The sequence below is a fragment of the Hemitrygon akajei genome, chromosome 7, assembly GCF_048418815.1.
Source record: "Hemitrygon akajei chromosome 7, sHemAka1.3, whole genome shotgun sequence".
Lineage (NCBI taxonomy): Eukaryota > Metazoa > Chordata > Chondrichthyes > Myliobatiformes > Dasyatidae > Hemitrygon > Hemitrygon akajei.
In genome coordinates, this window is record NC_133130.1 from 144,091,819 (window position 1) to 144,207,334 (window position 115,516).

General features: G+C 43.0%; 3 protein-coding genes and 1 long non-coding RNA gene across 4 annotated transcripts; 3 read left to right on the plus strand and 1 right to left on the minus strand.

Moving 5' to 3' along the window:
* The first annotated feature begins 47,499 nt into the window (after window positions 1-47,499).
* LOC140730080 (E3 ubiquitin-protein ligase RNF183-like) lies at window positions 47,500-50,523 on the plus strand. The gene has a single exon (XM_073050211.1). The coding sequence runs from the start codon at window positions 47,766-47,768 to the stop codon at window positions 48,330-48,332; it is 567 nt and encodes a 188-aa protein (XP_072906312.1). The 5' UTR covers window positions 47,500-47,765; the 3' UTR covers window positions 48,333-50,523.
* Window positions 50,524-58,214: 7,691 nt separating this feature from the next.
* LOC140731013 (uncharacterized) lies at window positions 58,215-65,687 on the plus strand. The gene is made up of 3 exons (XR_012099718.1): window positions 58,215-58,639; window positions 60,734-60,836; window positions 64,602-65,687. It is a non-coding gene; the product is annotated as an uncharacterized lncRNA (long non-coding RNA).
* Window positions 59,722-109,160, minus strand: prpf4 (pre-mRNA splicing tri-snRNP complex factor PRPF4). Its single transcript, XM_073052179.1, has 14 exons — window positions 109,013-109,160; window positions 107,159-107,348; window positions 100,576-100,762; window positions 94,212-94,296; window positions 92,737-92,816; window positions 89,904-89,997; window positions 84,228-84,322; window positions 81,061-81,119; window positions 80,445-80,568; window positions 75,967-76,056; window positions 75,394-75,516; window positions 72,720-72,827; window positions 62,070-62,188; window positions 59,722-60,473 (listed from the first exon to the last, which is right to left on the minus strand). Exons 2-14 carry the CDS (start codon window positions 107,319-107,321, stop codon window positions 60,280-60,282), a joined length of 1,521 nt encoding a protein of 506 aa, XP_072908280.1. The 5' UTR covers window positions 107,322-107,348; window positions 109,013-109,160; the 3' UTR covers window positions 59,722-60,279.
* A 60-nt stretch (window positions 109,161-109,220) lies between these two features.
* cdc26 (cell division cycle 26 homolog) lies at window positions 109,221-111,960 on the plus strand. The gene is made up of 2 exons (XM_073052181.1): window positions 109,221-109,369; window positions 110,617-111,960. Exons 1-2 carry the CDS (start codon window positions 109,289-109,291, stop codon window positions 110,788-110,790), a joined length of 255 nt encoding a protein of 84 aa, XP_072908282.1. The 5' UTR covers window positions 109,221-109,288; the 3' UTR covers window positions 110,791-111,960.
* Window positions 111,961-115,516: the final 3,556 nt, after the last annotated feature.

A 115,516-nucleotide genomic window follows, 5' to 3' on the forward strand; every position in this document is an offset into this window, starting at 1 on the left:
GAAATCCTTGTGGAACCTTGTTAAGAAGCATTTGACATGTCAGAATAAGATTAAAATAATGTATCAGGTTGAATGCTATAGAGTGGTATTAATGTTTTAAATATAGGTAATTGTTTATTCCCAAGCATAGAACAAACTAGGTGAGGAACTCAGTAGGTTGAGTGGCATCTGTGGATGGAAATGGACAGATGACGCTTTGGTTTGAGATCCTTCATCTGGACTGAAAGATAGAGAGGAGGTGGCCAGTATAGGTAGGTGAGGGGAAGGAGTGAAGTAGGAGCTGGCATGTGAGAGGTGGATCCAGGTGACAGGCAGATGGAGGAAGGGAAGAGTGGAATTAGTGACAGAGGCTGGGAGGTGATGGCGCAGGTAACAGATGGAATCTGATTGGCAAGGAAGCAGGAGCATAGAACCAAATGAGGAGGGAAGGGATGTGGAGTGAAGAAGGTGTGAGAGATGGGCAAATAAAATGGTTGGAGACAGGAAGGAAATTAGGTGATGGAGGGCTGGAGTGAGTATAGCAGGAACTGGGTAGACATGGAGGTCAGGACAGGAGGGGAGCAGATTGCCTGAAATTGGCTGTTTCTCTGGCAGCTTGTTTTTCATTCCAGGTTCCAGGATCTGCAGTCTCCTGAGCCTCCATGCTCCTTCACGTTCACTCTAACTTGAGCATGATAGAGTCACACAGCACAGAACTAGGGCTATGCGAACTGATACCCTGCCTAGTCCCATCGACCTGCATGTGGACCATAGCCCTCCATACATGTCCCATCAAATGTTGCAATGAAAACCGCCTTCACCACTTCTGCTGGCAGCTCGTTCCTCACTTTACACCACCATCTGAGTGAAGAAGTTCCCCTTAAGTATTTCTCATTTCTCCTTTAACCTATGACCTCTAGTTCTAGTATCACCCAACCTCAGTAAATAAGAAGCCTAATTTCATTAATCCTGTCTATAACTCTCATAATCTCTCCTCATTCTCCTATTCTCCTGCACTCCTAACCTATTCAACCTTTCCCTATATCTCAGGTCCTCAAAGCCACGGCAACATCCTTGTAAATTCTCTCTCCAATCTTTTATTCTTATTGATACCTTTCCTATAGATAGGTGATAAGAACTGCACACATTACTCCGAATTTGGCCTCACCAATGTATCTTACAACTTCAACATAACCTCCCCACTCCTGGAGACAGTACTTTGATCTATGAAGGCCAATGTGCCAAAAGCCTTCTTTACAACCTTATCTACTTGTGACACAGCTTTCAAGAAATTATGGACTTATATTCTCAGATCCCTCTGTTCTACAAAACTCATAAGTGTCCTATTGTTCAGTGTGTAAATCCTGTCCTGGTTTGTCCTCCCCAAGGTGCAATACCACACATTTGTCTGCATTAAGTTCCATTTGCCACTTTTCTAGCTGGACCTGATCTCACCGCAAGCTTTGATAGCCTTTCTCAATGTTCACTACACTCCCAATCTTGGTGTCATCTGCAAATTTGCTGATCCAGCTTACCAGGTTATCATCTAGATTATTGATAACAAGGCATTAGGCCCTGATGGTAGAGTACTTAAAACCAACTGGTGGGAGTGTTCAGGAATATCTTCAATTTCTGACTGCTGCAGTTTGATGCTTCAACTGGTTGTCAGTCATACCAGTGCCTAAGAAAAGGAGGTGACCTGCCTCAACATCTATTGTCCAGTTGCACTGACATCTACTGTGATGAAGTGCTTTGAGAGGTTGGTCATGGCCAGAATTGACTCCTGCCTAAGCAAGGACCTGGACCTCTTGCAATTTGCCTGTCGCCACAAAAGGTCTACAGTGGATGCAATCACACTGGCTCTCCACTTGGCCTTGGATCACTTGGACAACAGTAATGCCTATGTCAGGCTGCAGTTTATTGATTAAAGTTCAGCGTTCAACACCATCGTACCCTCAGTACTGATCAATGAGCTTCAAAACCTGGCCCTCTGAACCTCCCTCTGCAACTGAGTCCTTAACTTCCTAACTTAGAGACCACTGTCTGCAGATCAGAAGTAACATCTCCTCCTCGCTAACAATCAACACCGGTGCAACACAAGGATGCGTGCTTAGCCCGCTGCCCTCCTCACTCCACACCCATGACTGTGTGGCTAGGCGCAGGCTCAAGCACCATCTATAAATTTGCCAATGACACGACTATTGTTGGCAGAATTTCAGATGGTGGCAAGAAGGCATATAGGAAAGCAATAGATTGGTTAAGTGGTGTCACATCACCAACCTTACAGTCAATGTCAGTAAAACCATTGAATTGGTTGTGGACCTCAGGAAGGGGCAGTCAGGGAAACATGCACCAAGGAGAGGATCAGCAGTGGAAAAAGTGGTGTTTCAAGTTCCTGGGTCTCAACATCTCTGAAGATCTATCCTGGGCCTAACATTTTGATGCAATTCTGAAGAAGGCACATCAGCTGCCACATTTCATAAGGAGTACGAGGAGATTGGATATGTCACAAAAAGACTGGCAAATTTCAATAGATGTACCTCTGAGAGCATTCTAACTGACTGCATCACTGTTTGGTATGGTGGGATCACTGCACAGGATTAGAAAGACCTGTAGAGGATTGCAAACTGAACCAGCTACATCATGGGCACTCACCTCCCCAGCATCAACTACATCTTCAAAATGCCCCACCAAAAAGGTGGCATCCATCATTAAGGACCCCGATCACCCAGGAGATGGTCTCTTCTTATTACTACTATCAAAGAGGAGGAACAGGAGCCTAAAGGAACGGCTTTTTCCACTCCGCCATCAGATTTCTGAATGGACAACGAACCAACTTCACTGTTGCTGCTCTCTTTTTGCACACTTATGTTTCTTATTGTAATTTATAATTTTTTATGTCTCCCTGCACTACTGCTGCAAAACAACAAATTTCACAATAGATGTCAGTGATATTAAACCTGACTCTGATTCTTCTGTAGATGACAAACAACAACGGGGCCAGCACCGATCCCAGCGGCACACCACTAGTCACAGGCCTCCTGTCAGAGGGGCAACCCTCTACCACCACTCTCTGGCTTCTCCCACAAAGCCAATGTTGAATCCAATTTACTACCTCAGCCTTCTCCGCACCTGCTAGGGACAGACACCTAACTCCCAGCGCGCTGACGAGACCAATCTCACCAGAGGGAAGTCTGCTGAACTTGAGGTATGGCCGGGTCCACAAGGCTTTGCTGTGGTTATTACCGTGGGTCAGAAGCCTGTGACTGGTGGGGAGAACCATCGAGCATGACATTAGTTTGTTCTAATGTTTTCAATGTTTTAAAACTTTCATACTTCCACCAATTATTTTAACAGCTTTAAATTGCTTACTTCACGTTTAGTACTTTTTAAAGGCTCCTGAATGTTACAGACAGGCTGATGTACTGATGAAGCTGGAGAAGCACCACACTGAACACGTTGCAAACCGCACCCTTCTTCGCTGAATTCAACAATTTCACATAACCAAACTTCCCTGTTTGTGAATGAATTAGCAGGTTCTGATCTGAGGTGATCCGTCTGTAACAATAACTCAGCGTTTCTCTCTTCTCAGATGCTGGCTGATCTGCTGAGTGTTTCCACGTTTGCTTTTATTTCAGATTCCCAGAAGCTGCAGTCTGCGTCTTACAGTTCCAGCAATGGTCTCCCTGGTGCTCCCTCAACCCATACCTCCTCCAGATGGGCAACAGATACGATTAACAAGCATTTGTGTCACCTAGACAACTTTGGTCTCCTATCACAGATATTCCTTTCATGCTCTCCATCACAACCCTCTTCCAACTTAAAAGTCACTAGTTTCCTCACCTTTCCAGGTCTGATGAAAGGGTTGTTGACCTGAACATGAATTCTCTTTCTCTCTCCACAGATGCTGCCAGACCTGCTGAATGTCTCCAGCATCTTCTGTTCATATTTCAGTAATAAAACCTTGAGGCCTTTGACGGACACCAAACTGAGGTGGGCAAATTGTGATTATTAAAGTTTTCCAAAGGGTTTTGTAAGTGAGGCTTGTTCTGTCTGCCCCGTACATTGCCATTTGGTGCTGATCGCCGTTTGGTTTCGAGACTGCCAGTTAGGTCCTGTTGGACCAGAGACAATGGGGTGTGCCACAGAAGTCACTTGATCTTTCTGGCAGTTCTCTTCCAAGATTCTAACTTCTGACCTCAAAATTCATGTTGAAAGAACAAGAGTGATCCTGAATGCCACCAAGATTGGGGGCCTATTGGACAGAGAGGAAGACTATCAAAGCTCCTCCAGGAGCTGGGCAAGCTGGGAAAATGGGCTGAAAAATGGCAGGTGGAAATTAATGCAGACAAGTGTGAGGTGTTGCACTTACGAAGGTCAAGGCAGGGTAGGACTTACACAGTGAATGGTAGAGCACTGAGGAGTGTGGTACAATAGGTGGGACTGGGAATACAAATACATAATTCCTTGAAAGTGGCACCATACGTAAGTAGGGTCATAAGAGCTTTTGGCACATTGGCCTTCATAAAGCAAATTATTGAGTACAGGAGTTGGGATGTTATGTTGAAGTTGTATAAGACATTGGTGAGGTCCAATTTGGAGTATTGTGTGCAGTTCTGGTCAGCTACCTACAGAAAAGTTCAATAAGATTGACAGAGAAAATTTACAAGGATGATGCAGGTCTTGTGGATCTGAGTTAAAGGGAAAGGTTGAATAGGTTAGGACGTTACTTCCTGGAGCATAGAACAATGAGGAGAGTTTATGAGGAGGATAGATAGGGTTAATGCAAGTGGGCTTTTTCCACTAGAACCAGAGGTCATAGGTTAAGTTCGGAAGGTGAGATATTTAAGGGGAACATAAAAGGAAAATTCTTCACTTGGAATGTGGAATGAGCTGCTAGCAGAAGTGATGCATGCAGGCTCAGTTTCAAGGCATTTAGTTTAGTGAACATTATTACAAACTTAGCTGAATTTATTTAGGTTGTATCAGAAGTGAACATGTGTGGATATTAGTTGTATCAGTAGGGAATATGACTGGCGACTGTACTTCTCCCAATAGATGTTGCCTGGCCTGCTGCGTTCCACCAGCATTTTGTGTGTGTTGCTTGAATTTCGGGCATCTGCAGATTTTCTCGTGTTTGTCAGTGATGGATATGTCTGGATCAGCTATATCAGTGTTTACAATCGAATTCCAGTTCTTTAGAGCGAGACCTCCGTCTTTGTTAAAATTAAGTTCCTCTGGTTCAGGTCATCTTTGACCCGCATGAGCTGTGAATTGAGCTTCCCTACAAGTTTGTGGATGGTATTAATTCGATACTTCTTCGGGATCCTGGCGATCATTCCAGAAACCGTGGAAATACAAGGAAGACAGGCGGGAGTGACGGGTTCCTCCTCGTTGTCAGGTTTCCTGGTTTTTCAGTCGGCCCAAATGATGTCCTTCACCTCGTAGCCATTCTGTCGGAACATCGTGCGTAATATTGCCTCCGGGAGACTCACTGGGTCCGGAATAGTTTTCGCATGGTTAATCAAAGTAGAAAGGACCGCTCTTGTTGGGAGGCGTGATGGTGGCTGTAATTGTTGAGGTATCAGTCCGTGTTGAGTGGGTTTCTCTTTTGAGTGGAGAGAGTAAATTTTAAGAACTTATAAGGCAAACGTAACAAAAATTCTGTTAAATAACTGGCTTAAGCCAAAATGGGATTTGAGTTTTTTAAAGATAGGCACAGTAGATTTAATTTAAATAAGGTTATAAATTGATTTTAATTAGAAGCTTTACGTTTGAGATTCCAACAGTCATTTAAGATCATCAGCACTTTTACGTGCCATATGACTGTGATTTGTGTTCAAGGGTCTTTTCAATTTTGCTGGAGCCATTGCTGTATTTGTAAATTGTTTGCCGCAGACTAGGCACAATGGAATAGGGGTAAATAAAGTACATAACAAAGAACGGCATAATAAATAACCAAACGAGAAAACCGCAAAATATACAAATACTTCACAATTCACTTCTAACCTATACAATCCACCTCTTGTAATGATTACAACACCAGCAAAGCGGCAGGCCAGCAGCTGAGTCGCGACACATAAAAAATCTTTCTTTAGAATGAAAATTTCCCTCCAATTTCCGCTCTACTACACCGGTAGAGTTTGCTCGCTCCCGTAAATCAGTCGGCGGCGCGTCTGGGGAAATTGGGACAGGTAATTCAGCCCAAGTTGGCCGAGTCCTTTCAATGCTCGGAAAACGCACTTCACTCCCCTCCCCAGCCTACTGTCCTCCCGCTCGCTAATTGTCTACGGCCTTCCCCATCTCGCGTCAGAAACTGAGAATAAACACTACCGTACTGACCTGCGAACCGGTCACTGCCCACCAGTGCGAGCGCTACAGCGAAGCGCGCTGCGCGAAGTTCAAAAAGCGGTGTTTACTTTTTTCAATCACGGTCTCTTGCGGAACCCCCGCGGACCTCTCGCGGAAGTCAGGTTGAGAAACCCTGGTCTATAAGCACAGGCTCTCCCCAGGGCCCTGTTCTTTCATCCCTCCTGTTCTCACTTTATACAACTGACTCTACCAATCCTTTAAACTCCTAAGCAAGAGAAAATCTGTGCTGGAAATCCGAGCAACACACACACACACAATGCTGGAGGAACTCAGCAGGCCAGTCGACGTTTCGACCCGAACGTCTTTTTCCACGGATGCTGCCTGGCCTGCTGAGTTCCTCAGCATTTTGTGTGTGTTGATCCTTTAAAATCCGAACGTTCTCGGATGGCAAAGCTAACTGTCTTTGGTCTCATCTCTAATAATGATGTGACTTGCTATCAAAGAGAGGTAGACCGTCTTGTTGCATGGTGTGGTAACACTTTGGAGCTTAATATTATCGAGAGGGTTGACTTGTGCTGACAACCCCCTACCTTCCCACCCTTGGAAATGAATGGTCAGGCTATGCCTGTGGTTGAGTCATTCGAATTCCTGGGGACTTCAGTTGCCAGTATATTGAAGTGTGACAAGCACGTTACGCTCAACACTTGGAAAGCCCAGCAGGGATTGTTCTGTCTACACCAGCTACCAGCACTAAAAGACCTGCTCATCGCCAGAGCGAAGAGCAGGTAAAATTACTGCTGATTCCACCCACCCTAGCAGTCACCCGTTGGCGGAATTACAATCGGGGAGACGCTACAGGTTCATGTCATCTCTGAACCTTCTTTCCTGTAGCTATGCAGCTTCTCAACAAAACTCACTCAGGTCCCTGACTATCCCTGTACAACACCCGTTAAATGGTCTTTCCTGTTGTCCTGGCTCTGTAGATAATTACTGTGTCTGTTCATATTTATTTAAGTGTGATTAATTACATTAGTGCAGGGATAAGCCCTGAGATGTTGATTGTCCGTGGCCGTTTGCACTATTGTCTTGTAAATTGTTGGTTGCTGTTGTGTTGTCTGTCCCGCGTTTTGTGCTTGACACCGAAACACAATCAATTTCGGGTTTGTTTCGGATTCTAATTCAACGCTTCACTCATCCAGGCTGCTGTCCCCACTTTTAAAATCAGCCGCCATCATCCCTGTACCAAAGAACTCTACACCTTCAGAACGAAACAATTAATGCCCGGTGGCATCGACGCCAATCATCATGAAAGGCTTTGAAAGCTAATGACGGCACTGGTCACAAATTCTGTTCCTGCTATACTGGATACTCATCAAATATGTTGACCAACTGAACCACTCTATGACAGATATGTCTGGCTCAGACAAAGTATCTGTCATGCACCTGGCCGTGACACACCCAGAAAACAAGGATATTTATGATGAATAAACTCTTCTTGGGCTTCCAGCCAGGTACAGGTATCGATTATAACTGACGTTTCGATGACAGACGCTGCCATCTTCATCAGGCATGACGCCTGGGTATACCTGGTCCGATGTTATTTACAATTGAATTCCATTCTTACTTAGAGTCAGGCTTTCTATTATTAAAAGACAATTATTTTTAGATTATTTTGGCTACAATTTACTGATCACACTAATGTACCGTGAGCTCTAGATGTAATAATTTTTACGCAGGGGTTCCCTGAGAGCTGAAAGTTATTTCAAGGGTTCCTCCAGGGCAAAGAGGTTGAGAATGGCTGTTATAGACACTGGATCGAACAAGTAGGAACCAAGCATTACATACTGCTTTCTACAGACAGACTCTGTAGGGTACAGCTAGCTGAGTTAACTTGCTGTGGAGCAACTCCAGAACAATAGTGTTGAAGTCAGAGCTAAAGTTCACAAACAAGATCCTCACATTGGTGTTGGGGGAGTCCAAATGGTGAAGAATGTAATGAAGGCAAGAGTTAACTGCATCCCCAACTGAGCAATTTTCTCTGTAAGCAAACTGTAAAAGGTGAAGAAGAGGACCAGTAATGGACTTAAGGAAGGCCAACGTCAGACATTCAAAGGTTTTCGTAACGACTGAAGTCAGAGCAACTGGCCTGTAATCATTAAGTCCAGTGTTCTTGTCTTTGTTGGGAGCTGGAACAATTGTAGCAACTTTAAAGCAGTCCAGAATCCTGCATAATTGCAGGGAAGTGTTAAATATCTGAGTGAAGACAGATGCTAGCTGATCCACACGGTGCCTTAGGGTACCAGCTGAGACAACATCAGGGGTGTAGCTTTCCTAAAGTTCTGTATTTCAGATAATTTGCTTCTTGCTTCACAGAAAGTGTAGGTTGTGATGGAGAAAGAGGCTGAAGAAGCAGCATGGGACTGAGGTGGGGGGGGGATGGTGACAGAGTGGTTGTGAAAGGGGCTCAGCATATTAGGAGCAAAGGACGTGAGCAGAGATGGATACTGATTGTCCGTATCAAACCAGCAATAAAACTAATAGAGCTGATCGGCCAAAGTAGGGGAGGGGGAGACTTGGGAGCACTTCTGTCTGAAGTTGGTAAGACTTTGCAGGGAACTCCAAAACGCCTGGCTATTGTTGGTGAAGTCTCTCCCTAGCCGATTCTTGCCAGTGGCTTTTGCCACTTTTAGAACTTTTAAACTGCTGTTTTGCAGAGTTGTATTCCTCTCTGTTTCCAGCCTTGTAGGCATGAGCTTTTGCAGATTTGAGAGTCCACCATTCTTTGGTAAACCATGGCTTATCGTTGTTATAAGTCACAATAATCTATATAGGATAGAAGGATGTATAGGATGTTACGGAGCTAGCGTATTTATCTACGCTACTGCACCAACCTTCAATGACCTTCCAATCCATGGAGCCTAAGCAGTCTCTCAGCCCTCCAACAGCCCGAGGAGTCCATCACCGTCTGATCGCCCTGGTTAGTTCAAACTCTTCCAGTTTTTGTTTATAGCTGGGAACAAGCTGATCATGGCATGGTCAGGGGTGCCCAGGGAAAATGGAAGAATGCCCCTTTAACATTGGAGTAGAACTGGTCCAAAGTCTGTCCTCACATGTGGGGCAACTAGTCGTCTTTCATGTTACAATGGTTAAAGTCCCCCATAATAAGATGTCCGTGAAGACATGAGTGAGCTGGCGTGCATGCTCTCCAAGTACTTGTCTGGCCCAGCCTCCTTACGAGGGCTGACTCTCTTCAGAGGACATTTCAGGTCTGCTGCTGATACAGACCGTGGCTGCTCAGCTGAGAGTGGAGCAGATTTTGTTGCTGACGCTGTGTTGCATGGAAGTTGTTCAGAGCATCAGGGAGGGAGGTGCCACTGATACAGCCGACAGTGTTTCCTTCTGTGGTCAGTAATGCCCTTGATGCCCAGCCACATACACCAGTGATCGCTATCGGACCAGTGTTCCTGATTTATTTGTGCATAGGCAGCCTTCACCCTCTTGATGCCTAAGATAAGGTTTCTCCTGTCTGCCCTGAGAGCTGTTCTGTCTCCAGACTTCAAAGCAGCATCCCGGGGTTTTTAGTAGGGCGCACACCTCTGCATTCAACCAGGGCTTCTGGTTCTTGGAGATGTGGTTCTTTTACGGAAGAAATGTGGCAAATATTTGTGAGAACTCTGTATAGGTATGTTCCAATGAGACAGGGAAGTTATGGTAGGGTACAGGAACCATGGTGTACAAAGGCTGTAATAAATCTGGTCAAGAAGTAAAAAAAAGCTTACAAAAGGTTCAGAGAGCTGGGTAATGTTAGAGATCTAGAAGATTATAAGGCTACTAGGAAGGAGCTTAAGAAGGAAATTAGGAGAGCCAGAAGGGGCCATGAGAAGGCCTTGGTGGGCAGAATTAAGGAAAACCCCAAGGCATTCTACAAGTATGTGAAGAGCAAGAGGATAAGACGTGAAAGAATAGGACCTATCAAGTGTGACAGTGGGAAAGTGTGTATGGAACTGGAGGAAATAGAAGAGGTACTTAATGAATACTTTACTTCAGTATTCACTATGGAAAAGGATCTTGGTGATTGTAGTGATGACTTGCAGCAAACTGAAAAGCTTGAGCATGTAGATATTAAGAAAGAGGATGTACTGGAGCTTTTGGAAAGCATCAAGTTGGATAAGTCGCCGGGCCCGGGTGAGATGTACTCCAGGCTACTGTGGGAGGTGAGGGAGGAGATTGCTGAGCCTCTGGCGATGATCTTTGCATTATCAATGGGGACAGGAGAGGTTCCGGAGGACTGGAGGGTTGCGGATGTTGTTCCTTTATTCAAGAAAGGGCGTAGAGATAGCCCAGGAAATTATAGACCAGTGAGTCTTAGTGGTTGGTAAGTTGATGGAGAAGATCCTGAGATGCAGGATTTATGAACATTTGGAGAGGTATAATATGATTAGGAGTAGTCAGCATGGCTTTGTCAAGGGCAGGTCGTGCCTTACGAATCTGATTGAATTTTTTGAGGATGTGACTAAACACATTGATGAAGGAAGAGCAGTAGATATAGTGTATATGGATTCCAGCAAGGCATTTGATAAGGTATCCCATACAAGGCTTATTGAGAAAGTAAGGAGGCATGGGATCCAAGGGGACATTGCTTTGTGGATCCAGAACTGGCTTGCCCACAGAAGGCAAAGAGTGGTTGTTGAAGGGTCATATTCTGCATGGAGATCAGTCACCAGTGGAGTGCCTCAGGGATCTGTTCTGGGACCTTTACTCTTCGTGATTGTTATAAGTGACCTGGATGAGGAAGTGGAGGGATGGGTTAGTAAGTTTGCTGATGACACAAAGGTTGGGGATGTTGTGGATAGTGTGAAGAGCTGTCAGAGGTTACAACGGGACATTGATAGGATGCAAAACTGGGCTGAGAAGTGGCAAATTGAGTTCAACCTAGATAAGTGTGAAGTGGTTCATTTTGGTAGGTCAAATATGATGGCAGAATACAGTATAAATGGTTAAGACTCTTGGCAGTGTGGAGGATCAGAGGGATCTTAGGGTCCGAGTCCATAGGATGCTCAAAGCAGCTGCACAGGTTGACTCTGTGGTTAAGAAGTCATATTGTGTATTGGCCTTCATCAATTGTAGAATTGAATTTAGGAGCCGAGAGGTAATGTTGCAGCTATATAGGACCCTGGTCAGACCCCACTTGGGAGTACTGTGCTCACTTCTGGTCGCCTCACTACAGGAAGGATGTGGAAGCCATAGAAAGGGTGCAGAGGAGATCTACAAAAATATTGCTTGGATTAGGGAGCATGCCTTATGAGAATAGGTTGAGTGAACTCGGCCTTTTCTCCTTGGATCGAAGGAGGATGAGAGGTGACGTGATAGAGGTGTACAAGATGATGAGAGACATTGATCATGTGGATAGTCAGAGGCTTTTTCCCCTGAGGAAGTGGTTGCCACGAGAGGACACAGGTTTAAGGTGCTGGGGAGTAGGTACAGAGGAGATGTCAGGGGTAAGTTTTTTACACAGAGTGGTGAGTGCGTGGAATGGGCTGCTGGCAACGGTGGTGAAAGCGGATACGATAGGGTCTTTTAAAAGGCTTTTAGATAGGTACATGGAGCTTAGTAAAATAGAGGGCTATAGGTAAGCCAAGTAATTTCTAAAGTAGGGACGTGTTCAGCACAACTTTATGGGCTGAAGGGCCTGTACTGTGCTGTAGGTTTTCTATGTTTCTATGTCTACACACCTACTGATGTAATCTTACACATAGAGGGAGGCCATTCAGCCCACTGTTTTTATGCCAGATCCCAGAGAAACCCCATCAATCCCATTGCCTCAACTGGATAAATGTGAGGTTATCCACTTTGGTTGCAAGAACAGGAAAACAGATTATTATCTGAACAGTGGCCGATTAGGAAAAGGGGAGATGCAACGAGACCTGGGTGTCAATGTACACCAGTCAGTGAAGGTGGGCATGCAGGTACAGCAGGCGGTGAAAAAGGCAAATGGTATGTTGGCATTCATAGCAAAAGGAGTTGAGTACAGGAGCAGGGAGGTTCTACTGCAGTTGTACAAGACCTTGGTGAGACCACACCTAGAATATTGTGTGTAGTTTTGGTCCCCTAATCTGAGGAAAGACATTCTTGCCATAGAGGGAGTACAGAGAAGGTTCACCAGATTGATTCCTGGGATGGCAGGACTTTCATATGAAGAAAGACTGGATCGACTAGGCTTATACTCACTGGAATTTAGAAGATTGAGGGGGGATCTTATTGAAATGTATAAAATTCTAAAGGGATTGGACAGGCTAGATGCAGGAAGATTGTTTCCAATGTTGGGGAAGTCCAAAACGAGGGGTCACAGTTTAAGGATAAAGGGGAAGCCTTTTAGGACCGAGATGAGGAAAAACTTCTTCACACAGAGAGTGGTGGATCTGTGGAATTCTCTGCCACAGGAAACAGTTGAGGCCGGTTCATTGGCTATATTTAAGAGGAAGTTAGATATGGCCCTTGTGGCTAAAGGGATCGGGGATATGGAGAGAAAGCAGGTACAGGGTTCTGAGTTGGATGATCAGCCATGATCATACTGAATGGCGGTGCAGGCTTGAAGGGCCGAATGGCCTACTCCTGCACCTATTTTCTATGTTTCTATGTTTCTATTCACCCCTCTCACATTGCTATCAACTCCACCCTAATTTTCCTGCCATCCACAAGGGATCATTGTTAGTGGCCAATTAACCTAGCAACCCACATGTCTGTGGGATGTGAGAGGGAACTGGAGGGCCCCAAGGAAACCCACATGGTCACAACAAGCATAGAACTGTACAGCACAAAAATGGCCCCTTCAGCTCACAATGCACCAAACATAATGCCACATGAAACTGGCTCCCTTCTGCCTTTACTTGATTGATTTCCCTCCATGCCCTGCACATCCGATAAAAAGCCTTTTAAATGCCACTCTCTGCTTCCATCACTACTCCTGGACATCCATTCCAAGCACCTACCATTTTGTGTAAAACAAAACAAATTACCTGCCTTATTTGGTATTGTTGGAGGAAATGATATTATTTTGGAGACACACAATTGGCATATTTTGGCCTTTATTTCTCTTATAGCCAGGAGGGCATTGTTGCTTAAGTGGAAGGATGCCACTCTGCCTACTCATAGATAACATGATGTTATGTCTTGCTTAAATTTAGAGAAGATTCACTGTTCAATTTCTGAACCTAGACAAGACTTTTTTAACATTGTGGGGACCTTTTTTGAATTACTTTCAAAATCTTTGATTTGCTATTAAGCATAGATGTTGGCTAATAATATGTTTTACTATATGTTAAGGATTTTTTCCTTTTCTTTTTTTAACCAAACAGCTTTTTATCAGGTAGATTTTTTTGTGTAATAAAATTATTTATTTTCAATTTTATGTTTAAATTTAATCTATATGGATATGGGGTAACTACACTTCATCTGTGATTTCAATATATTGTAATCGATATATATTATGCATTTTATATATTATATATCTTACTGTACCCTGTATTCTTTTATGTAAGAAATTAATAAAAATATTGAAAAAGAAAGAAAGAAAAAAATTACCTGCACATCTCCTTTAACTTTTCTCCCTCTCACCTTCAATGCATGTGCTCTAGTATTTGATATCTCTATCCCGGTTAGAAGACTCCGACGATCCACTCAGTCTGTGCCTCTCGCCTCTCTATCAGCCCTTCCCTCAGCCTCCGATGCTCCAGAGAAAACAAGCTAACCTGTCCCTGGATCTCATACTCTCTAATTCAGGCAGCATCTTAGTAAACCTCTTCTGCACCCTCTCCAAAGCCTACACCTCCATCCTGTAAGGGAACAACCAGAATTGCACACAATACTCCAAGCGCAGCCCAAAACGTTTTGTATACGTAGCTGCGAAGTGACTTGTTTACTCTTGTACTCAGCACTCTGAGCAAAGAAAGCAAGTATGGCATATGCCTTCTTTACCACCTTTTACCAATTCTACACAAACTGTGCCAGAGCTCGGAATCGAACCTGTGATCCAGCAGCTCTTCCTGCTGTGCTCTCCCCTGAGGAAAACCACAGCTCCACCATTGATGTAAATCATTATTATGAGGAAAACATTGAAATTAGATGGAAACTGTGGTGACATACAGGATGGTAATATTTGTTTAAAATCTTTCTGGTTGGCACATTTTAATATCTCCCTGAACAGATCTGCATTTGATGGCTGTAAACAGTTTTTGTCAACTCATTTCTACGAGGAAGAAGCAGGTATTGCACAACCCTCTGTAACTCTTTCCTCTCCTCTCCCTCCCCGGTTTCCAACTCTGCACTTCCAATGGCGTCAGGCGTTGCTGGATCAGTTGCATTCTTCTGTCTGTGTGGTGAACAGGCTAGGATCTAGATACCTTCAGCAACTCAGTCAGTTTGGACAGGCCAAGTGAGAGCAGGGCAGTGCCTCACAACACCAGAAATCTGGGTTCAATCCTGAACTCCAGTATTCTCTCTTGATGATCTGATTTGCACCCAAGTCTAAAGACAGCGGGGGGTTGGTGGGTTAATTTTCTGCTGTAGATTGCCCCCAGTGTGTACGTGAATCTGTGTGTGTGTGTGGGGGGGGGGGGGGGGAATGGGATAAGAAAGTGGGGAAGGTAAAAAAAAAGTGGAACAGTATAAATGGATATTGGGCCAAAGGGCCTGTTTTAGTGCTGTATGTGGACAAAGATGGACAACTTCAGAGGAAAGGAAACAAAGCAGGGGAAGGTGGAGGCTGTGGCAAGGTTGAAGGGGGAAGAAATTATGATCCCCCCCTGTGAACAGTGTGATTAATTGATTCAATTATCAGGAAAATAGTAACAGCATTTGGGGTTAGAGCTCTCGCAGAGAGATTACTTTAACCTGGCTCACTGCAGGATTGGATGTTACACCTCAGGGTGTAAAACCAGCACTGAGCAAAATCCCTGCAACTTCCCCGAGGACGAGATAGGGTAAAATTTCCCTCCCTCCCACCCAAGTGACAAACTTGTCCAATGAAAAGCTGTGCAAAAGATACCTCTTTCATTTAAATGATGCTCTCGGGTTTCAGAGGAATAAAGCACCAGCAGAATGTAAGGGCACAAAAAGGCCTTTTGTGCCTGTGCACTTGGATGTGTGTCAGACACGCCTGTGGGAGTGTTATTATGCTTGGGACGTTAGAGGGAAGTGTGCAACTGCTTTCAAGAGCAGACAGCTCTCCTCACCCTAGATAGGAGGCAGATTATGCATAATCCAGCATCAACATCTCAAACTGTGGGACAGTTTCAGGCAGAACAGCGTTGAGAACGGAAGCTCATCTTGGACCAGAAGGTCTGCTGACCTCTCAGTAGCAATCAAAGAACGTGAGTATCTCTTAAGTTTGCCTGTTAAACAGTGGCTTTACTCAGGAAAATATTTATCCTGTAAACATATTTGATGTAGCTTGGAAGTGGCCAGTTTTCAGAGCTGCAATGGAAACATTTGTTCTCATGCAGATTCACTGCAGATTGTGATTCAACCTCACCTAAAACCTTTCCAGATTAGTCCTGCATCCGCTAAGAATCTCCCAGATTCCAGCAGCAGCAACAACAACAAAAAAATCCATTGATGAAAAATGTTGAATTTATTCTCTGTTGTGCTGTTTTCTTCAATAGTTCTAAACGTTGTAGATGGGATGGAAATGAGTGTGGCACCCTGGTGATACGATGGGACCTCCAGACATGCAGGTCGGTAGGTTAACTGGTCACTGTAAATTGTTCCCAAGTTTGTAGGTGAGGGGTAGAAAGTTGGGGGGGGGGTGGAGTTAATGGGAAAGTAGGGAGAATAATGAGATTTGTATAGGATTAACGTCACCTAGTTTTCAGTGGTTAGTGGAGGCACAATGTGTGAATATGCTTTCTGATTCTTCGGCCGGCAGACAAAAACACAGAAAAGGCTGGAAGCACTCAACAGGTCAGGCAGCATCTGTGGAAGGCTGAGTGTTTCCAACAGTTTCTGTGGTAGGTGTTGAGTACAGTTGTTTAGTCTTCTCAAAGAATGGAACCATCAACCATAACAAATTGGATTTATATGGCACTTTTCAGCACAGTAAAACATCTGGGGAGGGGAAATGGATTGGGCAAGTTCTTTGGGCAGGAAAGGACAACATGACTGAATGTGGCAAATGTACAATGGAGCGACATTTTCTTTGATTAAATCTGTGGCTGGAAGTCACAGGCCAGATGGCCCAGGTTGGCTTTTCATTGGTCAAACGCTCTCGAGCTCATGTTCGAGTCTCTGTCGGGCACAGAGTCTAAGCTGGCACCTAACATGTAATTTGAAGGGAGTGACGCTCTGTTACCTGGAACATTCTTTCAGTGGTCACTCTATTAGGTACACCAGCTCGTTAATGTAAGGATCTAATCAACCAATCATGTGGCAGCAGATCAATGCATAAAAGTACACAGACAAGAGGTCCAGTTGTTGTTTAGACCAAACATCAGAACGAGGAAGAAATGTGATCAAAGTGACTTTGACCATGGAATGATTGTTGGTGCCAGATTGGGTGGTTTGAGTATCTCAGAAACTGCAGACCTCCTGTGAGTTTCATGCACAACAGCCTCTAGAATTTATGGAAAATGGTGCAAAAAACAAAAAAAAAACATTCAGTGAGCAGCTGTTCTGTGGGCGTTAATGAGCGAGGTCAGGGAAGAGTGGTCAGTCTGATTTAGGATGACAGGAAGGTGACAGTAATTTAAATAACCCAGCAGTACAACAGTGGTGTGCAGAAGAGCATCTCTGAATGCACAGCCCATTGAACCCTGAAATGGATGGGCTGCAGCAGCAGAAGACCACGGACATACACTTAGTGGCTACTTTACAGGAGGTACATGGAACAGTTCATCTTAGGAGCAGACCCTGTCGCCCTTGACATCTGAATTAAACTAAATTCTTTCTGCACGTTCTACATCCCCACGTTCTCTGTATACTTATGTGTCTATATAAATTTCAGTGTCACATCTCCTTCCACCACTATCCTGGCAGGCCATTCCAGGCACCCATCACTCTCTTACCCCATACATCTTCCTTAAACTTTTGCCCTCTCACCTTATGTCCATGTCATCTCATCCTTAACATCTCTACCTTGCAAAAAAGCTTCTTCCTATGACCTCTCAGCTGCTCGTCCTCATTACAGTATGGACACTGGGGGCACTTACAATGACCCCTCGTACACAACTGCCTCAGGGTCCTGTGGAATTCTCAGTCCTGTAAGGCTTTACTGTTCTTTCTCTCTCACTCGTTATGCATGCGGCCCGACGTCCTGTGGATGATGCTCTGTGTTAATTCCCCGTGCCGCACCTGAAGAATAGATTGCTCTTTAGACACAGGATCAGTTTCTTGGCTTTGCAACAGTTCAGCACCGTGTGAACACATAAGAACAACATCCTCATTATGTTTAGGCTACATCCACACTATGCCGGATAAATCCGTAACCGAAACTTTTTCTCTTTGTTTTTACCCTGCGTCCACACTAAAATGGCGTTCTTGTCCCCGGAAACTGAAGCTTTTCAGAAACGCTTTCCAGGGTGGGTATTTTTGAAAATGCTGCTCGGGCAGATCAGTGTGGACGGGATAACCGGAGACTTATGAAAACGCTGTCAGACAGCAGCGCGCTATTTCATTGTTTTTTTGAACGCAACTCAATAATTTCGGAACAGACGGTAAAGAGACTGAAGCCAGAGAGTTAGAAATGTACTCACCAAATACTTTGACCCATAACTTACTGAATAAATAAGTATACTGTACTCACTTTGCCCTGTTTTCTGTCCTTGCTTGTATGAAGGTGGTTTACCTATTTATGCAAGTACTTCTCTGACAATAGATGTGTAACAGCCTAATGTAACATTGTATGGAAATACAAGATAACACTGATGCAGACGTGTTTTATACATTTAACAAGGTGCTTTATTAATGCAACAGAGTTAGTCAGTTTTTCAATGTTTGTCGTCAGCCGGATCATACAGTCCGTGAATTCCCTGTCAGTTGCCTCCGTATGTTCCAGTATTTGTTTTTTTTTGGTTTTAAGTTCTCCTGCGCAAGAGCCAACAGCTGTCCGTCATTTTAAGTTTTTCTAGTCTGTAACTGCACAAGCGTGCACTTTTACGGCGAGATTCGACACCAAACATGTCACTTGTTTTCGGTAGATGTGTCCTGCGCATGCGCAGGAGGAGGAGACTTGCTGAAATCTCCGTTTCAATGTGGACAGAGATATTTTCAAAAATGCATAATGTGGACGCCTATCGTTTTTACGCAAAACTGGCGTTTTCAAAATTATCCGGTCTAGCGTGGATGTAGCCTGAGTTAATTGGATGTTAGTGGACAGGACTTCATTTGATTTACATCACAACTACAGTGACATGCTGAAACAATGGCCTTCTCTCCACCAGGACACAGTATCTTCTCACAGAGAGTAGTGAAGCCTGGAACTCTCTGCAGAGCTGTGGAGGCTTGGTCACTCGTGATGTTTAAAGAGGAGGCCGATATTTTAAGAGTTCGGGGAACAAACTCGAAGTCTCACCCAGAGGAGTAGGCCCCTCAAGCGCGGCCATGTCCTTAACTCCACCATGCTCAATTCAATACTCCCTGCGGCAGGAATTTTTTTTTACACATCTTGGCTTTAAGTGACTCTGGTAAATATAGATAGGGTAGGGTGCAGGGAAAACTTTTCCCCAAAACAGAGGCAGACTAAGTTGGGGACTTAGGTGTAGGATTAGGAAAGAGATTTAGAGGTTACCTGCGGGGGTTCCTTTCTCACCTGGGGTGGGTGTGAGTACCTGGAATGCAGTACTTGAGAGAGTGGTTAAAGCTGGGTCACTGACACCATTTAGCAAGTCTCCAGAGGAAAAACATTTGAATCTCGTAGGCATATAGGGCAATCAACAAAGTGCTGGGCAATGGTTAGTATGGATGTAATGGGCTGAATGGACTATTTCTGTACTGTACATCTCAATGACTGTATGAAACTTTGTCCCCTTGGTGATAACTTTGCACTCACCATGTCCCCTTGTTTGATATCTTTGCAGTACAGCAAGCCATTCACCATTTACCCTACCATGCTATTAAGAATCGTGCTAGATATTCCCTTTGGCTTTTCCTTCCTGCTGGCAAAAGTACACTGTCCGAGAGAGAGTGCTATCCTGCTGTAACTCTGTGAGGAGTACCTGATCGTCACTGTGTTGCTGTTCAGAATGACGAGCCTGCCACAGCCGACCAAGACCAGCATGGAAACAGGGCCTTCAGCCCAGTCCGTCCAAGCTGAACAAGATGACCGTCCACTTTCAGAGGGACACCAGAAGCTGGGGTTAAAAACTAAACTGAATGGAAAAGCAAATTGTGCAGAGGATACAGAGAGTCTGCAGAGAGATATAGATAGGTTAAGTGAGTGGCAAGGGTCTGGCAGATGGAGTACAATGTTGGTAAATGCGAGGACATCCACTTTGGAAGTTAAAATGAAAGAGCAGATTATTATTTAAATGGTAATCTGCTGTGCAGAGGGACTTGGGGGTGCTTGTGCATGAATCACAAATGGTTGGTTTGCAGGTGCAGCAGGTTATCAAGAAGGCAAATAGAATGTTGGCCTTCATTGCTGGAGGGATTGAATTTAAGAGCAGGGTGGTTATGCTGCAATTGAATAGGGTGTTGATGGGGCTGCATCTGGAGTAACTGCAGTTCTGGTCTCCTTACTTGAGGAAGGATATACTGGCTTTGGAGGTGGTGCAGAGGAGGTTCACCAGGTTGATTCCAGAGATGAGGGGGTTAGAATATGACGAGAGATTGAGTCACCTGGGACTGTACTCACTGGAATTCAGAAAGATGAGGGAAGATCTTATAGAAACATATAAAATTATGAAAGAGATTGATAAGATAGAGGCAGGAAAGTTGTTTCCGCTTGTAAGTGAGACTAGAACTAGGGGACATAGCCTCAAGATTTGGGGGAGTAGATTTAGGATGGAGATGAGGAGGAACTGCTTTTCCCAGAGAGTGATGAATCTGTGGAATTCTCTGCCCAATGAAGCAGTGGGCATTACCTCAGTAAATATATTTAAGACAAGGTTGGATAGGTTTTTGCAGCCTCTCTCCATTTAGATAATAATCCGCTGTTAGGTTCCTCTCATCAAAGTGTGTGGCTTCACACTTCCCCACATTAAATTCCATTTGCCAGATTTTCACCCAATCACTCAATCTGTATCCCATTGCAGAATCACAATGCCCTCATCACAACCCTATTTCCCATCATCTGCAAACTTGGAATCCTTACTTTCATCATCATCTCCAGATCACTAATATTCAGTGTGTCCTTGCCAGGGAGTACTGAGAAAGAGAAGATAGTGTTCGAGTTCAAGGACGTGGCAGAAGAGGTTGATAGTGTGGTGAAAGAGGCACGTATGTGGGATGCTTGCCTACAGCAACCAGATATGGCACAGCCAGATATGGTTAGCCATGGCTGGACTTCATGATAGGAAGGATGTGACTGCACTGGAAAAGGTGCAGAGGAGATTCACCAGGATATTTCAGACAGAGATGCTTAGCTCCTGGTTGAGGTGTACAAAATTATGGAGGGCATATATAGGGGACATAACAGGGCATTCTTCCCTGTAGTAGAGGAGTATAAGAGGGAGGGGGATCGAAGGAAGGGGATGGTGTAGTGTGGAGCACACTGCCTGAGGGAGTGGTGAAGGCAGAGACTCGACAATCAAGAACTATCCCGAAGAGGAGTTGAATCACCAACGCGTAGGAGGCTACAGACTGAGCGTTGGTAAATGGAAGACGTTGAAGTTGGTTAAATGGTAGTCACTGTGCCTGGCTGGCCGGTGGTGTAGCGGCATTCACACTGGACTTCAAGGCGAATGGTCCCGGGTTTGAATCCGGCCGGGTCCTTGCACGCTTTCCATCTGCGCCAAGCTAGCAAGGTTGCCGCCCAATGCGCGGAGAAGGACAACAACAGTGCGCACAGGGAGGGCCGAAGGGCCTGGTAATTGTGCTCTGTGACCCTGTAAATCTACGTCTCTGTGATGGAAACAGAGAGGGAGCGGAAAAAGCACAACATCTTTGGACGGTTGCCAGACTCTCCTGAATGCATGCATTTCCATGCAAAACGTGGAGCTGATTTGCCTGCCTCTGCACGAGGTTCTGACCAGTAGCTCCCCATTTCATTTGATTATCAAAAATCCTTTACATCACTGTGCCCATTGTATCAGTGCACCATTTGCCTGGCCTATTGTCTGCATATAGATGAAGGCACCTGTGAGCGCGTTGGGACAGTGAAGCTCTTGCCCATGCCCTATGTAGTCTGAGCTGTCCCAGGAGTGTGCAGGTAGACCCTAAGGTAACAGGTGAGGGTTGCCAAATCAGACTGAAGGTATTGCTCTCATTTTTAATTAAGTCAATTGCTCCACATGGTTCATGTGACATTTGCCCACAGCCGGTAAATGTCAACAAAAGTCCTTTTAGTTTCCAAAACACTGCACGGCCTCGGGCAAATGTGTGCAACAAATTCAAGTATAAAATAGCACTGAGGTATCTGCCCACCTTCATTTCTGGCCTTTTGCATGCACCCAATTTTAGTTACTTCAGTGCAGTTACCTTAATTTGCCTTACGCCCTGCTAAATCTTCCTATCTCTTTTAAAATTTATTGCTTTGATCACCTGACCACTTGTCCTAATACATGGCTCAAATAGATTTGGTCAGAATGTTTTCCTGCAAAGCCTCTTAGTCCATTTTATTGTTTAAATATTGTGAAATTGTTTCTAAGACCTAAGTCACATAAATAAACCACAAACAACCGCAAAGGAATGGGAAGAGCTAAGTGCTTAAGGAACTGAGGGCAGAATACAGTGGTGGGACTTTTTTTAAGAGACCACCGTTGGAGGAGCACAGAGATCAAACAGGGAAATTGGCCCGAGGTAGGGTGGGGCAAAAATGTGGGTGGAATAGAAGAGAACAATTTTAATATTGTGACTGTGGTTAACATGCAGATATTGTAGGTCAGTTTGGAGACAGGGATACCACTTTCGATGAGGCCAGTGTGTAGGAATTGGGAAGGCAGCCAGGTAAACAACCCGGGGAACAATGGAGAGTTTGATCAGACAGTAAGCTGAGCAACGTCAGGGAATGGTGATCTAATGGCACTGGAAGTCTCGGTGATGGAGAAGGCCTCGGGCTGGAAATTCAGCCTAGACAAGCCCCAGGTTGCAGACAGTCTGGAATGGCTGTAGAAGGTGGGCAAGGAGGGGGATGGAAACTGGGAGTAGGGAATCAAGTTTGAGGTGCAGGAAATAACAGGCAGAGGAAAGATTATGAAATTGTTCTGCTGTAGAAAGGGATCACTCGGTCCATTATCAACACCAGCTTCAGCGTAAGAGGCATCTTGTCAGTGTCCTTTCCCCAATCTTTTCCCTAAACACCAACAAATTATTTTCTTTCAAAACACTAAAGAACGCAAACATTATAGATTGGGGGATGAATGGTGGGTGGATGGAAAAGGTGAGAAATTCCTTCCTGAGTGGTTGTTTTGTGAATTTCTAGCTCCAGCATGGCTGAGGAGAAGCAGTGTGACTTGGAGTGTGTCATCTGCTTCAGCATTTACAACAATGTCTTCAGAACCCCCAAGCAGCTGGCCTGTGGTCACACCTTCTGCCTCGAGTGCCTGGCCCGAATGAACATGAAGTCACAGGTGGCGGAGAACATCCAGTGCCCCATGTGTCGCAAGCTGACCACCGTGCCCAAGGATGGCCTGCCTAAACTGGGTAATGACTCCAAGGTCCTGTCCTGTTTACCCGAGACCATGCAGAGGATCCACAGCATTCACTTCAACCGGGGCAAAGGCCGGCTTTTCTTGAAGAAGGGGCTGGGGTCCCAGAAAAAGGTGGTGAAGAAGAAAATCTTTGTCAGCTCAGTGAGTCAGAGCCTGGATGTGGGTCACCCTTCAGAACCAAGCGGTCAAAGGCAGCACAGGGAGGGCTCGAGGCATTGCCTTCGAAACAAGTTCTATCTGGGCATTATCTTTGTAATCACAGCAACTCTGAGTGTCCTCATCGGTTCCATTTGGGTGTTCGTGGTCCATTAGCAGCCAAACACCTGAACATACAATACACTGGCAGCAGAGACAAATGGCATCAAATCGAGCAGAACTAGAACTTGGGTGCACAGTAAAGGACTTTCACCCTGACATTAATCAGCTTAGCTTCCCGTTTTATGAAATGCAAGCCTATATTTAGTTATACCTATGAAGCTCCCTCAACCTGCCTTTTAAAATGGAAGCTGACATGTTCCGAGTTGCCCTTGTGGGCTGACCTCACCCACAGTGATTTCTACACTTTTTTCTAGATACAAATGCTTTATGAATGTTCGCTTTACGCCACTTCACTTTTACAGAAGACCTACGTTAGCAACCTGTTTTCGCATTACAATGAAGATTTTGGCTTTTAAGGAAATTTTTCCCATATAAATTGATGGCTCTTCGCTTTACGCCATTTCGGCTTGTTACGAATGTGCCACAACTCTGAGGGGCCGAAGGGTACAAAGTAGCCCCCTCCTTCTTGAGAATCGCAAGATCGCTATTAATTCGGGTCTGAGACCCAGGAAATGAGAGAGAATCCTCAAGGTTTTGGAATGTGTCCTGGCCTCAGCAAGACAAAGCCACGGATAACGGCCATTGTCTCTTGGAGACAGAATTGTGTATTGAGTACTGTACTATTCATTGAAGCCCTCGGGGATGACCAGAGTGGGCTGGTTGAGGGTTGCATCATCCCAACCTGATTGACATCTGAGACCCCGTGAGTAAGGATAAAAGAGGGTCTGGGGAACAACCCCTTTAGACGCACCAGGAGAAACGCTAGAAATCCCGTGACAGCATTTAATAGCGACAGCCGGTGGGGGGCTTGCGTGCGTCCTTTTCCCTTGCCTGGGAATTGGCGGGCTCGCCACGGAAGAACGGCTTTAGCTAAAGGAGAGGCCACAAGTGACCGGCCTCACCAACAGAACTCTCGAAGGATCGGAATCATAAAAGGAAAAGCCGGCAAGTTTCTAAAAATCTCTCTCTTGACTCCAACCAAAGGCTGCAGCCTGAATGAACTGAGTGACTTTTATATTTCCATCGGACAATACATTATCCCCTTGACAACGATAGAGCTTATTTCTTATTGTTTATTATTATACCCGCACTTTTAGATTTAGTATTGATGACGTATATTATCTGTATGTTTGCATTGATATTATTTTTGTGTATTTTTACTAATAAATACTGTTAAAAATAGTACCATCAGACTTCAATGGACCTCTCTATCTTTGCTGGTAAGTGACCCAGTTACGGGGTTCGTAACAAAGTGGGGATCTCGTCTCGAGATTTGATACCAAATTGGAGGGCCAGTGAATTGTGCTTGTAAGTCCAAACTTGGATCTGGTTGCGTGGGTAGCCAGACGGGAAACCAGCAAAGATGGACGTGGATGAATTTATAGAAAACCTGACTCTGGAGGCGCTAGAGGCAGCCACAAATTCGGAATTGATAAATATTGCGAAAGGACTAAACCTCGCAGAGGTGAGGTTGTCAATGAAAAAGCGGGAGGTGCGGAGGGCCATAACTTAGTACTATATTGTGAAGAATGTGTTTTCAGCTGAGGTATTGGAAAATATCCCTGAAAAAGTACCAGCTAGTGGGACGGCTCAGTTAGAGTTGGAGAAATTGAGGCTGGACGCAGAACAGAGGAAGAGGGAGCATGAGCTCCAGCTAAAGGAGTTAGAGGTGAAAAGGGAGCAGGAAAGAGCTGAAAAAGAGCAGGACAGAGCTGAGAAGCAGAGGGAGCATGAAATTAAGTTAAAACAGCTGGAAGCAACTGAGAAAGAAAAGGAAAGAGCCGAGAAGGAAAGGGAGGTGGAGAAACAGAGGCAACATGACTTGGACATGGAGAGGTTAAGGCAAGAGCGAAGAGCTCAAGGGTCAGACCGAGAGGAGCGGTTTAATGATAGTCGGGAGTTTAGGTTAGTACCTCCGTTCGAGGAAACGGATGTTGATAGTTATTTCTTGCATTTTGAAGAGGTGGCAGTGAATCAGAAGTGGCCCAAAGAGCAATGGGTGACATTGTTACAAAGTGTGTTAAAAGGGAAGGCACAACGGGCATATGCGGCGTTGTCCATGGAGGAGGAAGAGTCTGAGAATTATGAGAAAGTAAAGGAGGCCATTCTTCGGACCTATGAATTGGTACCTGAGGCCTATAGACAAAAATTCAGAAATTTAAAGAAAGGGTGGAATCAGACGTATACCGAGTTTGCCTATGAGAAGGGTATGATCTTGGATCACTGGTGTGCAGCAGAAATAGTGGAAGAAGATTTTTGGCGTCTCAGGGAGTTAATTCTGATTGAGGAATTTAAAGGTTGTGTTTCGGATGATATCCGGATGTATTTGAATGAGAAGCCGAATAAGTCATAAGAACATAAGAGATAGGAACAGGAGTAGGCCAATCGGCCCCTCAAGCCTGCTCCGCCATTCAACAAGATCATGGCTGATCCAATCTTAACTCTAGTTTTCACCGAATCCCACAAGGCAACAGTGCCAACCAACAGGGCACCATGCTGCCCATTTTATTTTATTATTCATCCCGCCCAAACCCATGTGATCACCCGGGGGAAGAAAACCGAGTTGCCAATTGAGGAGAAAAAATCTGGAAAATTCCTCTCCGACCCATCCAGGCTATCGAAAACTGGTCCAGGAGATCACATGGCTGATCTAAACCTAGCCTCATGTCCACTTACCTGCTCACTCACCGTATCCCCTAATGCCATTTTTATCCAGGAAAATGTCTATCTCCGTTTTGAATTTATTGAGTGTAGTAGCTTCCACAGCTCTCTGGGGCAGTAAATTCCACAGCCCCACTACCCTCTGAGTGAAGAAATTTCTCCACATCTCAGTCCTGGAACGGCATCCCCTTATTTTAAGATTATGCCCCCCAGTCCTAGTTTCACCCATCATTGGGAACATTCTCCCCGCATCCACCCGATCAAGCCCCTTCACAATCTTATATGTTTCAATAAGATCGCCTCTCATTCTTCGGAACTCCAATGAGTAGAGTCCCAATCTACTCAACCTCTCATCATACATCAATCCACCCATCCCCGGAATTAACCTAGTGAACCTTCTCTGCACTGCCTCGAGAGCCAGTATGTCCTTTCTTAAATATAGACACCAGAACTGCACACAGTACTCCAGGTGTGGTCTCACCAATACCCAGTACAACTGCAGTAAGACCTCCCTGTTCTTATACTCCATCCCCCTAGCAATAAAAGCCAGCATTCCATTGGCCTACTTGACCACCTGCTGCACTTGCATACTAACTTTTTGTGTTTCCTGCACCAGGACCCCCAGATCCCTTTGCACAGAAGCACTTTCCAGTTTCTCTCCATTTAGATAATAACTTGCTCTATTATTTTTCCTGCCAAAGTGCAAGACCTCACACTTGTCAGTATTATATTTCATCTGCCAAATGTCTGCCCAATCACTCAGCCCATCTATGTCCCCCTGCAGGGTTTCAATGTCCTCCGCACTCATTACACTCCCTCCCATCCTTGTGTCATCAGCAAACTTCGATATGTTGCACTTAGTCCCTTTCTCCAAATCATTAATATAGATTGTAAAGAGTTGGGGTCCCAACACCGACCCCTGCGGAACACCACTAGTCACCAACTGCCAGTCTGAGAATAAACCATTTATCCCAACTCTCTGTTTTCTGTTAGAAAGCCAATCCTCCACCCATGCCAGAATATTATCCCCAATCCCATGATTTTTTACTTTAAGTAATAATCTTTGGTGTAGCACCTTGTCAAATGCCTTTTGGAAGTCCAAATACACCACATCCACTGGTTCCCCTTTATCTACCCTATATGTTATGTCCTCAAAGAACTCCAACACATTTGTCAAACATGACTTCCCTTTTGTAAAGCCATGCTGACTTTGTCCTATTAAGCTATGTTTATACAAATGCCCTGTTACTGTTTCCTTAATTATCGATTCCAACATTTTGCCAACCACAGATGTTAGGCTAACTGGCCTATAATTCCCAGCCTTCTGTCTATTGCCCTTTTTAAATAAAGGAGTTACATTAGCATTTTTCCAATCTGCCGGGACCATTGCCGAGTCCAGCGAGTTTTGAAAAATTATCACTAATGCATCCACAATCCCGACCGCCACTTCCCTTAAGACCCTAGGATGCAAGCCATCCGGTCCAGGGGATTTATCCACCTTCAGTCCCATTAATTTATCAAGTACCATTTCCTTGGTGATTTGAATCGTAGTTAGCTTCTCTCCCCCTAGAGCTCCCTGTTTATCCAGTGTTGGGATATTTTGAGTGTCCTCTACTGTAAAAACTGATACAAAATATTTGTTCAGTGTTTCCGTCATCTCCATGTCCCCTACCATTAATTTCCCGGTCTCATCTTCTAGGGGACCAACATTTACTTTAGCCACCCTTTTTCTTTTTATGTAACTATAAAAACTCTTACTATCTGCTTTTATGTTTTTTGCCAATTTACTTTCATAATCTATCTTCCCCTTCTTAATCAATCTTTTTGTTATTTGCTGCTGATCTTTAAAAGCTTCTCGATCTTCAATCTTCCCACTAGATTTAGCTACCTTATATAACTTTCTTTTTAGTCGTATACTTTGCTTTATTTCTTTACTTAGCCACGGATAACTATTTTTTCTTTTACACCCTTTTTTCTTCAGTGGAATATATTTTTCTTGATAGTTGTAAAATAACTCCTTAAATATACACCACTGATCAAGTACCGATCTACCCTTTAATCTATTTTCCCAATCCATCTTAAGCAATTCTGCTCTCATACCATCATAGTCTCCTTTATTTAAGCTCAGTACGCTTGTTTGAGATCCAACCCTCTCATCCTCTAATTGAATATGGAATTCGACTATGTTATGGTCACTCATTCCAAGGGGATCCTTTACTAGGACATTTTTTATTAGTCCTGTCTCATTACACAGGACCAGATCTAAGACTGCTTGCCCCCTTGTCGGCTCAGTAACGTATTGTTCAAGGAACCCAACCCGAATACACTCAATAAACTCTTCTTCAAGGCTGCCGTGTCCGACTTGATTAGTCCAGTCAATATGAAAGTTAAAATCCCCCATAATTATAGCTGTTCCCTTATTACAAGCCCCAACTATTTCCTGATTTATGCTCCGACCAACTGAGTTGCAGCTGTTTGGAGGCCTATAGACTACTCCCACCATTGCTTTTTTCCCTTTACTATTTCTTATTTCTACCCAAATTGTTTCGTTATCCTGATCCTTTGAGCCAATATCATTTCGCTTTATTGCAGTGATTTCTTGCTTTATTAACATAGCCACCCCACCTCCTTTTCCTTCTTGCCTGTCTCTCCTAATTGTCGAATACCCTTGTATGTTTAATTCCTAGTCCTGGTCACCCTGCAGCCATGTTTCCGTAATTGCCACAATATCATAACCATACGTAATTATTTGTACCGTCAACTCATCAATTTTATTCCTAATACTATGTGCATTCAAATAAAGGACTTTCAAATATGTTTGACACTTATTTCCTACCTTTTCCTTTTGTACAACTTTACGCTTATCTCCGTACATTCTTTCCCCTCCTGACACACTCTGTCTTTTTATTCCTCCACTTTTACCTACATCCATTACCTTCTCCATTGTCTTTTTAATTATTTGCTCTCTAGAATCCTTCCCCCCCCCCCCTAGTTAGTTTAAAGACCTCTCTGCAGCCCTAGTTATATGATTCGCCAGGACACTAACCCCAGACCGGTTCAGGTGAAGCCCGTCCCTCCGGAACAGTTCTCTCCTGTCCCAGTACTGGTGCCAGTGTCCCAAGAAGCAAAACCCACTTCCCCCACACCAGTCTTTGAGCCACGCGTTTAACTCCCTAATTTTATTTAACCTAGCCAAATTTGCTCGTGGCTCAGGTAATAATCCAGAGATTATTACCCTTGAGGTTCTGTTTTTTAATTTGACCCCTAGCTGCTCATATTCCTGTAACAGAACCTTCTTCCTTGTCCTATCTATGTCATTACTACCGATGTGTACTAAGACAACTGGATCCTCCCCCTCCCACTGCAAGTTTCTCTCCAGCCCAGAAGAGATGTCCTTAACCCTGGCACCAGGCAGGCAACATAGCCTTCGGGACTCTCGCTCTCGGTTGCAGAGAACCCTATCTATCCCCCTGACGATACTGTCCCCTATTACTACAACATTTCTATTGACTCCCCCCTCTGGAATGGCCCCCCACTCCACGGTGCTATGGGCAGGTTGCTCATCCTCCCCACAGTCCCCGCTCCTGCCCTCACAGGGAGTTAAAGCCTCGAATCTGTTGGACAAGAGCAAGGCCTGCATCTCCTCCAGCCCTACCTCCTGGATTCCCCTACTTGCCTCACTCATAGCCACACCATCCTGTGCTTGACTTCATCTCCGAATTTGCTAGGTTCGCAGATGAATATGCCCTAACCCACAAGACAAAGTTTTCCTCGAATAAAAGTTACCAGAGAGACCGTGGGAACGGTAGAGAAAGCCCGCCGGCTGAGGCAGAGGTCCCGCCGGGAGCTAGTGGTAAAATTGAGGAGGAGAGGTAAGACAGCAGGAGAGGTCCTGGCTTGACCTGTTTTAATTGTGGAAAGGTGGGTCATATTGCATCCAAGTGTCTTGCTCCAAGGAAGGAGACAGGAAAATGGAAAGCAGCAGTCCCTATAGGATGTGCTGTGGTGATCAGTAAATCGACGAGAGAGCCCAAGGTAGACAGAGTACGAGAAGGGTCTGAGAAATGTATTTCAGAGGGAACCGTGTCTGTGAGAAAGGGAGACACACCAGTTCCAGTGCGGATCTGGAGAGACACGGGAGCTGAGCTGTCATTGATTAGCAGTAAGGTACTGGATTTTGGTCGCAAGACTCCAGAGGTAGCTTTGAGAGGAATAGGAAAAGGGACCGAAGTGGTGCCCTTGCATAGGATCATTCTGAATTGTGATCTGGTATCCGGACCAGTTGAAATAGGGGTGCGATCAGAATTCCCGAGAACTGACGTGGACGTCCTTTTGGGTAACGATTTAGCCGGTGGTAAGGTTTGGTCGGCAATGAAGCTGACGAGCCAGCCTGTGAGTGTTGAGGTCCCGCCCCTAGATTCCAAGATCTATCCCGCATGCGCGATCACTTGCAGCATGTCAAGAAAGGCAGCTGAGAACGAGACCCGTTTAAATCCGGCCAGTATCGATTTGGCCGAGATGTTTTTACCGACCCTGTACCAAGAGGGTTTAGAGGGTGGAAAAACAGAGAATAGGAAAGTGAAAGAGAGTAAGGGAGAGGAGGTAGTCCTGCCCTTAGCCAGGAGGAAATTTATAGAGGCACGAAGTAAAGATGAGAAACAGATAAGGCTGTTAAAAGGTCCAGGGTTGGACATGGATGATCTGTCTGGTTTGGCAGAACTGTTTGAAGAAGTTGAAAATTCTAAAGGTGTTCCCGATAATGAAATGAGGGCAGTCCTAGATGAAAAGGATGCCATTACCTTGAAGAAGTCTGCTGGGTCGGCAGATGAGGTTGTTTCAGCCCACAGGGTTGAGCTTACTCCGGAAGGGAGTTGCCCAGAGAGTAACTGGGAGGATCAGGGGAATTTAGAATTTGAAAAGGGTACAGGTATTGAAAGCCTGGAAGAGGCAATTGTCCCATTTGAGTGTGTTCAAGATGTGGATGCACGTGGTACTGAACCTAGTAATGGAGCTCAGAAAAAGTCTGAGGTATTTGATTCAGTGGAAAAGGAATGCAGTCCTTGTGGGTCAGATAGACTTGGTTCAGTGAAGAAAGGGTTAACCTTGGTAATAGTGGGAAATGAGAATTCCCAGTTGTTTGTGTTCGAAGGTGTGTTAAAAGTTAGTGAGGAGACAAAAGGTGGTGATGTGAATCTTATTATTGAAGGGAAAGGGAAAAGTGTAGTTCCTAAATTGAATGAAGAAAATTTAAAGTCTGGATTGGTGTCAGAAGCAGTAACCAGGCTACAGAGACAATGGCTTGGTAACACGGTGCCTGTGAATCAATTACAGGTTGATTTAGAATGTAAAGGTGCCCCACACGCTATTGTTATTCAAGAGAGTGCTGTGACGAGGCAGAATTTGAAATGCTGTGTGAACAAAGAGTTTAAACTGAAAACTAATAGCCTGAAGGGTCCTGAAGGGAAAACTAGCAACTTGCTTAAAATTAAAGAATTGTGTGAAAATTCGGAAAAAGGTCTAAGTTTGGAACACATTGTTGATAAAATAACTCCTAGGAAAGGAGCAGGCGAAAGCCTATTCCCCACTGGTGCACAAGCTCACCACTTGGGAGTTAACTGGAAAAGGGGCGAGGGTTGACGGGATGCCATTTTAACTAACCGGATCCGGTTTTAAGGAATTTTGACAAAGCATGTGAATAAAACAAGACAACCCCCATGGAAGATTGACTGTTAAGTTTGAAAGTAAAATAAAGATTAGTATTTGCATGAACTTTTGTAGTATACACATAAGCTAAGATCACAACTCTTTAGTTTTTTGTTTGCTGAAGAAAAGGAATAAAAATAGGTGGTTATTAAATTGAAGTCTGATGCTACAAGACTTTAGTAAGGTACAAGATGTTAAGATATTAAAGGAAGTGACAATGTAATCGCTGTTTAGATGCTGAATTGAATGTATAACTGTATTCCTCTGTAGTGAAAAAAATCTCTTTTGTATTGTGTTAGATTCTAAAAATCCTGTAAGACTCTGTATTAATTCATTTTTACCGATGGTAAAAAGGCTTTGAAGGAAGGGGGTGTTACGAATGTGCCACAACTCTGGGGGGCTGAAGGGTACAAAGTAGCCCCCTCCTTCTTGAGAATCGCAAGATCGCTATTAATTCGGGTCTGGGACCCAGGAAATGAGAGAGAATCCTCAAGGTTTTGGAATGTGTCCTGGCCTCAGCAAGACAAAGCCACGGATAACGGCCATTGTCTCTTGGAGACAGAATTGTGTATTGAGTACTCTACTATTCATTGAAGCCCTCAGGGGATGACCAGAGAGGGCTGGTTGAGGGATTGCATCATCCCAACCTGATTGACATCTGAGACTCCATGAGTAAGGATAAAAGAGGGTCTGGGCAACAACCCCTTTAGACACACCAGGAGAAATGCTAGAAATCCCGTGACAGCATTTAATAGCGACAGCCAGTGGGGGGCTTGCGTGCATCCTTTTCCCTTGCCTGGGAATTGGCGGGCTCGCCACGGAAGAACGGCTTTAGCTAAAGGAGAGGCCACAAGTGACCGGCCTCACCAACGGAACTCTCCAAGGATCGGAATCATAAAAGGAAAAGCCGGCAAGTTTCTAAAAATCTCTCTCTTGACTCCAACCAAAGGCTGCAGCCTGAATGAACTGAGTGACTTTTATATTTCCATCGGACAATACATTATCCCCTAGACAATGATAGAGCTTATTTCTTATTGATTATTATTATACCCACACTTTTAGATTTAGTATTGATGACGTATGTTATCTGTATGTTTGCATTGATATTATTTTTGTGTATTTTTACTAATAAATACTGTTAAAAATAGTATCATCAGACTTCAACGGACCTCTCTATCTTTGCTGGGAAGTGACCCAGTTACGGGGTTCGTAACAGGCTTAAATAAGGTTTCATAGGAACGCTCTACCTTTGTAAAGGGGGGGGGGACGGACGCCTGTATTTAAATTATTCTTCTTGTGTAAGAATAACTCTTACTTTGCAAGAGTATGATATTTTCTCACAGAACCAATGGGGATTAATGCCCAATATATACTAACACTCAGCACAGTAAGTACCAACATCAATTAGGTTCAACATAAAGAAATATCCAACACGAACTAGAGTCAAATAGGGCAGCACTATAGCATAGTGGATAGCACAACACTTAACAGTGCCAGCCACCTGGGTTCAATTCCCGCCACTGCCTGCATGTTCCCCCTGTGACCACGTGGGTTTCCTCTGGGTGCACTGGTTTCTTCCCACAGTCCAAAGACATATCGGTTAGTAGGTTAGTCGGACGTTGTAAATTGTCCTGTGATTAGGCTAGGGTTATACTGGAGATTGCTAGGCAGCAGAGCTCGAAAGGCAGAAGGACCTATTCCACACTGGATCTCAATAAACAAATTAATTAATTAAAGTGGAGTTCAATACTAAATAATGCCCAATGAGGTGTTTTCAAACTAATGTTCTGCCTTAGTTCCAAGACTCTCTAACCTAAGTTGATATGGTGTCCAACAGAATGGGTGTAACTTCAGTAATGTCTAATATAAAACGCAGTGGTGTCAAAGATACAAATTTATTCCTCGTAATGTTGGGCCCAATACAAATAACATGGTGAAGATCATCCAGTTTACAGTACAGCTCAACATAATGCTGATTCCAGCTTAGAACGATCAGTCCACCATCGAACACAAACATCTTCTCAATATAAACCAATACTCAGTAGAGGAAAGGACTGCCATCTGACAATGTCCTTCCCACATAAGCTATCTGCAAAATGAACTATTGTCCAGTACAGGCAAAATTAATATTTTATTGTCCGAAATAAGAAGACAAGAATGGGAGCAGGTGCAGGCCAATCAGCCCCTCGAACCTGCTCCAGCATTCAACCAAGTCCTGATTTATCTTCGACCTGGGCACCAGTTCCCTGCACCATCCACAGATCCATTGATTGTTGTAATGCCCCAACTCTAGCGATTTCTGATTTGAATTACCTCAGTGGTTGAGTCTCCACTGTGCTACAGGCTAGATTCACCCCTCCCTAAGTGCAAAAATCTCTTAGTTATATAGCACAGAAACAGGCCCTTCGGCCCAACTCATCTATGCCAGCCTCAATGCACATGTAAACTAGTCCCAATTGCCCTTGTATGAACCATATCCCTCTAAAGTTTCCCCTCATACCCATGTACACATCCAGATGTATTTTAAATGTTGTTTTGTACCTGTCTCAACCAGTTCCTCTGGTATCCCATTCAATATACCCACCACTTTCTGGGAGAAAAGCTTTCCCCTCATGTTCCTAATAAAACTCTCCCCTCTCACATTAAACCTATGCCCTCTAGTTCTTCATTCCCCAACCTAGAGACAAAGTCTATCCACGTTCAGCCTATCTATACCCCTCATGATGTATATGCTCTATAGAATCACTCTTCATTCTCTTATACTCCAGGCAACAAAGTCCTAAACCTACCCAACCTCTCTCTAATAACCTAGTCCCTGGAGTCTTGGCAACATCATCGTGAACCTTTTCTAGTCCTCAGTGGCCTTTTTCATATTCTGAGATTGCAACTGCTGGTTCTGCATTCTCCATCCAGGGAAGCATCTTGCAACCAGCTTGTCAAACTCTATAACTTTCGTGAGATCTTCTATCATTCCCTATATTTTCTATACCTCAGGGAACACAGGTCTATTTGTCTTAAACTTTCCATCTCTGAGACCAGCCTAATGAATTTTCCCTGTACTCTCTGGGCAAGTATGTCCTTTCTAAAGAAGGGAACCAAAACTATGCACAGTATGCTGGGTGTGAGCTTACCAGAGCCCTTATATGGTTACACCTTAGACATCTTTAACCTTGTCTCAAATATTCCGATAGTAAAGGCCAACATATCACTTCCCTTCCTAATCTCTTTTCTTTCAGTGACTTGTATACAAGGAGTCCTGGGTCTTTTTGAACATCAGTACCGCCCAGTTTACCACCACCTAAAAAATAACTGCTTTGTGCACCAAAATGGATATCTTCATGTTTTCCCCATTATACAGCCACATAGATAATGTAATGCTTGTACATTGGTCAAACTAAGAACATTGGTAATTGTTAGTCTCGAAAATGAATTATTGTATAATACAATACAATCATTAACTATGTTATTGTTACCATATATTATTGCTGAATTGTTTTCTGGTATCATTGTGGACCAGCATCATTTACTCAAAATGAATTATTGTTGAACATGACTTATTGTCCAAAGAAAATTATTATTCAAAAATATTTCATCTGATTTGTGCAGTTTTTTGTCAGACTCTGTTCGAGGCCACCTTATATGAACCGTGCTCTGAGTTATAAACATGAGATTCTGCACGCGCTAGAAATCCATTCGAAGTCCCAAAGTGTCCGCGAGTCAAATACGGCTCTGCTAGAGGCCAAAGAATACGGACTATCCTGGGATTAGAGGACTGTGTGGGGTTGGGAGAACAGGGCTCGTTTTGCTGTGGGTCTTCTTTTCCGTGCTGTGCTCTGTTTCGTTGTGCTCCTGTGTTGTTCTGCCGAGCGTTGTGCATATGTTACTTTGGCACCTGGATGTTACTTTAGCCGCACTTGCAGGGCTGCCCCAGCACACCCTTAGATCAGAATCCAGTTTAACATCGCCGGCTTTTGTCCTCTTTGCGGCTGTAGTGCAATGCCATACACAATAATAGAGAAGAAAAGGTGATTTACAGTAAGCATGGATATATATATATATATATATATTAAAGTAGTTAAATTAAATAAGTAGTGAAAAAATAAAAAAATAAAAGTAGTGAGGTAGTGTTCATGGGTTCAATGTCCATTCAGAAATCCAATGGCAGAGGAGAACAAGCTGTTCCTGAATCGTTGAGTGTGTGCCTTCAGTTACCTCCTTCCTGATGGTAGCAATGAGAAGAGGGTTTGTTTTGCTGTGGGTCTTCTTTTCCGTGTTGTGCGTATGCTACTTTGGCGCCAGAATGTTACCTAAACCACACTTGCATGCCTTGGGTGATGAGGGCCCCTGATGATGGACGCTGCCTTTTTTTGAAGCATCACTCCTTGAAGATGTTCTGGATGTCCGTGTTGGTTGTTGACACAAATGCTGTATTTCACTGTATGTTTCGGTGTACATGTGATAAATATAATCCCAATCTGAATCTGAGCTAGTGTACAAACAGCAGATTTTGACTTTGAAAATTCAGTCAGAATTTTGATACATATTCTCTTTCTGATTCCCTTCCCCTCACCTCTTTACACTGGCTATTTTACATACGGCGCGGTAACGTATTGATTAGTATTTTACAGTGATCAGTGTTCAATTCCCATCACTGTCTGTAAGAAGTTTGATTGTTCCTCCTGTGACCATGAGGGTTTCTTCTGGTTTGCTCCTTCATTCCAAAGATGTACAGGTTAGGGTTTTGCAGCATTTCAATTCCCGTCACTGTCTAGAAGAAGTTTGATGGTTCCTCCCGTGACCATAAGGGGTTCTTCTGGGTCCTCTGGTTTCTTCCCATATTCCAAAGACGTGCAGGTTAGGGTCAGTGGGCACCCTATGTTGGTACCAGACATTTGCAGTCTGCCCCCAGCACATCCTCGGACTGTGTTAGTCATCGATGCAAGCAAAGTGTTCCACTGCGTGTTTCGATTTTTATGTGACAATTAAAACTAATCTTTATCTTTCCCCTCATGGCCTTAAAGTCCAAAGGAAGGGTCTGGACCCGAAACATCGGCTGTCTATTCCCCCTCCCCGTAAGTACTGCCTGACCCAATGAGTTCCGCCAGCAGATTGTTACTTTTCGTTCCGGATTACAGCGCCCGCAGTCTTTTGTCTCCATCCCAGGGACCAATCTGACAAACCTTTGCTGGATTCTCTCCTTGCAAGTACATCTTCCATAGGCAGAGGGAGATTCTGAATATTAGGGCTCTGTATAATTCTAGGAAGATGTATCTACTCTTGCCTCATTAAATGGGCATTTGCCTCCCTATTTATTTGCCGTATCTGCGTAATTACTTTCAAAGATTGGAATGCAAGACCACACACTTTAATTCTCTGACCATTTAATATATTCCACACTTCTCTCTGTCAATCTGTATGATCTCATTTTTTCTGCACTATATTCCACCTGTTACTCCTTTGCCCATCCACTTGCCCTGTCCATATCCCCTGCTGCCCACACTGTTACTCAGCTTTGATTCTTCAGCAAACCTGGGGAGATTTTTCTTGATCACCACATCCAATTCACTGATATAAATGGGATTAGTTCAATGGAGTATGGTTAAACGGGGTGAGGGAAAATGTTAACTACCTAATATAATAGAACCATAGAACATTACAGCACAGAAACAGACCTTTTGGCCCTTGGCTGTGCCAAACCATTTTTCTGCCTAGTCCCACTGGCCTGCACCTAGACCATATCCCTCCATACCCCTCTCATTCATGTACCTGTCCAAGTCTTTCTTAAATGTTAAAAGTGAGCCTGCATTCACCACTTCAACTGGCAGCTCATTCCACACTCCCACTGCTCTCTGTGTGAAGAAGCTCCCCCTAATGTTCACTTTAAACTTTTCCCTTTTCACCTTTAATCCATGACCTGCGGTTTTTTTTCTCCCCTGGCCTCAGTGGAAAAAGCCTGCTTGCATTCACTCTATCTATACCCATCATAATTTTAGACACCTCTATCAAATCTCCCCTCATTCTTCTACGCTCCAGGGAATAAAGTCCTAACCTATTCAACCTTCCTCTGTAACTCAGTTTCTCAAGTCCCAGCAACATCCTTGTAAACCTTCTCTGCACTCTTTCAACCTTATTAATATCCTTCCTGTAATTCAGTGACCAAAACTGCATGCAATACTCCAAATTCAGCCTCACCAATGCCTTATACAACCTCACCATAACATTCCAACTCTTATACTCAGTAGTTTGATTTATAAAGGCCAATGTGCCAAAAGCTCTCTTTACGACCCTATCTACCTGTGATGCTACCTTTAGGGAATTATGTATCTGTATTCCTAGATCCCTCTGTTTTACTGCACTCCTCAGTGTCCTACCATTTACCTTGTGTGTTCTACCTTGGTTTGTCCTTCCAAAGTGCAATACCTACACTTGTCTGCATTAAACTCCATCTGCCATTTGTCAGCCCATTTTTCCAGCTGGTCCAAATCCCCCTGCAAGCTTTGAAAACCTTCCTCACTGTCCACTACACCTCCAATCTTTGTATCATCAGCAAACTTGATGATCCAGTTTACCACATTAATGTTGGTCAAATTTGCTGATCCAATTTACCACAATAATGTTGGTCAAGATCAGAAGTATTTCAAGTTCCTGGGTGTCAATAATATCTGAGTATCTATTAAGGAACCAACACGTTGATGCAGCTACAAAGAAGGTATGACAGTCTTCTTTGTTTTTTCCTAATATTTCGTTAGGAGTTTGAGATTTGGTACGTCACCACTCATAAATTTCTAAAGATGTACTGTGGAGAGCTTTCTAACTGGCTGTATCACCGTCTGCTATGGGGGGAGGGGCTACTGTACAGGATCAAAAAAATCTGGAGGAAGTTGTGAGCTTAGTCAGCTCTATCGTGGGTGCTAGCCTCCATAGTATCCAGGACGTCTTCAAGGAGCAATGTCTCAAAAAGGCGGTATCCATCATCAAGGGCCCCCATCACCCAGGACATGCCCTCTTCTCATTGCTACCATCAGGAGGGAGGTACTTGAAGACACACATTCAACAATTCAGGAGCAGCTTTTTCCACTCTGCCATCCAATTTCTGAATGGACATTGAACTCATGAACACTTCCTCACAACATTTTTATTTTTGCACTACTTACTTAATTTAACAATTAAATATACTTAATTACTGTAATTCACACTTTTTCTCTATTACTATGTATTGCATTGTACTGCAAATACAACAAATTTCAAGAGATATGCCGGTGATAATAAACCTAATTCTGAATCCTGGTTCTGATATTGCACTCAGGGAGGTATATATAAGGGAAGGAAGATCAGAAGGAGATGTTGAGATAGCATTTGTTAACTTTACAGATCAAACAGATAATATTTCACTGTATCTCAGTATATCTGTCAATAATAAACCAATTCCAATTCAGCTCTGAACACCATCAAGGGAATTCATAGTTAATAGAACCACATGGTCTAAATGATTCCAATCAGTAGTATATTGTTATTTTGCTCTACCCCTTAAACATTCGATTACCGTTGTCCCTTTTGTCTCTGACCCAGGACAGATTAATCCTGTATGAGAGTGGTTTTGTTGCACTAGTCACCTCTCCAGGTCACAGTTTCTCTACTGCCGGTTTGGCTCAGACCACAGCCAAACCACAAACGCTTAAACTTCAGACTTTCTGGTACTGAAATGCCTTTGGTAGAGCTAAAAGTTCTGCCACATTCAGAAGAATATCCAGTTAAAATCAAACAACTTCAACAAAACATCCATCAGCCGAAGGACTGAACTTTGCTACATCCACACTGATGGAATTTCAAACAACAAAATGTAAGTCAGACATCGCAGTAATTCCTTTACACTGTTTGCCTTTCTGCCCTCTGCACTCGGTCCTGATGCTGGGTTTTGTCCCAGATTGTCAACACTTCCTTACCCCACCTCCCCCCAAGAAATGCTGCTCGACCCACTGAGTTCCCTGGATTGTTTTTGCTCCAGATTCTAGCATCCGTACTCTCGTGTCTCACTATGTTTTTCATACTGCTTTTGACTTTTGAAAACTCTCACTGCCTTAAGGATCCAACAGTAAACAGAACATTTGAAACTATAACAAACGTGTTTTATATGATGGATAAACTGTTCTCGGGCTTCCAGTTGGGTACAGGTTTCAATGACAAACTCTGCCATCTTCATCAGGGATGATGCCAGGGCAAGTCTAGTCCGGTGGTATTTATACCTCTGTAGTTTGAGGGATGGAACACGGTGGTATAAATACCACCAGACTAGACTTGCCCCGGCATCATCCCTGATGAAGATGGCAGTTTGTTATTGAAATGTTGGCCCAAGAAGAGTTTATCCATAATATACGCCAGGGAAGCACTAGATCCTTTTTCATATTTTATATTATTATTAACATATTCATATGTTTCCATCTGACCCAACAAACTGAATTACAGCTTTCCCCTTTGGAGTCAAGGAGGATGAGAGGTGACTTGATAGGGGTGAATAAGATTATAAGATTCATAAGTGGGCAACCAGCACCTTTTTCCCAGGGTGGCAATGGCTAATACCAGGGGATCCTTTTAAGGTGGTTAAAGGAAAGTATGGGGGGCTGTCAGAGGCAGGTTTTTTTACACAGAGATTGGTAAGTGCTTGAAAGGCACTGCCAGGGGTGGTGATAGAGACAGATACATTAGGGACATTTAAGAGACTCTTAGATATGCACATTGATGAAAGAAAAATGGAGGGCTAAGGGGCTGTGTAGGAGAGGGGGGTTAGACTGATCATGGAATAGGTTAAAATATCAGCGCATCGTGGGGCAAAGGGCCATTCTGTGCTATACCATTCTATAAGTTACATTCTGTAGGAGGAACCAGCTTCCAGTTGAATTCAACTGTGCTAGGTGACAGTTCATAAAATTACAAACATTGTAAGGTGATATTCAGCCATCGGCAGGTAAGGCTAAAGCTGATTTCACATCACAACTGTGCCACGTAATAACCATCTCCAACAAGGGACAATGTTAAGTACTCAGCCTTGACTTGGGGTCTTTTAAGAGACTCCTGGATGGATACATGGAGCTTAGAAAAATAGAGGGCTATGGGTAACCCTAGGTAGTTCTAAGGTAAGAACATGTTCAGCACAGCTTTGTGGGCTGAAGGGTCTGTTTTGTGCTGTAGGTTTTCTATGTTTCCAATGGCATTACCATCACCAATTACGTTATTCAACTATCAGCATTCTGGGGGTCATCCTTGACCAGACACATACAGAGCAGGTCAGAAGCTAGAACTCCTGTGGTGAGTGATTCATCTCCTGACACCCCAGGGCCTGTCCATCATCTGCAAGACACAACTCAGGTCTGCACTTTCCTAACTAAGAACAATGCCAACAAATCTCAAGAACTTAGAGACCACCCAGGGCCAAGCAGCCCAACCACCATTCAAAACATTAATTCCTTCCACCACAAGTACACAGTGTGTAACAGTTACAAAGTGTACTGCAGTTACTAGCCCAGGTTACACATATTAATGCCTCTTACATACCTCTCATCTTCCTTTGCTCTGATGAAAGAAGCCCTAGCTCGCTCAGTCTGTCCTCGTAAGACATGCTCCCCTAATCCAGGTAGCATCCTGCCAAATCTACTCTGCACTCTAACACTTCCTATAGTAAGGCGATCAGAACTGGACACAACATTCCAAGTGTGGTCTAACCAGTTTCACAGAGCTGCAACATTATTCTTGAGCTCAATCCCCTGACTGATAGGGCCAACACTCCACAACAGTCAGATAAGCAGGATAAACAGAATCACCCTTGATCTTATCCAAATTACTGATAAAAGTTGCCAACAGTCCAGCTCACAGCACTGATCCCTGAGGCACCCTACTGCTCATATACTCTAAAACTAAAAAAAACTCTTTCTATCTTTATCCAATCCTCAGCCTTCAGTAGTTTTGTCCAATGCTAAAGGCTCTAAGTTTAGTTAATAATTTCTTGTGTGACTTGTTTTTGAAGGTTTACCTGTCCAAGTGCACCAGATCGAACTGAACTCCTTTGATGCCTTGTTTGACCATTGTTTGAAGATGTGGCACCTCGGTCAGAGGAGGCATTGTCCCCGCATCTACCCTGCCAAGCCCATAGGAACGTGGCACATTTCAGTTAGATCACCTCCCACCCTTCACGAGTACTGGCCCAAACGGCTTTATTTGGGGTTCAGAAGAATGAGGGGTAAACTTGTTGAAAGTTCAAAGGTAATATATTATCAAAGTATCTACAAGTACCTTGAGATTCATTTTCTTGCAGACCTTTACAGTGAAAAAAATACAAATGAATTTATGAAAAACTAATCATTAACAAGGATTGACAACTAATGTGCAAAAGAATTCAAACTGCAAATAAAATAATAATACTGAGAACATGAATTGTAAAGAGTCGCTGAAAATGAATTTGTTGGTTGCTGAATCAGTTCAGAGTATTGGTGATTGAAGTTATCCATGCTGGTTCAGGAGACTGATGGTTCCTATCTTTCTATGTTGAAACACAAAAGATTCTTAGACAGTTGAACAGGGTAGATTCCACTAATGGAAGAATCCCAAATCAGGGAAGAAGAATGCAAGTTCAAGTCAAGTCAAGTCAACTTTTATTGTCATCTTGACCATAACTGCTGGTACAGTGCATAGTAAAAATGAGACGTTTTTCAGGACCATGGTTTACATGACACAGTACAAAAAACTAGATTGAACTACATAATAAAAAAAACAGAGAAAGCTATACTAGACTACAGACCTACACTGGACTGCATAAAGTGCACAAAAACAGTGCAAGCATTACAATAAATAATAAACAGGACAGTAGGGCAAGGTGTCAGTCCAGGCTTCGGGTATTGAGGAGTCTGATAGCTTGGGGTAAGAAACTGTTATATAGTCTGGTCATGAGAGTCGGAATGCTTCGGAGCCTTTTCCCAGACGGCAGGAGGGAGAAGAGATTGTATGAGGGGTGCATGGGGTCCTTCATAATGCTGTTTCCTTTGTGGATGCAGCGTGTAGTGTAAATGTCCGTGATGGCGGGAAGAGAGACCCCAATGATCTTCTCAGCTGACCTCACTATCCGCTGCAGGATCTTGCGATCCGAGATGGTGCAATTTCCGAACCAGGCAGTGATGCAGCTGCTCAGGATGCTCTCAATACAACCCCTGTAGAATGTGATGAGGATGGGGGGTGGGAGATGGACTTTCCTCAGCCTTCGCAAAAAGTAGAGATGCTGCTGGGCTTTCTTTGCTATGGAGCTGGTGTTGAGGGACCAGGTGAGATTCTCCATCAGGTGAACACCAAGAAATTTGGTGCTCTTTATGATCTTTAAGTTTATAGCAAGGCCATTTAAAACGTCGGACCTTCTTCTCACAGAGGGTGTTGGATCTCCATACTTCTCTACTTGAGAGGGTTGTGGAAGCTGGGTCATTGGGATTATTCAAAGAAGTAGATGGACACAGAAGAGGAGCTGAGACCCGAGACAGGTCAACTATGGTCAGATTGAATGGCGAGACAGGCTTGAAGGGTCGAGTGGCCTACTCCTGTTCTTCTTTCCATATCTTCATGTGTTCTTTCTTACAACAAGCCAGCCACCCCAGGAATGAATCTGGTTCGCCTTCACTGCAACCCCCTATCACAATATTTCAGATGTAATCTAACCATTGCTGCTTTTCAATGAAGCGAAACATCATTACTCTTATCCTCAACTTCTCTTGCAATGAAAGCTAACATACTGTTGAATTTCAATGATTTATGTACAGAACTCCCAGTCCCTTTGAACCCAGCACCATCAGTCCCTCAGACATGAGTTCTCTTTCATAATTCTGCCTAACGCTGTTATTATTTTTTTAAGTGACCAGTTACCACTTCCTTAATAACAGGTACCAGCATTTTCCCTACTGCTAATTTCAGACTAACTGGCCAATAGCTTTTTATATTTTATCTCCCTCATGTTGACTCCATTTTAAACCTTCAATCTGTCAACTCAATGGTCTGAATGGCCTAATTCTGCTCCTATGTCTTACGGTCGCAACTGTTCAAGAATCTCTAGGATTTTGGAAGATGACAACTCACAAAGAAAGCACCTCTACTTTCTTAGAAGTTTGCATAGAATCGGTATGTCACCAAAAACATTGACAAACTTTTATAGAAGCACAGTGGAGGGTACCCTAACTGGTTGCATCATGGCCTGGTACGGAAATGCCAATGTCCAGGAAAGGGAAAGACTACAGATAAAGTCCTCCCCACCACTGAGTACATTTACATGGAGTGCTCCCACAGTAAAGCAGCATCCATCATTAAAAGCTCCCACTGTCCAGGCAATGCTCTCTTCCCACTACTACAATTGGGAAGGAGGTACAACCCTTGGGTCCCACACCACCAGCTTCAGGAACAGTTATGACCATCAGGCTCCTGACTGGGCATGGATAACTTCACTCACCACAACTCTGAACTGATTATATGACCTACAGACTCACTATTACTTCATTTATTTGCACAGTTTATATTCTTCTGCACAATGGTTACTTGTCAGTCTTTGTTTATGTATAGTTTTTCATAAATTCCATAATATTATTTATTTTTCCTGTAAATGCTTCCAAGGAAACATATCTCAAGGTATTATATGGTGATGAAAGCATACTTTGATAATAAATTTACTTGGAACTTTGCACAACATTTGCTATCTTTCAGTTCCATTAATTCCTCCAATGTTGTTTCTTCTCTAATATTTCATTTTTTGCATTCCTCACTCAGTTTCTGTTGTTTGCTATTTGTGTGTTTTCCTCTTATAGACACATCAAACATTTATTTGATTTCCCTGCCATTTCCTTATGCCCACTTCAATTTCTTCAGTTCCAGTTTAACTGTTGCTTTTTACATAGAAACTCTTACACTCTTTTTCTTTGTTCTTCACCCGCCTCCCCATGTATTCTGTTCCCCTGATCCTTAACAATATCATCAAAGATGCCTGCTACCCTGTCCATTCTCTTACCCCTCATCCATGCCCTGGGAGAAGTTACAGGAGCTGGAAAGCCTGGACAACCAGAGCCTCAGGAGAAGCTTCTTCCCCAGTGGTATCTCCCCATGACTGTGTAGGTTCCCTCCGGCATTCCAAAGCCATACGAGTTAGGATCAGTAAGTTGTGGGCATGCGACATTAGCGCCGGAAGTACGGCAACATTTGCCGGCTGCCCCCAGAACATCCTGGAGGCATTTCACGGAATGCTTTCATGTTCCAATCTACATAAATCAAATCTAAACTTTATCTTTATCAGACTTCTGAAACCTAGTTCACATCTCTCCCTGACGATGCCGCCATGTTCTCAGACCCTTAATTCGACCTCTTCTGTTCTTGTGACTTTAACATTTTGTTTTGGCACAGCCTCGGTCTGCTCGAGAATACTCTGCTCATTCCATTGGATTTTTTGCACTTGCTGCTGCATTGATCATTGTACTTAGTATCACCAATGCTGTTTACTCAGGGAACCTCACGAGAGCCATGAATTTCATCGCACCCTGCTATATATGACAGTAAACTCATCTGAATCTCAATCTGCTTCATAGCTTCTGAATTCTTTGCTGAATTTTGAAAATCTGGTGATCCTCAGGCCTATTTGCATCTTTGACAACTTCATCCCTTTTCCTATGATCTAATACGAGGTTTAATTTTTCTCATTAGCCAAGGCCACACTTCTTAGAAACGTCTCAGTCCATAATAAACCAAATAGACGCATAGAAACCTCAAAGGTGCAAAAGAGATCAACTCCCAACCAAGGTGTGCGGAGACCAGGGGAAAAGCTGCTTCATCATTATGTCTTGTGTTGTATGATCATGGTCTCATAACCAAGATTGTTCTTGGCAAATTTTTCTACAGAAGTGGTTTGCCATTGCCTTCTTTACAAGACAGGTGACTGCGGCCGTTATCAATAATCTTTAGAGATTGTCTGCTTGGTGTCAATAGTCACATAACCAGGACTTGTGATATGAACCAGCTGCTCATAAGACCATCCACCACCTGCTCCCATGACTTCTCGTGACCCTGACTGGGGGTACTAAGCAGCTGGTACACTTGCCCAACAGTGACCTGCAGGACGAGCGCCTTACACCTCTTTTGTTAAGAGACATATCTCAACTCCAACACTCCGGAAAAGTAGCAGAGATATTAAAAGACAATTTATTCATCAATCTCAACAATTAATTGCCATAGTTTATTGGAATCAAAACTTATAGTGAGGGTAAGAATTCAGTTTGCCTGGGGGAAGTGGCTGGTCAGGTGACATACAGTATGTGAGCACCAGGCAGGTGAAGCAGAGTGTGGCCCTGGGTTCTGAGCGGGATAATGAGTGTTAATTACAATCACACCTATCCATGCCTGTAAAGTCAGCAGATTTAGATTAAAACACAGATACGCTCTGGCCAAGGCTTCCATTTCAGTAGTGTGGTGCTGGGGTCACAACAATTACACAATTTATGTAAACAGATGAAAGCACCAAATCGATGTACATCAAAACATCCTATCCGATGCATCGTGGCTTGGTACAGAAACTGCTCTGCCCACGACCGCAGGAAGCTGCAGAGAGTTGTGCATGCACTTCAGCACTATACAGAAACCAGCCTCCCCTCCATGGAGTTCTCATTGACTCCGTAACGCATCCGCCATAATCAAAGATCCCACCCACCTCGGGCATTCCCTCTTCTGCCCCCCTCATCAGACGGAAGATATAAACACCTGAAAGCATGTACCATTGGGCTCAAGGATAATATCTACCCCACTGCTGTATGACGATTGAATCCTTCACTAGTATTATAAAGTAGACTCTTGACTTCACGTTCTAGCTTGTTGTGACCTTGCCCTTTAATGCATTAAATGCATTGCAATGCATTTCTTCTGTATTGTAACACTTTATTCTACATTATGTTATTGTTTTGGTTTGGACTGTATCAAAGCACGACTGTATTGATATGACCTGTAGGAACAATTCACTCTACAACATGTGACAAGAATAATCCAATTTACTAATTTACCACTCTACAAATTTGCTGATAACACAAAGTAAGAGAGATACTATGTGAGAGGAGAACATCGGGAGGAAATAAAGGGATATAGATATATGGATAATCAGCTTCCCTGTCCACCCCCCTCCTTCCATCCTCCACACTCCCCTCATCCCCCCGCACTTCAGAAGCATCACTCTTTGAGCAAACCTGCTCCAATGATGACCCCCGGCAGGTTTTATTTGACTCTGTACCTGCTCCAGCAGAGGCGGATGCGTCCGGGCTCACTCTCAACCCCACTCCTCAAACCGAGGCAGCAGCACTGATGTCCCTGGTGAGGTGACCCGCGCAGAGGCTGCACACAGCGAAGCTGCCCAGAGGAGGCAGCTACCTGAGAAGTGAAACCTCTCAAGCTCGAAACCAGTGGAACCCGTTCCACCAGTTTCTCACAGAGAACACAATGCGATCACCTCCCTGTTTCATAGAGGCTGCGTTTCCAGAAGAGAATGGGAGAAAGACGGAAGGATTCCTACGGCAGACCAGGGGAGCCAGCTGTCCGTGCAAAATAAACACTCCCGGGGTATCCCAGCCGCTGAAGGACCCTGTGCAAAGTCAGTGCAGGATACCTGGCTAACTTCACTCGACCAGAACGACTGGAGTGCTGGGCAAAGGAACGACAAGGGACTTGCCGAGCTCGAGTTTCCGAACTCCTCCAAGCGCAGTTCTCAGCTTTCAACCGGGCAGCATGTAACCCGGTTTTGATCCCGTTGTGAGAAACGCACTCGTGTTTTCCTGTTGAGAGAGACAGAGAGAGTGAAGAGCCCCTGGGTAAGTGACAGATATATCCACCTGTCAACCGCCCCCTGAGGCGCCGAAGGAAAGCCCCTGCAGGAACGCGAGTGACAAGGAAGCGAGCTTCATGTGATACCTGTACACGTGTGGTGTGTGTGTGTGTGTGTGTGCCACAATGCTGGAGGGGAACGGCTCTGAGTGCGAATGTGCCGTCTGCTGGAACCCTTACGACAACGCCTTCCGCACGCCCAAGATCCTGGAGTGCAAGCACACCTTCTGCCTGGAGTGCCTGGCCCGGATGAGCCTGGCATCGGTGCCCGAGATGGACCCGGGCATGTCCTGCCCCCTGTGCCGCCACCTGACGCCGCTGGGCGCCGGGCAGCTGGTGACGGGCCTTCGAACCAACGTGGAGATCCTCAGCCGCATGAGGCTGCAGCCGGTCCACGTCTACCTGGACCACGGGCGCCTGTTCTACAAGGGGCCCGGGAAAGCCAGCTTCCTGCTGCGCCGGCCCACCGTCTACACGCTGAGCCTGGACGTGGAGCGGGAGAACGGGCTCCCGCTGCGCACGCAGGCGGCGCCGGCGCTGGAGGACCGGCTCCCTCAGAACACCATGTGGAAGTGCTGCCAGAGCCCACCCTGCAGAACCGTCATGTACATCATGATCGTCATGTTTGGGATTACAATCATTCTTGTCATCTCCCTATTCTGGACCAAGAAAATACTGTGGGACCTGGGCTGAACGAACACGCTCGCACTGACGTGGCACCTTTCACACCCTCGGGCCGTCTCCAAGGGCTTTCCAGCCAATCAACTGCTTGATCTGGGTCTGTAGTAATATGTAATGTAGAAAAGGGGACGATTAATTTGAAGACCTCACAAATAGAAATATGCAATCGGGTTTAGTTATTGATGGAGGATTGACTGTTGGCTAAGTACACTGAGATAAACACCTTGGTCTTCCTCTATAAATACAGGGAGAGTGCCGGAAAACTGGCCAGGCGGCGTCAAAACCTCAGAGGGTTTCAAATCCAAAATGTTGTCTGCTCCAGTCGCCGCTGATGCTTTTATTTCATATTTCCAGCATCTGCAGACACTTATTATTTTTATTTGTTCTTCTTTCAAATTATTTTATTGAGGTACAGTCCTTCCGGCCACACTGCCCATCAACCCCAATTTAACCCTAGCCGAATCACGGGCCAAATTACAATGACCAATTAACCTACCAAACGGTAGGTCTTTGGACTGTGGGTGGAAACCAGAGCACCCGGAGGAAACCCACGCGGTCATGGGTTGAACCGTACAAACTCCTTACAGGCACTGACGGGAATTGAACCTGGTTGCCTGTACTGTAAAGTGCTGTGCTAACCGCTATACTACAATTAAGTTCACACAACAGCTCCACCTCCAGCAGAGCGGTATTCCCACGTGGCATACTGGAGCAACGAGCCAGATTTTTTTTCTGGATGGCACCAGGAAGGAAGGTGGGAAACACAAGCTTCTGGGGAACCCACAAGCCTGAATTTATCTCACGATTGTTGGATTTGATGTGCCTCAGGCAACAATTGGCTTCAGGAAACGTTTGGTGCAATTTCAGCAATTATGATTTCAGTCTAGTATTCAGGAAACAGAAATCCCTCAGTATCAACTCCTAATTTGTGACCCCTGCCCAGAAAACAACCTTGTGGTCTGGTCTCCACCTGGATTTGAGCCAAAAGTCCAAAAGACACAAATGGCATTTTAGCAATGTTACAACTACCATGTTATACTTCCCCGGCAAGTGAGAGTTCTGGCACACAGACTCCCAGGCAAGGTCACTGGTTACTTCCTCATTATAGCAGAGAAAGAGGCCATTCAGCCCAATGGGTCTGTTCTGACTTTCAGAGGGAAAGCCATGCAGAACATTTTCTCTTTTTGTACTCTCTCCCACACATACATCCATCACTTCATTTTGATTCTTTTGCTACTAATTTACTCTAAGAAATAATTTACAGTGGCTGATTAACCTATCAGCTCATCTTTGGGATGTGGGAAGAAACTGGAACCTACACAGTCACAGTGAAAACCTACACTCTCCACACAGACAGTACCCGAGGTCACGATCGTGCCTGGATTGCTGGGTCACTGAGTCTGTATCACTGAGCCACCCTTGATTCCCAGTTCCTGCACAATGACTGACAGCAAGTGGTCACTGCACTGATTCCTGTGTATCTGCTATTCTGATGTCAGATTCCGGTACAGTAAGGTGATTCTCCAGTTCAGTTCCTGCCAGTCAGAGGAGAGTGGAAGCAGTGATCGCAGCCAGTGCAGAGTAACCCTGTAGCCATCTCCCTCAACAACTTTGGATACTGTTGGGGGAGATGACCCAGCAGAGGAAAGCCACAGCGGTTAGGTCTCTAGCACTGAAACTGGCTCTGTGGCTCAGAAGGGAAGGGAGGGGGGAAAAGCGGTGAGCTGTGATGATAGGGGATTTGTTGGTTAAGGGAAAAGAAAGGAGTTTCTGTTGATGGGAATGAGATTCCTGGATGGTATGTTGCCTCCCAGGTGCCAGGGTCAGGGAGATCTCGGAACAAGTCCTCAGCATTCTTAAGTGGAAGGGTGAGCAGCCAGAGGCCGTGGTTGATATAGGTACCAATGACATCCATAGGAAGAGGGATGAGGTTCTGCAAAGTGAGTTTGGGGAGTTAGGTGCTAAGTTAAAGGACAGGGCGTCCAAGGTTTTGATCTCAGGATTGCTACCCGTGCCACGTGCTAGTGGGGCCAGACATAGGAAGATCATACAGTTACACGTGTGGCTAAGGAGTTGGCTTCAGACATTTGGATCACTGGGATCTCTCCCAGGGAAGGTGGGACTTGTACAGAAGATAAAGTTTGCACCTAAACTGGAGAGGGTCTGATATCCTAGTGGAATGTTTGCTCAGACAACATCAGAATCAAAAGGTTGAACATGGTTGGGGGGGGGGGGGGGCTAATGTTCTGAATTGTATATATTTCAATGCAAGAAGTATTGTAAGAAAGGCAGATGAGCTCAGAGCATGGATCTACAAATGAAATTAGGATATTGTCATCATTAGTGAGACTTGGCTGCAGAAGAGGCAGGACTGGCAGCTCCGCATTCCAGGTTTATCGTATTAGATGTGATATGGTGAGAAGGATTAGAGGGGGAGGAGTGGCTTGATTAGTCAAGAAAAATATCTTGGCAATGTTCTGTCAGGACAGACTGGTTTAGTAAGGTTTTATGGGTGGAACTAAGGAATAAGATATGTTTGGCCATGTTAATAGGGCTATATTATAGATCATCAGATAGTCCTAGGGATTTAGAGGAACAAATTTGTAGAGATCACAGGGTGGTGCAAGAAACATTAGATTGTTATAGGTGATTTTAACTTTCCATATAATTAACTGGGACTCCCACAATGTAAAAAGACTAGATGGGATAGAGCCTGTCAAATGTTCAGGAAATGTACTCAATACATCGAAGTCCCAAAGAGAGAGTGTGCAATACATGATCTTTAATTAGGGAATGAGACAGGGCAGGTAACAGAGGTTTGTGTAGGGAAACACTTTGCATCTAGTGATCAAGGTAATTATGTGAAAGGAAAGGTCTGGTGTGCCAGTTGCGGTTCTAAATTGGAAAAAAGGGCAATATTAGGTATTGGCAAATAGGAACAATTGGGTACTTGAGGAGTATAAGAAATTCAAGAGAACACTTAAGAAATAAATCAGGAGAGCTTAAAGAAGGCATAAGGTTGCCCTAACAGACAAGGTGAAGTAGAATCCCAAGGGATATTTAGAGCAAAGGGACTGCAAAGGACAGAATAAGTCTTCTGGAAGAACAGAATAGTTATCTGTGCATGGAGCCAAAAGAAATGGGGGAGATCTTAAAGGGATTTTTTGTATTCGTGTTTATTTGACGTGGAAGTCAGACACAAAGTCTATAGAAGTGGTGCAAAGAAGCAGTGAGCTCATGGACCCTATACAGATTACAGAGGAGGTGTTTGCTGTATTGAGGCAAAGTTGGATGGACACTTCCCCAGGTTCTGACAAGGTGTTCCTGTGGATCCTATGGGAGGGATATGCAGAAATTGCAGGGGCCCTAGGAGAGAGAGGTGAGATACTGGAGGATTGGTGGATAGCTAATGTTGTTTAAGAAAGGCTCTTAGAATAAAGCAGGAAATTATAGGCCAGTGAGCCTGACATCAGTAATGGGAAAGTTATCGTAAGACATTCTAAGAGACCGGATATGTGAGCATTTGGATAAACAGGAACTGATTAGGGATAGTCAACATGGCATTGTGCGTGGAAACTAATATCTAACCATTTTCAAAGAAGTTACCAGGAATGTGGATGTTGTCTACATGGTCTTCAGCAAGGCATTTCACAAGGTCCCACATGGGAGGTAGGTCAAGAAGGTTCAGTTCAGTTCATGGCATTCAAAATGAGTTGAATTGGATCAGGCATTGGCATTGTGGGAAAAGCCAGAGAGTGGTAGTAGATGGTTGCCTCTCTCACTGGAGGCCTGTGACTAGTGGAGTGCCTCAGGGATCAGTGCTGGGTCCTTTGTTGTTTGTCATCTATATCAATGATCTGGATGATAACCTGTTAACTGGATCAGCATATTTACAGATGACACCAAGTTTGGGGGTGTACTGGACAATGGAGAAGATCAAAGTCTGTAGCAGGATCTGGACCAGCTGGAAAAATGGCAGATGTAATTTAATGCAGAAAAATATGAGATATTTCACTCTGGGAGGACCCGCCAGGGTAGGTCTTACACAGTGAACGGTAGGGCACTGAGGAGTGTGGTAGAACAAAGGGATCTGGGAATACAGGTCCATAATTCATTGAAAGTGGTGTCACAAGTAGGTGGGGCCATGAAGAAAGCTTTTGGAACGTTGCCCTTCACAGATCAAAGTATTGACTGCAGGGGTAGGGATGTTGTGTTGAAGTTGTATAAGACTGGTGAGGCCTAATTTTGGAGTATCGTGTGCTGTTTGGGTCACCTACCTACAGGAAAGATGAAAACAAGATTGCAAGAGTACAGAAAAAATTTACAAGGATGTGGCCAGGACTGGAGGACTTGAGTTGTAAGGAATGATTGAATAAGATGCAGCGTTATTCCCTAGAATATAGAAGATTGAGGGGAGATTTGATAGAGATATGCAAAATTGTAAGAGGTATAGATTAGGTAAATGCAAGCAGGCTTTTTCCACTGAAATTGGGTGAGACTACAACTAGAGGTCATGGGTTAAGGGTGAAAGTGAAATGTTTAAGGGGAACATGAGGGTGGTGAGAGTGTGAAATGAGCTGCCAGTGCAAGTGCTGTTGTAGTTTTCAATGTCTGTAATAACAGTGGGTATGTGTCTGATAGACTGTTTCCAGTAGCTGTGTGTCTGGGACAGACTCCCGGTACTTTTCCATCTGCTACACCACATCTTGCTGAGGGAAAAAGGTCACAGTAATTTATTATCAGAAAATGTATACAATATACAACCAGAAATTCTTACTCTCCGCTGACATCCATGGAACAGAAGGATGAGTGACAGGGAATTCATTAGAACCTCAAAGTTCCATACTGTCAACCCCAATACTGTCCTTTGCCAGTATTGAGATTAAATTTCTCCAGGTGAGGTTCAGTATAACAGGTAGATAGTTGATTCTACTAATAAGTGGATGCAATGGAATTTAGATGAACAGCATTCCATTTTGTAATGGGTGTGATATTAAATAAAGCTGCCAAATATTTTTGATGATAGAACTGACGTTTCACTGTCAAGCCTCCAGGACTGTGCAACATGGGCTGTTGAAAAGCTGGTTATCATTGCTTTCCTTGACAGGAACACTTTCCCTTGGCTCTTCATTACCAGATGGAGAGTGCACATTTTTGTTGTGAGTGTTTGGGTTTCATTCGAGTGTGATGGTTTCCTCCCATGTCCCATGGTGTGTGGGTTGCTGAGTTGATTAGCCACTCTAACCTTCTCTACTGGGGGGGCAGGGGGGGGGGAATGAATGGTGGAATCGTGAAGGAGCTGATGGGACTATGAGGAGAATTAAATATTAATGTTAATAGGTGCTTGATGGTTGGCACAGAATTAGTGGGCTGAAGGGCCTTTTTCTGTACATCTAAATATTACTGTCAATCTATCAGTGCCTGGTTGATTTTGCTATCGCAATATTCCTATTAGTCAGATGGCATCAGCTGAATCTCATCATCCACATTTCGCACAGAAAAGATGCCCCCTTACATCAGAGCCCAGAATGTTACTAATGTTTATTATCATAAAATAGGAAAAGATATTTACTTTGTGGCTTCAATGGCCTAAAGTCTTTTGAACTGCCACCATTATCCAAACTCATGGTCTGCAGTGGCATATTTGAACAGGGCAAGTTCCCCAAACAGTAATGTGATATCTGTGCAATTATCTGATTTGGTGATACCGAGCAAAGTAAAAAAACATTATCTGAACCATTGCTAAAGCCCACCATAAGTAACAATTGGTTTCCTTGACTGAGACAGAAACTACAAATATAGAAAATGGGTTCAAGAGTAGGTCATTTTACACAAATGTTTAGTTGATCATCCAATTAAACACTCTGCTCTTACCTTCTCCCCACATGCCTTGATCCCTTTAATAGCAAGACATACACTTAATTCCTTCTTGAATAGATGACATGAACTCCACTGCCTTCTGTGACAGAAAATGCTAGAGGTCCACCATCTATCTGGTTGAAGAAGTTTCTTCTGATCTCTAAATGAACATTCCACGTGTCTGTGATCCTCAGTTCTGCACTCACCAGAAATAATGAACATCTTCTCTGTCCAGTTCTGTAAAACTTTGTAGATTTCTATGAGATCCCCATAGGTATCTGTGAGATAACTGAATTACCAACGATGTAAATGAAAATTTAAAATTGAATAAATGCTAGAGATAACTCTGAGGGAAGGAGAACTTTGGACCTGTCAAATACAGGTTGATCCAATCTATCTACATAGTCATCAATCCAGAAAGACCCTGTTATATGGACTATATTTTACTGCATGCTACTTGAAGCTCACTTCTACATTTTCAGATGATAAACGTGAAGCAAATTAGAAGTAGACGAGTGTTTCAGAAGCTAAGGCCTAACTAATCCTTTCATTATAGATGGATTAAAAAGAAATGCATGTATGCAGATTGTGAATGTAGGAACAGAACATTGCAAAGGGATTTAGATGAATAAAATTGTGAGTTATGTAGGAAAATACCAAACCATCTCATTTATACCCTAAAAGTACAAATTGGAAAACTTGCTGCAAATTTGCAAATGCAAGTATGCAAATCATTGAAAATCAACAGGAAGAAAAAAAATCAAAAAGGCAATGGTATGTTGGCTTTTACCAAGGTGAGGAACCTCAAACCTCAAAAATGATATGTGGCCTTAGAGAGAACATAGTGTAGAATCACCAGAATGAACTCTGGCTCAAGGATTATTACTGTCACGTCTTATATTTCTGCCTGTTTAGAAGTTAACAGGTGATCCAACTGATGTGTTTAAAATTGTTTTAATAGAGAAAATACAGATAAAGTATTTCCTCTGCTGGGGGCATAATCTGAAAATGTAGAACCAAGGAACTTAGGAGTGAAATCAAGAAACACTTTCATATGTTGTGGAACCCCACTGGAACTTCTAGACTGATTTATAGATACTTATTGGACAAGAGAGCAACAGAGGTGTAGCAACTGCAAATGAGATACAAACCATTATAATGGATCGATGGAAGTGATTTCAAGGTGGTTCCTACATTCCCTTGCTGATGGGAACTCATCAAGATTTATCATTCTTTTAAGAGTTTGATGCCCGTTTCAATGCACTGATCTTGTATCACTGACAAATTCCCTCATCATCTCTAACAAGAACCATGAATACCCACAGCATCTCTGGCCTGCCTCTTCTTGTTTTGGATTGTGTTTCTTGGGATCAGCTTATTCTTCTGACAGCAAAAGACACCAACAGTCTTTCTGATGGAACTAGCCTCTGTCCTGATTGTCTGAGCTTTGGAAACACAGCGGACATATCCCATTACCCCCAGATAACTTCTAAGGGAACTTTTGAGATGGAACACTGGCCTGCTAGAGTAAGTCAGCTGGCAATTTCCTGAAGTGATTTACACTAAAATAAACCAAATCTTCCAATTGAAAAGTGGAAGAATCAATGTCTGTAAATCCACAATTCTTACTTTTATTATGCAGGAGTGTAATACAATAGGGATAGTCAAGATCAATTTTAAAGGAGATCCAAGTGGCTGCAGGGCTTCATAAAGGCCGCACAGCATAACCAGACATATGCTGACTGTGTACTGACTATTAAGATCTTGTAGACAGAGTCCATCTATTTAATGCTACTTGATCTGGATCTTGTGTTTCACATTTTTTTTGTGCTGATATGCAAACTTTAATAATATCCCTTTATTTTGAATCTGTAGAACTTTTACCAGAATATTAATTAAAGATACTGAAAACAGACTCATTGTGATGGCAAATGAAGGAATCTTTAGACCATAAGAATTTGGCCATTCAGCCCATCGAGTCTGCTCTGCCATCCCATCATGGCTGATTTATTATCCCTCAATACCTTTCACATGCCTCCTCCCCATAATTTTTGACACCATGACTGATCAACCAACTATCAACTTCTGTTTTAAATATACCTGTGTGTGGCAATGAATTCACAGATTCACTACCGTTTGGCTAAAGAAATTCCTCATCTAGGTTCTAAATGGATGTCCTCCTACTCTGAGGATGCTCCCTCTGGTCTTAAGACTCAACCACTATTGGAAACACCCTCTCAACATCCACTCTATCTTTCAATATTCGTAAGTTTCAATGAGATCTCCCGTCATGCTAAATTCCAGTGAGTACTGGCCCAGCACAATCAAACGTTCCTCAAGCATTAACCCTTCCATTCCTGAACTCATTCTCCTGATCCTTCTCTGATCTTCTTCCATGCCAACACATCTTTTGTAAGACTCTAAGTAAGTTATGACCAATGTCTTATAAAGCCCCAGCATTACATCCCTGTTTTTATAATGTAGTTCTTTTGGGATGAATGCTAACAATGCATTTGTCTTCCTTACCGACTCAACCTGCAAGTTTACCTTTAGGGAATCCTGCACGAGATTTCCCAATTTCTTCTGCAACACTAGTCTCTTAAGTTTCCCACTGTTTAGAAAATCGTCTACACCTCATTTCTTCTACTGAAGTGCATGACCACAGCTTCCCTATGCTATATTCCATCTGGAACTTCATTGCCCATTCTCCCAATCTAAGTCCTTCTGACGTCTCCCTGCTTCCTCAACAGTACCTGCTCCCTCCCCCTCCCGACCTACCTTCATATCGTCCCTAAACATGACCAGAAAGTCATCAATTCTGTTATCCAAATCATTGGCATAAGTGCATATGTGGTCCCAACACAAACTGTTGTGGAACACCACTAGCCACCGGCAGCCAGCCAGAATTAGCTTTGAAAGGCATTGGATGAGGCAGCTTTTGATCCAATTAATTGGCTGTAGCTACATTTTACCCAGGTTTCTACATGTCTGACCCACTAAGATGCTCCAAATGTTGTATTAAATGCAATAAGCAGTTTGAAAGAGACCCTAAATAACAAGGAGAGGCAGTATTATACAAATGTTCCATTTTCAGAGGGGGAGTGGGACTCGAGGAGTTGGACCTGCATATTTTCAAACCTCTTGTTAAGACAGTGAGAAAACAGAATCCTTGCCATTGTAAATGACTACAGTAAATATAGACAAAATCTTCACAAATCGATGATCTGGTCTCAGCCAGAGGTTTGTATAAACTGCTTGGCAATATACTTAGCAACAATGTAAAGAACTTGGGAGAACAGATGCTGCTTACCTGTATGATCCCAGTTTTGTGCAGAGAAAATCTTTAAATATGAGGATCAATTAAATTTAGAATTATTTTCTTAAGGCTAAGGGGGAAAATCTGTTGAAAATATTCAAATTATAAGTATAAAGCTACTCCCTCTCTGAAAACAGTGTTATAGTGAGTTCCAAGGTTTTAACTCAGGTTTTAAGTGTTCAAGTTAAGACAGTGTGACTTGAGAGGAACTGACAGGTAAAGGTGCTTTCATGCACCTTTTCCTAGGAGTAGGAAGATGTATGTCTGGGCGTTGCTGCCATGCAGCCCACAGATTCTATGTGCACTTGCCTCAGTTCACTAGTGGAGGACCAACTGCAAAGCTACTGATTTCCATCTCGGCATGAACACCATAAATACTAGTCAGTTCCAACCTCGGCATCCGCAATATTGACAATGAGGGCAGCAGGGATTAGACCCAATGGCCAATTCAATCCTGCCTTCAATGGGTGATGACACACATTCCTGCAAGAATCACGTACGAGCAAGCATAAAAACTTGCACTTGGTTCTACAACCTCTAACAGGAATTAAACCTGGAACAGCTTTGTGGGGTTAGGTGCAACCTGCTGGAAGATTTGAGAAGATCTGGATATATACAATATTATGAATACCTAGACATGAATCAGTAAGGTTGAAATCTTTACCCTTGCATACTTGCTGTTCTCTTGAATTTTGTTAGCTTTATAGTTCACGTTTCTACCATGTACACCAATATATTTTCAGACTGTACTTCACAGGAATTCCTAATTTCTAAATTCCCCTACTTCCCACCCGACATAAAGTTTCATTTTCACTTGGGAGGGTTGAATTACATGAACATATTAACCCCATGATTCTTACCTTTACAAATGACGCTTAAAGATTAACTTGCATTACTAATACCAATGGTAACTCTGTCATGGGACAGTCTCAAACCCGGCTGTGAAAGGCAGGGAAGGTTGGACATGGGGCTAGCAACCTCATCCTGTAAAAACCCAGTGCTGCAGAAATACCAGCATAAGCTCCTAAGACCTCATCCCGCGGAAGAAACATCTTCAAAGATGGACTACACTTGGCAACAACTTGAAAGACTGGCCCAGGACAGAGGACACTGGCAATGCCCCAATATGGGTGATGGGCTTAAGGTAAGGTGAGCCTCTTGATTACATTTGAGCTTGTAACCTACTTTATGGTATTAGTGACAAAACATGAAACATCTACTAGCAAACACGAGGAAACCTGCAGACGCTGGAAATTCAAGCAACACACACAAAATGCTGGTGGAACGCAGCAGGCCAGGTCAGTCCTGACGAAGGGTCTCGGCCTGAAACATCGACAGTGCTTCTCCCTATAGATGCTGCCTGGCCTGCTGCATTCCAAACAGATCTGCTTGCTGTATTATTAGATAAAACAAAGAATAATTTATTGAAGAAAGATGCAGGTGCATCTTATATTGTAAACCAAGTGAGAAGTTTGTCACTATTTTATTGGTGACTGGCTTTTCATCCAATGTATGAACATAGAAATTAGAGCAACCAAGTGGCTCCTCAGACCTGCTTCTCCGTCACTAGGATATTGATCTGATTTATCCTCAACTCCCTATTCCTGACTGATATTATCAAATGCCTGCCTCCAATGCTCTTTAAGGAGGAGTTACAAAGACTGATAAGCGTCTGAAACAAAAAACGGTGTCCCATCCTTAAACGAGCAACCCCTTACTTTTAACAGTGACTTTAGGTTTAGAATTTCTAAAAGTGCTCTCCACCCTCACCTAGTCAAGATCCTTTGGGACCTTATACATTCACATATTTATACAGTTTATAAATGGTTGAGTACTCTATGGATGAGTTTCTAATAAGCTTAAATACATTAAAAAAATAAGCTAATACATTTTTTAAAAACTGCCTTCATAACCTTGGGCATATAATGTTCAATTTAAAGTAAGTAGCTTTGCAGAAGTATATAATGTTAAGTTATAAATTTGGACAGAAATATGTTAAATGGGAGGGATAGCGGTTTTATATATATATATATAGTCAATTAGATTCCGCAGGGATGAGTAACAAACTGAAGGCTAAGTGAATATTCGGGGAGGATTACAAGTAGAATAATAAATCAGTTATAGAATCTAATCCAAGTGCTTGATAGTTAATGCATCTCTATTTGGCAGTATTTACCAGATGGAATCAATTTATTGCACATCTCATGGAAACAGTTACATAGGCAGTTATTTATCAAAATATTTATTATAAAGCACTGCTACAAAGGAGAGGCCATTTACCCATGTGGTTAACACATTAGTGACAGATTCCAGGGTTAACGCACAGCTTTCCATTGTCAAGCAAATAACTTTTAGTTCAATTCCAGAAATAGCCCTTAACTCAAAGGTTTCCTTAGTGCTTTGAACCCAAAAGCTTGGCAGCAGCACTTCCTATAAACCATTCAGCAGAAAATGGGAAGCCAGTGAAGAACTCAAAACATTCTATTTTGGAAATTGAGATGCCATTCACCACTTGTTCTCATTCAGGGTTCTGCTTCTCCAGAGGACTGTGGAAGAGGACCATTCATACACATCAACTGCCATCAGCTATGTAACTGTCCAAAAGCCAAATAATTCCTGTAAGCCTAGAAATGATAGTGATAAAGTCAATGACCAGCAGATCATGGCAACTCCTGTCTCACAAGGCATGTTACTGTGAAACCTGGTGACTAGCTCCCAATAATTTGGTTGCATCTGACACTCCCTCTTTAGGTGGTTGGTTGTCAAAGTTCTGCTGCTTTTGGTCTACTCAGATGTCCAGAGTTTAAAGGTCCTGTCATAAGAACACGTAGCAATCAGCTGCCCATTTGGAGAAATGTCCAGTCCCATCACTTTGCCCTCATGGCCAGCCATTGTTTTGAGCGGTGACCACCCAGGGTGGCTCCATATCTTTGCTGTGTTGTCATAGGCACCGGTGAGGAGATAGTGTCCATCTGTGGCTTCAGGGAGACATAAATCAGCTGTTAGCTGCATGAAGGCAGAATTAAAAAGCAACAAGAAGGAAGCATTTCTAAAAAAAAATAATTCAAAGTACAGCATATGGCAGTTCAAAGAACTGGATGTTATGGCACATTATCTACTCGTGTGTGGCACCACTGCAAAGGAGCATTTGATATGCTTCTTTATTGTTTGCACTGATGTTACACAGAATGAGGTCAGACATCTCAAACATTAAGGAATTATCAACCTTCATTCACAGGGCCCCACAACACCTGGCTACCACAGTTGCCAGAACAACTGTAACGCTGGACTGTGAAGGAGAGGGAAGATGATGGGGCAAATTGTGTCAATTTGTGATCTTAGTAAGCATGAAAGTGCATGTTACTTTAAAAATCAAAACTAATTCACTCACTCAGGCAGAAAGCAGACTGAATGAGTGGTCTGAGAGAGCCAGGCAACGTGACCTGGCAGCTGCAGTGAGGGGAACATGCCAGGCAGGACTGGAGCCCTGGAGGAGGCTAACCCAAACACAAGACAAGCACCTTTCAGAGAAACATCCTTTCTAATGAAATTGCTCTTCCCTCCAGACCCAAGAAGGAAATTGTTGGTAATGGCCCTCACCTCACACACAAACTTTCAACTAGAATAAACTATGAGAAATAATACCTTGGCCTTCCCCAGTGGCTCTCAACAGTACAGCTCTGACAACCTACTGCAAGTTATACTTGATGTGGGCTCTTGGATTGTTTATAAGAACTATTTGATTGGTATTAGCCTCATTACTCTGCAATTATTTGCCTGGACTCCCTCAACTTGAGCGAGTATCGATCTGAACTCTGGAAAATGCCACTCCTTTGCTCCAAAGAAAATCACTCCAAATGATCTAATCTTTTTCCACAGCTATTTTCTTCAGCTGGCACCATCCACCCAGATGCTGCTTCCCATATGGTAAAATTCCCCCTTTCCCTTGTCTTGTGACACTCTAATGATCTTATATCTGATTGTATGGTGATCCAGCATCCGGATTACTCTGTCCAGAATGCGAGCTGAGGCATGCAGCCCGAGCCATGAATCCTGACAGGGAATGTACAGTCAAGAGTGAGGGTTGAGGACTGGAACATCAGAAGTGAGGGATATGGCAAGTCTGTAGCCAGAGCAAGGTCCACAGTGCTTGTACATTTCCCGATTTGTTTTAACACAATGCATTCACTGGGAAATTGATTTATACTGCAGTGTAATATAAAAGGCTAAAATACAAGTGTATTTGAATGGTGACAAAAGTAACATCCAGTATTTTTTTTTAAATCCCCAAGTCCAGCACTATCGAAGTCCCAAGAGTGCCAGATTTATGGAGCTCTGTTGTACATATTCAAGCTTTTTCTGGAAGCTCCAGTGGAATCTACAAGCTAGAATCTCTTGTCATTCCCTTAGAGTTATGATAATCTGGTTACCAACAATTTTGCCAGAAAAAAAGGCTTTTCCTATTTTTAACCATCAAATCTAAAGCTGCAAATGCTTATTTAAACCTATTGATCTCTGTTTTAAGCACAAAGGCACAATTGTTTTAGTGTAGGCTTGCAGCCTGTGATACTTACGCTGAAACCTGACTGCTGACAGGAGGTTATGATGTGCTGGGATGGTGTAGATACATTTCCGCTGTCGCAGGTCCCAAACTTTGCAACTGTTGTCGCCACTTCCGGTTGCTGCGTGATATCTAAAAATAAAGTCAACAACATTACCAGTAAGAAACTGACTGAAGATAATTATTCCAATTGCGGTGATATACCATTATTTATTAACTGGAGTTCCTTTAGTTACGATTCTATAATCTAAAAGATGCTGTATTACTTGCTTGTGTACACAATGACCTGTAGATTGCAGGGTACCACATGGCAGCACCACAAATGTGTTGGTAATTTTTCAAAGGATTATATCAAGTTCAGAGATCTTTTAATATAAAGAGAGCATTAGCAATTGCAGCATATTAAAGAGCAAAGTTGGTAGGATCATAGTTGGTAGAATTGCTGCCTCATAACTCCAGCAACTTGGGCTCCACCCTGACAAGCACCAGGGATCTTCAGAAAATGGTGGGGAACGTTAATTATTTTCAAAGTGGCTCTGAGAACATTCTTGAACTGCTTCCTCAGGTAATCTCATGCTGGCAGGAACTTGGAGTACAGCAACTGTTGACGTCTCATCCAACCTCAGTGGAAAAAGCCTCCACTCATAATTACCCCTCATATTTCTGTATCAAATCTCAAATCTTCCCCCACTTTCATTCTGGTCATTATCCCAACCTTCTTGTAGACAATGTAAAAACCCTCATCCTCTGCATGCAGCAGTACTCCATTGCATCACTCTTGAAAGATCTAACTACTTGTTTGGACCATGCTTCTAATCCTTAACTCACCCGTCATTTATGAAAAACCTTTTGACTTTCCAAATTCCAGAGTGTACACCCCTTCTTTGTGTGATTTTGCTTTCCTTCCCATAGTGTAGTATCCAGCTCTGCTTACAAACCTGCAACTGCAGATTAGTCAGGATCTAGCAAAGTTTTAACATCTTGAATCTACCTTGTATTTTAGTCATTTAAATGTGAAGGCCAGTGTACAAATGATCTTTCTGTACAGGTCCATGGTATCACCTATGTACAGAGACTCCACAAGCCCTCTGTAGATTCTGTAGACCACCAGTGTTTCATCCCTTACAAATTACTCTATCTTTTCCAGGTCAGAGGTGAAAGACCTATTTGTCTAATTGAATCTATTTGCTACTGTTTGCCTGCATAATCATGTCAGTCAATGTATCTACTGTGGCTTTCTTGGTGATTAAAAGATAGTGAACACAACAGCACAAGAAAATAGAATAGGCCACCTGGCCCTTCACACCTGCGCTTCCATTCAGTGCAGTCATGGCTGATTTCCCTAGGCCTCAATTCCTCTTCTGTGCTAGAGCCCGCCCCGCTGCCTGGAATTCCACAATCTTTCAAATATTTATTTCCTCTTTAAATACCTTAATGATCTGACCTTCACAATCCTCTGGGGTGGAAGATTCCAGAAATTCACCACCCTCTTCAAGAAAAAAATACCCATGCATCTGTTTTAAAAAACACCCCCCCACCCCCTTCCCATTATCTTGTAATCCTGTTCGGGGTTCTCCCATTTGTGGAAACATCTCAACATCTCTGTCACATTCCCTTTGGATCTTATGTGCTTCAATAAGATCACTCCCGAATTCTTCTAAACACTAAGGAATGAAAGTTGAACTTTTATATCTGCTAATGAGAGAGTAATCCTTTCATCCCAGTTAAGCACCTAGTGAATCTCTTCTGGACTGCCTTCAATGCTGACACACCCTTTCTTGAATGGTTAAGGCTTGAATACAGATCTTTATGAAAGCTCTACCTGGTCATTATCACTACCTTCTCTTCCATCTCCAGCTTCAGCCATTTTCTGAATTAAGTTAATAAACTACTTTTAAATTCCATAAGCTTTTTGTTGTGCGGCAGCAGTATGTTACAATACATAAGAACTGAAATATAATAAATTAAATACATATATCGATAAATTAAGTAAGTAGTGAGGTAGTGTTCATGGGTTCAATCGGATGACAGAAGAGAAGAAATGGTGATTGTGTGCCTTCAGGCTCCTGTACCTCCTCCCTGACTATAGCAATGGGAAGAGGACACGCCCTGGGTGACAGGGATCCTTAATGATGGATGCCACCCTTTTGAGGCATCGCTCTTGAAGATGTCCAGGATGCTGGGGAAGCTAGTGCCCACGATGGAGCTGGCTGAGTTTACACCTTTCTACAGCTTATTTTGACCGTATGCAGTGTTCCCTCCGCACCACCCCCCCCCCCGCCAGATGGTGATGCGGCCAGTTCAATGCTTGTCATAGTACATCTGTAGAAATTTGCAAGTGCCTTTGGTGACATACCAGAGCTCCTCAAACTCCTAATGAAATATATCCACTGTCGTGCCTTATTTGTAACTGCATTGATAGGTTGGGCCCAGAATAGTTCCTCAGAGATGTTGGCACTCAGGTACTTGAAATTGCTCACTCTGTCAATCTCTGTAACCCTTTTACAATTTTAAGACAATACTAATCATACTGCCTTTAACCTAGGAAATCCAGAAGAATTTTTTGCGACATCTTTGGATTCCCTTGTAACTGGCAACATTGGAGTAAATTTGCATGGTACCATACTAAAGGACTCAATATTCTTCATGAGGCCTCCGTCTGTCAGCGCTGCCCATGGATGTCGTGTTATAGCTGTCTAGATTCACAAGCCTGGGCAGTACAATATGGAGGGCAAGCTCCCCATCTCCACACATCTGATGAACTCAAAGGAACGGCAGAGACCAATACAGTTTGGCACCAGCAGTGCTGCAGGAGCTGCCAGACGGATTTGAACTCAACAGAGGACTACCTTAGTGACTCCAGCTCTGGATTTTTCCCTCGCGGTTTATTCCCAAAGCCTTCCCCATGCGTGGGTATTGCAGAGGTTTGAGATCAAAGTTTTCCTTCTCCTCAATGAGCTGCCAACCAGGCTGATAAGCCCCATCTGCCAAAAGCAACTGGTTTCAAGGTGCCAGTAGCCTGCCTTTTCCCCTTCTCCTGTCAGTAGAAACAGTTCTGCTGGGCTTAGTGGCTAAGCCACATGCAAAGGCAGGAACTGGACTTGGCTGTCAGAGGTGATTCTTCACATAATGCAAGACCCATTATGTACAGTGTACTGCAAAGAAGGAAGTTCTGAGGTGTGGTAACAGGTTCTTAATACGTCACCCTGTTTTATTTTATACTACTGTAATACCCTGGTTCACATTTTTACTGCTATGCTGCAGGTATTTCATTTAGCAGTTCTGAAAGAAAAGTCTGTTCTGCTTTCAGCCATTTGGGTTATTGTTGAAGGGACGATGAGGAATGTGTGCCATCCAATTAGTATGCTGGAACTGGGGGGAGGTTTTCTTTTGGTGAGGGGTACCAAGGTTGGTCTTGGGGCTTTTGTTCGGCATGAAAAGAAGAGAGAAGACGCTGGAGGGATCAGGTCGTAGGATTCGACCCGGTGGGGGGCCGTGATTCGATGAAGTCAGATGCCGAGATCGACTGAGGATCGGTGAATATTGGTGAAGTGTTGAGCTCCAAGTTGTGCACATTTGACTGCTTAATTAAAATAGGCCCTTTTCTTTTTGTTTTTCTTTATTAGCACTTTAGTTGAGATTCATAAATATAATTCCTTTAATCATATGCAGTGTACTGTTGTTATTTCGTGGCACTGATTTGTAACAGGGTAACAAATTACACAGCATCCACACAAACCGAGATTTGCAGTGGGAGAGCCATCTCATTACTGGTTTAGCAGGACCACAGAGTGACTTCCCTAGACCTACACAGCTAAGGAAATCTGGGGGTTTCACTATCACAGTGAAAACCCAGTAGATTTGTTGTTTTCATTTTATCAACTGTGACAATGTTGTACTGCTCCTGTGAGTTTTACCCCTGCTCTTCCTCAGCATTGAGCCTATTCAGGGCTGTGTTTTCTAAAACTAAAATACATCACTTTACACCTGCTGACATTCATTTCTGCCTGCTACTTCTCTGCTTATCCTGTAGTGTTCCAATGAACACTACGCCTTTTGATTAGGTATAATCTAAGGTAATTTCTTCAGTGGTTTAAATGGGGCACGACTGCGCAAGCACATGGAGGTCAGCCAGTGAGAACAGCGGGAGGAGTTTAAAAGCGAGCAGAATTGAAAAGGTGACTGTTATTTCTTCAGCGGTTTGAATGGGTCACGACTGCGCAAGCGCGTGGAGGTCGGTCAGTGAGAACAGTGGATAGAGTTTAAAAAGAGGGCAGCTTTATACAGCGGGCGTCCAGAGTAGAGGGAGACAGAGCAGAAAGGCATTGGCTCAACAGGGCTTCGGCGATAAAGGGTCAAGGCGAAGTAGGTTATCTGTTTAGAATACAGACAGAAAGTATGTGTGTGAGGCTGATTTTCTGTGTTCGGTGTCAGACGTGGGAAGTCCTGGAGACTCCCAGCCTCTTGGACAGCCACATCTGCTTCAGGTGCATCGAGCAGCAGCTCCTTAAGCACGGCGTTAGGGAGCTGGAGATGCAGCTCAATGACCTTCATCTGGTCATGGAGAGTAAGGAGGCAGGTAGACACTCCGGGATAGAGTACCCCAGTGGCTGTCCCCCTTAACAATACTCCTGCTTGAATACTGTTGAGGGAGATGGCCTACCTGGGGGAAGCAACAGCGGTCGTCCCTCTGGCACTGAGTCTGGCCCTGTGGCTCAGAAGGGTAGGGAAAGGAAGAGATGGCTGCAGTGATAGGGGACTATCACAGTTAGGGGGTCAGACAGGCAATTCTGTGGACACAGGAAAGAAACGGGGATGGTAATTTGCCTCCCAGGTGCCAGGGTCTGAGATGTTTCTGATCGCATCCACAATATCTTGAAGTGGGAAGGAGAACAGCCAGAGGTTGTGGTACATATTGGTACGAACGATACAGGCAGGAGAAAGGAGGTCGTCCTAAAAACAGACTACAGGGAGTTAGGAAGGAAGTTGAGAAGCAGGACCTCAAAGGTAGTCATCTCGGGATTACTGCCTGTGCCACGTGAGAGTGAGTATTGGAATAGAGTGAGGTGGAAGATAAATGCGTGGCTGAGGGATTGGAGCAGGGGGCAGGGATTCAGATTTCTGGATCATTGGGACCTCTTCTGTGGTAGGTGTGACCTGTACAAAAAGGATGGGTTGCACTTGAATCCCAAGGGGACCAATATCCTGGCGGGGAGGTTTGCAAAGGCCATTGTGGAGAGTTTAAACTAGAATTGCTCGGGGCTGGGAACCGATCTGAAGTGATGGAAGAAAAGGAGGTTGGCTCACAAATTGAGAAACCTTGGAAAAGGGAGGATAGGCAGGTGATAGAGAAGGGACATGCTCAGACTGATGGCTTGAGATGTGTTTATTTTAATGCAAGAAGTATTATGAATAAAGTGGATGAGCTTAGAGCATGGATCAGCACTTGCAGCTATGATGTTGTGGCCATTACAGAGACTTGGATGGTGCAGGGGCAGGAATGGCTATGTAAGTGCCAGGCTCTAGATGTTTCAGAAAGGACAGGGAGGGAGGCAAAAGAGTTGGGGGCGTGGCACTATTGATCAGAGAGAGTGTCACGGCTGTAGAAAAGGAGGAAGTCATGGAGGGGTTGTCTACGGAGTCTCTGTGGATGGAAGTCAGGAATAGGAAGGGGTCAATAACTCTACTAGGTGTTTTTATATAGATCACCCAATAGTAACAGGGACATCGAAGAGCAGATAGGGAGACAGATTCTGGAAAGGAGTAATATTAACAGGGTTGTTATGGTGGGAGATTTTAATTTCCCAGATATTGACTGGCATCTCCCTAGAGCAAGGGGTTTAGATGGGGTGGAGTTTGTTAGGTGTGTTCAGGAAGGTTTCTTGACACAATATGTAGATAAGCCTACAAGAGGAGAGGCTGTACTTGATCTGATATTGGGAAATGAACCTGGTCAGGTGTCAGGTCTCTCAGTGGAAGAGCATTTTGGAGATAGTGATCCCAATTCTATCTCCTTTACCATAGCATTGGAGAGGGATGGGAACAGACAAGTTAGGGAAACGTTTAATTGGAGTCAGGGGAAATATGAGGCTATCAGGCAGGAACTTGGAAGTGTAAATTGGAAACAGATGTTCTCAGGGAAACGTACAGAAGAAATGCGGCAAATATTCATGGCGTATTTGCATGAGGTTCTGCATAGGTACATTCCAATGAAACAGGGAAAGGATGGTAGGGTACAGGAACCCTACCTGGTGTGTGAAGGCTGTTGTAAATCTAGACAAGAAGAAAAACTTACGAAAAGTTCAAAAAACTAGGTAATGATAGAGATCTAGAAGATTATAAGGCTAGCAGGAAGGAGCTTAAGAATGAAATTAGGAGAGCCAGAAGGGACCATGAGAAGTCCTTGGCGGACAGGATTAAGGAAAACCCCATGGCATTCCACAAATATGTGAAGAACAGGAGGATAAGATGTGACAGAATAGGACCAATCAAGTGTGACAGTGGAAAAGTGTGTATGGAACTGGAGGAGATAACAGAGGTACTTATGAATACTTTGCTTCAGTATCCACTACGGAACAGGATCTTGGCGATTGTAGGGATGACTTGCAGTGGACTGAAAAGCTTGAGCATGTAGATATTAAGGAAGAGGATGTGCTGGAGCTTTTGGAAAGCATCAAGTTGGATAAGTCCCGGGACTGGACGGGATGTATCCCAGGCTACAGTGGGAAGCAAGAGAGGAGATTGCCGAGCCTCTGGCGATGATCTTTGCATAATCACTGAGGGCGGGAGAGGATCCGGAGGATTGGAGGGTAGTGGATGTAGTTCACTTATTCAGGAAAGGGAGTAGGGATAGGCCTTACTTCAGTGGTTGGTAATTTAATGGAGAAGATCCCGAGAAGCAGGATTTATGAACATTTAGAGAGGTATAATATGATTAGGAATGGTTAGCATGGCTTTGTCAAAGGCAGATCATGCCTTACGAGCCTGATTGAATTTTTTGAGGATGTGAGTGAACACATTGATGGAAGTTAGAGCAGTAGATGTAGTGTATATGGATTTCAGCAAGGCATTTGATAAGGTACCCCACTGCAAGGCTTATTGACAAAGTAAAGAGGCATAGGGTCCAAGGGGACATTGCTTTGTGGATCCAGAATTGGCTTGCCCACTGAAGGCAAAGAGTGGTTTGTAGATGGGTCATATTCTGCATGGAGGCCAGTGACCAGTGGTGTGCCTCAGGGATCTGTTCTGGGACCCCTACTCTTCATGATTTTTATAAATGACCTGGATGAGGAAGTGGAGGGATGGGTTAGTAAATTTGCTGATGACACAAAGGTTGGGGTTGTTGTGGACAGTGTGGAGAGCTGTCAGAGGTTACAGTGGGACATCGACAGGATGTAGAACTGGGCTGAGAAGTGGCAGATGGAGTTCAACCCAGATAAGTGTGAAGTGGTTCATTTTGGTAGGTCAAATATGATGGCAGAATATAGTATTAATGGTAAGACCCTTGGCAGTGTGGAGGATCAGAGGGATCTTGGGGTCCGAGTCCACAGGACACTCAAAGCTGCTACGCAGGTTGACCCTATGGTTAAAAAGGTACGTGGTGCATTGGCCTTCATCAATCGTAGGATTGAGTTTGAGCCGAGAGGTTATGTTGTAGCTATATAGGACCCTGGTCAGATCCCACTTGGAGTACAGGTGGCCCGTTTTCTGAACGTTCGCTTTACGACACCTCACTGTTATGAAAGACCTACATTAGTTACCTGTTTTCGCTAACAGAAGGTGTTTTCACTGTTACGAGAAATGCAGCGCGCGCCCTGAGCAGCCAAGCTCCTCCCCCGGAACTGCGTTCTAGCCGCCACTGCTTGAACACGTGCCTGTGAGCATCTGTGCTTTATGTCGATTTATTTTGTGCATCTGTTAGCAAGATGAGTTCTAAGGTATCGGAAGAGCCTAAAAGAGCTCGTAAGGGTGTTACACTTAGCGCAAAACTAGATGTAATCAAGCGTTTCAATCATGGTGAACGAAGTTAGGACATTTTCTGCGCGTTGAACCATTCGCTCTATTTATACGCAGAGAGAAAGAATCTTGAAAGCTGCCGATGTTACTGTTGGTTCTGCTCATAGCAAAGTGGTCTGTCTTAGTTGGCATCCAATATGGATAAAGTGGAAAGTCCTTTGCTTGAGTGGATTGATGGGTGTACAAAGCATGGTGTTCCATTAAGTTATCTTCTACTTAAGGAGAAATCAGTCAGTCTTTTTAATAAGCTGAAACAGAAAGCCCTGGACGATGGTGATGAAAGTGTTGTGAAAGTGGAATTTAAAAGGTAGTCATGGGTGGTTTGATCGGTTTCTGAGGCGAGGGCAGCTTCATAGCTTAAAGTTTACTGGAGAGAGTGCTTCGGCTGATACCGAAGCTGCCGAAAAGTTCCCAGCAGAAATAATTACAGAAGGTGGTTATTCGTATAAGCAAGTGTTTAACTGTGATGAAACTGCAATTTATTGGAAAAAATTGCCAAGTACCCCAACCTCCGACTACTCAGCCTAACACACCATCATCAGTGAGCTCGCGGTCTTCCTGATTTCGGTTAAGTGAAACTACACTGTACATACATTATTTCTACTTTATATAGGCTGTATATTTTTATGTGTTATTTGGTATGATTTGGCAGCTTCATAGCTTAAAGGTTACTGGAGAGACTGCTTCCGCTCTGTAGTGAGATTATACACTACGTAGTGAGATTTTCGCTATGCTAGACAGTGCTGCAATGATTGCAGAAAAGTATTTCTGCTTTATAAAGGCTGTGTATTTATCATATCATTCCTGCTTTTACTATATGTTACTGTTATTTTAGGTTTTGTGTGATATTTGGCATGATTTTGTAGGTTAATTTTTGGGTCTGGGAACACTCACAAATTTTCCCATATAAATAAACAGTAATTGCTTATTCAACTTTATGACATTCTGGCTTACGATCTGTTTCATAGGAACACTCTACCTTCGGATAGCGGGGGAAACCTGTACTGTGCTCAATTCTGGTCGTTTCACTACAGGAAGGATGTGGAAACCATAGAAAGGGTGCAATCCAGGAGGTTGCCTGGACTGGGGAGCATGCCTTATGAAAATAGGTTGAATGAACTCAGCCTTTTCTCCTTGGAGCGACGGAGGATGACAGGTGACCTGATAGAGGTGTATAAGATGATGAGAGGCATTGATCATGTGGATAGTCAGAGGCTTTTCCCCAGGCTGAAATGGCTAGCACGAGAGGGCATAATTTTAAGGTGCTTGGAAGTAGATATAGAGGAGACATCAGGGGTAAGCTTTTTTACGCAGAGAGTGGTGTGCGTGGAATGGGATGCCAGTGGCAATGGTGGAGGTGGAAACAATAGGGTCTTTTAAGAGACTCCTGGATAGGTACATGGAGATTAGAAAAATAGAGGGCTATGGGTAAGCCTAGGTAGTTCTCAGGTAAGGACATGTTCGGCACAGCTTTGTGGGCCAAAGGACCTGTATTGTGTTGTAGGTTTTCTATGTTTCTATGTTTTCTATAATCTGAAGTTTCCTTCATCGCACCAAATCCAATACAGAAATAATTCAAAGTATACAGAGAATAAAAGCTATATTTGTTTTGAACCCAAAGTAACATTATCATCAACTCTGAAAAAGCCTTTTCTAACCCTCTACCCTTCCTTTTTAAACAGTTTGCTATCCTTCCGTTTAAGCCCATAACCTCCAACATTCTTGAATAACCTCCCAGGTTTTATCTTGTCAAAGACTTTTCTCAAAAAGGATCTAGTACTTTCCCAAATGACATGACAAATAAACTCTTCTCAGGCCACCAGCTGGATACAATAAATCGACTTTAGCTGATGTTTTGATGACAAACTCTGCCACCTTCATCAGGGATGATGCCTGTTAAGACTGATTTTTGGGTTTAGGTAATTTACATTTAGCAAATGGCTTTGGCCACCAGTCTTCTGTTCCTTGACAATGTATTGTGGATTTAGTTTGTACAAATGCATTTCCTAAAAGCTGTGAATCCCAGTCCACAGATGATGCTGGCGTCTGTGGGATGGATGCAGACCAGGTGTGAAGTTTGCATGTAGTCTCAAAGAAAGCATTATCTATACTTTGTAAATATGGAATCGTCCTTTATGCTTAGCACGTAAAATACCAAATAAATGTATTGTAAATTCAGTTTGGGACAATGGATTCCTAAAAGCCCAGTCCAGACGCTGCTGGTGCCTGTGGGATGGATACAAATCAGAAGGTGGGAAGTTTGTATATAGCTTCAAAAGAAAGCATTGTCTATACTTTTAAATATGGAATTGTCCTTTGTGTTTAGCAAATAACTATCGAGCCCCACACCCTGGCAAGCAGACCTTTCCACTGAAAGTGTCTCCGTAAGATGCCTGCTGTACCTTGTTTTGTCGAATAAAGGGGCTGCTTTGTATCTACCAGTAACACTCTCCAGTGATTTCATTCACACAACAACAATGCCTAGGCACATCTAGTCCAGTGGTAAATATACGTGCCTAGGGACCATCCCTGATGAAGAAGGCAGAGTTTGTCATCGAAATATTGGTTAAAATCAATACTTGTACCCAGCTGGCAGCCTGAGAAGAGTTTATTCGACTTCCCTCAAGTCCACGTTTACTTGTCCTACCCATTGGGAGAGAAGCTGATTCCGTAGATCTCCTTCAAATGTCCTTCTAGGAACATGATGCATCGACCAGTCCGCAGGTCCCACAGACGTCCAAAGGCATCAAGGCCACTGATTAGAAAGAGAAACTCAATAGTCAGTCATTCTGGCAACATTCACAATTGCAGCCAAATCTGACAAGAAAAGCAAAATGCCCTCTCCCCTAATAGATGAATAATCTCTATTTCAGTGGTTGGTCCTTTAATAATCAATTAAAAGTAATGACTGTTCCTTTAGAACAGGGTTCCATTTTTTGCCATGGGCATTAGGGTTAGGGACCCCAGGTTGGGAACCCCTGTTTTAGAATAAAATTTCCTATAGCATTTCATGGGGTCATTATCAAGGAACATCAAACTACAAATTGGGGCAAGGGAAAAGAGGAGCAGGTTTTTGTTGTGGAGGGGGGAGGGTGAAGAGGTGAAAAGGAAGATAATGGGTGAATTTTATTTAGGACTTCAGGAAATACCCAGCTGGTTTATAGGACTGGAGATGATTGCAAGGGCAAATCTGAGAACAGTGAAAGGAGTTAAAAATTTAAGACAGGAAAACACATGGGTGATAGGTAAATAGGACAGGGTGGGAGTTAAGCCACAGGTAGCAGAGTTTTGAAATGTCTAAAAATTGCCTGAGTAGATGAAGATCAAAGAAGTAACTGGGAAGAGAGTTCCCTTAAGGAAGAGTGTAGTTATTTATAATGGAGCCACAAGAGATGGGTAGGGTCTTACTTTAAAACTTCTTGTTTGTATTTACAGCAGAAGCCACAGAAGTTAGGGAATTCAGGGAAGAGGACAGTGAAATCTTATTGACATTACAAAGGAGGAGGTGTTGGCAGTCTTGAAAAGCATAAAGGTGGATAATATTCCCAGAAAATGACTAGGTGTATCACAGGATTTTGTGGGAGGAAAGGGAATAAACTGAGCAAAGATTTTTGCTTCTTTTAACCACAGCAGGGGTACCAGAAGACTGGATGATGGCTAATGCCATGACTTTATTTAAGAAGAGCTGCAAGGTCAAGACATGGAACTACAGGTTGGTGAACCTTAAATCAGTGGTGTGGAAGTTACTGGGTGGGAATCTGAGGGACAGGGTTCATTTGGATTTGAACACAGAACATTCGGTACAGCAGATGGACAGGCCCTTGTGCCAAGTTAAACTAAATCACTTGAAAACATTGGTGGATACAGGACTGAAATGGTTATATTTGAATGCACACAGTAATATGCAATAAGGTAGATGATCTTATAGCACAGCTAAAAATTGACAGGCATGATGTTGTGAATATCATGCAGTCGTGGCTGAAAGATCACAACTGGGAGCTTAACATCCAAGGATGAACATCGCATCAAAAGGACAGGTAGGTGGGAAGAGGGTGTGATGGCGCCGTTGGTTTAAAAAAAAAATCAAATTCTTGGAAAGAAGTAACATAGGATCAGAAGACATAGAAACTTTATGGGTAGAGTTAAGAAATTGTAAGGGTATAAAGATGCCGAAGGGAGTTATATATAGGCCTCCGAACAGTAGCCAGGATGTGGGATACAAATTACAATGGGATATAGAAAAGGAACATAAAAAGGGCAATGTTACGATGGTCATGGAGAATATTAATATTCAGGTAGACTGGGAAATATGTTGTTGGGTCCGAAGAGAAGGAACTTGAACTATGACTACCAGATGCCTTCAGCCCACTTGAGAAAAGGCAATTCTGGTCTGGGGCTGTGTAATGAACAGGACCTTAGGAGGTAGTAATCACAATATGATAGAATTCACCCTGCAGTTTCAGAGGGAGAAGCTAAAATCAGATGTATCAGTATTACAGTGCAGTACAGGAAACTACAGAGGCAAGAGAGAGCACATGGACAGCATTAAAGCAAAAAAGAAAGCAAACAAAAAAGCAAAAGTTAGTGGTAAGATAGGATTGGGAAGCTTTTAAAAACAAACAGAAAGCAACCACAAAAAGCAATAAGGAGGGAAAAGGTGAAATTTGATGGTAAGCTAGCCAATAATATAAAAAGAGACGACCAAATTTTTTTCCCAGATTTATAAAGAGTAAAAGAGGCAAGAGTGGCTATACCAGAAATTCAAGAGTGTTATATTCAATGAAGTTGCTATTACAATGAAGGTGCTCAGGAAGCTGAAAGGTTTGAAGGTAGATAAGTCACCTGGAGCAGATGAACTATACCCTGGGATTCTAAAAGAGGCACAGGCCAAGTCACTGGGTATATAATAGATTCAGATTAATTGGGACACATCAGGACCAGTATATTTTGGCTTAATTAAGCAGCTGACCCAATTAGCCGATGTTTCACGGAAATAGTTTAAAAGTTATTTTAAAAAAAGACAAACTAATGAGCAAATTATGTACTTAAATGAAATACAGAACAAGTTAGAATACTACCAATACTACTATGGTACTATAACTTTGCCAAATGCTAACTGCATTCTCTACCCTACTCTTTCAGATAGGTGAGTGAAATATTCTTTTACTGTCCTTTGAGTGAATGAATGGGAGGAAAACCCGGAAAACATTATGTTATCGGTACACAGAGGAGGCATGCAATAAAAACACAATAGATCAGGTTTCCCAGTTAATTGAAGAATTAGGATATTGGCCTGGACTAAGTGTAGAATTTGTTCTTACCCAGTTCCCACCAAAGAGCCATCACGGTGGAAGGCAATGTCATAGACACCCTTGCTATGGCCTTCCTGGTGCAGGATTTCCTCCTGAGCTTCCAGGTCCCAGAGTCTCCAGGAGTGGTCATAACTAAAAAGCAGAAGCAACAGTAAAAACATACCATCTTACCTATAACATCGCTTAATACTGAAATAACTAGGTCTCATCCACAGTAAGGAAATGGCTACGTAATACAAGAGTGCAGAAACACCACCAATGATTAACTGAATGAGAAACACATCACTAGCATGTTAACACAAGAATATGACATTTAGCTACTGCTTTTTGTACAAATGCCAATAAGCAAGTGCATGAGACATGATGGAGTGGATACACATTCAGTACATATGTGAAAATGATGAGAACAGATAGAGATTTACAGAATGAGGTGTCTGATGCAACAGCAAAGGCAGAACTAAATTCTGTAGATTTAAATTCTAGCAACCATAACACATCATGTAACACAGGCCATCTTCAGTCTCTTTTGAATTGTTCAGTTAATGTTAACTTAACACATACTGTATATTAGATACTACTTACCATGTGGTCCCGAGAAACCTGCCTGATGGATGCCACGCCACTCGAGCGACTCTCATTGTGTGCCCTTCAATGTTGGCTACTGGCTCATCACTGCAAAAGATCAAAGCACAAAGAAACGTGCTATTAAACAAGGACATGCATTTTATTTTTATTTAGGGACACAATGTGACACTTTGAGCCATGATGCTCAGCAATACAGATTTAACCCAAGACTAATTCAAATTACGTTTATTATCAAAGTATGTATGCAGCATACAACCTTGAAATTTGTCTTCCTACAGTCAGCACGAAACAAAGAATTATGGAACCAACTTGTTGAAAGGAAAACAGGAAAACCTTCCTCTACCCCCACATGCAAAAAAAACTTGCATAAGCGGCAACAACAAAAAAAGAGCAAAAACACTGAATATAAAATGCAAAATCAAAAGGTATATTTCAGTTCAGCTCAGTGATCATTATCTGCAGGCCACCCCAATTCAAAAATCACCCAGAAGTAGCAACAGAGAAAGGAGTGACCAAAACTAGTACACATAATAAACCTGAATTAGAGTCCAAATCTACAAACTGCAGCGTTTAAACCTTGCTCTGGCACCATCGAGGGAGAGAGATCAGTTGAATGCAAGGACCTTCCCTCGACAGCAGTGAACGAGAAGCAATTTACAATTTAAAATTATGTGACAATTCACAATGAACAATTAACCTACTAACCAATATGTCTTTGGAATGTGAATTTAATTGAATTGAATTGACTATTTCTTACATACTTCACATACACGAGGAGTAAAAATCTTTACGTATATTTCCATCTAAATGTGCAATCATGGTAATTTATAATAAATAGAGCAGTCAAAGTAATACAGAGTACATTCAAATCAGTGTGAGTTCATCAGTCTGATGACCTGGTGGAAGAAGCTGACCCAGACCTGTTGGTCCTGGATTTTATACTGCAATACCGCTTCCTGGATGGTAGCAGCTAGAATAGATTATGGTGGGATGGCTTGGGTCCCCAATGATCCTTCAGGCCCTTTTTACACAACTGTCCTTGTAAACATCCTGAATCTTGGGAAGTTCACAACTACAGATGCGCTGGGCTGTCTGCACCACTCTCTACAGAATCCTGCAGTTAAGGGACGTACAGTTCCCATACCAGGCAGTGATGCAGCCACTTAGGATGCTCTCAGTTGTGCCCCTGTAGAAAGGGAGGAAACTGGAGCACCTGGAGAAAACCCATGCAGTCCCCAGGGAGGACATAGGAAATCTATAGAGGACGCCGGGATTGACAGCGTTGAGCTAATTGCTATGCAACTGTCACATCCCCAGTGGGGCTTCATGGCATTTTGTAGAGCTTTTCACAACTGCTAAAGTGGTTTACAGCCAATAACACTATTTTGAAGACACTGCTGTAGGCAATATGGTGGTTTATTTGAGTGCACAATGCTCCCTTAGCTAACATTAAAATAAAGGAGATGGTAGTCAATTTTAGTTGCTGATTCAGGGATAAATAGTGCTCAGGTCATCAAGAGACAACTTTCACACTAGAACAATAATCTGGGATCTTTTGCACTCATCCTAAAGGGAAGATAGGGGTTGTTTTGTCCAATGGGTAGCACCAGCATTCCCTCAGTACTGCACTGGATGGTCATCTTAGACTGTGTAATGGATTCTCTGTGGGTGGGGAGGGAACTTGAACCCACAATCACCAAGCTCAGGTAAGAGGCTCAAGTGGGTTTAGGCTGACAACTGGGTTGGTGTAGTGCATGTTTTGTATAAACATATCAATTTGGTGCAGGTTGGAAACAGTCAACAAACACTTTAATTCAACTAGTTGGAATCAACATATTTAAATATGTCAGCCACAATGTCAAACTCAAAGGGGAAGTACTACATAACTGAATTAACTGTGCTACTAATACAGAATTGACACAAATATGACAGCTTCTCATACATAACTTTCTGAAGTTCACATTCATTAACACTACTCCTTACCATTTCAAAATTCTCCAAATCCAACATGAAACCGAGCAAAGAATTTCACAGTCAATGCTGGATTAATGTGACATGAAAAAAAGCTTCAAATGAAACAGATGCTCGCATCTCATCAAGACTCTTAGCCAATTATCTTAAGAAATTAAGATGCTCAATTGCTAAACCTATTGAACACAACTATGCAAAAAACCATTCTCAGTGAGATTATCCCCTTACTAGATTGCAAATCTGTCCAGATTTTCATAGGCGAGCTGGCCCTCCAACCCAGAACACCTACAGATCCAGTTTAAACGGGTGATCAGCTATGAACAGTGTCGCTCAATCAGTTACTGCTTTTTCATTGATGGATGCCAGCCAAGTTTCTGACCAGTGGGCAACACAGATAAATGAAACAACACTCCAAAAATGCACAATGTAAATTAGGGTTGGAACCAACCCGGATTTCACCACCAGCAGAGCAGAAAAAAGAAACAGAAAGGATGGGGAGGGTGGGGAGAGCAAAGGTCCATGACAGGGTACAGAACAAGAGAGACTGTGATGTAGATGATGGCTGTAGTGCCACAGGGTGGGGGGGGGGGGGGTTGGTATTGGTGAATTTCAGTGTTTAACACTAAGTACAGCTCACTAATTGTCAATAAGAATAAATCCAAGTGTGGTTTAGATATACTATATTGCTCTCAAGTTCTGTGGATACAAATTCTACTGGGTATACTAGCTCCACAATCACAAATCCCATTACATAATAAATTGCATTAATGAAAGATAATAGGTTAATTAATAAAATAGGGCAGCAGAGTAGTGTAGCGGTTAGCACAACACTTTACAGTACAGGCGACCCAGGTTCAATTCCCTCCCTGTAAGGAGTTTGTACGTCCTCCCCGTGACTGCGTGGGTTTCCTCCCACAGCCCAAAACCGAACTGGTTGGTAGGTTACTTGGTCATTATAAATTGTCCCATGATTAGGCCAGGATTAAATCTGGGGAATGCTGGGCGATGCAGCTCAAAGGGCTGGAAGGGCCTATTCCAGGCTGTATCTCAATCAACCAATCAATAAATAAAACTTTGCAATAACTTCAATCTGTTATGAGAGAAAGCAGAATCACATTGCAGCCGTATTTGATCTGTGTAGATTTATGTTACTAATTATAAATGTAGATGTTAACCATTACACTGCATGGATTTGATACATGGAATTTAGAAATATTCTACATCATCAAGATGCAGAGACCATTACCAAATGGAGGATGTTGGGGAGGGGGGGTGAAAACAAGAAATTATAGGCTTAACAGCAGCTGACAGAAATATGACAATTACTGTTATTGCTGGCATCCACTAATAAGAAAATGATAATAGAACACAAAGTCACTATTGAATAAAATTGATAAAAGTCAAATAATACCTAATACATTTATTAAACTTTTTCTGAAAACACTACAAGCATAACTGAAATGGAGAAATGAATGGATGTGGTGCATTTGTCATTGTGCCACAGAAAAGGTTTTAGTACAGGGCGTGCTCTATAAGAAAGATTGAGCAGAACAAGTCCAAGAATAAGAGATTATCACATTTAAACAAGATTTAAATGTGGGTTCGGTAAGGCAGATGCTGGAATGCTAATATTCCTGTAATGGAAAAGTCGAACCAAGAGGACAAGACTGGAATGAATGCAAACAACTTCTATCAGACATTTGTGACTTTTTGGAGATCTCCACTCAGGTGACTTTCAGTCTGTCATTTTAATGGTGAATATAGAAGTTACATGGTTAAGTTAGGCAAGAAGGTGGACTTGATGCCAAAGGTCAGATCAGTCATGAGTCTACTCAAACATGTAGCAGGCTTGAGTAGGCTAATGTCTCTCACAAACAAGAGAAAATCTGCAGATGCTGGAAATCCGAGCAACACACACAAAACACTGGAGGAATTCAGCAGGCCAGGCAGCTTCCGTGGAATCACCCCGCCGAAGGGTTTCGGACCGAAACGTGGACTCCACTCTTTTCCTAGATATGCCTGGCCTGCTGAGTTCCTCCAGCATTTTGTGTGTGTTGCTAGGCTTATTTCTCTTATTTGATTTGTCAACATTTTATTTACCAATGCACTAAACAAAAGCACTTTAAGAGCAGACTGCGGTGCAAACCAAACTGAAGTAAAATAGCCCAATACCGAATTATTTAAAATTTCACTTGCGAGAGGATAAATTCAAAATAAGCTCAGTGATGTGTAAATTGATTAAAATGGTAAATGCAGATCTGATTAGTATAGATTATGTTAACAGCAGGCTTAACTTTTAAAATACTGAATAGGCATAAGGCTATTTTAAAGCAACAGGACAGCTCATGAAATTGAGTGTTTCATCAGACAAAGTACAAGCAATTTGCAGTAAATCAATAAACCTCAGATGGTAGATTTGAAAGACAATTTAAATCCAACAGAACACTTTTCATCTTAATATAATCTTAATGTATGTTACACCCTTGACTATAATCTTCACAAACCTTTCCAAATTCCAGAGCTTCACTGAGCCGTCGGCCGCACACGATGCCATATTACAGTCCTTTTCATCAAGTGAAATGGTGGCTTGCGGATGAAATACAATGGCGCCCACGTTCGTGCAGTGACCTGCCAAGACAGAAAATCTCATCAGCAATTACTGTGCGCAGCTGCGCTCCTGACTACCCTCACATTCATGAATTTAATCACTCCAACACTGAGAGTGTGTCTTCAACCTTTGAGGCCCAAGAATATGAAACTGCTCCCTTAACTTCTCCATTTGTTTAAGGCCCTCCATAAAACTTAACGCTTGAGTAAGATATTGGTCATCCACTTTAACATTTCTCCATGTGGTTTGGCAACAAATTTTTGTTTGACAATTCTCATCTTAGGTTCAATTAAAAACTGTTATACAATTGAAAGGTGCAGTTGCTGACAGTGAATTCTTCATTCAGTCATCATCATGAGGATTGGCTGCCATAAAAAGCCCTGGAATCAACTAGAAACAGAGAGCTGTTGTAATAGAGCATTGCTTGATCTGTCTAAGAACCAAAGGGCCTTACCCATCTATAAATTGCCTTGGGACTTTCTGGAACACAAATTGTGGTACATAAGGCTTACCTCTCAGTGTACGAATAAGGTTACAGTCAGGAACATCCCACAGCTTACATAATCCGCTCCTGTAGACAAGAACAAACCACTATCAGAATATGTTAATCAAATAATACAGAAATAAAAAGAACACCAGCACAGTTTCCCTGTTAACATGTAGGTTTCACTCAGGTACTCTGGTTGCCCTCAACATCCCATAACGGTCAACTGACCACTGTTAATTACTCCTAGAATATAGAAAACTGGGGGAATGTTGATGGGAATGTGAGGAGGGTAAAACAGGTTTATGCAGGATTAGTGTAAAAATGCATGCTCCATAGTCAGCTTGGGAGTTGGTGAGCACAAGGGTTCACACCGCCGACTTTAAGGAGTTGGTACGTTTTCCCCGTGACCATGTGGGTTCCCTCCTATTGTTCGAAGATGTACTGGTTGGTAGGTTAACTGGCCATTGTAAACTGTCCCGTGATTAGGCTAGGGTTAAATCGGGGAATTGCTGAGTGCATGGTTCAAAGGGCCGGTAGGGTTTATTCCATGCCATATCTCAATAAAAAAAGTAGGAACAGAGGTACAAAATCAAGAGAGACCACAGGTGCTGAAATCTGGAACAAGAACACTGGACAAACTGAGCAGCATCCATGGAGGCAAAACGTGCAATACATCCCGGGCTAAAAGCCTGCACCAGGGCGAGGGTGAACAGGACGATTCAGTGACTAGCATAATGTAGTCTGTGGGGTGCGTGTTAGATGGAAACAGATTTTTTTGGGGGTGGGGAGGGAAGAGGTAGGAAATAGGTGAGGTGAGGGGGAAAATAATAAAGCTAGCTGCAGATGTGAGTATGGATGTGGGTTACCTGAACCTAGAAAATTCAATGTTATTACCATTGGACTGTAAGCTACCCGAATGGAAAATGAGATGTTGTTCTTTCTGTTTACATTTGCCCTCTTCATAGCAATCTGTCCGGCGACAGACAAGTTGGTGTGGAAATAAGAAGGGAATTACAATGATATGCGATCGGAAACTCAGATGGCAACTGCAGAGTATAGGTGACTTTCAAAACGAACGCCTAGTCTGCACTTGGTTTCATCACTGAAGAGGATGTCACATAGTCGCGAAGCCTCTCGTGCCTCTTGCGCTATTCAGCACAATCGTGGCTGATCTATGCTATGTTAGCCTTAACTCCTTTTCTGTGCCAGTTCCAAATGAGGGGTAACCTTACAATTTTTTTAAAAAATCAACTTTCACCTTAAATGTATCTAATGATCCGACCTCCACACTCTCAGGGCAGAGAATTCCAGAAATTCCCTACTCTCTGAGAAAAGAAATTGTTACGCACCTCAGTTTTAAAACACTGTAGCTATATTGCCTTGTGTGTGACTCTCCCACTAGTGAAAACATCTCAACAGGTACCCTGTCGAGTACCCCTCAGAAACCAAATATAGACCTAAACACAGTCTGGGCTGTTTTGATTGGATAGCCCTTTCATTTCAGAATTTTTACCTGGGGTGATTCTCCTTTAGGCTATCTTCAATACCACCATACCTTCCAGTTAGATAAGTGGACTAAAACTGTGAGTTTTCCAGGTTCTAGGTAACACTCTGTACAACTGTAACAAAATCTCCCTATTTTTAAACTCAAACTTTATTGTAATAAATTACATTATTAATGTAAACAGCAAACAACTGTAGGTCAAGAACTGCTTCGAGTTACTCCGCTAGTTACATCCCTTCAGCTGGAAAACCACGCATTTGTTTTCCATGTGACAGCCAGTTTTCAATCTATATTAACACACTTCCTCCCATATCTTAAGCTCTAAATTATGCATCAGCCTCTTATGTGCCAACACGTTTAATGCTTTCTGGATATCTAAAATCCAACATATGCAGGTTTCCTTCTACCAACCCATCTTGGCATATCTTCAAAGAATTCTTAACAAATTGGTCAAAGAAGATTTATTTTAACTAAAATACTGATTGGATTTGTTTAAATTCAGCTTTATTGAATGGTTAATTATTTCCACTTTGAATCATGACTCTAGCTTCTTTCTAACTTTAGATGTTAAATTGATGTCATATGACGAGCATTTGATGGCCCATGGCTGGTAGTCACTAGAATTCAGAAGAATGAGGGGTGACTTTATTGAAACTTATCGAATGGTGAAAGGCCTTAATAGAGTGGATATGGAGAGGGTGTTTCCTATGTTAAGAGAGTCTAAGACCAGAGGACACAGCCTCAGAAGAGGGGCGCCCTTTTAGAATGGAGATGAGGAGGAACTTCTTTAGCCAGAATGGTGTATCTGTGGAATTCTTTGCCACAGGCAGCTGTGGAAGCCAGGTCTTTATGTATATTTAAGGCAGAGGTTGATAAACCCTTGATTAGTCAGAGCATGAAGGGATATCTGGAGAAGGCAGGAGATTGGGGCTGACAGGAAAGTTGGATCAGTCATGATGAGCTGATCAGTCTGGTAGAGCAGACTCGATGGGCCAAATGGCCTAATTTTAACATATATCTTATGGTCTTGTGGTCTAAATTAACTAGCCTGTAGCTCCCTACCTTTTGTCTACCTATATATTTTTAAACAAGTGTGTCACATTGTCTGATTTCCAAACTACCCTCCTAGAATTCAGTGAGTTTTGAAAAATTTCATCCCATTGTGTTCACCATCTCAGCAACCAGTTCATTAGGTGCAGACCATTTGTGTCAGCTATCTACAGTAACCACCTTTAAACCTGTGGATTTCTTGAATATCTTATTTATCCCTTTGATTGGGATTTTTTTTTAAATACAAGGTACTCCCTGACATTTGAAGTTAGCCATTTGTTAATCTTGGGGTTATTTGCAGTATCCTCCATGGTGAATACTGATACAAATTTTAAAAAATAATTTAACAATCTAACATCTGTTTCCTGTTATTAATTTACCAACCTTGTTCTTTAGAGTCTCCACTCTTACCATACAACCTTCTTCCTATTTATATATACACAGAAATTCATACTACTTCTTTTGATAGATGTTACATGCAAATTTTATCTCAAAATCAATTTTTTCCCTTTTTATGGTCTCACACAGTCATCAGTCACATGTCATTTGACTGCCTCTTTGGTCAGCAGAGTATAATACCAAGTAGCCTATGACTCAGTGAAACATTTATGAGATCCCAACGAAGTACTGAGACTTACCAGGAAGCTGTAACTAGGAGTTTGGAGTTGGGGCTGAACTGACAGTAGGAAATGGGACGGTCATCACCAATCTGACTACAGAAGTTATTCAGGGCCTGCAACAAAGTGAGAGCAGATGTCAGCAAGAGGCAGACAGGTACATCGGGGGGAGGAAAAAACAAAAGAGAGGAAAATGGAGAATCAATGTCTTCTGTTTTATTATTATATTTCTTAAAACTGCAAAGTGTCAACACAGTTTGCTTTGACTGAGAATACACAACTTAAGTTTGCCTTAAGTTAGCAAGGTAATTGAACAGCCCCTCACCATATCACAGTGTCAAGTCATAGAACACCATAGCACATAAAACAGGTTCTTCAGCCCATCTAACCTATGCCAATCCATTAATCAACCCATTCCCTTCAACCTGCACCCAGACCAAAGCCCTCCATGCCCGTAACATCCATTCACCTATCCAAATTCTCTTAAATGTTGAAATCGAGTCTGCATCCACCACTTGGCACATTGATCCAAGATGGCGGCACGACGCAGCTTGCAGTGGCCACTCCGGAACTGATTATCTGTTATTTGTGAAGTGGGGTGCCGTGCGCAATCATAATCGATTGAAAACGGATGTGGAAGCACAGAGAAACATCGGGAAATTCCAGGAAGACCTTCTTCGTTGCTGCTGCTGCTGCGAGGTCCGGGGCTCTGCTGGGAAGAACAGGCTCCCAGTCCTCGGGGTCGCATTGCCGATGGCCGTTGGCGGGGCCATCTTAATATGCTTGGCAGAGGATGGTGCTCGGAGAAGTTGTGCCGGAGGGGATGGTCGTCAGCTTGGAGGTTCAATGGACTCGGACTCCTTTCGACGGACTCAGGTCACTTTCGGTGTGTGCTGCGTCTGCGAGGCTGGTTTCGATGGAGCTTCCATTGTGTGCTGCGTCTGCGAGGCTGAGTCGGGCGGCGCCTTGGAAGTCCATAGCGGGGGTACTCCCTTCTGCCGCCGGCATGGGATGGCAAGTCTGTCAGGACCCTGGGGACTTGTGGAAACTGTGGTGATTTCTTTTGAAGTTACTGTCCTTTAACATCATGGACTATTTTTACTGTGCCCATAGTCTGTTTTTTTTAAATCAATTATGCTATTGTTTGCACTGTTGTAACTATATGTTGTAATTATGTGGTTTTGTGCAGGTCTTGTAGTTTTAGATTTTGGTCTTGTTTTTGTCTGGTGGATTTGGAGCTCCTTTCTGGGGAACACGCTAGACAGTAGCGCGATATTAATACGCAGCAGCCTCTCCTCTCTGGATTGGGGATTGCCAAATGTTACGTGGATTTTCTGGTGTAGTCTGTTTTGTCATGTGCTTTTGTGATATCATTCTGGGGGAATGTTGTCTTATTTTTTAACTGCATTGCATTTGTGGTTTCTAAATGACAATAAACTGAATCTGAATTACGTTGGGCGGTTCATTTCACACTCTCAGAGTGAAGAGGCTCCCCCTCATGTTCCCCTAAAACATTTCACCTTTCACCCTTAACCCATGACCTCTACCTGTAGTCTCACCCAACCTCAGCAGAAAAAGCCTGCTTGCATTTACCCTATCTATAACTCTATCAAATCTCTCCTCAATCTTCTACGTTCTGTGGATAAAGTCCAAGCCTATTCAAACTTTCCCTACAACTCTGGTCCTGAAGTCCCGGCAACATCCTTTTAAATTTTCTCTGCACACTTCCATTCTTATTTACATCTTTCCTGTAGGTTGGTTACCAAAACTACACACTATACATTAGGCCTACATAAGAACATAAGAAATAGGAGCAGGAGTAGGCCATCTGGCCTGTCGAGCCTGCTCCGCCATTCAGTAAGATCATGGTTGATCTGTCCATGGATCATCTGCACCTACCTGCCTTCCCCCATAACCTTTAATTCCCCTACTATGCAAAAATCTATCCAACCTTGTCTTAAATATATTTACTGAGGTAGCCTCCACTGCTTCATTGGACAAAGAATTCCACAGATTCACCACTCTCTGGGAAAAGCAGTTCCTCCTCATCTCCGTCCCAAATCTTGAGGCTATGTCCCCTAGTTCTAGTCTCACCCACCAGTGTAAACAACTTTCTTGCCTCCATCTTATCTATCCCTTTCATAATTTTATGTTTCTACAAGATCTCCTCTTATTCTTCTGATTTCCAGCGAGTACAGTCCTAGATGACTCAATTTCTCCTCTTAGTCTAACCCCCCCTCATCTCTGGAATCAACCTGGTGAACCTCCTCTGCACCACCTCCAAAGCCAGTATATCCTTCCTCAAGTAAGACTAGAGCTGCATGCAGTATTCCAGGTGTGGCCACACTAGTACCCTATACAGTTGCAGCATAACCTCCCTGCTCTTAATTTCAGTCACTCTCCATAGGTCTCAACAACATCTTATAAAATTTCACCCACCTTATGTACTCAATACATTGATTGATGAAGGCCTATATGCCAAAAGCTTTCTTGATGACCCATCTGTCTGTGACACCATTTTCAAGGAATTATGGATCTGAAGTCCTAGATTCCTCTGATCTAAGGCACTCCTCAGTGCCGTATCGCTCACTGTGTAATTCCTACCCTGGTTGTTTCTCCCAAAGTGCAACACGTTACACATTATCATTCAGATCATTGAGAGAGATGACCAACAATAAAGGACCCAGTCCTAATCCCTGTGGAACGCCACTAGTCAAAGGCCTCCAGTCAGAGTCGCAACCCTCTACTACCACTCTGTCTTCTCCCACAACGCCAATGTCTAATCCAAATTTCTACCTCATCTTGAACGCCAAGCGACTGAACCTTCTTGACCAACCTTCCATGTGGGACCTCGTGAAAAGCCTTGCTGAATCCATGTGGAAATCATCCACTTCCTTGCCTTCATTGATATTCCTGGTAACTTCATCAAAAAATTCGAAGACTGGTTAGACATTACTTACCGCACACAAAGCCATGCTATCAGTCCCTGTCTATCCAAATAGTTATGTATCAAGTCTCCTTGCATATTTTCCAATAACCTTCCCACTACTGATGTCAGGCTCAATGGGCTATAATTTCCTGGCTTATTCTTAGAGCCTTTCTTAAACAACAGAACAATACTAGCTATCCTCCAGCACCTCACCTGTGGCTAAGGATGATTTAAGTATCTCTGTTAGAGCCTCTTCAATTTCTGCACTAGTCTCCCACAGGGTCCAAGGGAACAGCTTGTCAGGCCCTTGGGGGGGGGGTTTAATCCACCCTAATCTGCCTCAAGACAGCAAATACCTCCTCCTCTGTATTATGAAGGTCCATGACCTCACTGCTGCATTGCCTCACATCTATAGATTCTGTCTGTCTCCTTTCCATTCCATACACAGATTAATACTCTGATCTACCAGAGGGCCAATTTTGTCCCTTGCTATCTTTTTGCTCTTAATATATCTGTAGAAGCCCCTATGATTCTCCTTCATTTTATTTGCTACAGCAAACCCATGTCTTCTTTTAGCAGTTGTGATTTCCTTAAGTGTCCTCTTGCATTTCTTAAGACTCAAGTACCTCGTTTATTCCTAGGACAGAAAGCATCCTATCTGGGTGCATCACAGCTTGGCATGGCAACTACTCTGCCTGTGACCGACAGAAATTGCATAGAACTTTGGACACAGCTCAGCACATTATGAAAACCAGCCTGCCCTCTGTGGATCTCTGTCTAAATTTCTCTCTACCTCAGGAAAGCAGCAGCCAACATAATCAAAAATCCTACCCATCAGGGACATTCTCTCTTCTCCCCCTTCCCGCTGGGCACAAGATACAAAAGCCTGAAAGAAGATACCACCAGTTCCAAGGATAGTTTATATCCATTGTCATAAGACTACTCAACAGTCTCTTAGTACAATAAGATGGACTCAACCTCTGCCTTGTACTTTATCGTCTACCTGTACTAAACTTTTTCTGTAACAGTAAAACCATACTCTGCATGGTCTCGGCCCTAAACGTCAACTGTTTCCATAGATGCTGCCTGGCCTGCTGAGTTCCTCCAGCATTTTGTGTGTGTTGCTTTGGATTTCCAGCATCTACAGTTTTTGACATTCTGCATACCACTATTTGACTTTATACTACCTCAATGCACTGTTGGAATAAAATGTTCTAGATGATCAGTATGTAAATTTTCACCGTACTTTGGTTATGTGTGACAATAATAAACCAATTTAAGAGTGCACAGTGGTAAGTGCAGATACTGAAGGTTCTTTGCTTGGACACTATTTAACATGCATTTACTAGACAACATTACTTTGCAATGGAACTAATAACAATGGTGGGTGTTATTAACAACTTCACTGCATACGGGCAGAAGTTGTTGGTGTCACAAGTTATAAGGTTACCTATCCTTAAAACTGGTATCTCTCACATTTTGAAGAAAAGTGAAAAATAAAGTTACATTGAAGCTTAGATTAAGTACAATCTGGAAATAATTCGGAAAACATGTACCCCATATGGTTGGGTTGAGTTATTCTCTGATCCTGACAATTGTGATGAAATGTTTGCAAGTATATTGCCAAGTACAGAGAACAACTCAACCCAACTGTACAATCTAGCTTTATCACCTAGATGGTTGATCTTCATGAAGTTGATTTAATTTAGAAGTGAGCAGAATTTAATATTGTTTATTTCCATTGTTTAACTAATATCAGGGAACAGCCTCAGATTAGAAACACCCCATTTCTATTGGGTAAGGGTGCCCCTCTTCATCTCATTTAGCTACAAAACATAATTTCCACAATACTGCTCCAAGTCATTTCAGGGCATCTCCATACAGAGATATAACAATCTAGTTTTACAATTATATTAACTTGAACAACCTTCAGCATCCAACCTTTCATCCTTAATCCTCCATATTATTCCTCCTTGAGCCCCCAGTGTCCTACCAGTGAGCAGAATTGAGTAAGATGGGATTTGTTATCTCCACATTTTGCTTATTCTCCAAAAAGAAAACCCATTTGGGAATCAGAATTCTGCCAGATTGGCAGAGCAAATGAAAGGCCTACAATCACTGTATTTTGCAATGGAGTTCATTCTGACAAATACTCTGTACCTCATGTAGAGTGTAAGTGCAAAAGTGACTGAAGCCTCAGTTGCTAGGCCAGCACGGCATCTTGCATCATTAGAGACAGTCTTCTCAGTGGGTTGCAGAGTGAAACTCTCTCTGTTTCACCCTATTCCACTAAATATTTCCAGTGTAAAATACAGACAAAAAGTTCCTCCACAGCCTAACAATTGTACCTGGTTAGATGCCACATCAGGCAGCTGTAAATACAAAGCTGTGGCGTCAGTTCCTTCCTTTCTTCCCCATACACCCATGAATGAGTGGCTACGTTCTGCTCCAACTCCATTTACAAGTTTGCAGATACCACCACCTTAGTGGGCCAGACCATAAATAAGACAGAGTACCATAAGGAGATAGAGCAGTTGATAACATGGACTTAAGACAACAATCTTTCCCTCAATGTCAGCAAAACAAGAGGTGATGACTTCAGGAAGCAATGTAGAGAACGTGCCTCTGTACGAATCAAAGGGGCTGGGTGGAGATGGTTGGTATATTCAAGTTCCTCAGTATAACTGTGTCATGCAACAAAAGATTTATATAATGGCCACTCAGTTCAGGGATAGGTAAGCTCCATATCCTCAAACAGATTAAAATACCCTTAGACTCTTGTGAAGTTCTTGTTGTCGAGCAGTGCGGGAAGCTTCTGGAACCTCTTTGTTGGCTCTTGCCTCTTCCAATCGCTTCAAAGCCCTAAAAAATATTTTTTTCCAAAAATAGAGTGTGTCAGGAACCCAGTTCATGTAGTTTTACACACTCATTAAGAATGACCGAATGGTAAACACACACTGTATTATGCACAATATTCCAATAAGATAGTTCAGCTAAAACAGAACATGCTGGGAATACTCAGGTTAGGTAATATTTAATATTTTGTTTTTGGGTCATTGTATGGGAAAAAATTAATTAATAGAGATGTAGAGGGATGGGGACAGCAAAGGGAATAGGGTGGAGATCTTGAGAAAATGAAGGCTGGTTTCATCCATCACACTCTCATCTCAATCTTTGAACCCTTATACTGTTCCAAAAGAGCTCACTGCCAGACTGACAGTAGCATCTTCAGCTTAGACATGTTATGGCTTTCAAAACTCAACACTGAATGAAGAGACTTGGCCCAAAATGTCGACGTTCTATTCCTCTCCATAGATGCTGCCTTCCCTGCCAAGTTCCTACAATATTTTGTGTTTCTCTGGATTTCCAGCATCTGCACAATCTCATGTTCACAGTGAATTTAACCAATAGGTAACCAGCCTTTCCAGCTTGTACAGGAACTGGCCAGTTTTGATATGTTGCCCATCTGAACAATTAAGTCAGCATTTTCTTGTTTCAGTTTTTCAACAGTTTGTGCTTTGCACTTGCAGCTCCAGCACTGATATTTTTCTCCTTTGCCTGCTCGCCCTCTACTTAAACCTCTTCCTGAAAGATCAGTCAACATTAATAAGCCCTCCACATCTCTCCCAGCCAAAGCCAATCATCAGTTTTCTTCATTTCCAAACATCTCTTTTCTTCACTTCACCCCTCCCCTCTGCAATTTAAAAGCATCTTTCAAACTTTCGCTAGTTCTGTTGAATAGGTCGTGCTCTGATTGTACTGCCTGATGTATAATTCCCCACGTACTGCCTGATGTATAATTTCCTATCTGCGACTGTTTGTTTGATGGAGGTTGTATTATTGGTGTACAACACATAAGCATATATACAGAATATACTTATATATAACTACCCTCAGCCTGACCCACTGGGTTTACCCAGCAGTTCTCTTTGTTCACTCAGTATCAAACTGGCCATTTCTGCCGCCCATCATTTTGGCTCAGCTTTCCTTTATGTGCTTCTGACCTGATGCATCTGCCCCATGGCCTCACCGTTACACAGTATTTCACCATATGCACGACACAGCAACTCATCAAGACTCCTTCGACAGCCCCTTCAAAACCCATCACCTCTACCAGCTGAAAGGACAAGGGCAGCCACAGCATGGGGAACACCACCAAGTGGAAGTTGGCAGCATTCCCAGTAAGATGGTGCAAATGCAGTGCAGTGTTTATTATAAACAGACCCACTAAAATATCAGTGCTGTTTATTATATTGTAAATAAATGCCTCAAATAGATGGCTTTATTGGTGTGATTGTTGCATATACATTTTGCCAATATAGTGGTATCATGCTAATAATGTCATTTCATGCATTCAGTATTGGCTTCATACCGCAATAAACATTTTCATATGTTAAAAGGGATATAACCACACACAGTAAATTATAAACCATTTAAAATCTAAAAGCTGCAGAGGTTGAAAATCTGAAATAAAGAGAAAGTACCAGGTATACTCAGTAGGTCAGGTTTAATCTGAACTGAAAGAAAAAGAATTAACATTTCACCTCAATAAATTCATCCAGGATGTTGTCTGGTCCTATAACTTTTGATGCTTCCTATTCTGTTGAAATTTCTTGCTATCACATCAAATTAGTGTCTGCAATGATGCAGATGTCAGGTGAGAGCCAAGGTGTACAATACCCTTGTCACTCCTGGCTGAAAGTGATTGGAAATACATCAAACCTATGTTGATAACTTCTGCCCCCAATGTTGACGATGGAGACATTCCAACACCTTCCTTCTCCTGCTGGCAGTATATTCGCCCTCCATCATTGACGACTAGATGTGACAGGTCACAAGAGTTTTCATCTGATGTGCTGGCTGTGGGTTCGCTTACAGTGTGCTGTTTACTGCAGACAGTCGTCTGCCACAGCTTACCCACAAGATCATCTGTGTTCCTCATTAAACTGGGTGAGTCACTGGGCTGAGCAGCAGTGGTACAATGAGAATTATAATGGGCTGTGAAGGTACAGATGGGTGAACTACAGTTCTTCCCCTGTTGATGGTTTATAATGAGTCATTAACATCTTGCCAGATTTGCTGCATTGTTAATGACAGTAGTACCACGCAACATGATGGAGAGCTAACCCTCAACTTGAAATGGGCCTTTGCATTCACATTTTCTGTACTGAGGTCACCCTTACCAACATCGTCAAGGACAAAAGCTTCTGCAACAGGCAGATCAGTGAGATGAATTTGGCTTATTCCAGAACCCAGAAATGGCACCTATTAATTATATGATTATGTTTACCCTTACTGGTACTGGCTGCAACTTGAAAACATGGAAAGAACAACAATCCTTTCACCATCATCACTTTTATCTGTGCTATTAGAAAACTATGATTCACTTGCAGATCTAAAAGGACATTCTATCCACATCTATTTATTACTACCTATATGGAGAGGCGATTTAGGCTCAGGTTCAAAGATGGTTTGAAATTGACCAAATAGAGGGGTTCAACAATGGACTACTCAACTCTTCACAGCCTGTTTCTAAATAAAAACACAAATTAGGAATCCTCTATATTCATACCCAGACAGCTTACTGTCATCAAGGCCTACCTTGGCAGGGAAAATCGTGCAATGTAGAGACGAGCAGTCTTCAGGGAACTGGGACCCTCGTGATACCAGGTCTGCTGGTGCTGCAGATGAAGAATAGTAAAGCTAAGTCAAATCAGTACCATTTACTTAACGTAAGGAGATATTGCAGGGTTATTCATCCAGTGTTAGCTCTTTGTGACAGATGCCATGCTATACCTGCATTGTTAATTCATCACAACCATTTTCAAACCAAAACCATTCTCATGTTATTTGGAATGGCAATCTGGTGATTACCAACTCAAATAACAAGACCTATTTTCTCAAATATGCTGCATTTTAAGAGCCACAATTCATGTGTTTTTTTTCAAAAACTGAAAATGAGACAGATGCACACTTATAATTTGTAATTTATACATGCTTCCTTTAGTTCACCAAAATTTAATTGTGCATGAGTTTCTGCCATTGGATGGGTAGATGAATGATTTTGAAGTTGCCAAAGTTTTATAAAATAAATGAAAACGATAGATACAATACAGGATTTAACAGTTACCCATTCCGGAAACCTGATCATTAAACCCTGAAGACAACATTCTATATCAATCAACAAAGTATATAACAGCTTTCCACTTTTCTCTCCAAAAAGCTGGCTGTGCACATACTTTTTTTTTGCCAAGGGGAAACATTTACAACTCTACCAGACCAGGAAGAGCATATTTCCTCTTTGCCGACCTTCAAAACCTATAGTGTTTCAGAGCCTGGGGCTTGAGCTGGGATTCCCTGAATATCACAAATACACTCAGTATCCAGTTTTATACCTGTACACCTGCTCATTAATGCAAATATCTAATCTGTCAATCATGTAGCAGAAACTCAATGCATAAAAGCGTGCAGACAGAGTCAAGAGGTTCAGTTGTTATCAGAATGAGGAAGAAATGTAATCAAAGTGACTTTAATGCTGGAATAATTGTTGGTGCCAGACGGGGGTTGTTTGGGTATCTCAGAAACTGATCTCCTGGGATTTTCATGCGCAACAGTCTCTACTCTCTAGAGTTTACAGAAAGGTGTGTGAAAAACAAAAACCATCAGTGAGCAGCAGTTCTGTGGATGAAAATGCCTTGCTAATGAGAGGTCAGAGGAGAATGGGCAAACTGGTTCAAATTGACAGCAACTCAAATAACCGTGTGTAAAAATAATGGTGTACAGAAGACCATCCCTGAATGCACAAAACATCAAACCTTGAAGTGGATGGGCTACAGCAGAAGACAATGAACATACTCAGTTACCACTTTATCAGGTACAGGAAAAAAGTGACCACTGAGTGTACTTGCATTTCTGACAAGAGTAAAATCTAAGGAGGAACGTGTGTGCATGTATGCATGCATCTGTCAACAATACACTACAGGTATTTCTAGACACTAATGAACCTCCACTTTTAAATCACAAACATTCGCCAAATCCAAAATTGAATACACATCAAACTTGTGTACACATCACACCTCCTGTCGGCTTTTCTTTGCATCTTCTATCTTCTCTGTTTTCTTTAAGGCATCAGCTCCCACCACAGATAAGATATTCCTCAACCTGAGTAAAGAATACGAAAAGTTTAGCAATTTGTTAGCAGACAATAATTTCTCCAAGGAAATACGGAGATGCTATTTTCCAGAAGAGCCAATAACACAATATTATCGCCTCAGGATCAGGTTTTTTTTATTGATGGTTAAAATCAGAAAATAACTATGAAAACTTCTGAACACATCTCAACAACACAAATGGAAAACAAAGATCCCATCCCAATCTGCCCAATGGTGCCTTCCAAAAATAAAGATCCATTGTGATAAGGCAGCAGTTAATCCACAGAGCCAAGTTCAAATTTAAAATCAGGTGATAATCTGGAAGTTAGGTGGAAGACGGGGGGCTGGTGAGTCAGAGATTAAGTAGTCTTTGTGATGATATCCATGGAAAACTGCCAGACTATGGTTAAAACCCATTCATTACTGAGAGAAATCTGCCATCCTCACATCTGACTCCAGACTGACCCCATGTGGCTGACTCTTAAATAAAGTCATAAATTATACAGCATTGAGGCCTTCAGCTCAAATCGTGCATGCTGACCATGAGCTAGTCCCACGTATCTGCATTTGCCCCATATACCTCTAAGCCAGAGGTTCCTAACCTTTTTTATGTCATGGACCCCTATCATTAACCTAGCGGTCCATGGACACCAGGTTGAGGACCCCTGCTCTAAACTTTGGCCATCTATGTAGCTGTCTAAATGCCTCGTAAACATTGTTATTGCTCCAGTCTCTACCATTTCTTCTGGCAGCTCATTTCATGTACCCATTACCCTGTGTGGAAAAAGTTGCTCCTCAGATTGCCTTTAAATTTTTCCTCTCACCTTAAACCTATACCTTCTAGTTTTAAACACCCCAGTTCGGGGGGAAAAGTCTGACAATTTACTCTATCTATGTCAAAGATGATTTTATATACTCCTTGAGGTCTTCTTCCCTTCAGTCTCTTATGCTTCCAGAACGCAATGATTCAAAAATGTAGCACCCATCATATGGTACAGAAGCCTGAAGAGACACACACGTTTCAGGAACAGCTTCTTCCCCTCCGCCATCAGATTTCTGAATGGTCAATGAACCTCAGTATTTTTCCCTTCTCTTTTTGTATTAACTATTTATTTTTTATACATACTTCTTACTGTAATTTATAGTTTTTATTACTATGCGTTGCATTGTTACTGCTTCACAGAACAACAAAATTTCACAACATACGCCGGTGATATTAAGCCTGATTCTGGTTTAGAGAAGAAGAGCTCTAGCCGGTCCCATCTCTCCTCATAACTCAGGCCCCAAATCCCAGTAATGTACTTATGAATATTTCTTGCATCCCTTCCAGAAACAGAATTAGAGAAATAGAAGAGTACAGCACAGAAACAGGCCATTTGGCCCATCTAGCTTGTGCCAAGCCATTTAAACTGCCTAGCCCATCACCCTGCACCCAGACCACAGCCCCTCCATACCCTTCTCATTCAAATTTTCTCTATACTCATTCAACCTCATTTACATTATTTCTGTAGGTAGGTGACCAAAACTGCACACAATATTCCAAATTAGGCCTCAACTTCTACAACTTCAACATAACATCCCACCTCCTGCACTTAAGTTTGATTTATGAGGCCAAATGTGCCAAAAGCTATCTTTACAACCCTATTTACCTGTGCCACCACTTTCAATGCATTATGGACCTGTATTCCCAGATCCCTTTGTTCTCCTGCACTCCTCAGTGCCCTACCACTCACTGTGTAAGACCAAACCTTAGTTGTCCTACCAAAGTGCAACATCTCACACTTGTCTGCATTAAATTCCACCTGCCATTTTTCAGCCCATTTTTCCAGCTGGCCCAGATCCCGCTGCAAGCTTTCAGTCTTCCTTGTTGTCTACTGCACCCCCAAACTTGGTGTCATCTGCAAATTTGCTGATCCAGTTAACTATACGACCATCCAGATAATTGATATATAAGAGGAACAACAGACCCAGTACCAATCCCTGCAGCACACCACAAGTCACAGGCCTCCAGTGAGAGAGGCAACCATCTACTACCACTCTCTGGCTTCTCCCACAAAGCCAATGTCAAATCCAAATTACTACCTCATCTTGAATGCCAAGCAACTAAACCTTCTTGACCAACCTCCCATGATAAAGTTTAAGGGAACTGGGGGATTCTCAGGTTCCTGTAAACAATGGGTTAAGTACCGACTATGTCTGTGTATTTTGTGGGTGACTGCAGTGGGTTTGAATAATGTCTCACAGCTGCTTTCTTTGGAGCAAGATAAGGGTTAAAGTCCACCCAAATCCACATAAGATGTCTCCTGGCTTTTAACACCTTTTGGTTTTGACAAAAATTAGACAGGACATTCCTTTCTTAATTAAAACATAAATTTGATGGATGTTCTTATCTTTGTAATTAAGTTGTGGCTCCAACTTAATTAAGTGGTGGCTGGAGTGTCTATCAAACTGATTGTTCTTTTGTATTGGTGGTCTTATAACTTCTAACAATTCTGACATCAGGCAGTGAACTTGTTGAACCACCAAAGGATGGAACGCTTCTCCCCCTGATGTCGAGACCAAGTTCACTCGCCGGCTGAGCACGAAGAAATAAACAGGTGAAAAAGATAAGTAACAATCTTTTTGTGCTGTCGTTATTTGATCTGGCAAATTTACGTTTACACCCACATGGAACCTTGTCAAATGATTCACTGGTCCATGTAGGCAATATCCACTACCTTGCTTCCATCAACATTCCTCGAAAAACACTACAAGACTAAAGTCACAACCTACCCACACACAAAGCTATGTTGACTATGCCTAATCAATCCCTGTCTATCCAAATACTCAAATATCAGGTCCCTGAGAATACCTTCCAATAACTTTTCCACTACTGATGTCAGGCTCACCAGCCTATAGTTTCCCGGTTTATTCTAAGAGCCTTTCTCAAAAAGCGGAACAACGTTAGCTATTCTCCAATCCTTCAGTATCTTACCTGTCGCTAAGATTGATTTAAATATCTTTGCTAGGGCCCCTGCAATTTTTGCACCTGCCTCCCAAAGGGTCCAAGGAACAACATGTCAGCCCTGGGGATTTATCCACTCTACTTTGCCAAAAGATAGCAAACACCTCTTCCTTCCTCTGTAATCTGTACAAGGTCCATGACCTCACTGCTACTTTGTCTCACTTCTATGCCTGTCTCCTGAGTAAATACAGATGCAAAAGATCGACTGAAGATCTTCCCAATCTCTTTTGGCTCCACATATAGATTACCATTCTGATCTTCCAGAGGATTAATTTTGCCCTTTGCTATGGTTTTGCTCTGAACATACCTGCAGAATCCCTTGACCATCTTGACTGCTATAGCAACTTCATGCCTTCTTTTAGCCCTCCTGATTCCTTAAGTGTTTTTTAAGTACCTCATTTGTTCCTACCTGCCTATAACTGTTATGCACCTCTTTCTTTTAAAACCAGGGCATTAATATCTCTTGAAAACCAAGGTTCCCTAAACCTGTTATCCTTGCCTTTTACTCTGACAGGCAGATACAAGTTTTGTACTCTCAAAATGTCATTTTTGAAGGCCGCCCATTTACCAAGTTCACCTATGCCAGAAAACAGCCTGCCCCAATCCACACTTGCCAGTTTTTTCCCCCCAGCAAAACTGGCCTTTCTCATTTTTAGAATCTCAACCTGTGGACCAGACCAATCTTTTTCCATATTTACTTTGAAACTAATGGCATTACGATCACTAGATGCAAAGTATTCCCCTACATCAACTTCTGTCACCTGCCCTGTCTCATTCCTTAATAGGAGATCAAGTATCGCATACTCTCTCATTGGGATTTCTATGTACTGATTAAGGAAACTTTCCTGAACACATTTGACAAGCTCTATCCCATCTAGTTCTTTTACAGTATGGGAGTCCCAGACAATATGTGGAAAGTTTAAAATCACCTAACATAACAACCTTTATCTTTTTCACAACAGTCTGTGATCTCACCAAATTTTTACCCTAAATCCCAGACTGTTGGGTGGTTTTTAATATAACCCATTAACGTGGTCATACCTTTCTTATTCTTCAGTTCCACCCATAAAGGCTCACTAGACAAGTTCTGCGGTCTGCCCTGACTAAGCATTGCTATTACATTTTCTCTTACTAGTACCACCACCACTCTCCCTTAATCCCGCCCGCTCTGTCACATCTAAAGAAGCAGAACACCAGAGCATTGAGCTGCCAGTCTTGCCTCTTCTGCAACCAAGTCTCACTAATGGCTACAATATCATAATTTCATGTGTTGATCCATGCCCTGAGCTCATCTGCCTTTCCTACGATACTTCTTACATTGAAATATACACAGCTCAGATCATTAGTTGCAATCTTTTGATTCATGACTTTGTCTGAGATCTCCACAATTTCTCCACTATCTGGTTCCCACCCCCAGCAATTCTAGTTTAAAATAACATCCCCCACGCCAAACCCTGAAGCAGCACTAGCAAACCTTTCTGCTAGGATATTAATCCTTATTTCAGGTGCAAACCATCTCTTCTGTACAAGTCCCACCTTCCCTGAAAAAGAGCCCAAAGATCCAAAAATCGTATGTTCTCCCTTCTGCACCAACTCCTTAGCTATGTGTTAAACTGTATGATGGCACGGGTAGCAATCCTGAGATCACAATCCTGGAGGTCCTGTCCTTTATCTTAGCACCTGACCCCCTGAAGTGACTTTGCAGAACCTCGTCACTCTTCCTACCTATGTCATTGGTACCTACAAGGATGACAATGACGTCTGGCTTCTCACCCTCCTAACTTAAGAATGCTAAGGACTCGGATGAAGATGTCCCAGACCCTGGTACTTGGGAGGCAACATATAGACAATAGACAATAGGCGCAGAAGTAGACCATTCGGTCCTTCGAGCCTGCACCGCCATTTTGAGATCATGGTTGATCATCTACTATCAATACCCATATTGATACTGCCTTGTCCCCATATCCCTTGATTCCCCTATCCATAAGATACCTATCCAGCTCCTTCTTGAAAGCATCCAGAGAATTGGCCTCCACTACCTTCCGAGGCAGTGCATTCCAGACCCCCACAACTCTCTGGGAGAAGAAGTTTTTCCTTAACTCTGTCCTAAATGACCTACCCCTTATTCTCAAACCATGCCCTCTGGTACTGGACTCTCCCAGCATCTGGAACATATTTCCTGCCTCTATCTTGTCCAATCCTTTAATAATCTTATATGCTTCAATCAGATCTCCTCTCAATCTCCTTAATTCCAGCGTGTACAAGCCCAGTCTCTCTAACCTCTCTGCGTAAGACAGTCCAGACATCCCAGGAATTAACCTCGTGAATCTACGCTGCACTTCCTCTACAGCCAGGATGTCCTTCCTTAACCCTGGAGACCAAAACTGTACACAATACTCCAGGTGTGGTCTCACCAGGGCTCTGTACAAATGCAAGAGGATTTCCTTGCTCTTGTACTCAATTCCCTTTGTAATAAAGGCCAACATTCCATTAGCCTTCTTCACTGCCTGCTGCACTTGCTCATTCACCCTCAGTGACTGATGAACAAGGACTCCTAGATCTCTTTGTATTTCTCCCTTACCTAACTCTACACCATTCAGATAATAATCTGCCTTCCTGTTCTTACTCCCAAAGTGGATAACCTCACACTTATTCAGGAATCTTGATCTCACCCACAGAACCTCCTTTCTGTTTCCCTAACTAACCCCTATCACCACAGCTTGTCTCTTCTGAGTCACAGAGCCAGAGACCTGACTGATGTGACTTTCCTCTGCTAGGTCATCCCCCCCCCACCCCCCCAACACTATCCAAAGTGGTATACCTGCTTTTGAGGGGGATGGCCACAGGCAGATGTTCTACAGCTGGATAACCAGAACTGCACAATTATCTCAGTGAGGTTTCACCAACATCTTGGACAATTGTAATATGACATCCCAACCCCTGTACTCGGTATCCTGACCAATGAAGGCAAGCAAGCCAAACATCCTCTTCACAAAGCCTATCTGTGAAGTTAGACAACAAACTATGCAGGTGTAGCAGTACTGCTAAGCTTTAACATAGGAAGATTAAAGTGGGTATTCCCTGGAGGTCCTAAAGCAGGAGCGCCTTCACCTGAAGGACCGCAGCACTTCAACATTATGATTCACTGTCACCTTCCCAAGGATCATTAAGGACGAGCAGTAAATACTGGCCTTACCATCGATGGCCAGATCCTACAACACTTCACTCCTGAGAGACAAGCTCATCAGATCACTCCTCACTGTAAGATCCTATTTTAAACCTCACCTTTCTCGTCGTTCGGCTGGCCCTTCACCAAAAAGGGTGATTGGTTCCCCAAGCGCTCGCAGACAGGCCTTCACTTCTGCATCATCTGTGGAAACATTAATCTGCCGGGCTCGTTTTCTGCGCTCAAACTCTGCCAGCACTTCGGCCTGCCTCTCGCTGATGTGATCTTCAACATCGTAGAATTCACCTGGGAAGAGACGAGTAGACTTTTACACTTCACTGAAACGTAATCTCTGCACTCTCCCCATAACACTCAGATATTCCCCATTCTGTTAGTAGCAATCCTGCATCACCAGGTACAAGGTTATGGGCTAACATTTCAATCCAAAGACTGGTGCCCAATTCTAAATAGGCCTTTTGATGAGATAACAAACCAAGTTCTTAAGTGAAGTTAAAGATCATATGGCTCTCTATGAAAAAGAGGTGCTTAAATGCACATATTGTTGACTGCAGGATCTTGTTATGCAGAAATAGGCCACAGTGTTTCCCACATTACAACTGGGACTGCACTTTACACTTCAACAATTTTTGCATCAAAACAAAGACAAGAAACCCTGATAAATACAAGAGCTATTTTTCATTATTATTACTTTGCATAATAGTTGTCAATATTATACAGAGTACAGCTTAAGACAGGAGTAAAGTTTTGAATGAGATATTAGGGACAATCTTTCCACACAGGGAGGTGAAAATCTGGAAGGAGTTGCAAGAGAAGGCATTCAGATACAACTACAATGTTCAATTGATGTTTGGTGGATACTTGGATAGAAAAGGAAGAGGGTTACAGTCCCACTGTCGGCAAATGTGATTAAAGTAGACAGGCAGATGGGGGTCAGCCAAAAGAACACATTTCTGTACCATACGTTTCTATATTTCTAAGGGTAATGGATCAGACTAGAAAAGGTGAATTTCTATTTATCAGCCTTGTCACAGTGCTGTCTTGCGACTCTACCCAAACATTCTGTATTCTGTCTGCAAAAACTAAATGAATTAATGCAATGTTTTCCTTCACTCCGGGGCAGCCATTCTCTTCCAATTAGGTGAGGCATTAAAATCTCTCAATTAAAATCCCAGCACGTCTAGGAATGGACATTAAACAGAACAGTACAGCACAGTAGAACCCTTCAGCTCATGATGTTGTGCCAACCTTTTAACATAATCCAAGGTCGATCTAACCCTTCTGTCTTACATTGCCCTTCAAGTTTCTTTCATCCACGTGCTGTCATAGGAGGGCAACATCCATCGTCGAAGATCCCCACCACTCAGGTCACGCTCTCTTCTCACTGCTACCATCAGTAGGTGTGGCGGCCTCAGGACCCGCACCTCCAGGCTCAGGAACAGTTGCTGCCTCTCAGCCATCAGGCTCTTGAGAAAAAAGTGGATGGCTGTATTCGGCTTAATTTCCATCACTGAAATGTTCCCAAAACCAATGAACTCACTTTCAAGGATTTGCAGCCATCAAATTCTAACTTTGTGTATATTTACAAAATACAATTAAGTTGGTCAGTAAAACTATTGAAAATCTTTTCTTTGTACCTTTGTCAGTTAAATAAAGGTTCACGTGAATTAACGTATCACAGATTTTTGTTTTTATTGCATTTTGGAAAATATCCCAACTTTTCTGGAAATGGGGTTTGTATTTCTATTTGCACTGTTTGATTTCTTCTGCATGCTGGTTGATCTTGCATTGACCCCGTTATAGTTACTAGTCCATAGAGTTGTTGAATATGCCTACAAGAAAATGAATCTCAGGGTTGTATATGCTGACATATCTGTAATTCGATAATAAAATTTGCTTTGACCGTTTCAGAGTCACTTAAATGTCACAAAAGTAACTGCCTCTACCACCACCCCTGGCAGTGTGTTCCCTGTTCCCACCATTCTACGTGTAAAAAAACCTATCTCTAACATTCCCCCTATACTTTCCTCCCATCATGCCCTCTCGTATTAGCCATTTCCACCATAGGAAAAAGTCTGACTGTCCACTCTTTCTATGCCTCTTATCATCTCTATCAAATCACCTTTGATCTTCTGCTCTAAAGAGTAAGGTCCTGACTCACTCAACCTTTCCTCATAAGACATGCTCTCTAATCCAGGCAGCATCCTGGTAAATCTCCTCTGCACTCTCTCTAAAGCTTCCACATCCTCCCTATAATGAGGCGAGCAGAACTGTACATACTATTCCAAGTGTGGTCTAGCCAGTTTTATAGAGCTGTAACATTTCTTCGTGGCGTTTAAACTCAATCCTTCAACTAATGAATCAGGATTAGAATCTGAATTAGATTTAATATCACTGGCATATTTGTTATTTATGACAACAGTATAATGAAATACACGATAAATAACTGTAGCAAGAAAAAATGGGTTACATTAAGTATATACATGTCTATTTAATAGTTAAGTAAAAATAAGTACTGCAAAAATAACAAACAAAAAAAATTAGTGAGGTAGTGTTCATGGTTTCAATGTCTATCCAGGCATGGGATGGCATAGGGGAAGAAGCTGTTCCTGAATGGTAGGCTGTGTGCCTTCAGCCTGCTGTACCTCCTTCTCGAAGGTAACAATGTGAAGAGGGCATGCCCTGAGGGGTGGGGATCCTTAATGATGGATACTGCTTTCCTAAGGCACCGCTCCTTGAAGATGTCTTACATACCACGGAGGCTAGTATCCATGATGAAGCTGATTAATTTTACAAGTTTCTGCAACTTATTTTGATCTTGTGTAGTAGCCCGTACCCTTCTCCATACAAAACGGTAATGCAGCCAGTTCGATGCTCTCCATGGTACATCTGTAGAAGTTTGAGTGTTTTAGATGACAAACTAAATCTCCCCTCAAACTCCTAATGAAATATAGCCGTTGTCTTGCCTTCCTTATAGCTACATTGACATGTTGTGCCCAGGTTAGGTCCTCAGAGATATTGACACCCAGGAACTTGAAATTGTTCACTCTCTCCACTCCTAATCCTTCAATGAGGATTGGTTTGTGATTCCCCATCTTATCCTTCCTGAAGTCCACAATCAGCTCTTTGGTCTTACGGATATTGAGTGCAAGGTTGTTGCTGCAACACCACTCAACTAACTCGCCATCATCAGCAAAACCATCCTTAACAACCCTATCAATTTACATGGCAACTTTGAGGGATCTACAAATGTGGATCTGAGGATATTTCTGTTCCTCCACACTGCTTAGAATCCTGCCACTAACCTTATATTCTGCCTTCAAGTCCAACCTTCCAGAGTGTATTACTTCACACTTCTCTGGATTAAACTCCATCTGCTACTTCTCAGCCCAGCTCTGCGTCCTATCAATGCCCTGTTTTAACCTACGACAGCATTCTCCACGATCCACAACACCACCAACCTTTGTGTCATCTGCAAACATTCTAACCCACCCTTCCACTTCCTCATCAGTCATTTATAAAAATTAAAAAGAGCAGGGGTCCAATTACAGATCCATGCAGAACATGACTGGTCACCGATCTCCAGGCAGGATGCTCTCCATCTGCAACCACCCTCTGCCTTCCGTGGGCAAGCCAATTCTGAACCCACACAGGCAAGTTTCCCTGGATTCCACGTTTTCTGATTTTCTGCCAAACGTTTTACTAAAATCTATATACACTGTTCTACCTTCATGAATTTGTTTTGACACTTCCTCAAAGAATGCAATCAGGGTACGAGCCATGACCTGCCCTCACAAAGTTAAATCGACCATTCCTAGTAGATGATCTCCAAGTGCTCGTAAATTCTCTCTCTATGAATCCTCTCTAATAGTTTGCCCACCACTAATGTAAGACTTGCTGATCTATAATTCCCAGGGTTAACCCTATTACCTTTCTTGAACAAAGGAATAACATTTACCACCTTCCAATCATCTGGTACTACTCCTGTAGCCAATGAGATGCAAAGATCATCACCCGAGGGGCAGCGTAGTATAACTTGGGAGTATATATTGATTTACTTATTCTGATGTTTTTCAAGATTTCCAGCACATCCTTAGCCATCATATCAACATGTTCCAGTACATCAGCCTGTTTTACGCAGATCGCACATTTGTCAAGGTCCCTCTCACTGGTGACCACTGAAGCAAAGTATTCATTAAGGACCTCTCCTCCCTCCTCTGACTCCTGGCATGTTTTCTTTTTGGGCCTACCCTCACTCAGTCATCCTTTTGTTCTCCATGATCATGTAGAATGATTTGGGGTTTTCCTTAATCCTACTTGCCAAGGCCTTTTCATGTCCCCTTCTAGCTCCCCCAAGTCCATTCTTAAGCTCCTTCCTGGCTACCTTGTAACTCTTTCAAGCCCTGTCAGATCTTTGCTTCCAAAACCTTCTCTTACCAATCATGGTTCCTTTACCCTACCACCCTTACCCTGTCTCAATGGGACAAACTTATCCAGAACCCAATGCAACAGCTCCCTAAAAAATCTCCATACTTCCTTTATGCATTTCCCTGAGTACATCTGTTCCCAATTTATGCTCCCAAGCTCCTGCAATAGCACCATAATTTTCTCTCCCCCAGTTAAATACTTTTCCATACCTTCTGCACCAATCTCAGTCCAAGGCTATGGTAAGGCCTAGGGAGTTGTGGTCACTGTCTCCAAAATGCTCACCCACTGAGGGATCTGTCACCTGACCAGGTTCAATGCCCAGTACCAGATCCAGTATGGTGTCTCCTCCCATCAGCCTATCTGCATAGTGTCAGGAATCTTTTCTGGACACACCTAACAAATTCTGCCCCATCTAAAGCTTTTGCACTATGGACGTCTCCATCAATATTAGGGAAGTTGAAGCCACCCATGACAATAATCATACCAGTTTTTCACCTTTCCAAACTCTGCCTCCCGATCTACTCCTTGGTGTTTCTGTTGCTATTGGGGAGATTTCTAAAATACTTTTAATACAGGAAGTCCCCGAGTTACGAACGAGTTCCATTCCTGAGTCTGCCTTTGAGTCGGATTTGTAAGTAAGTCGGAACAAGTACATCCAGTATTATTTAGCGTCAATTAGTCACACGTTTGTCTTAGTATATAGTATATATTTTACCTTTCTATGCATATAAAATGCATAAGAAACGTATGTATTCCAATAATTAAACCACTGCATTGCTTAGTAATAATTGTAGCTTTCATCGGGGCAGGGCCTTTCACATGCTCCATTATTCTTACTTTATCCTTTAAAATTGTTCCAATCGTTGACCGACTGTAGCCTATCGCTTTTCCAATGACCGATGACATTTCACCTCTTTCCAAACGCTTTATTTTCAATCGTGATCGCTTCCCATCAAAGGAACAGAAACACCGCAGGCAGCAGGTCCCAACCTCTGCCGGCTCTCGAGGTCCGCCGGGTCCTATGGACCACTGCACTGAATTCCCTAGGTCCTAAAGCCCACCACACTGAGACAGGTTAAATGGGACAAGTGGGGGCTGTGCTGAGCTTGGGTATTTGATCCTCCTCAATATTCCACGTGGGAATTTAATCCGGAGGTGGCAGTGTCTTTTTTTTTTAACGAGGTCGAGTTGCGAGCTCAACATCAACCCGGCGCGCTCAGGAGTCACTGGATCGAACTCCGGAACCTCCGTTCTTGAGCCCGGTGCTGATCTCACTGCGCCACCAGCCGACCAGAAAAGGTGGGGGGGGGGGGGGGGGGGGGTCAAGACGAATCTTGTTAAGAAAATTTTAAAAGAAAAATTTAAGCCAAATACAAAGTTACACACTAAACACGGTGTCAACGGCAATGACTTAAAATGGTGGAAGGTGTCGTGATCTGACTTAAAATGACAGACGGCGTTTGCCTTCCTCTGTTCATAAGTTGGACGTTCATAACTTGGGGACTACCTGTAGAGTGATTGCCCCTTTCCTGTTTCTGACATCTGCGTACACTGGCTCAGAAAAGTATCTGTCCACAATGCCTTCTCTTTCTGTAGCTGTGTTACTACACCTGATTAGAAATGCCACTCTCCCACTTCTTTTATCTCCCCCCCTCCGTCCCTTTTGAAATATGTAAACCTTGCAACAACCAGCAGCCATTCCTGCCCTTGTGATGGCCAAGTCTCTGTAATGGCCTCAGAGTAAGGATTAGTACTTGAAGCTACATCTTTAAGTTCATTACCTTTGCATTAAAATACACATATCCGATTGGCTGCAATCACGCTCTATTCACCGCCAATCCTTTCTCACAGGCTCGCTACATGAGGAAAATTTTCTTTCCTAAAGTGCACAAAAGCATCTAAAACCAAGTGCAGGGTACATCTCAATTACTGAACACAAATCATTAACACAAGAAAGTCTGCAGATGCAGAAGCAAATACTCAAATTGTTGGAGTAACTCAGCAGGTCAGGCAGCATCTATGGAAATGAATAAACAGTTGGTGTTTCGGGCCGAGACCCTTCTTCAGGACTGAGAAGGTAGGGGCAGGAAAAGGAGGTCAGCTTGAAGGTAGGTGGGAAAGGTCAAGGAAAAGAAGGAACCTGAGGGGACCATAGGAGAAAAGGAAGGAGGAGGGCACCCAGGGACACAAATGTTTAAGTAACCACATTTTTTTTAAACTAGATTGGATGCAATAAACTCAACTACTGCCACTTACCACCAGATATGTTAATGTGCCCGGCTTCTACACCAACTTTCACAGCCTCTTTCCCCAGATATCCTCCTTCTCCTTTGATAATCCTTTCTCTCTCCTTCTCTTCAAGGCTTCCATAGTAAATCCGGGACTTCTTCGGCAGTGGAACATCGTCATCATCAGACATTTTTCACCGATTGTGAGTAGGGAAACCCTGCAAATATAATTAAATATTTTGATCAATGCTGAAAAGTGTAAAAGACAAACCAATTGATTTTACAGCATGGTTAGTTTTCTGATGCAAATCTGAACAATGAAATACTTGCTCAATTTTCTTCACTCCAACACTACGTCTAATTCAGAATACATACAGCAAGAGCAAGTTGTGGAGTATTTTTCTGTTGAAATGGTCTTACATATACAGACATCCCGAATGATAATAGGTTAGATACAGGGATCTAGTTACTTAGACGTGACACTTTTACAGCTCTGGGTGTTGGGAGTTTGGACGTCAATTCCTGCGCCACCTGTAAGGAGTTAATACACTTTCCCCATGACTGTGTGGACTCCCTTTTCGGTGTTCTGGTTCCCTCCCACAGTTCAAAGAGAGACAGGTTAGTAGGATAATTAGTCATTGTAAATTGTGCTGTGATTAGGCTAGGATTGTTAAATGGTGTGGCACATTGGGTCAGAAAATATAAGTGAAAATAACATGCCCTAACTCTAGCCAGAGCAGAAAAAGGATATGCTGTCACCATTATCCAGAACAATGGTTACATCAGTATAAATTCAAGACTGTAATCAGTAATCTCCTTGCTCATAGAAAGAATAACTGAAATCTGGCACATTCCGCTCTAGAAGGCTGTTGGGAAAGAGGCAATGATATTTTTAGTACATAAGAGTACTCAAGGAAATAGGCCTGAAATACAGGTTACCATGAGGAACTTGCTGAAAATTTATACATTTCAACTGAAAGCAATTTCTCTTATTCTTTCTTCAAGTGAAAGATGACCACTTTTGCAATTTAACACAGGTGAAAGAAATAATCCACGTAACACAAAGAATTTGAGAACATAGATTGAAAAGACAATACTTATCTTTCATGCTGAAAGGGATTTATGGGTCTTTTTACACCGATTATAGAAAACTAAAGTGCAGGTATGAGCAATCAGGGAGATAACTCTTTATTTCAAGGGAGATTTTCCATTTAATCATTCATGGAATGCAACACAGCGAAAAGATACCAGGATGACTCCTGAGATCAAGACTGTGCAAGTAAGATGGGCCTGTACTCTCTAGAATTCACTCACTGAAAAATGACTATCTCACTGAAATGTACACTTCGCCCAGTAAATGTACAACTTACTGGGCGAAGTAGTTGCTGGGAGGCTGTTCTTGGGCAGGAAAGAAAACAAAAGAAACAGAAAGTTAAAAAAAACACAGAGAATGCTGAATATTTTAAACCGTCTGAAGCCTGTGTATGAGGAATCCCCTGCAGAGATTTCTGATTAGATATTCAGTCACTGAGTATAACGAAGGATACTATAAACAAGGTTTTTTTTTGGTGTGCTAATGCAATCAGGGGCAAGAGCATACGAAAGGGCATGGAACTGACGTGGAAGATCATAATGGATGGTGCGGCAGCTAAATCCTAATTCCACTTCTCTTGCAGCGAGAAAGGCCCAATATTCAGTATATCCCCAGTCCAGCTTTGCCCCTCTCGTCATTAAGACGAAGTCCACGCCAACAAACGGCAATTCCTTGTCTGGATTCACTGGCACTACCCGCCGGTGTAACCGGGCCTTGCCACCGGACACCGAAGCGGAAAGGGGGGAGGGGGTTACCTCCCCTCAGCGCTGCACCCTCAGCTCTACCCACCGCAGGCGTCAGGCGAGGAACCGAATGACAGTGGAGGAGCCCCCTCTTCCACACGCCGCAGCCCACGAGGGACACAACACGGCAGCCAGAGCACCGCGCTTTCCTTACGCGCCTCGCCGGCAACAACTCAGTCCGGGTCACAGGTCACGGGGCGGCACAAGGGCTGATGGGATTTAGAGTTCCCTGCATGTCGCGTATCCCGATGCGCAACGCGGCTCGCATGCGCGCCGCCTGCTTCCTTTCATCTGGCGGAGGCAGCTGGTCACCGATGGTGAGATGTTGCGGCGGAAACCGACCCGGCTCGAACTGAAGCTGGACGACATCGAAGAGTTTGAGAGCATGAAGAAAGAGCTGGAAGTAAGTTGGCGGGGGAACTTCATTCCGACGTTTCTGACCACAGCCCCAGGTCCTGGGCCCAGATCATGGGGGCATCAGCATGTGCCGGATAGTTGGATGGACTGAGCTCGGAGCCACTCTCTCCAGAACTGGGTCCACCGCCCCACAGTACAGACCGAGAGAGAAGGAAGACTTTGCCACCCTTCCAGCGGCTGAGTTTCAGACCCCATGGCCTCTGGATTAATTTTTTCTCATCTACCCATTAGTGCTATCAACTATTTTAAATCAACTTTATATTGTCTATAATGTATGTTTAATTTATGGCATTTTTGTGAATGTTGCTTATCTGATGTAAGTGAGTCCACCTTGTGGTTGTAACCCGTGGCTCCCAGGCCTGGGACGTCTCCTCTCCTGCATATGACCAGTGAACGAGACTTTTTGAAATCCCTGTGGTTTAAACTACGCTTTCAAGGGAGATGCGTCTTTATTTTTCTTGTCCTCATTTTCTCCCCACAGCTTCACACCTTCAGTTTTTCCTATATATAATGTTTTCAGTCCTCGGAACGACCTTGTAAAACTCTGAAACGGAAAAGATAGTCTCTTTTCGGGGATCTGATCATCAAGCTATGATCTACCTAGCTGTGCATCCTTAAATATTCTCAGAGCTCATTGCTGTATATAAATCACTTTCTTTATTAGTTATCCTTTTAAACATATTGTCAGTGTCTAGTTGCTACCTTTTGAGGATTTAAAATGTACTGTGTGCTCATCAAATTCAATACCAAACAGAATCTGCAACTGAATCATTTCAGCTTCAAGGACTGTCAGAGTCCTTGAGTGGTGGGAAGGCTAAACATAGGAACATACAGCACATTACAGACCCTTGGGACCACAATGTTGTGCCGACCATGTAACTTACTCTTAGAAGACCCTATTGTATCTGCCTCTGCCACCGTCGCTGGCAGTGCATTCCACACACCCACCATTCTCTGTGAAAACTTGCCTCTGACATCCCCCTTGTACCTACTTCCAAGCACTTTAAAAATATGCCCCCTTGGGTTAGAAATAAAAGAGAAAGATGTTGCATCGGCCACATTTAAAAACAAAAGTGCTGAGAGGAGACTGCTTAGTGAGGTAGGAGTCCCTTCAGAATATTGAAATGGGATCTGGTGGGGAAAAGCTGTGGGATGTGGCAGAGATATGAAGGGTAATCTGTAGAATGTAGGGTTGGGTAAGGTTCTCAATGTGATGTGGTTTTTTTTCTACAGAATCAGAAAAAGCAACAGCGAGAGGAAGGAGAAATGGTGAGTTCCAGTGACGTTGACAGTGCAAATGGCGCAAGAGATGATGCCAAAGTGCGAGAGAAGATAAACGAGCGAATTGGATATCGGCCAAACTCTCACGTCAACAAACCTTTCTCTTTGTTTGGGAATCTCCACTGACGGATGCCCTATGGTTGGGGTACGAGTTCAGAATCTGTGCCTGATTTGTTTGAGATTGTGAACTTGAAGACACGCAACTGCCTGTGTTGGAGTAAACTTGGTGCACTACTGTGCTTTCAGCGAGGGTGGCATTGAATGTGATTAAAATGGAATGAAGCTCACCTAGCACGGTAACCACTCTGTAAATACATTGATTTGGATCTGACTTTCACTTGCTGTGACTCGTGTGAATTCCCTCTGATTGCTCATTCATATTGGATCTTGCATTCCAACGGGATTATTTCAAGGTACCTCACCCGATCTTCACCTCTGATTAAGGTTCAGAAGTGGTAATGGGCACAGGTTTTCCAATCGAGTTATATTAGCATTATTAATTTCTAAATTAGTCGTAAGAAATTCCATGGTTAATTTAGTTCCTTTCAGCTGAACCTGATTGCTATTTGATTAGAAATAGCCTATGTTGGGTGGTAATGGGGACAAGCTCCCACTACCTATTAAGTGCTCCCAATGGCCTGCGCCTCAAATGGCCTCTTGAGAACCAAGTCCAGCTCCTGACCTTCACATGTGGTTTAGCTATTTAGCCCGGTGGAACAGTTTCTACTGAGAAGAGGAGGGGCAAAAATGGGTTACCAGCACCTTAAACCCAGCTGCTTCGGTTAGATGGGGCTCCTCATCTAGGAGAAGGAAAACTGATCTCAAACCTCCACTGCCTTGTGGCTATACCAACTCATGGGGAAGGCCTCAGGAGTAAACCCCGAGGGGAAAATCGGGAGCTGGAGTCCCTGAGGCAGTCCTACATTGAGTCAATGCTGACTGGCAACTCCTGCAACACTGCTGGTACTGAACTGTATCGGTCTCTGCCATTCCTTTGGGTTCATCAGATGTGTGGAGAGGGGGAGCTTGCTACGTGGGCAACAGCTTACTCTCCATATTGTACTGCCCAGGCTTACATATCTAGGCGGCTATGACAAAATATCCAGGGTCGACTCTGACCAAGGAGGTCCTCACCTCTCCAATGGCATGTTCGGGGGAATAATCACACCAATGAACTGACAACCATAAATATCAAGTGAATTTATTTTGATGCCAAGGAATCAGTGGTTGAAAAAATTAAAGTTTTATAATTGACCGGCAATGAAATATTTCATTAAATGATTTGTTTTTTGTGTTTTCCTGTCCATTCATTTAAATGTACAAATGATTGACGCTCCATTTGTGAGAACAAGTGGCAGCCATGAAAACAGTCAATGACAGCCAAGAGGCCCATCAATTATTTTGATGTCCGGGATTAATTTTACAGAAAGTTTGTTTAAAACAACTGGGTTTTTTTCAAATTCTCCAAATTTTATACAGAGAAATTGCATGTTTACAAATCAAAAAAATGCCAAGACCACTGCAGGTCACGTGGTGTTTTGGGGGATAAAGCCAATGCTTCATCACAGAACATTATGTTCTGTGTAACATTAAAATGATACAACTCATTGTGCATGTGTAGCTCATATCAAATCCAATCATTCCATAAATTTGATTTAAATTCAGATAATCTGGAAATTGGAGGGAGAAAGCCCCCAAATGGCTGTGTTTATATCTATGAATAATGCATACATATTACAAATATGTATAATGTCTGTGAAATGTACTGGATTGCCATAAAAATTTGGCGATTCAGATACAGCAACTTCCCCTCTGTCATCAGATTTCTAAATCGACATTGAACCCATGAACACTACCTCATTACTTTTAATTTCTGTTACTTTGGACTCATTGTAACTTAACTAATAGGCAAAAATACTTGGATGTAACTGAGTTTTTTTTCTGTATACTGTATTTATGTATTTCATTGTACTGCTGCCATAAAGTTAACAAATTTCATGACATATGCTGGTAATATTCTGAATCTGAAAAATTGTTGTTATCCTTCAGGAGAGGAAATTTGTGTTACCTCATATGTCATCAGGTACAACAGATTCACACCATGTATCTGGCTCTGAAATGCCTTCTTGTCGCATAGTTGAATCATTGCTGCTGCATAAAATTGGGAACACTGCCACCTGCAGGTTGTGTCTGAGCTGCACACCAGCCTGACTTGGAAACAGCACTGGGGTCAGTCAACATCTGAAAACTCCCTCCCCATCAGTGCTATGGAAGAACCTTCAGAAAGTGCAGTAGTTCAAGAAATTGGCTCTCTGGCATTTCTGAAAGATATTTGGGGTGGGCAATAAATCACAGCTCTAAAAATGAATAAAAAAGTTTGCCAAACCAATTAGTGGTAGATTTGGAGCAGTGTGTAGGCTAGACCAAATGGCAGTGAACCACATTTCAAAATAACCAATACTAGTAACTTAATTATTTTAATCTTCCCACATGTCAAAGATGTACCAGTTAGTAGGTTAATTGGTCATTGTAAATTGCCCCTTGATAGGGCTAGGGTTAAAAAGGTGGGTTGCTAAGTGGTGCGGCTCGAAGGGCCTACCCCCACCTGTTTTTGTGTTATCTGCAAATTTGGATATCTTACACAAACAGAACATGCATGCAGCAGGTCGGGCAGCATCTAAGGACTGCCCCAGCAACGGATTAACCCTAACCTCATCACAGGACAGTTTACAATAACTAGTTAACCTATCCGGTACGGCTTTGGCCTGTGGGATGAAACCAGAGAACACCCAGACATTCCATGGGGAGGACGTACAGAACGGCACCAGAATTGAACTCCGGACTCCAATGGTGTTCAGCTAACCACCACGTTACCTTGGCACCCTGTGCGCGAAACAAAAACCTGGTAGGTGCAGCGCGTAGTTAGAAAGTCGAATGGCATGTGGGTCTTCCTGGAAATGTTGCAATTGTACATGGTGTTTTGGCTGCACCTGTGTGCCTTAAGCCAGAGAGGAAATACAAGCTCCAGAAGCCACACAGTAGAGATTTACAAGGCTAATTCCTGGGATAAGAGGGTAGTCTCACGATGAACTGGTTAAAAAGAGGTTAGACCCGCATTCTTTAGAGTTTCAAAGAGGGACGAAGGATTGAAGCATACAAGATTCTTAGAGGTTGTGACAGGGTAGATCTGAGATGATTCCATTGGAGAGTTTCAGACTGGACAGAAGTGTGAGATGAGATTTAAAACAGTCGTGCTTAGGGATTTCACCTTGCAGAGGGTGAGTTATCTGAATTCTCTACTGTAGAGGTTTATGGAGGCTGGATCACAGCAGGTGGTAACTATTTTTTGGAATGAAGGGTGTTGGGGATCTGGATCGGGAGTCATCGATCATAATTAGAATCAGGTTTAATATCTCCGGCCCAAATGAAATTTGTTAACTTAGCAACAGCAGTACAATGTAATCCATAATATAGAGAAAAGAAAGTAAATCAATTCCATTAAATATATATGTAAAATAGTTAAATTAAAAAAGTACAAAACAATAAAAAAGTGAGGTAGTGTTCACAGGTTCAATGTCCATTTAGGAATCGGAGGGCAGAGGGAAAGAAGCTGTTCCTGAATCACTGAGTGTGTGCCTTCAGGCTTCTGTACCCCCTACCTGGCAGTAACAATGAGACAGACAGACATACTTTATTGATCCCGAGTGAAATTGGGTTTTGTTACAGTTGCACCAACTAAGAATAGAGTAGAAATATAGCAAAATAAAACCAGAAATAATTAAATGATAATAAGTAAATTATGCCAAGTGGAATTAAGTCCAGGACCAGCCTATTGGCTCAGGGTGTCTGACACTCCAAGGGAGGAATTGTAAAGTTTGATGGCCACAGGCAGGAATGACTTCCTATGACGCTCAGTGTTGCGGTGTCTGACATTCCGAGAAGTGGGCATGTCCTGGGTGATGGGGGGTCCTTAATAATGGACACTCCCTTTCTGAGGCACTGCTACTTGAAGATGCCTTGGATACTATGGGGACTAGTACCTAAGATTGAGCTGACTAATTTTATGACTTTCTGCAGTATGACCTGTGCAGTAGCCCCCACCCCCCCCCCATACCAGACAGTGATGTAGCCTGTCAGAATACACTCCATGGTATATTTGCATAAGTTGAGTGTTTTAGGTGCAAACCAAATCTGCTCAATCTCCTAATGAAATATAGCTACCATCTTGCCGCCTTTATAGTTGCATGGATATTGAATGGTCGGCCAGTTTCTGCTGCCATCATGCACAACCTTGTCATCCCAACACTAGCCCATGGGCTCCATCCTTTGAATTTCACAGAAAAGGAGACAAATTTCTCCAATGAAAAAACTAATTTTTATGTACGCTCCTCCCAACTTCAAAAGATCTATCCAATGTTCATCACGAAATTTAGTCCAAAATGTCTCCAATATATTGTGGTACATTACAAGTTTGTTCTATTTCCAAACGAAAATACAAATTGTTTTTTCAGACTCTAAATAAAGACTACAAATGCTGGAATCTGGGGGGAGAAATCATTGGAGGAACTCAATGAGTCAAGCAGCATTTGAAGAGGCAAAGGTACAGCTAGTATTTCAGGTTGAGACCATACATCAGGACAGAGTCCAGAGCAGGGGCTTCCAATGTGGGGTCCATGGACTCCCCTTAAAGGTTCACAGCATAAAAAAGGTCAAGAACCCCTGGCCCAGGGAGAAGATGGTCGAAATATTACCTGAAGAGGTGAAGGGAAGGGATAAGTTCAGAGCTGGCAGGTGATAGGTTGAATCAGGTGAGGGATATGATGGACACGTTGGGACCAGGTGGAGAGAGGGA

Excerpts from the sequence above, each read along its gene's own strand:
- LOC140730080 (XM_073050211.1), top strand. The coding sequence starts at position 47,766 with ATGCTGGAGGGGAACGGCTCTGAGTGCGAATGTGCCGTCTGCTGGAAC.
- cdc26 (XM_073052181.1), top strand. The coding sequence starts at position 109,289 with ATGTTGCGGCGGAAACCGACCCGGCTCGAACTGAAGCTGGACGACATC. Across the intron at positions 109,370-110,616 it reads GCATGAAGAAAGAGCTGGAA|AATCAGAAAAAGCAACAGCG; the intron begins GTAAGTTGGCGG and ends TTTTTTCTACAG.
- prpf4 (XM_073052179.1), bottom strand. The coding sequence starts at position 107,321 with ATGTCTGATGATGACGATGTTCCACTGCCGAAGAAGTCCCGGATTTAC. Across the intron at positions 100,763-107,158 it reads GCACATTAACATATCTGGTG|GTGAATTCTACGATGTTGAA; the intron begins GTAAGTGGCAGT and ends GTCTCTTCCCAG. Across the intron at positions 81,120-84,227 it reads CTCCTAGTTACAGCTTCCTG|GAGCGGATTATGTAAGCTGT; the intron begins GTAAGTCTCAGT and ends TCTTGTCTACAG.